The sequence below is a fragment of the Ptychodera flava genome, chromosome 16 (genome assembly GCF_041260155.1).
Source record: "Ptychodera flava strain L36383 chromosome 16, AS_Pfla_20210202, whole genome shotgun sequence".
Taxonomy (NCBI): Eukaryota; Metazoa; Hemichordata; class Enteropneusta; family Ptychoderidae; genus Ptychodera; species Ptychodera flava.
Genome location: NC_091943.1, coordinates 21,251,214 through 21,365,232, shown reverse-complemented (window position 1 = coordinate 21,365,232; position 114,019 = coordinate 21,251,214). Strand labels below are relative to the sequence as shown.

The following is a 114,019-nucleotide window of genomic DNA, read 5'->3' as shown; positions in this document are numbered from 1 at the left end:
GGAATTCGCCGTGTCTGCATAGAACTCTTTTGAAATACAGTCCATTGCTTGCAAGGTCCAGCCTTGTCGTTTCGAACACTGACATACGGTTAACTGTTGTCGATGTTGTCTTGCTCATGTTTTACGAGTCTTAGAAAAAATCTTAACCGAATTATGCGACTCTGAAGCATAAACTCTCACTGTTCCGCCCGTTTTCAAGTAGAATCACATGCCCCCCCCAAAAAAAAAACCACAATGAATAGCTGAATGCACGAGGGCATACCTAAGTTAAAAAACATCTCCAAGCAGATAGAAGTGTTGCACTCTACAAGGTATTTAGCTTGCGAGAACACTAAGCTTAAATTAAGGGAATGAAAGCAATATATATGTGACGCGACAGCGACAGCGACAGACAGAAAGTCAAGTGGGCCGAGACAGGGCATAATTTACACTTCGCAGAATAGTTGATAGATAGAGCAGGGGTGGTTATCATTGTCAAAGAGGAGGAGCGGTTTTTGAGACAAGGGGAGGGTTGGCCGATCAGAAAATATGTTGACAAGAATACACAGTGTAGCTATAGGCTACCTTTGATAATGCAAGTTTTTCTTTATTGTGTCATGTTCTATTTATATTCGTTACATGTCTTTATCGCTCGCATAAAGGCGATGTCCTTTGGTGTGCTGTGTGAAACTTGTCTTCTTTGCCACCAAAATTTGAATGGACACAAATGTCTGTTTAACACATAACTAGACTAGAACAACGAATAAATGGTCCACCTACACATTAATCATAAGACGATGGAGTGGTTTTTGACATGGCCCAAAAAACTTCATGATAATTTTTTGTTGAATCGTGTCGTTACATGTGCAATCATGATTTATTCTGCTCTCACCGCGACGACCGGTCGAGTCACGGTGTAGTGCGAACATTATGACCAGGAGCTTGACAAAGTAAGTACCCGTCAAATTTTGTAAACAGTTCAACCGTCGGTGGGACCGGTTTGGTCATGTGTTCATGTCGAAAAACGTGGAGCTTCGTTCGCACGTTACAACGAAATAACTGTTCTTGTAACTTGCTTGTATGAATCGAAGCCGAGTCGAACTTTATGTTTGACGTAGATCACAAACTAGAAGACAATCGCAGCATGCACACTAGTCGTGTCTTAATTGCTTTCAATCTCGGTTTAATATTAATAAAAGCAAATTGAAATGGTGCAGTTCTCGCCTAAAATCACAAACGCTGGCATAAAGACAGCGTCACAGTAATAAAACGAGAGATATATCGGCTGTAAATCTTATTCCCCACGAGTCATGCTGTCCACAACTGCAGGTCAAAATCGGTGAAATGCAACACGGGGGAAGTAAGCAAAAAATCCTGTTTTCTTACAAAAAGATTTATGATTAACTGTAAACTAGGTCGGTTATTGGACTGTGCATACTGACATACGTTTCCATGGGTATCGCCCAAACCTGATCTAAAGTCAAGGAGTATAGTCGCCGAGTTTGGACACTGATTCTCATGTATTATGTAATGAATTCCTGCACACCTGGTTCGCATACTTGCAGTCCTTATGCCACTGCGTGTAAGATTAGTTTGAGTTTTGCCTCACCTTGTAACTTTCACAGTTAAGGCAGCATGCGCTTCGAAGTGAAAAACTTAAACTTTTGCTCAAACTCAAGGAATATTTCGACCTTTCTCTTTCAAAATCAAAAAAAAAAAAATCGGGGGTCACCCTGCAAATTTGGTACTGGAGAAACAAATTACCCGAGATGTACCGATAGTTCAAATTCAAAATGGCCGTCGTCCCTGTGTTAAAGCTATGGAGAAAATGAAATTTCGAAAAACTAAGACGGTGACAAGTTTTCTTACACAAAGAGCTTAAAAATGAACCCCGCAAGTGGTAGATCAGAAAAGAATCTTAAAAGTTTGAGAGTCCGGCGCATTTACCTAAAATCTGCTCATTGACACCAGATAATCGTATGGATATCCCTGACCAAAAGATGCACTTAGGAGTACCAATTGCCAACTATTCGGTCGCCAGATTCCTTCTTGTGCAACAAGAACGTTCAAATCTTTGACATACCCACCTTGAGGCAGGCTGCAGCAGTATGTAATTCTGAGTATTACATACGAGCGACGTGCAGTACGATGCGTACAGAGCTCGAGCGTTACACCGGTGATTAACTCTTTCAAAACTCTTTCAAACTTCAGCTTTCTCTCAGGGATACTCCTTACCGTTGCAAAGTTCGCAGGGTCGCTATTCGTACAGGGCATTTGAAAGGGCTATAGATTATTAAACCACTCTCATTACGTCACAGTATTGTTCTCAGTAGTGCTTATTTCCACGAACTCCTCAATTTGCGGTGTTTCTGTCAGAACCCACCAGGCGATTCTGACAGAACATACCGGCCGGTGCTGACTCTTATATATTTTGCAGTTTATGTAAGTATGTTTCAGGTTTGAGTGGTATAAAAAGTTTTGTCTCTTATTTCAACGACGGTGACACTTCACAACTGCTCATTCACGTCCCCTAAACGATAACCACTAACCCGCGAAGCGATTTCTGGCAGCTTGGCTTTGGAAATCAAAGATGAATATTAGACATGCAAAAACACGACCTGGCTGGCTGTGACCAGGTGACACTTTCTCATTATGCAAATCATTATTGATCACTTTCGATTTTTATCTGTTGACTTCAAAAAAAAAGCTGGCTGGTTCTGTAAAACCTGATGGTAACTACCATTGTCTATTTAGGCATGCTGCGACTGGGATGGGCTAACACATCCAGTTGGATATGAGATAATTGTGACCGTTTGGTTTAAGTCAGATGACCATCGTCCCCTCGGAGTTTCTGGTTTAGAACCAGAAACTCCTTGGTGTTGGTGGTCATCTATTATGACAATAGAATCTTTCGAAGCATACCGACTAAGTAAGTGAGGAGCATATTTCACTTGCTTTCCGGGTTAGGGTTTATTCAACCATCGAAACACAGGCCTGGGAAATCTGTCATTATCAAAAGGATCTTGCCAGGTGAATTTCACGCTGTCGCGCGCGCTCTCAACTGGATGATGTGAAGCAAACCCGGCTTGCGGCGGCAATAGGTTCCTAGACCGACGCCCACATACCACATCTGGTTTCGCCTACCGCTATACTGAGTGTACGTATACCGGCTGTATTTGATGATCGCTGTCCAGGGCCCTAGATTTCGAAAACAAGGACTCACTTATTGACAGATGTTTATTACAGTTCCTAAAGGAAACAAAAACACGGAAGGGAGTGCTTAAATCCTGAGATAGGAAGATACCTCCATGATGTAAGTATACTCTGTATATGCATGGACGTAGGAATTCCTACCTCCATGGTATATGCCATGGCGAGATGACATTATCAAATTTAAGACGAGATCTTTCATATATTTTGCGATTGAAAAGACTTGTAATTTGACAGAGTCGAGCGAACGAACTTGGGCTTACTACGAAAATAAGCAACGACACACCATACAACATTAAAGAGGTTGAAAAGGTATAGTACAAAAAAATAACTTAAAAAGTCTACCTTCAAGAGCAAATCCACTAGCCCGGGTTAACGGACGAGTAGCATGTATATGGATGACCAAATAGGTAAAATATTTACAATAAGTTCGATTGTCCAGTACATTTGGCTGCGAACAAAAATCCCAAAAGAAGTTATAGACTAAGCGCCATTTTTCTTGTAATCACCAAGATGTTGGTGCAGGAGATCTGGTATAAAAGCATGCCAGATTTACATTTAAAAGAGGCTAATGCAAACTGAAGACTATCGGTTCACTGGAGGAAGTTGAGACCAGCCTAGAGCCTGTCCGTGCGCTTTGGATTCTTATGACGATATGCTCTTGTTCGGGAGAATAAAAGCGGTACGCCTCGTTCAGTGATGAAGGCCACATTTCCAAATAATAAAAAGCTGGGTCTAACATTTACCGTATATAGAATACGCTACGCAGCTGCATAAGAAAAGGAAGAAAGATAACTTCTCGTGGAAAACTCCGCGTAATATATACACAAATGTGAAAGAACCTGGACAAGATAGTATTTTCAGACATATGTAGGGGGACTGTGGATTAATAAACAGTTTACAACTTTTATCACAAGGTAACTTACGAAATGCATTCTCTGAATTGAGAATCACGATACCGTACGCCACAGCGATAAAAAATATAAAAACAATAAACCAACATCATTACAATCTATTTTCTATAGATAGATCCTTAAATGCACCTTTAAAACCATACTTATATCATGGGGATGTATGTTATGACTGAACAAAAATCACTACTAAACAGTATTATGAGATAATTTTACTAAAACTTCTTAAGAAAACGGAAGCAAGAAAATATTTCTGTGATACTTTTACTCTGAGTAATGATGATTGGGTCAAAAACTGTTCGTATCACAAAAATGTGATAACTGAATCGTCAGTGAGATGTTTTCAACTTAAGCTGCTAAATAATTTGATTTTTACAAATGATAGTCTGTTCAGAATGAATGTAGTAGAAAGTAATCTGTGTAATTTTTGCCATGCATCAATTCAAACAAAAGACCATCTCTTTATTGATTGTAGATATTCAAAAGATTTCTGGGTTCGTGTAAAAAGTTATTTTTTCAGAAATGTAAATATCAATTTAACCAGACCTGTAATTTATCTGGGTTTCCTCAACAATGACAAATTTGTGATGGTAAACTACATTATTTTGCAAGCTAAGTTCTTTTTGTATACCTGTAAACAGAAAACAAAATACCAACTTTTAAGGCATTTCTATCAATTGTGAGACACAAGTATGTAATTGAGTGTAAAGCAGTCGATGGTGTAAGTATGCGAAGTAAATTTGAAGTTAAGTGGAGTGAAAAAGAAAATCTTGTAAAGCCTAATTAGGCTGTTTTTTCTGTGTTGTTTTGTTTTGCTTTACTTTGTTTTTGTTTTTGTTCTGTTTTTGTGAGTAAAAAAAAATTACAAAAAAAATGGGAAAAAAATCATTACAATGCATACAAGACAAGATTGGAACATGGTGTCAGCACATTCGCTGAACATACTAGTGAATAGCGCCAAAAGGACACGTCGAGTCGGTGGAGAAACTTCATCCATTGCTCATCATCTGATTACGATGCCTTCTCTGTCATTTTTGACCGTTCATAGTAAACTATTAGCGTACTTTGGTTGAAATATTGCTCAGCGTCCCTGGCGATCAATATAGCAAACACTTAAGATTTGTGTTCCGACGTAAACACACCGAGCCACTCGAACTTTGCTCTTAATAGGCCAACTGACTGACAATATGTCCCCATTAGTCAAATCATTTATTTAATATGCCTATCATTTCCAGCCTAAAACAAACTGAAATCTTTCTCATGGGAAACCTTCACCAAGATTTTCACATTCCGAGCTAAATAAGATTTTGGTAGCATCTTTTTATCAATACTCTGGGGTATGCGTTTGTGACAATATTCGTTGTGCGTGAGCGTGTGTGCATGCACGTGTGGGACCTCACACATTCAAGTGTACTGAAGCAAGTTTTGCTGTTCAATGCTTGCTTGAGGATGTTTATGATCATTCGCAAGCCCGTGTGTTCTGGCTTTCTTGCAGCCTGTAAGTATGGAGCATCACCTATCTATAAACGCAGCTACTTATCAAGGTGCTCCTGCCATCCACACCCCGATAAACTTGAAGCCAAAAAATTCCAACCCTGCCCGTGATTGCGATGGCAGTTTATTTGTACTTGTAATAGAATGTGTGAATGAACATGGACTGTGTCAATATTTGGTTCTCTGAGTGCCACAAATAACGGTAAATCATTTTCTAAAAGCCCCTTTAAGATGAGATCTTGTGCCAAGACTCGTGTCAACTGCAAAATTTATAAGGCCTTCATTGAGTTCGGTAAAGTTTACCTTGGCAGAATGTTGTACTTGTTCAATGAAAACTGCTATGGCACACATCATCCCTTGAAGGTATTTCTACAACTCCCCAGTGATGCTAGAGTGGCCGATGCCCATCTTTGAACAAGAGACACGGCTACGCCTGTTCCACTCAGCAGTCTCGTGGGATTTCATTGTTCAAAATCTCAACATACAAGACCGTGATAAAAGGCATGAGTTTATTATCAGATAAACCTGTCAGCAAATTCATACAATAAACTTCAGATCCGGTGGAAAACAAATGACAGCAACACCTCGGTAATCCACTTATCGTCTTAAGCAAACTCGGTCCCTGGGACGGAAAAACATACATACCTGTATAAATATCTGGTCTTGCTCTGTTTTTGTATTGATAAAGCCCCAGGCTCTCTCTCTCTCTCTCTCTCTCTCTCTCTCTCTCTCTCTCTCTCTCTCTCTCTCTCTCTCTCTCTCATTCTGCCTGTCTCTATGTCTCTGTCTCTGTCTCTCTGTCCACGGTCCCTCTTTTGTGGAGGGACACACACTCTCTCTCTCTCTCTCTCTCTCTCTCTCTCTCTCTCTCTCTCTCTCTCTCTCTCTCTCTCTCTCTCTCTCTCTCTCTCTCTCTCTCTCTCTCTCTCTCTCTCTCTCTCTCTCTCTCTCTCCATTGTTGTCTTCCGGGATTCCGAGAGAAGATATTTCAATTTACAAGCGCGAGGTCTGTTCCCATTATTACTTACAGTACAAGCTAAGATGTGATAATGAAGAGATTGAACCCTGGTAACGGTTTCAAGTACAGCATCGTCTGTAATTTAGTTTGGCAATATGGTAAATTATGACGAAGCCAACGGTGGCATCGCTATAAAAACAGCGCCATCATTGGTTCATCAAAACTAAAGATGAGATATATCGAATATGCAAATACTCTAAACTTTTTACAGTTCTCGTTTAGACAGAAAATGGATACGCATGCGTATGTCATTGTGCATTGTCCTTCAATCAACTTTGTACGAAATCTGTTCTCGCATGTTCGTGTAATGGCTGTGAATATAACAAAATCATAACAAAATAGCTGCCTGGTGGCCATATTGGATGGTATAGTGACACAAATTGACATACATTGTGCAAATGTATTAGATGTACATCGGCCTTGAAGCAATTTAAACGAAATCGGGGGAGTGGCATGACTGTGCAATGGTTCTGGACGTGAATACATTGTAACAATGTGGCTACCTTATGGCCGTATTTTATCGTAACATGACGCCAATTTAAATCTGATTGTATCTCATGTCACAGTAAATTACCCTTGTATTGAGTTTGAATAAAATAGTTCACATAAGTATGCGAAATGGCTCCGGACGTGGAAAATTTATAACAAAATGGCAACCGTCGGCCATATTTGATTGTATCATTGCACAAATTAACGTGTACATTTTATGCCATAGTGTATTGTGCTTGTACCAAGTTTGGATGAACTCTTCTAAGATTTGTCTGAGGAGTGGCTCTGATCTGGACGTGAAAAAAGAAGTACAAGCACAGGTACCCGATAGCCATATTGGATCGTATCATAAAAGAAATTGATATATGCACATCGTAATGCATTGTCTATGTATAAAGTTTGACTGAAATCGGTTCAGGCAGATATGTGTTATCGCTGCGGATGGACGGACAGAAAGAAGGACGGACGGGTGCATGGAAAGATTGTCGAATGGATGGACGGGGTCAAATCCATCAGCCCTCCAAGACTTCCGCCACGGAGACAAAAATAATCCAGGGATATCCTCATTACTTCTTAAGGTATGACAAAATTGAAACAAAATGGCTACCTGGCATCCATGTTGGCTTGCATCACAAATAAAATCTACGTGCATCTACGTGCACATGGCCTGGTCATTGTACCAAAATTGATATATATTGGTCCGGGCATGACTTAGTTACGACTCTAGACATGAAAACATTGAAACAAAATCGCTGCTTTGCGGTCTTATTTGATCGTATTGCAGAACAAATCAATCTGCATAGGCAAGGTTGGGCCGCAAGTCGCCATACAAATCACTAGCAAAGATCTTCTAAATTTGACAGGGAAAACATATCACATTTATTACTGTTACGTTCACGTTCTCTATAATTGTCATAATTAATACATTGTCTCAATGTTCACTTTTGTGTGATTGTATTGAATGGAGGCGAGTAAACAAACAAACGAACTCAGAGAAATTGAACTGCATTTAACGACAACCCAGTAGAGCCATGCGACACTGCTGGTATGTCTTCACACTGTTGACATCTGACATGTCGGGTGTTGTCAAGAGGCTTAGGGTTACACTTTACGGCATATGCTTACAGTAAACTATTAGGTGTTGTCCCACTCGGCAGACATGGAGAATATAAACTGCTGTAACTTTCTATGCATTTCGGTCAAGTTTGTCTTGAATACGTGATGCATTTTCCCCATTCTGCCTCCAACCACCTTGAATAATAATAGTAATTCGTTTTGTGCCACTTGGCCACGAACTGGCAATTTTTAACGCCTTTCAAGGATATTGTCTGGCGAGACGTTGTTTTCGAAAAAAAGTTACTTCTGAAATTAGTGTAACACTTGAACAAAATTTCTTGACCAGCATTATTTCTGGAACTGGCAAAATGCTTGGTTATAAAACTTTGATCCTAGGTTCTGGTGCCATATTAAAAGTTAGTTGGGCTCGCAAAATTAGACTTCAGTGAACGACACGGACCAATGGCGCGCAACATGAGCCGATTTGAAGTTGATCTTTGACATTTTCTGTATCGTTGAGGAGTTTCCTGTGCATAGCAGCAAATTAGCAAATCGATACGGTGTCAACCCGCTAACGATCATCATTACGTGCCCGGTACCGATATTTTTTCCGTGCGGTGTCTTTCGCGAGCGAATTTGTGAGGTTAATTACTTGACGGCAGATGGTGTGGTGAGCGCCTGACCTGTGTTCTGAAGGCAGCGGAAGGCGTTAAGCGTTAAGCGTTACTGGCGTTGGGCCTGTCTTCATGAAGTGGCTTTCCCGTCGATCAACTTTCGATTATTTATTAAGACATTGTCAAGCGTAAAAAGGTAATATGTTAAAAATTTGGATGTCGACAACTTTGTCACGGTTCCTCTACGGCTACCTGTGTCTGCTTCCTATGTTAATTCCGTTTATCAAAGGAAATTCGACGGGCGTGAGGCTTCAGGAGCAAAAATCGGAGGCGTACGATCGGATTCTCAAAAGAAGCGCGGAAGAGGATTTGGGACCGTGGATTTGGCCGTTTACCGAGGACCAAATCAACGCGATCGTGGACACACACAACGATCTGAGGAAGATTGTGGAGCCGGAGGCGTCAGATATGATGAAGATGGTAGGTCCTTAACCTTCAAGATATTAGATTTTACGTTTTCAGTCATTTCAGATGACATGAAAGGTATCTTCCGGCAACAGGTACGAGGGTCTATGGTAAAACGAGTTTGGTTTTTCTTACATTTTTACAATCATCACAAACACGTGTTTCTCCAGTAAATGAAAATTGAACTGGTGTACGCTTCACCTTCCATTTATCTACCACAGATAGATGTTCATGCACATAAAATTGGTCTACCATATGATTTGTTTTGTTGTTTATGGCACCTATGCCGTCAAACGAATCTGAGTTGATGTAAAACCAGTGGAAAGCTATGCTATCGGTGTTGTCTCGGAGAACCCATATTGGCTTATTCTCTTCCCTCCCTGTTTTATACATTTTACTGAAAATTTCTCACTGTTTTGGTTTTTGTGTTAATTGCAAGTTCTTGTTCTACTCCCCAGAACATGTTGAAACACTCACGATTTAGTTGTATGTCTATACGAAAATGCACTGTTATTGTTTACATTTGAATTCTAGTCCGTACCAGAATTCACGTTTCAATGCACTTACGCATGTAAAGGCTGAGTTGACCAGCTGAATACCGTGTGTCTATGGGGAAGAGAACAAGAAACTGTATTTGACATTTAAAAAGTAGTGAAAAACTCATCAAAATTTACAGCTAATGGCTCTTTAAGAAACTTGAAGACTCAAGCTTCATGTTATTAAGAGCATTAATCATCTTACCCATGAATACAACACGTTCGATTATCGTGTGCGCGCCAATTCGAGCCCAAAGTATGTATTCTGCTCGAATATAATATTGAAACTTTGAACTAACGGTAGTATGCGCCTCGACAGAGACTTAAACTTTCGCTCAAATTTTCCGCAATTAAACTTTCAGCCATATGAGGATAGGAATCAAGGGTTACCGTGCAAATTTGGCACTACAGAAACAAATTACCGAACACATTACCTGACACACGTACCCGATATTTGGAATTCAAAATGGCCGCCATCCCTTTGTCAACTCTATGGAACAAATTAAATTTCCGATTTTCAAAAGACTAAGATGGTGAAAATATTTATTACTCCAAGAACTTTAAAATGAACCGTCACAAGTGGTAGATCAGAGAAGAATGGAAAAAAATCGGGAATCCAAATGTTTGTCCCTGAAGCAAGTTCTACCTTAAAGTATTGTTTCTATTGTATTGTCAATCGTCCCGCGTTTTCCTAAACCGTACGAGCGATAGCGTTCTCCTTTGCTACCACATACTGTATACAAGATCATGGCGGCAAACCTCCGTAGTGAGATTATGACAAATAAATGAAACTATTTCTGCAAACTATACTCCATAGCTGGATGAAGTGTGATATCATTCTCTGTCACGAAGTTGGGTTTTTTTCATATTTTAGTCATTATTTACAACACGGTAAACCATACAAACTTAAAATCACAGATAATATCAGTTTATCCGAATTAAAAAAAATTGTTGAGCGTCACACTGTTGCCAACAAACAATAGAATTTACTTTTGTGTTTATTTCTTCATGTATCAATGCATTTATCTTGTTAAGAGACTCAAATGATACAAGGTGGCGTCATCGTCACGGCTGTCATTACGCCGCGCCAGATGAAAAATTTGCTGATAACGCAGACGATAAGCTTAGGCATCAGCATTCAACATTCCTTTAAGGTAGAACGCGCCTCGGGGACAGATATTCGGAATCTCAAACTTGTACAATTCTTTTCTACCACTTGTGGGGGCTCATTTTAAAGCTATTGGCATAAGAAAACTTTTCACCGTCTTGATTTTTCGAAAATCGAAAATTTTATATAGTTAACACAGGGATGGCGGCCATTTTGAATTTCAAATATCGGTAAATTCTGGTTAATTTTTTCTCTAGTTATTCTTGATTTTGAAAGAGAAGGATTGCAAATATTCCTTGAGGAAAATTTGAGCAAAAGTGTAAATCTTTCACTTTCGAGGCGCATACTACCTTAAGAGTTCGCAATGCATTATATTCCTTTTCCTTTTCCAAAAGCAAGCATCTTTTTCTTCTTTCTTGTTGCCTTTTTCTGACAAATCCGTCTGACAGCTCGATTCTCTGTCTTTCTGTCCATCTACCCAACGTACCGTATACTTGCTTGTCCGTACTAATAGGTTGTGTAAATAACGTGTATGTGGTGCGTGGATTGGACTACTGCCAGATTTGTTATTCTTATTCTGTTTTTGGTAAAAAAGAGTTACAGAAGGACAAGTACATAGCACTCGGTCCATTTAAACTATTTCGGAAGATACTTGACCCGTTGCTTGGCCAGTATTTCTCAACGCTGAGGATGATGGAAGTCATTTAGATATTAGCGACCACGACAAGACAAGGTTCATTTAGGCCTAAGCTGCATTCAAAACCGATCCCTATACGTCAGTAGATGCCAATGTCCACAACATTGACGCGTAACCAATACAGAACACAGGGTACAGATGACTTTGACATGCTTTTGAAACTTTGCAAAGTCTTACAGCACGCCTCGATCTCGTACTTGGCACGAGACAATGCGACAAATCCCCTGTTATCTATGACTTTGTCGCTGGGAAAATAGATTTGTAACCTTTAAGTTCCGGGCTCTGGTGCAGAAGTGGTAATGCCTTTCTGTAAAAAAAATGCCTCTAAAATTCGATCATTTCTTTGTGGTTAGAACCGCAGGTGTTCACATCTTAGCCAATGTCTGTGGTCAGAATCGTAATGCTCTCGTTTAAGCGCGACACTGCCAAGCAAACTGCACCGGAACAACTTATATCATCTTTGTGCGGTTCACAATGGTCAGCGACGACAACTGAGCGATGAAACGCGGGCTGGGCTATGTACCGGTGAAGTTTACGCCTCTCTCGGCCGGCCATGCAAAGGACTTAATTAAAGCATGATTTATTGCAGCCAGGTTGACGTCGCTGAGCTCACAGCGGATTTCGGGCCTTAGGTAGTCTACAAGTCCATGAGCCTGTTGCTCGTACATGCTGACAGTTTGGTTGTAAAAACGTCAAAATTGGTCCAAACAAACTAGGCAATACTCTTTTAGTTTGATGGTTATGTGTCAGCGTAAAGTGGTCGAAATCCCGACAATTGACTGGAGGAGCTAGGCTGAAACGAATATATATTTCCGCAACAGAGATGGACTAGTGTTGCTATATAGTATTCTCGGCAGCTTGATTTGACGAGCGATTGAGTGGTCCAACTGACACAAGTGAAAACGCAACTCAGTCACGTTTAACACCGTTATAAAACTCAGTGGTATTGTGATAGAAAAGAAATCAATGGCAGGGGTGTTCGAAAATATTGACCTGGTTGCCAAACATGGTTGTGTTGCTCTATGGTGCAAAACGGTTACGTGCGACTTCGGCAAATTCCTGATTGTCCCATAGTGGGAATTTGGGTACTAAGTTTACAAACAAGCAGTTCTATAATGCATGTGATAACATTGCAAGGCACATGTAAATCATGTCAGCGTTTCGGATATTAAAAGGTGGGATGGGTCGAGAACAGGCCTACCCTGATGCAGATAGGTAGCAACGCCCTCATATACTCACAAATTTCAGTTGTGCGCGGAAAGGCGTTCCACTGAACCTTCAAAAGCATATAACAATTTCAGACAACCTAAAAATCCAAAGCATCCTTACAATTCAACTACTTGTTCTGCTATCTCCTTCCTTTTCAACGAAATCGTCGATTTTTTAATACTCTCGAAAGAAATCAGACTCTATGGAACATTGAAATACTGTTCAACTCTGACGATTGAACGCGATACTATTGGCACGCTGAATAACAGCACTGAGACCAATATAATGCTCGCGTGGCATTTCTACTGACGGTGTGTAAGCTCATGTCGAGATGTCTAAAGTTGAGTGAGAACTCAGACACGAAAGTGCACCAAAAGAAGAGAAATCGTGCGCAAACACGATCTGAAGATCATGCTACCTTCGACGGACAGAAATTAAATTCTGACTCAAATTTTTATGTTCTTATTGAAGAGAAGGGAGTGTTAGGACAAGCGGCTGAACAGATATCGTTGAAAAATCGCTATATTGCCCTTTGATCAACCGGTGATTTACCAAATCTACTAAATTTAACAATTTACTACAGTCAGTGCATGCCCAGACTGTTTTTTCGGTCCTCGGTTTACCAACTGTTACACCTGTATTCATGCTTGACCGCAAATGCTTAACGATAGAACAGTTTGGTGGTGAGACGGGTAAGGTACATCGATTCTGACGTAGAGTCACTTCGACCATTGCCTCGGCTTGCCGGGGGCACTGCAGTGGCCACAGCGATGATATCTCGCGTAAATCATTTCTATACTGGCAGGCACGTAATTTGAATTTTTAATGATCTAAACGTAAAAAATACAATCCGACAGCAACGCAGACAGAAACTCACCGATCGTAGGCAGATTGTTTCCATGGAGTTGAAGATGAAACAAAACTCAACAAAGCGCGCTGGCGTCAATACGAGGAAATCTAGTCAAGGTTTGCCCACGCAGTAGTTTTATTTAGTTTCAACACAAATGCGAAGAGGAACAAGAACTATAAATGACGTTATTGGTATAAAATTTCCGATGAAACAATCATAACATTTGTTCTATAGAAACTTAGCAGAATATCAGTAGTTATCTGAGAGCTAAGTTTATAAGTAAGTTGGTAATGAATTAATTATTTTTTTTTAAAAGTAAATAACTTGTCTGTCGAAATCTGTGAAATGTTAAAAATTGACGTCTTTCTCCTAATAAGATATATAGGTATGTACCGCACACGGGCGCCAGTATTTTGTAAACAACTATATGGATCGATACACTTTGATAACTTTTTGGCAGAGGGCAACGATACCCAAAGAGAATATCGATACAACTTAATCTTCCGGCTCCGAAATTTAGAAATCCAAATTTAGGTTCCGTCAATCCGGCATTTTCTTTGACATTTCCGACTGGTCTATTGTCTGTCTCTATGTCAATTAGCATGACACCTGGTCCACATCATAGGTTTGCCTTGTGGGTTATGGCTTTCTGTGTTTGTCACAGCCCATCACCATAGTCCAAGACATTTTCTCCTAAAAGACACTCACTTTTGGACGGTTTTTTACCCTGTATACCTTATGATGAGTAATACTATGCAATATAAAGATCATAAAACACGACTAGGAGGTCGGCTTGAGATTTCATGAGTATTAACCTCGATACTAATTCCACAATTTTCAGGCTAAAGATATGCTTACTTGAAATCACGATGGGTCGATCACTTCTCGTACATTTGAGAGGAGCACGACGCCCAAACAGCCTATATGCTCGAAGAAGGACTTTACAATGTAACAGTTCGTAAATGAAGATCTGCCTACGATGGAGAAACCCATTGTCATTTTACATAGTCATGTTTATTCTTGCGTCATCGTTAATGACTGTCTTCCAAAAGTCAACTTTTCGACTCGACTTCGAAAACAAAGCTAGCAGACTACGTTAATGTAAAAAACAAAAAAAAAGATACAATAATAGTTATGAATCACCGATCAATAGTCAATAAGGGATTAGTCTGTTATTATCTCCGTTCAAACGCTGATAACGATGACTCGATCTGTCTGTAAAGAATCTCATAATCGATATTACATATACGACATTAATCGATATTACATATACGACATTATCGGAAAGGAGCCGTAACCTGTTACGGTAAGTAAACCGATGTAAGATTAGGGTCTCTGCTTAACAACTAATAAAGAAAAAAGGGTCACGGGGGATGCCGATGTGTAAAGAAAAACGCGGTACCTCAAAGTGGAAACAATATTCATATACTAAACCCGCCATCTATTTATGTCCATGCTACATCGATCAAAGCGACGGGTCGTATTTTGTGTGCGAGCATGAAGTTTTATCTTTTGTCCATCCTAACATGGTGATACATTTTTGGCTCATTGAACGAAATGGTATCAATACCGTCGTCCACCGAAACTCGCTCTCTTTTAGCAGCGCGTGAGACAGCCTATCCATGGACATTAATTTGTGTAATACGTAAGACATAACTCCAGTGTTGACGTATCCACATAAACGTCACAGTATATTCGCCTAGAGCAGTGGCCTAGAGTTTCATAATGGCTATATCATACCAGTATATAGGTGGCCCAAATACAGCGATCTGGTTGGTCGAGACGCGAAAAGAACCGTGGTATATTTGCGATATACCACGATGGCATACGCGCGAGCTCTCAGCTTTAGCAAAATTCCGTTTTTGGCGTTCCAAGCCAGAATTTCAATATACTGATATAACTGCAATAAATAACACCCAGCGACGGTATACCACTCGATTTTGACCAGTTCGCTTCATATATGCACTCGCTATCGCTCGTGCATATATGTCGTGAACTGGTCAAAATCGAGTGGTATACCATCGCACGGTGTGCTTTATTGCTTAAATATTACATACGAGGAAGAAGGGTAAGTAAACAAAATTTAAAATTTTATTTTATTTTAATTTAATTCAATCAATGAATCTAATCCACTTTAATTTAATTTAATTTAATTTAATTTAATTTAATTCAATCAATGAATCTAATCCACTTTAATTTAATTTAATTTAATTTAATTTAATTTACAAATAAAATAAAATTTATTGTAAAATCAATTTGGAAAGCTGTGTCTAAAAGGAAGCTTTATAATAATCTAAAGGATGCACTGTTCCTAAATTCGTCGTACTTCGAAGTAGACCAAAAACTGAAAAACATCTTTCGGAACTTTGTTAAATCTGGAAGTAAAATCTAGAAATACCAAGCTACGATGGCACTGCACAGCAAGTCGCACGTCATTCATATCCAGAATTTTTAAAAAGATTCAGTTTGTCTGGCATCTTCAAATGTGACGTCATCAGCAAGAAATCGTGTCCGACATCACGTCAACTCTAAACGGTGGTTGTGCCGAATATTCATATGTAAAATAACACTGCCATACCTAAACTCTACTTTGTCCATTGACAAACAAGGATATCGGACGCATTCTCAGTTCAGCGCAGAACAAGAGCCAGGTCCCAAAAAAATTCATACCATTTAACGTTGTCTTTAACAGCGTACTTGGGCAGTGCGTCAAACTGGGACAAGGCCGATCAGAAATACTACAAACCTCTTTCATCGAGACGGCTTATGGTACCCTAAATCTAAAATACACAACGGCACTTAACCGACACTGTAAACTTTGAGAGAGAGCGGGGCTGGCAGTTCAGCATGTTGGAAACGCAACTTGCGAGACACCTGTTTTTTCGAGCTTGGAAGCACTTTACCGTTGTTAGCTACGGTAAAGGAGGCCATGACATATAACTCGTCTTGTTGGCTGGCTAGGCAGACAGTATATGCAACGTTCAGAAGATGACAAAAACATATCTCTCCGTATCTCGTAACTACAACTTCACGATATCAGGGCAAACAATCAGATGAGACAATTATACACCTAAACACAAGTTGAAAATTATAAATGAGATTTTCAGCTAAACTTCTGAATGAGATTTTGTACTAATGCCTGGTATGTCAACATGCCCATTAATTAATTCGTGATTTACTTCACATATAAAAGGTCAGGCGGTCACAGTACCGAAAGGAGGGCAAACTGTCTCCTTCTCAGGCAAAGCGGTCATATTTTTAATCTTCAGTCATTCACCTTCTTAATATTATTCATGGGAGTAGTATCTGGCAGAACCTGAGAAAATGCTTAAAGTCTATCTTGGTTTTGTATTCATGTTCTGGTTCTGATTTCGTTTTCCTCAAATGCAGAATTTCGAAACTATATACTAAGTTAGAATACGTCTTGGGCAGATATTCTGACTTTCAAACTTGGCCAAACTAGAACACAGTATTGTAAAAGTTTTGGAGTCTGAAATTCTGTCCCCGAGGCGCTGATTTATTGTTATTGAATCGCCACTGAAACGTTTTTGAGACTTCCTCTTCGTATTTCAAGCAGCAAAATCATTACTTTTGAAATCTGAAAACAGCATGTCTCAAAAATTACAAAGATGTGACGTCGCGTAGTTCTGAAAATATCCGATTATTTGCCGGTCAATTTTGACTGACTAACCGATGACGCTATTCCAAGACTCTTGCGTGTACTTGTCTCTACTTGTGTCAAAACACAAGTGCTGAATTAAGTTTTGTGCAATCAAAACACTCGTTGGTGATATTTTGTGGTCACAAGCCCCCGAACTTCAAATGGCTGCACACATTCCTTTCCGCATAGCACTGGTCCAGCTCTGAACACGCCAACGTGACCGCGTGTATTTCATAATAACGTGAGAAGAGGTAAAATACGTCCGTAAAATATCAAACTATACGATTTTAAAACTCCTTTGAGGCACTCATGAACAGGTGGTTGCTTGGTAAATTTTTATAGAAAATTATCATTAGGACGTTCCAGGATAGAGGAACCGAGTGATACAACAACGGCTCCAAAAATCTGCCGAGTTACAAATGACTCGAGAAACAGGTGTGGCTTCAATTCACAATGTCTCTTCAAAATATTTCCGACGTTGCATCACCAATATTAATTTTGCCAGAGTGAGTAAAAACTTCGTTTTGCGTCCGTCAAAATTTCGAAAGGTAGGCGGGTAAGCGCTTGAAAAAAGAGACTAAAAATTAACCTAAAATCAGTATGCCATAATTTGACAGTTTTCTCATACAACCTGCTCATTCCTGTAACTATATTCCTGGATACCATTTTACTCAACCACTTGGTTCCAAGGTTGTCATTTGACTGTTGTAAGGAAGTACTTTGTTGCAATTTAAAGTCATGGCTTTGTTTTGCGACAGAATATCGTCAACTATGGAAAATTCAGCAAGAAACAACCGCCCATGTATTTTGGTTTCGCTGATTCAGATTTAGCTGAGTCATCACAGTCAAAATTCGGTTATTGAGGAAAAGAATAAAAATATATCGCAGCACGGGTACACCTTCCAATAAGTCAAGCAAATATGCCGTACGTTAAAATGTTATTTTACATTATTTGTCTAAATGACTCAGCAAAAATAAATGAGCGAAAACTCAGAAAAACCTACGCGTGCAAAACAAAGAGTTTACTTACTCTAGCTTCAGTCTTTGCAACTGCCATTTTCTGACGAATGTGGCGCGCGGTATTGCTGGAAAGGCTTTAGAAAGAACTTGGTAAAACGTTAACCAGGAGTCAAGTTGTCCTATGGACGGACGTAAATCTCCCTGACTAGTTTATCAGGGTAACACGAATAATTCTTAAGAATTACGATTTTTATCCAAAGCATCCCAGATAGAATAACGGTGTACAGCAATTCTTTTATCCTGTATCGATAAACTAAGATAACATTCGTTTCAATTTTTCGCCCAAATCGCATTGTTGTAATCAGATCCATTGAATACCTGAGTAATGTAATCTGACGAACACTAAGTATGGAATGTACGGTCCCCGAACAACTGTTGCGTAGCATGACCTTCTGTCGCCCCGGTTCTCCGGGCCTAAAGTGTCGCGATTTATTGCGTTGTGGATGGGAAAATTGCAATATCGTTGCAATGATTATCTCTCCTGAGTGCTATCGTCTACACAACATCTGGACTTACATAGCTAACTGGTCTTGACAACTTTAATCCGCGCCCGCTCAGAATAAGTTGACACGAATTACCATGGAGTGGCTTTTCTTATTCAATGCGAATTATAGGGGATTATTCTACGCTTTTGACAGTTAACGACCGCTATTATTTCCATCTGACGTACCTTACCGACACAATGATATCAGCGCCAAGCTGTCAACTCACACATGTCTTGCCTTTTCGAGTACACGCCTGATATTAAGACCCCAGGATGAAACCAAGTAATGCTTGACAGGCATGCGCAGGGTTGCCGCCTAAACGCCATCGTCAGGTGCTGAGAGCGTAAAGCTTCCTTCTATAGGTGTCGCGTTGATATTTTCGCACAGTTTCCGGGCGATTTCTTGGTCTCTGAACAAGAGGCAGTATTTCCCGTTAGGTTCTTGCAAACATGCGTCACCCTTCTGTGAGACTTACTATTCTACAGTCTACTCGCATAGACGAGAGGCCCAGTGACACAGATCAATACTGTCACATCGTTGGTGTAGTACACTTTAACATTTTGTCGGTCGATGAATGCGTAATCGTGGTACCCCACTTTGGTGATTTTGAAAGGACGGTCGCAAAGCCAGCTCCTGCACTATTGCTATCGCAGCACACCTGCCATGCTTGCACCGCGGTCTCTCTATCACACTGAGCTTAAACCAAGCCGAATTGATCCCCCTCATGCAAAATAAAATCAAAATGAATTGCAATTCAGTTTAGCCTTGCCACCATTATTTGATACCATTAACAAATATTTGAGTTGGTTTGCCCATTAAAATGTTTTATGATGGCGTATTGAATCATGATTGATATTGAGAGATTACTGGGGATAAAGTTAATGTTTATGGGTGTGCTTTCTACGGGTGCCTAGAAGTGACGTGAAGTGTGATAGAGAACGACTCATTCTATGTACTATCCTCCAAAACCTCATTCTATCCAGCTGTGAAACAAACAACAGCTCTTTAATGACCGAGATTCTCTCGTTCGATCTCAAAAAAAACAAAAACAAAACAAAACTGGGAGGTACCCAGGAAATCGTACGCTGTTCCTCGAAGTCAGGCCAAATCATTTTGATCCAATCAATAGCACATCTAAAAGTTTCAATATCAGATTTGCTGTACTTTACATGTATTACATGTGAGATTAAAAATGTTGCGGGAAAAACACAAGAAACGTACAAGCCAGATTTAAACCCATGGTGTCAAAAAACAATACTTACAGGAAAACGTTAGCTACTCTCAGCGTCAAATTTTTATCGCCACCAGCGGTTGTCATCACGGACATATCATGGACTATGCGTGTCCATTCAGAACAACCGTATACTGAAACCAGGCGAAATTTTTTTTTTTTTTTTTTTTTTTTTTTAGGGGAGGGGGTCTGTTTTTCATTGAGATCGTCTTTCCAGGTGGGCTCGAGACTGGTATTAAGTTGTTCTCAACCATCGCTTATTTCAGTGACCGACACTTGTAAACACAAGACGTAAAAAGTCACCCTAAGAAGTTGTGAAGACTGAGCAATGTATTATTGTATGGCATACATCCACAATATCTTCCAAATCTCTCTCTCTCTCTCTCTCTCTCTCTCTCTCTCTCTCTCTCTCTCTCTCTCTCTCTCTCTCTCTCTCTCTCTCTCTCTCTCTCTCTCTCTCTCTCTCACAGCAGGTAAATAAAGTGAAAAAATGTGAAGCTTGATGACAAAATATATGTAAAATGGTTCGAAATTTATTTTAAAGGGTTTTATACACTAAACTTTAAAACAAATCACTTATGACAAAATATTTACACTGTAGGACAGGTAACGATGATGACCTTTGACCTCGCGACTTCGATCAATCGCAGACAAGCGACCCATTGACTGGGGCATGCTAAACAAACAGCTTTTCAAGAGTGACAAAATGAAACAGTTATAAATTACGACTATGTCTGGTTTGCCGATACGCATTGTGCGCATGCTCTTTAGAGAGTCCACTAACTGCTCGGGACAAGTGGTTAAATTGGCACTTTCAGCTCAAGGGAGGGCGCCAAACAATAAACACTAACATTATTATTGATCGTCTGTCGCCTGAAAATCTAGGTCGTCTCGCTTCTATCTCTATGGTTTAGTCGACACGCACAAATATTGCAAGCTAGCGTAATCTAAAACAGGCAGATTTCCAAGTTCAAGGGTACATTTGTTTCATTTCAATTTCCTAAGGCCCATGAGCTGTTCTTACTCTGTTACTCTTGAAAGAACATCCATATCACGTTTTCTTGAGGGTCATGCTGTTTTGCGGAAAACCCGGTTTTAGAAACTTTGTCCGAGGTTTAGACGCTGCGGCGATAGCGGGCGTACCGAGCGGTTGTTTTCGACGACGTCGATACTGCATAATACCAATCAAAAGTTCTACTCTCGATATATTAACATCCCCAGTTGGAGTAGTAAGCACCTGTTTTCTAACGTTTTACGAAAAATAAGTACTTATTCCCCCTTTCAAAATAATTTATCATATTATGTACACTGCAATTTTATGAAGGATGGAAACTGATTTAGTTTATAAAGAGGGCAGAATTTTGAGTATATTCTCCGCTGCGGGAGCAAGGCCATTGTCGTTGACGGTGTAGACCGCACTTCGGGGTCGCAAAGCTTGAAGCTACCAATTTCCCCATCATGCATTTTCACTTGGCTGTCATTGTCCATCATATATATTCTTCAAGAGGCCGATTCTCCCCTTATGGTCACAGGTATTGCGTGAGTCTCGTTGAGGAACGTACACGCTGTCGTGCAGAATATACTTTCAGCTAAACACACACGTTGGTTGAAAATAAGTGAAGTAACCCATAGCAACTTCGGAGTTATTAATAACCTTATAATCTGACAGCCAGATCATAAATCAAAGATAAGTAAAACATCTTTTGTATTCTTCGTTCACGCTTTCGTGCTCTAACGGGATTTTTGCAAACGCTCATAAATAACGATTTTTCGCTATTTTAGGTCTGGGACGAGGAGCTGTCTTTGTTGGCACAGAACTGGTCCGAAGGGTGTGTCTTTGCTCATCCGAGTTACCCAGTGGACTACGGACAAAACCTTGCCACGCATAGTGAGTGAGTATTCGCCATGGTAACGAACAAATGACAGCAAGTACGGTTTAGACGATAAAGATACTTTTAAAATGTTGAACAAATCGGAAATATGTATGAACCAATAACTCGGGGGACACCCGCTGTCGATAGTGTACGTTTACAAGGTTGTCGCAAGGTTTGGGGCTGACCCACAACTTGACTGAAATAATGTGCCACTGGTTTATGAATTTTAGAAAATTCACAGATGAAATATGACACAAAAATAAACGGACCAACTACAGACAACTTTGCGAGAGAGCTAGGTTTTGCTCATGGACACCTGGCTGAGAGAGAAATACCCACGTACTGGCTGAAAGAATACATTTTGACTGCCTCACTTACCAGCTGTCCAATTATTCCCATTTCTCGAGATTTCCAACGTAGATCTTCAAGAGACGATTATTTTCCCACGCCGTGAACAAATTTGGATATCTTCCAAAATTTCTGAAGTGGCCTAAATGTCCTTAATTTGTTAGATTAGCGTTTGGACACTTCACGGCGATAACCCTGACATTAAACAGACAATCGAACACCCGTGACAAATGACAGTTCCATGTTATCTACACTTTGGCACCATTCATTTACAGAGCTGTAGGGTTAGATGAATGTGAAACGAGCTCTTCATCCAAGTATAACAGGTTACCTGCTCTCAGGAATGGCAGTAATTGGCCGAAAGAATTTGACGTAATCAGGGGCCGCCATAGTCGACTGATGGAGAACAAAGGGGGTCTTTGAGACACCTACTGCCATGCACTTTATTTCAAGTTGATGATGTCAAGATTTCATCTAATAGCTAGACTGCTCGGCGCCTGAACGACAACTCACGAGTACAATGTCATATTTCAACACCTGTATTGTAGGTCTCCAAAATTTACCGGAATTTAAAGTCATTTATAGCTTTCCACACATTGGCATGCAAAGCGAACGCATATAGGGCGAGCAATGAATAGTCGCCCCTTTTTTTTTCAAGAAAATTTTCCAGGTACTTCTAATGAATGTTTGCTTGCTATCCATACCGGCTTTGCTTGTTTGGTGCATATACAGTAGTTCCCCCTCTACTTATATGGTTGGAGTGTCAAGAAGCTCTTACCAAAAATTGCAGAGGGCATAATTACCCAATGGTCGTCAATTATCAATTTTATAGCATCACAGAGACATACACGTGGGTAGAATGCGTCTCGGTGGGACAGACATTTGGACACTCAGATTTGTGCAATTCTTTTCTGATCCAACCACTTCGGGGGGTTCATTTTGAAGTAAAACAGAAATTAGATGCCTTAGTTTTTCGAAAATCGAAAATTTTACTTTTCCATACTGACTGCATACAGGGACGGCGGCTATTTCGAATTGCAAATATCGATAAATCTTGGGTAACTTGTTTCTCTAGTGCCAAACTTTGTAAGGTGACCCCTGATTTTTATTCTTGATTTAGTGAGGGAATGGTCGAATGTTCCATTTAGGAAAGTTTTATCAAAAGTTTAAGTCTTTCACTTTCGAGGCGCATACGACCGTAAATTCTCACATGGAACTTTGATGGGTAAACTTCAAAGTATCTCGAAGACATACTTTGAAAAGAAAGAGGAATACCTCAAGTTGCTCAAAGCATCTTGTATTATGCACCTTACAAATGTAAGTCAGAGATGTTCTAGTATATATGTGGAGGGGTTTGTTAGAGTGAGAGCGTGCCATTTTTTTCACCTTACAAGATTTGACCTATTTGTTTCGTAATAAGCAGAAAATGCAAACTGTTCAACATTTTTTCATTTCCCCTTCATGTTGGTATTTTGACAAATTATACAAGCTTGTTTTTACTACTTTTGACCCTCCCAAAATCTAATAGTCCGTCCCCAAGTCTATTACGGGGCAACCTATGACTGCGCAGGTCGTTCCCATAAATCTTATTGGACGAAATTGCGCGCGAAAACATTCAGTCACACAAAATCTCAGCAAGCGTGCGAAATACATGAATCTCAATCTATAAATCACATTCCTGTGTCGGCCATCAGCTGTGAATGGGTTCTTTGTGAAAAGGTGCGAGCGAGAAGCTGAAGGGCTGTCTGATCGGAATACTTCGACATTTTAATTGAAGTTACTCACGAACAATAAATCACCCCGTTAATGCCTGTCTAAGCTGCTAGTCGCTGGTAAAATTAAACTTCATGAAATATGAGACCCCGAACGTGTCAAGCACCACGCAGTATTGACTGCGGTTTGATGAACTTCGTCAATTAAATTCCTTCTGTGGATAGCTTGCGGTGATGCTTTAAAGACCCATACGCTACAATTTCCTACAATATTTTCATAATTCCACCCCCCTTTCAAATTAATGTTCATGTAAATGTACGCACTACAAATGTATATTAACCACAGACTGAAACTGCATATGCAAGTTTTTGCAAGATACCCTACGAACGGACGCTCAACTCGCTTCCATGCATATACGCAGTGGGCCTCCGTTTGGATGTTGCATTCGTGTTCTTCCTTGTAACACTACCTAGTTTTTTGAAAATGACGGGAAAATGAAAAACAGCGAGTGAAAAATGTCAAGCTTAATCTCCCGTCCTTTTACGATTGAATTCAACAAGAGACTACTTCGTTTAATGAGTAGAATTCAGAGAATATTGTTAGAAAATGACAAAATGATTTCAGGTCACCAAAGTGCAAAGAATGCAGCTCATTGACCTTAAAAGGCAGTGGATCGTCGGAACTGCGCCTGTGCGATTTCTTGTTCTCAAACGATGTATTTCATACATGATATCTAGATGAATCACGTCAACACAGCGGCAACATTTATTTTTTTGCGATGCACATCATGATAATCATGTTTTAACTTTAATCAATCGCCAACGTACAGTGTTTAAGTCGGTCGTATGGGTCCCGGACCTCCGATGACCCACTCCCGTTAAACCTAGCCTCACAACAGCGTTCCCATTTTGTAAGAATTACAGAGAAAAGTTATTCATAATTTCAGCTTAGTGAGAGCTATCAACGCGTGGTTCAGTGAATACGTGTTCTACGACTATGATACGATGACCTGTGAACCGGGTAAATTGTGCGGTCACTACACCCAGGTATGTTTGACAAATATCAAAACGTTCTCTGTTTAGCCGAGATTTATCCTGTCAAGACTTCACCTTAATCTCTTAATAGAGTTTTATCTGTTAACCTGTAGCTGACATGTACTCTGTGTGACACTCCTAGTTGTCAAGACTTCACGTCTGTGCCAGTTACGTGCGTGGATGGGCTTTCTGCAATATCTGTATCGTTTCGATGGCTGCAGTTTTTCACGTTCTTAACATTTTCACTTGAATTTTAAACTTTATTCGTTCACAATTTTCGCACAAGTCAAATTAAAATGTCGAAGACGACTTCCAGTCATTTCCATGGCTTCAGTATCATACTTCTGATGGGATATGTATTTAAGTTGATCGTACACATTTCGCTTAAGAGATGTTTACACGATGATGTCCGTACACTTGCAAATCGCTAATATTTTGGAAATATTTTGTCGAATTTCGAAATTAACTTTTCAAATTTTAATCGGAATGTTATTTTAAGATTTAAAGTTTTGACATTTTTTCATTATTTGACAAGGTATCAGACTGTACACTATGACTGGTTTCTTGTCAAATGATACAAAATGTCAACACTCTAAATCGTAGATCAACATTCCGATTAAAATTTGAAAAGTAAATTTCGAAATTCGACAAAATATTTCCAAAATATTAGCGATTTGCAAGTGTACAGCATCGTTTAAACATGTCTTGAGCGCAGTGCTCGATACAATTTGGAAAGATAAAAACAATGAAATGTTGTCGCAGCACACACGTTTTTACTCTCTCTTGGTAGTTTCACTTTGCGTCTCACTAGACCATCTATTTTTCTGTCGTTTAATAACTCAGGTGGCGTGGGCAGCATCGTATCAAGTCGGTTGTGGTATTCTAGACTGTGGAATATCCCACCTGACTACTTGTAATTACAGACCAGCGTAAGTATAGTTCTATATGACGTCATTAAAAGTATACTGTCACCTGTTCCAATTTTGCCACAGTTACCATGGAAAGAGAAAATCTAACCAATCACAACTTTAAAGCGGGTGGCCGCTCTTTAAAAACAGCGCCCTCCCATGGCATTTTGAATAAAAGGAACGCCCCTTTGACCATATATGGACATATTTAGTTACAGGTGACTGTATACCTTTAAATCGGGTAGGGCTGTCAGTGATGTGAATCACGTGTGCCTTCAAACGTTGAAGTTGGTATCATTTCTGGTCAACTGAAATCTGTGTTAACAACTGACACTGGAGTTGCCAAAGAGATGCACACACAAAATATGAAAGGCGGTTAAATCGCTCTGTGGTATACACAATTAGAAGGGAGATTTTCATTGCTACCCTATACAGGGTAGAAAATTGTAATTGTCGACTTGCACTGGGGAGCTCGCGCCTCGAAATTGAAAGACTTAAGCTTTTGCCCAAATTTTCCTCAAGGAAACTGTAAACCATACCCTTTCGGAATCATGTATAAAAGTCAGGGGTCATCATGAAAAGTTTGGTACTAGATAAACAAATTACCAAATATTTACCGACACTTGAAAATCAAAATGGCCGGCATCCCTGTGTTAACTCTATGGGGAAAATACATTTTTTTTCTCGATTTTCGAAAAAAGAAGACTGTGAAAAACGTTCTTACTCCAAGAGCTTCAAAATGATCCCCATAAGTGGTAGATCAGAAAAGAATTGTAAAACTTCAATGTCCCGAGATTGTGTAAATTTGTTTCTATGTTATGGGTTTTTACCTTCTCATCGAAAGAAAGTCGATGGTTCTGTGATGACTCTCTAAAATCCGATCTCTCCGTCTGTTCCTCCTACTGGTTTTAAATTTTTCTATTATTTTCATCAATTACGGATTATTTTTTTTCAAATGGCAGGGGCAATTCACCTGGAAGACAGCCTTATCAAAGCGGTCATGTGTGTTCACAGTGTCCGTCTCCAAGTTGGTGTGAGGATAGACTCTGCAGTGAGTATGCCTGTAAAAGTCACTGTGTCATTGCTCTCACATGTACATGTACTTGATAACCAGTACTGAAGCAAATTATCAGTATCAGCATTCCCAAGTCATTCATCAGAAGTAAATTATATTTCTTTTCAGCTTTCAAAATATTACTCAGACTATCTGTCGCCAGAGGGCGTTTTTCTGCGTGCCCAAAGACAGACCTCGAGACGTCATACGTCCGAACCACAGTAACGAGTGTAGTGATACATAGCGGCCGCCGCGTAGTGTGCATATTATCTATGCATATTACGCGGCGGCCGCTATGTATCACTACACTCGTAACCGTGGTCGGAACAGAACGATCAGTCACCTAACGCGTCCATAGCATTGTTATAGGATTTAGGATTTAAATACATGCCACCAAACGAATACTTGGGTTCAGTTTTTTTCTTTTCATTTTTTGTCTGTGTAGATAGTAAAGAAATGTGTCATGTACTTGTGAAATTGATGAGAATGAATTCAGAAAGCGATGTTTCTTCTTTGTCCAGCAAATTCCTTGAAACAATTGACTCAGGGTCTCTTGTCAGTGTACTTGCTACATTAAGAAGACTGCCACTGAAGGAATTGTTCATATCTTTCTCATTATTTACAGATCCGGAGTGTAAGATTGAGGGGAGATTGAACTGTGGTGAGTTCGTGTCGAGCTTTATCTTGCCATCATGGCGCCCTCTGTGTGTATGTCGCATGCGAAGATGATCAAGACAAGTTTCAATCCTCAACGAATTATGTGTTTGGAATGGTTTGAGTTCATTCTTCCGTGATTTGAGTTTTAACGATAGATAATCTGCAAAGGTACGAACATGCCGGCACAAGGAATGACATATCTAGGTTTTAATACCTCAGATTTACACCTACTTTCATTTAATATTGATACTCAAAGTGTGGTCGATACTTTCAGATTGTACCTTGATGTGTCTGAACTGTGCAGAAACCAACCACGATGAGTGTTCGTGTTCCTGTAAACCAGGATGGATGGGCATTGACTGTGTAGGTAAGACAACGCCCTCTATCCCAACTTTAAGTGTAGGGTGAGCAGCTTTATTTATTAAAGCCGTTACGAATTACAATGCTGCGATAGAAGTACCGTCAAATACATTAAATTCACTGTACTGATAGTTATAGGTATATTGATCGCGAAAGTGATCTTGACATATTTATGAATATTAAATTTAACTTTATGAGAATCCATAAATTGAAATCGAAATTCTAAAATCAGTTGAATGTGTGTCGTTACTGGGTAAATTAAACTCTGGTAACGGGTATACAATCATAAATCTTCAATGACATGGACTCGTATCTGCGTCCGCCCACTAAACCTCGATGACAGGATAAGTTAAACTTAATGTTTTCCCTATTGAATGGACATATAGCAATGCAATATTACGCTGAATATTAAGGCAAAACCTCAAAGGATTGAAAATACATTTGATTTTCCTCCATCTTTTCAGACGAATGTGACGACACTCACAATTACTGCGGTAATGGTTGGTACAAGTTCCTGTGCGGCGAGCCTGGCTGGGAATTTGTCGACGATTTCTGTGTGAAAATGTGTGACCATTGCGGTGAGTTGTATAAAATATGGATGTTCGATTTGGCTATTCATATTTTGTTGCTGTGGTATGCTAGATCAAATGGTTCGTGTAAAATTGGTACTTTTGAAAGTCGTATGGAAGTGAGGAATTTAGGGCTCTCTCTCTCTCTCTCTCTCTCTCTCTCTCTCTCTCTCTCTCTCTCTCTCTCTCTCTCTGTTTCGCGTGACATTCTGTTTATCTTCTCCTAATTTTCTTTCTCTGTTAGTGTCTTTCGTGTCGTTTTGTGGCTCTCTCTATTTTGTCCCGTGTCTGACAAATTCCAAGTTCTCAGCTTTCATGAGTACAATTATATCTGTCTGAGGCTGTGATTTTAGGTTTGCTTTCCTGGTCCGTTGATCACTGTTTTCTTCCCCTTTCCTCTCATTATGCCGGGATACACTATCTCCACCTGTATCCATTTTCCTCCATGGCTCAATAAAATCATTACAACTGCCTGTTTGTCTGCTTGTCTGTCTAATCGTAAGGAGTTTCATTTCCTGCAGATCCCGGACCTTACAATCCACAGGAACATTGCTGCGAAGGTCTTCAGTGTGGAACCGGACTAGTAGATGCGAATACATGTGAATGCCAGTGTTTTGACGACAGTGGAGACCCATATCATTGTGGTAAATCAAACATCTCTCTCTATCCATCTGTACTGTCTCTGTCTGTCCCTCTCTAGCTCTCCCTCCCTCCCCTCTCTCTCTCTCTCTCTCTCTCTCTCTCTCTCTCTCTCTCTCTCTCTCTCTCTCTCTCTCTCTCTCTCTCTCTCTCTCTCTCAAAACAAAAACTACGGGGTGAAAACAATTTCACATTTTAATAGCATTTTCTATACCAAACTACAATTCTAAAGACCATCTTGATTAAGTCCGATGGCTTAACAGTTTTGGGAAGAGATTGCAATTTCCATTTTAGAGGATTTAGGATGTTAGCAAGAGAATGACACCAGAGACAAAATTGCATGCATTCTGATCATTGGAAATTTACGATGCGGAAATTATCAAATGTTTTAAAACTTCATCAAAGGAAGACATCTTGCTGATCCTGTGTATGTTGCCACCGACTCAGTGAAGTTTACGGCCGATAAATTTAGGAACAAGGTACCAAACCTAAGCTAGTTACTCAATAAGCTTATACAGCTGTATCTCATCGTCAAATTTATATTTGTCGGCCTGTAAATAAACCCACTGAGGTGTCTACCCCGACGAATAAAAATCTCACCATACTAGTAAGGGATGGTCTTTTTAATGTTGCAGACCCTCTCATATCGACAACTCAACAGAGCAACATTACTGAAACTCGGGGGACTGAAATCGGAACTTATGGAACGGCTGGTACTCCAAACCATACCCCGGATGTTGACCCGCTTCCGGAATCTGTGGACTACAATTTTGTGGCTCCCATCGTCCTGGCCAGCTGTGTGACTGCTTACGTCATACTCGCTGCTTGTCTCACCTGGAAATTGTATCTTAAGAACACTGCCGTGGTCCTGAGGAATAAAGTAGACGTGTAAAGCGATGATCGTTCTCCGCAAAATGACCTTTCTGGCGATTCCACGAGCTCGAGAAATCCCATAGTCGCGTGGATATGAAGTTCCTTTTCAGCTTTGATGAGTTTCAAAATGAGTCTTCCTCGCTTTTCTCTGTCCGTCCGTCCCGAATTCGTCCTATGGCTTTTCGACAGTCGTATAGATTTCTCTATTTTTCAGGGGTTTTTATTCCTTCATTTCGCTATTTCGCCATTTCGCCGTTTCGCGATTTCGTCAATTTATTCGTCAATACTTATGTGTGCTTGCATAATCTTGCAATTTTTCAAAACGACGGAAAATGAGTCGAAACGTTTACAGCTCTCCCGACGCAACCTTTTCCATGGCGTGTTGCAATCGTTTCTTCGTCGGATATTTTCCCGAAGTATACTTTACGTGTGGTATATTGTTAAGATAATGACCTCTTGCTCTATGATTGCAAAATGATTAACACGTTGTCCATCTTTGACAAAGGTAGTGGGTCATAGAATAGTCGAAAGATGACCCATGGAAGGAACAGCGAAGGGACTTTGTCTTTCAGCAAAGTTGTTTCACCATGTCAAAAGAGTAGACATGGTGCAAGCCTATAGATGACATGCACTTGATATTTATTATAGATAAGCGCGTAGGAGTAAAGCGTTGAAAAGATCACTTGGTGTGGCAATCCTTGAGTATATGTGAATAAATGTAAGTAGACGTGACGTCATCATAAGTATCCGTAAACGTCACAGTGTTTTTGGTACATAGAGTAGATTGCTTCCCACGGCTTTGCTCCCTGATAATATTTTCACAATTGCATCAATTACAACTACACTAGACAACAACAGTAGCTCTTCATTGCTATCTGCATTTTTGTCGTGTAAAACGAATACGTTTTCTTGATCTTTTTATAATATTTTGAAACACTTGCTGTCATCCTTGCCAATATATCACAGTATGTACACTATAAATCCCGTGTAATTGTTGAAAGTTATTAATATTAGTCCTCACTAAAATTCATTTGTCAACAACGATAGCACTGAATGTCACGTGCATACAGGCTGTATTGTCAAACTGAACAGAAAACGATTGTCATGATATCTGGAATAGCATACAAGAAACCGTATTCCACAAAACAATAAAAAAAAACAATGGAAACTACACCACAAGGCGTGCCTTTGAAGTATAGCTATACGCGCTGCAGAGTATCTGGGAGCTTGAAAAAAATTAAAAACGACCTCAAAGGAGGGGAACTTGTATTGCCACATTACGATATACAATCATTGAGAGCATGAATCACAGGAGAGTAACTTTCCAATCTTGTGCAAGGGTATGAAAACAAACTAATATTTTCAAAGAGCAGCGCTACAAGGTGAATGCACAAAAGCAAGGAATTCTAAGTTGATAGACAGGGCACGGTAATTTTGACTGTATTTGTATTCTCAAATACTATACATCCTTTGTATAACACTTCAAAAACACATACAAGATTTACAAGACTTTTCAAAGTTTGAAGTTTCAATTCAACTTTAAAGAGGCACTCCCACTTGGTAACATTTTTAAAACACATTTTTATAATGCCAACGGTCGATATTTGACATGGCGACTGCGCGCGGATCGCGAGATATCGATAAAAACATGTCCTCAAAAAAGTTAAAGTTTGAATTCCGGTGGCCCACCTGAATTCAGCTTCCGAACATAGAACGTTCGGCACTGGGGCCATTGTCAACTAAGCTATGGAATACGAGTCTACGCTGACGCTTCTGTACGCCACAGCAGTACCACTCGCGTCGGTGAGCGGTCATGTCCCATGGTTGAAAGCCGAGTCCTACTGACTTGGCAAAAAAACGAAAAACAAAGTTTGCTGATTCCACCAGAATTCGCATAGGTGACTAGCACAGATAGGTGCGGTTGATACATGGTATGCATAGTGTCCGCCGCGTGGTATGCGCGCATATCACACGCGGCGACCGCTATGTATCGAACCACGCGTAACTGTGTGGCAGACGACAAAATGTAGTCATCAGAGGCAACTAATATTTTACACGTAAAAACTGATATCTATGTGGTATTGTTTAAAAATTTAATACAACTGATTGAGAATAATGAAAACGACAAAAAGTAAGGTGAAGTTTTAAAAAAGAATTACCAGAGGTAAAGGCATTGATAATGATGTATATAAAGTCATCGCAGTAGGAGATAAATTAATTGCATCATTCGAACGATTTTGGACTCCTTAGAATATCGTCAATCAGCACAACAACACACTTTCGGGGGATTTCGGGTCATAACCAGAAACGATCGTAAAACTTCGGGATGTGAAAAATACGCTCGGGAAATGACATGTTTTTATCGATATCTCGCGATCCGCGCGGAGTCGCCATGTCAAATATCGACTGTTGGCATTAAAAAAATGTGTTTTAAAAATGTTACCAAGTGGGAGTGCCTCTTTACTACCCCTTTTAAAAGATTTTATAAATTATAGATAAAAAAACTGTTACAAAACATTAACAGAATAACCAAACATAAAATATGTAAAAGAAAGTTAAAAACTTTTTGTTTCATACCACAAAAATAACATTTTAATTTGTGGAGTCTTTTCCTCATATTGCACTAAACACATATTTTTAATTTAAAATACCACACGGAAAGCAATAAAAATGATACATTCTAGAGAATAAAAAATATCAAATAACATACTTTGTCTCGCCTGTGTGTACTACATCGCTGGCAACTCACCTTTCTTTTAATAGAATGCGCCTCGGGACGATAAATGCAGACTTTCAAATTCTTACAATACTCATCGTCGTAAACCACGCGCCTCTTTACGGCAACAGCTTAGCGCTATGAGATTTTTGCGTAGGTCAGCGGAGCGGAAATTATTGCTCTGGCTCGCGAGAATGACAATACTTTGCTGATCTACCTTTTGTGTGGCATTTTGAAGCTGTTAAAGTAATTAAAATTTTCTCCTCCTTATTTTGGTGAAAATCGGGTATTTAATTTTTTTCCCGGGCTAACACAGGGATGGCACCCATTTTGAATATCAGATATTGGTAATTGTAAGGTGATTTGTTTCTCTGGTACCAATATTTGCATGGTGACCCTGTTTTTCATTCTTGATTTTGAAAGAGAATGGTTCAGATTTTCCTTGGCGAAATTTTGAGAAAAGGTTCAGTTTCGATGCGCATACTACCTTAATCATAGATGTGCACAATAGATCTATATATCTATTTTTGTACATACATGTCTTAATATACATTTATATGTCAACATATTTATTCCAAATTGTCCCCCAAGTGATAGGCTAACCCGAAAAGGGTCAAGATCATAGTGCTTCGATCGGATACACACAACCTTCCGTATTAAAGTGGCACTCCCACTTGGTAATATTTTTAAAGCACACGTTTTTAATGCCAACGGTCGATATTTGACGTGGTGACTGCGCGCGGATCGCGAGATATCGATAAAAACATGTCTTCAAAAGAGTAAAGTTTGAATTTCGGTGGCCCAACTAAATTCAGCTTCCGAACATCGAACGTTCGGCACTGGGGCAATTGTCAAATAACCTATGGAGTACGAGTCTACGCTTACGCTGCTGTACGCCACAGTACCATTCACGTCGGTGATCGGTCATGCCCCATGGGAGAAAGCTGAGTCTTACTGACTTAGCGAAAAAACGAAAAACAATTTTTGCTGATTCCACCAGAATTCGCATAGGTGACTAGCACAGTTACGTGCGGTTGATACATAGCGGCGCGCGCGGCGAACCACACGTGCTGTGTGGCAGACGACAAAATGTAGTCATCGGAGGCGGCTAATATTTAACACGTAAAAGCTGATGTCTATGTGGTATTGGTTAAAAATATAATACAACTGATTTAGAATAATGAACACGACAAAAACTAAGGAGAAGTTTTATAAAACTTACCTGAGGTAAAGGCATAATGCTGTATATAAGCTTAAAGTCTTTGCAGTGGAAAGTAAATTAATTGCGTCGTTCGAACTTATTGTAGACTCCCTAGAATATCGTCAATCTGCACAACAACACACCTTCGGGGGATTTCGGGTCAAAATCAGAAACGATCGTAAAACTTCGGGATGTGAAAAATACGCTCGGGAAACGACATGTTTTTATGGATATCTCGCGATCCGCGCGCAGTCGCCACGTCAAATATCGACCGTTAGCATTAAAAAAATGTGTTTTAAAAATGTTACCATTCAAGTGGGAGTGCCTCTTTAAGGTAGAACGCGCCTCGGGGACATATATTCGGAATCTCAAATTTCTACAATTCTTTTCTGATCTACCACTTGTGGTGGCTCATTTTAAAGGTACTGGAGAAAGAAAAACTTTCATGGTCTTAGTTTTTCGAAAATTCAAAATTTTCTTTTTACCAAATACAGTTAACAAGGAATGGCGGCCATTTTGAATTTCAAATATCGCAAAATGTCAATTAATTAGTTCCAAACTTTGCACGGTGACCCCTGATTTTTATTGTTGATTTGGTGAGAGAATGGTTTAAAGTTTCATTCAGGAAAGTTTGAGCAAAAGTTTAAATCTTTCACTTTCGAGGCCAATACTACCTTAGTCAGTAGGAACCTAGCGAGTGAGAAGTGATGCGACTTCAACGACTTATGACTATCAGAATGCAGATATAAAACGGCTACTCTACTCAAGACTAAAGAAACGATGATCAAATTTCGAGTGTAATAAATAATCAAATAGATACTATGAAAATGTAGGTATGGCGAGCGATCAAATATGAGTCAGAATTTTGGCCCTTCTTACCCGCCTGGACCACTGTTCACGGATTTGAGACATTTTTTAGATTATTTGTATTGTTTGCGGTGCAAGTTTTCTTACATAGCCCTATTTTTACACCTTGTACAGTCAATATTAATGGGCATTATGAACGTGGCAAAGGTAGCAACGATATCAAAGGAGGAAAACGCATGAATCTGGTTTATTCTGAAGTTGGAATTCTCGTATCAAGGACCTATTCTCATATGAATTCGTCGAAGAGAGAGCCACAGACAATACATACGGACTAAATGTCAGTTTTATCGCAAAGAAAACATAGTACGGATAACACGATTGGAACTATTTGGGGATAATTGGATGGTGAAGTACTGTTGATTTAATCTACAAATGTTATCTCATCTGCTTTTCTTTTTCATTACACACTTGTTTTTATGAGTAATTTGTATTATTGCAACACACAGAACATTAAACTATCTGGCACCTAAAACTTTTGAGAAATTTAAAGATTGTGAAAATCCAATTATCCCAAATTAGTTCCAACCGTGATGGATTGAACGTTTCTTTTTCCTAAAAACCAAGCCCTTTGTATAACTTTCTTGTCCATCACGTAACTTGCATGTTCCAGGAAAAGCCAGAGGTACCGGCGGTATGTAAAGTTCATATTTAATGTACGGGTCCCCAGTACACGACGAATGCAATTTCTGTTCCATTAGGCCTATAAGCAGGAAAACATCATAACTTTTTAACCATTACAAAATGATTTTAATGTTGATAGAGTTATTCTGCTGATAATTGTAACGGTCCTTCTAACCGACACTCTATCGTTATGGAAAGTGCCATAGACAAGCCATACTGTACAGTGTAGTACCTGCGAGGAACAGCAAGAAACGCCGCGTTCATCCAATCATCAAGGATTTTAATATGCACAAGGCATACAGAGTGAGGTTAACTTTCGCTTGGTATAGTACTATGCAAAGCGTTCGGCTTTTAACCCCGTGAAAACAAGGCAACGCCTGGTTCCCCATAACAGAATCACCGAAAATTGTTTGTAGTGTTTTGTGTCGATGACGCAGATAGAGATACCAACACAGCCTATCTAGAATACTATCAACTGCATAAAGTGTTTGCGTGGTCTATGGTAGAAGCTTTTGATTTGCTTCAGCGTGGTATCGTTTATTAGGATGAATGTTGCCATAACTTCCTTTTTCTACGGTAAGTATACAGCCTTTACGGTCCTCTCGTTCGGAGTTATCTGCAGTACAGTAGCTCGAAGTTTTGCCTGGGTATTTGGGTCGGACGGCAAAACCAGGTTTTGCAAACCAGGTTTTGCCGTCCGACCCAAATACCCAGGCAAAACTTCGAGCTACTGTACTGCAGCTAGTTCGGAGTGTGCTGCCCAAAACACTATACCGTATGTGTAGTCATCAACGGAAGGCCTTTTCGCAATCAATGCCGCAGGCACTCATCGTAACGGACAGGACGAGGACACGTTGACATCAAATATGCAAGCAGTCGACACATTCTAGTATACTGAGCACACACCGTGCCGTTGAACCTGAACATCAGACGGAAGCCATGCATTAGGCCAGGCTCTTGGGTTGTAATTCGATATAGTACTACTAGTAATCACGGAGGAAGCAGTGTAGTGGAGCTTTATTCCTGTTACAGCTTGCATAGGTCAAAGGTCAACCAAGTGAAGCTATTTAACGTGTACTTGGCCAGGCTACGGGCGTCACGTACGTCATTTGCAAACGTTAAACCTGCTCGGCATGTCAGATATCAAACGTGTTTATTTCAAAACCAATATTAACTTACATGTTCGACATATTTGGCACATTTTAAATAAAAGTTGATCGTTGACAAAGGGATGACACTTCACACATTTTTACACAATTTCAAAGAATGTTCAGGTCGGCCTGATTCTGCATACTCCTAATCAAAGTTGAAGGTCAACATCAAGGCAAATGAGTAAGGATGGCGTTATAATTTAGACTCCGATGTAATAAGCCAAAGTTTCCTCGTGACAATACAAGTAATATTGCGAAAGTGATAAATAGCTGTCTGATGATTTTTCCACCACTTTTGGTTTTAGTGTCAATAGCAAGTTCTGTTTCTACTCTCAAAGCATCAATGTTGAAAGACCCACTGTTTAGCTTGTCAACACAGCCTTTATACGTGATAAAATGCACCCTTCTGAGAACATTCGAATTCTAATCCTGACCAGAATTCGCTTGTCAAGAATAACAATGCAGTCTACTCACGTACTTGCTGAGCTGACAATCTGAAAACTGTGTAAACAACTAAACGTACTTTGGAGACTAGAAAATCAAACTGCAGTTGACAGAAAAAGACAATCAAGAGGTCATCAGAAGTTACAGCTTCTAGCCCTGTAATGCTCATGTTACACAACCATCGTGATCCAGAATCGGTGCATGTACACATCATGATTGTATGCAGTTTTTACAGCGCTGTAAACCATTGCCACTGTTGAATATGTGCTTAGGGAGCTTTCAGTAATTACAGGGGGGTGGGCCGGGGGAATTTCGCGAACACCTGTACCGTAAAATATGACCCTCCCCCTATCCTCCTGTCTAAAATGTGACCCTGCCCCTTGTCCGACATTCTAAAACTTGACCCCCCCCTAACCACTGCGGTATTCTCCCCAGGAATAACTAAAACAGTATCAGCTAATTTACATAACAATTGGTTCAATTAATATGTAATATGTTAGGGACAAATTACTGAGGGGAGGGCTGGTGTTTTCGGAGGGACAGTCGCAATTTATCACGCAAGAATTTTTGAAGAGATATGGTATTTCATACATTTTAGGGAGGGTCACCATATTTTGTGCAACTATAAGAAGGCAAGATGTAGCTGATTTAGTGCTTCATCAAAAATATCAAATCATAATACATGGAGTCTATCAGGCAAATGATTGACAATTTACCCCCACAAAACATGCTATATCTGTATTTTATATATGTTTGATAATGTATTTAAATGTACTTTGCTTGAAAAGGGAAGTAAAATGTGCATTTGTGTACAAGAAATTGATTTCTGAATTTCATCTAAAAAGTTGGTTCACTATCCATGGTGTCTATGATGAAATTATGAATAGTTTTTTCCAATACAAAAATAGGTAAATTTTTGCATTTGTGTACTCTTGATTATTGATATCAATTTTCTTGATTAGACTAGAATGGTTACAAGTCTATGGTTGTGTAAGAAATTTGATTTTGGAATTTCACTGAAATGTCGATTCACTATGCATTGCGGTCTATGGTGAAACTATAAATAATTTTTTTTCAGTACAAAATTAGATAAATCTGTGCATTTATGTATGCTTGATTATTCACATTATTGTTCTTGATTAGACTAGAGTGGTTACAAGTCTATGGTTGTGCAAGAAATATGATTTTGGAATTTCACCCAAATGTCAATACACTATGCATTGGGGTCTATGATGAAACTATGAATAATTTTTTTTCAATACAAAATTAGATAAATCTGTGCATTTATGTATGCTTGATTATTTAGATTATTGTTCTTGATTAGACTAGAGTGGTTACAAGTCTATGGTTGTGCAAGAAATATGATTTTGGAATTTCACCAAATGTCAATACACTATGCATTGGGGTCTATGATGAAACTATGAATATTTTTTTTCAGTACAAAATTAGATAAATCTGTGCATTTATGTATGCTTGATTATTTAGATTATTGTTCTTGATTAGACTAGAGTGGTTACAAGTCTATGGTTGTGCAAGAAATTTGATTTTGGAATTTCACCAAAATGTCAATTCACTATGCATGGCGGTCTATGATGAGTGTGTGCGTATTTTGTTGGTGATTTCCTATTCAGGAAATATCACATGGACAATGAAAGTTTGGCCATAATATCAGCTTCTGTAAAAGTGAGCCTCCCCCCAAGATAGGTTTATAAAAAGTGACCGTCCCCCTTCAACTGTTTTCTAAAAAGTGACCCTCCCCCAATTCCCCTGGCCCACCCCCCTGTAATTACTGAAGGCTCCCTTAGATAAGCAAATAAGCAAAGCGTAGCCAAGTTTTCAGCCTGCCGCTTTTCCTGCGTTCTAAAGACAGCATGTTATTCACGAAAATCACTTCGGTAACAAGCTGACTTCTTTCAATGCTGTCGGTCAAGATGTAAAACAATCATAGTTGAAAAGAAGAGCTAATATTAGCTTGAATTTAACTGTAAGGAAGGGGTCGTCGGAACTGCGCATGTGCGACTTTCTCGACAAGTTTCATGCACGATATCTGTAGATGCATCCTATGAACACAGCTGCGGCATTGAAATTTTACGGTGTGCATTATGAAAAACATGTTTTAATTTTCATCAATCGCCAACGTACCTTGCATACAACGTTTACATTAGTTGTATGGGTCCCATACGATCCCTGACCGCTGTTCAGACAACCTCTTCCATTCAGGTAGGATGCGCCTGGGGGTCAAATATTCAGACTCTTCCTTAGTGTTTTCATTACCTTTTAGTCTACCACTTTTGGGGGGCTCATTTTGAAGCTAATAGTGTAGGCCTAATAAAAGTTTTCACCGGCTTATTTTTGTGAAATCGAAAATTTAGTTTTTCCCTACAGAGTTACACAGAGATAGCAACCATTTTGAACTTTGAGAGCCGAGAGAGATTTGGTAATTCGCTGCCATATTATCAAATCTATACGGAGACCCCTACTTTTAATCTTGGTTTTCAAAGAGAGTGGTTGAAAGCTTCCCTAGGGAAATATAAAGCAAAAGTCAGTTTCGAGATGCGTAAGACCTTGACCTTTGACAAACAGATGTCTAGATTTAAACCACAGTCATTTCTTTTCTCCTGTTACATGTACAGTGTTTCTGCAGGTCGGTTGTGTGTCAACTTTGCAATGCTATTCTTGTAACTATGACATGAGCATCGGCATTGGTGATGCAGATTGCCTCGGTGATTTCAAGACGAACGCATCACACACTACAGACTGCACAGCCGTATTGGATTTGTTCACTGGGTTGCCCGTGAAAGACCCTGTTTGTTCGGTGAGTCACTCTCTCAGTCCTGTAACAAATCCACTTCGGGAATCTATTTAGTTGCTTTACATATGCAGTTCAGCTCTTGAACAATACCTGTGACTTTCATGTAGCATTGCGAGAAAGTGCACTCTTATCGAATCATAATTGCGCTCTCTCTCTCTCTCTCTCTCTCTCTCTCTCTCTCTCTCTCTCTCTCTCTCATATTATATATATAAAACAAACACAGAACAATATCTTCCTTTGTAACTTTCCAATGTTTATCGATAGGTGTCAAGTAGGACAAGACCAGACGGTTCGTTATATAAAATCAGCCGGACGTGTAGCCCTGCCGTCTCCTGTTACTCAGGTTGTGGTGTCAATTACGCTGACGGTGAGTTCACCCAGTGGTCGGGGGCATATTTTCACAATTCCGCCAACTGTTCCATTCAAGACATCTAACAACTTGTGAGATCGACCATCACACCATTTACGGTGACCAAAAGTTTCACCCAATCATGGATCTAATCTAGTAGGATTTTATTGGAAAAAGTATATCAGCTTTTCTATAAGTTTGGTTATTAACTCTTTGAGAGCCGTAATTTTTCCTACCAAAAATTTTGTGCAGGATTCTACCAATTTTGTATAAAATTTTCTGTATTTTTTAAATAATTTTGTACCATATGACCATCACATTTCATTGGCTACAGCTTTTAATCAAAATTCTGGCAAAAATCTGAAAAAAAATTGACTACAGTATATTTTATAAAGGCAACAAAAATTGACTTTGGCGCTCAAAGGGTTAATACATCTATCATCTACATAACATGCCGTAAACGAATAGTAAACCAACTACTCCTGGAGATTTTTTTTTACTCTACATCGGCCCTTCCCTACCGTTAAAAGGTGGGGATACAATAATTTTTAAGGTTGCACTTTCGCTCAAAGTTTCCCCAGGTCCATTTTCTCGTGTTCTATGATTTGTGATTTCTTACGCAGAACACGAACTGTGCGGTTCCTGCTGCGAGGAAGATCTCTGCAACACGGACAACGGCTCGGGTCGTCTCAACGAATCAAGGTCAAGTTTACCGAAAGAACTTGCTGCCGCCTTTGGTGTCGTATACTTCCTGTATATGTACATGGTTGCGTAACATAGCGCCTTACGGAATAATCACTGAGATGTTCATCCATAGACGGTAGAGAAGGCTACTGTCCATGCTTCTTCTGATGAGTCAAAAAGAATAATCATCACTATTGTCCTAAGAATCATGGCTTGCAGAAAATTGGCGCTCTTACAAAATTTTCCAGGCACATTTTTCAAGTGTATTATCAGGTGTAGTTTGTGACATTTACAAGCATGGGTTTATAGATTCTCGCTCCTGTACAGTAATACACAGTAAAATAATATATTTAAAATGCAAGGATAAAGATGTTCGAGATGTGTCTGATGTGAAAACGATCTGAATCTGAATGTGAAGGAATACGCTGAAGGACCAAATTACAGGACCTGGCATATCATCAACGGAGATCAAATCAAAATTTTAGTTGTGAAAGCCATGGTGTAGCGATTCAACCGAATGCCATAGGCACAGCTCACCTATTTTGATATTTTTTGTGTGAATATTTTTCAAGTATTTGTGTTTCAGTGGAAGTAAAATAAAGCGATAAAGTCATTGTTCATAGATTGTGGTACCTTAGTCTTGTAGCGGCAGATTTTTGTCTTGATTTTTGAGCATTTCGGAGAGTAATAACGGTAAGCGAGACAACCTACAGTGTATGTGTCAGAGCTACTGAAGGCTTGCTAACCAGTATGTTCTCAGGAGACGCACTAGAGGCAATGTAGTCTGGCAGAGACCCTGCGATTCGCGTTCTTCCCTGTTGGAACACGCGCGCGCCCTTCAGAGACGCGACGCGAATCCCAGGGTCTGGACGTTCTTGCAAGCGACCGGTCGGATTTCTGCCTGATCCGGGTACTTTATAGAACTCCACACATCCGTTAATCAAAACAAAAATGACAGGTAGCATAGCCAAATAAAATTAAAAATGAAAAATAAAAACATACCGCGTATATAGGTCTACCAGCTACTATCATATATTGTCTTCGCCCAGTTAGATATGTGTTTCTTTTGACGTCACTACCCTTATGAATATTCATTTACTTGCAAGAACGGACAGTCGCTGTGTCTGGCAGCGCGTGCTCACAGCTGCACAGCCTTCGAATGCTAGGCCCATTGCGGCGCGCACAAAACAAGGCACAGCGACTGTGGAGAGTCTAGAGGCAATGCTGTGGGGCGGAATACGGCTCTCGAAAATTCTCCTCATTTTTCGACTTGTGACAGTTTGATAAATTACAAATTGTAGTTCGGTCGTGATTCCAACATACATGAGCTTGGGGAAGTTTTTGTGGCTGGCATTGGTCTGTTTGTAGAAATAAACGGAACCTGATACCACCGTGTGTTTTTATCGACGACATATTTCAGTCATTTTCCATTTATATTAAGGGACCGAGCACAATTAACGGCAGGGGGCCGGAAGAGAAAATTGGGGGGGGGGGGCACGAAAAAAAAATGAGTGTTCTTGGGGTGGGCCATGAAAATTCCAGGGAAGGTAAGGGGTGGGCCACCAAAATTTTTTACACCATGACAAACAGAGAATATTTTTCAGCATTTTTGTTCCTTGTTGAAGCTGGAGAACCTTGTTAAACTTCTTGTAGCATGATGAAATACCAAGTCTTAAACCTCACAATACAGTTGTTATGTGTAAAATGTTCAATATTATTATTGAAAATTGACTTCATTTGTCAACAATAATAATGGTTGGTAATGATACAGATGCTGGGTTGAAACTGGTTATTTCATCATGCTATAGGAAGAACTAGAATACATAGTGGACACACAGGAAAAAAATACTGAAAAAAAGGAGAAAAAAATGGCATTAATGGGTCTTTTATAGTAAGCCCATGAAGGACTATTCCAATGGCAGACTGTCATTACAGTATCGTTGAATATCTTGGGTAGTTATAGAAAGGCAGACACTGGGTTGTGGAAAGTGCATTGAAATCACAATGGTCATGTTATACATTTTCCCCAACATCTGAAAACATCATACAGATACTCAGTTGAAGTAAAGCATGGACATACCGGTATATGAAATGTTAAACATGCATACCAGCAAACAGACTCAAAAATAATTATGCAGTTCAGTTCAGTCTTCTCAGTGACAAAATTGTCCTAAAATTATTTCTCTTTGCTGTATCATACTTTGGAAATTAAAAAGACAATGCATTCATTCTACATACCATGGGTGTTTCACTTGAAGTTCTTATTTTACTCAGAGTATGATGAAATGCACAATATTGAGCTTGTTAGACTAACTTGGAGATGTGCAGTGAACACTGTCATCATTAAAAATAATTCATGTCTAAATCAATGCTTCAACTATAACAACTATAACAGCACTGAATGAACTTGTAGATTGTTTATAAGGTATTTGGTAATTTCATCATTCTTTGAGATTAAAATAGCACAACACAATACTGAAAAGTAGCTGTAGGTATTACAAGTAGTAAAGCTTGAACATATGTTATTTTGTTTGTTTATTATTTATATATTTATTTGTTTATTATTTATTTCAAGAATGCAAGAATGTGGTTTTCACTAAAGCATATATTAAAAGTTATAAGGATTATATATATGTGTACAACTTTGTACCTATGTAATTTTTCTTTTTTGGGGAGGGGGGCCACAAAAATTTTGTTGCCGGTGATGGGGGGGGGGGCTCTAAAATTTTTGCTGGTGTATATTTTCTCTTCCAGCCCCCCCCCCCTGCCGTTAATTGTGCTCGTTCCCTAAATTGTAACACATCTCATGTGGTACCATATACGTTCCGAGAAACACGTCGCTGTTTCCCTCGGCCCATGTCCTATAGACATAGGGATGTACTTCTGACAACGCGTGGCATCCCTATAAGCTTAGGTATAAGAAACGGTGGTCATGACTGGGTAACAGGTCCAATGTTGCTGTAACACGATTGGAACTAATTTGGGATAATTGGGTGGTGTAGTAATGTCGGTTTAATCTGCAAATGTAAGCTCATCTGCTTTTCTTTATACATTACACACTTGTTTTGATAAGTAATTTGCAATATTGCAACATTCAGCTATACGGCACCTAACACTTTGGAGAAATTTGAAAAATATGAAAATCCAATTATCCAAAATTAGTTCCAATCGTATTCTGTGTAAGCGACATGACTTGCATTTTGAAATATCTGAAGAACATTTCTCAATATCTTCGGATCAAATTGGTAGCATTCGTTGTACAAATTCCGGAAATATGTAGTTTCCATAAATGTTTATTTCAAGAAAATATAGACCACTGGCCCTTCATACATTTCTTTCCAATATGTAAAGAAAACTAGTGAGGTTAAGGTTTCAATTTTTAGAAGTGGTGAACACTCAACATACAGAGTGATATTTTAAATAGCAAAAACACGATTGGAACTAATTTGGGATAATTGGATCTTCGTATTTTTCAAATTTCTCAAAAATGGTAGGAGCCTATTGCTGAATGTTGAGATACTACAAATTACTCATAAAAACAAGTGTGTAACGTAAAGAGAAAAGCAAATGTGCTTACATTTGCAGATTTTAAAGACATTAGTTCCTCATCCAATTATCCCAAATTAGTTCCAAGTTCGCTCTAATACGATGAACTAAGTTGACACAAAAATGCAAAATGCCTTTCACTCCTTACATACAACTTAATCATCAATTTACAGTACTTTCATCAACTTTGGCAAAATCCCTTCAGTTCTCACTTTTTTGAAGAGTTCATTCATTCAAATTACCAATCAGCTGACATAGCAACTTTCATCAGCTTTGGTAAAGTACTTCTACTTTAATGATCCTAATTTGATATGTTAATTAGAAATGCAAATTATCAATCAGCTGACATGAAAACACAAAATGTCTTTCACCAATTAAATATCATTATCTCACCGATTTTAATTGCAAGTTTCAATTTCAAATACTTTGGTAAAGTCCTTCCAGTCTTATGTCCGTGATCGGTGAAGTTCATTAGCAAGAAAATTAATAATAAGCTGATATCAAAATCATAAACAACTTTCATGAATGTTATATGCAAACTAGTAATAATTAGTTGATTTAAAAGTGCTAAATGACTTTCAATGATTTAATATCACAGTATCTACAATGTCCATAGCAAGTTTGTTGATCAAATCAATCCAGAGATATTCCTAATTATGGAAAATCCATCAAATATGCAAATTGGCAATAAGCTGAAGTAAAAATACCAAACAGCTTTCATTAATGTTTTATCATAGTATGATCAATGTACAAAGCAAGTTTCGTCAACTTTGACAAAGTCAATTCCCATATACCTAATTATGAAACTTTGTTTTATATGCAAATTAGCAATAAGCTGAAGTGAAAATGCTGTATGACTTGCAATAACAATATTTCATAGAATCTTCAATGTACATAGTGGGTTTCCTCAACTTTGATCAAGGTAATCTAGATATATCCCTAACTATGAAAGTTCATCAAATGTGCAAATTATCAATCAACTTTTGTGCCAACCCTTACCATCTCTCGGGGCTGATACATCTTACTGGGATCAACAATTTAGTAAATCTCATCAAATTTTGTGCGGCTGTTCTCAATGTATGTCTATTTTCTCTATAATCATTAATTATGCAAATAAGCATAGAATATGCAAACCACACCTACCACATTCTAATTTGTTCGTATCATCTGTCAACTAAATCTGAGTATCAATTTTGACTGAAATCCACAGGGTCACTCTTGAGATATTGTGTTAACAGACAGGCAGAGAGACAGACATACAAACATCAGTATGACAGTAGCTCACATGTTCACATGTGAGCTTAAAATCATAAGGTCAAGAAAAATAAACATGGGGTCAAAGTCCCCGAAGCTACTATAGACATGGATACAAAATTAAGTATTTCCTGACTGTATGAAATTATCTCACTAAGGTCATCCTACGGACCTGTAAACCAAATATTAAAGCTGTCTGACCAGCGGTTTTGAAAAAACAAGCGACCCGACAGTTGACAGAGCTCTGCTGTGTTATGTAGAGGATAACTTTTTGTGACACATGTATTGATGAAGAAGGTGGATATCTTTGATAGCTCATTTCAGGATGGCCTGACCAAAAATGTCAAAATTAGCTGCAAAAATACAGAATTGAAGATTTCATCATAATTTCAATATATTACATTAAGATAAAGCCTAGGAACCTGTATACCAAATATCAAAGCTATCAGATGAGTAACTTTTGAGATTTACATATTTTGACCAAAAATGGCAAAAATTGACCCAAAAATACAAAAATTGAAGATTTCATCAAATTTCAATACATCACACTAAGACAACCCCTAGGAACCTGTTTACCAAATATCAAAGGCATCAGACAAGTAGTTTTTGAGAAACATATTTGTTGACCAAAAATGGCAAAAACTGCACCAAAAATACAAAATTACAGATTTCATCATATTTTCAATAGATAATATTTAGTTCATCTGTAGAAACCTGTATACCAAATATCAAAGCTGTCAGACGAGCGGTTTTTATGGAATAAAGTTTTGACCAAAAATGACAAAAAAATTCCTTAAAAATACAGATTTGCATATTTCATCACAATTTGAGCAAATCTAAGTTGGGTTATCCCTAGGGACCTGTATACCAAATAACAAAGCTGTCTGACCTGTGGTTATGAAGAAGATTTTTTACGAAAATGCCTTTTTTGGTGCTAATTTGCATATTTTCAACGATATCAAAAAAAAAAGTTTCTCATAATCATATATTTCATTTACACAACAAATATCAAATCAGTAAGTACTGCAGTTCTCAAGATATTTGACTGACGCCGGACGGACACCCATTCCAATAGCTTCTATAGACTATAGTCTATAGTAGCTAAAAAGTTTGTTTCTCATCCTCCCATGCGTCAGTTCAGACCCGCTGCGTCAACCTTTTTTACTGCTCATGAGGAAATGAAATAAAAAATATAAACGCAAAAATATGCGATGATAGTGCACAACACAGTATAAAACAGAACAGTTACTGTAAACAAAATAGCTGACACTAACATTCCATTCAGAGCTGTGCACATATGTCACTGTTATATTAAGCTGTCAAAACTGTGCATTGCTGCACTAAAAGTCAAACCACAGAACTGTTTCTATACAAAAATAATAAAGCAACACTGCTGTGCATTTATCTCTGCATATATTCCTATGTTGTCTTCATGTTATTTCCGTGTTCTTGTTGGTTGAAGAATAAAAAAAATTAGATAAACATAGGGCCAAAGTCCCTGAAGCTACTATAGACATGGATACAAAATTAAGTATTTCCTAACTGTATGAAATTATCTCACTAAGGTCATCCTAGGGACATGTAAACCAAATATTAAAGCTGTCTGACCAGCGGTTTTGAAAAAAACAAGCGACTCAACAGTTGACAGAGCTCTGCTGTATTATGTAGAGAATAACCTTTTGTGACACATGTATTGATGAAGAAGGTGGATATCTTTGATAGCTCATTTCAGGATGGCCTGACCAAAAATGGAAAAAAATTCCGTAAAAATACAGATTTGCATATTTCATCAGACTATATTAGTCTATAATAGCAAATAAACGAGAGTTAATTACATTCTTAAAGTAAACAAGACTTGCTTAAATCAAGATTTACGTCATAAAAAAACAGCATATCTGTCAGGTTATAAAAAATCTTGAGCTGGTTATCTTTTAATATCAGTACTTTCATCCTATTAACCAAGCACATTTTAACTTTCAAATTAACATTGTAAGTAAGTTCTGTTGAATAAGTTGAGACTGTACGTACTCAGAGAAAGCACACTGAAGAGACAAATGTTTGAAACTTAAGAAGTTCAAGGTCATCAAAAGCATTATAAGGAATCATGTTACACTTTCATTGCACTGTTTACACAGATTGCATAATTGCTATAAATAGCACATGAGGAATCTTACAGCAGAGCTTTACCATAAAAACCCTATCATTTGACCACTCTTATAATTGACCACTCTATTTTTTTCCTCAAAAAGTAATCTTATTTTATCCGTACCAAGTCAACCATAAATGGAAATTAGAACTTTCTCTATCTCTATTTGTTGACCACTCTATCATGACAAACTATTGTGAGCAAATTCTTTAAGATAACATAAATGGTGGTTCAGAATATATCAAAGTTGGGATCAGGAAAGTAGCCTTTACATGTTTTAATCCTCAATTCACTATGAACTGTCAAAAACAGTTGAACTTTCTGATAATTCCACACTAAAATTATTTTGGCTTTGATGATTTCCTAATTAATTCAATTATTTAAAATCATATTCATTATTTTTTCTGGGTGAATTGATAGGGTTTATACAGTACAAGAATTACATACAATGTAAGTCAAACTTTGACCAAAAATGACAAAAAAATTCCTTAAAAATACACATTTGCATATTTCATCACAATTTCACAATGAACAAATCTAAGTTGGGTTATCCTAGGGACCTGTATACCAAATAACAAAGCTGTCTGACCAGTGGTTATGAAGAACAAGATTTTTTACCAAAAACACCTTTTTGGCATTAATTTGCCTATTTTCAACAATATCAAAAAATTAAAAAAAACAGTTTCTCAAAATCATATTTTTCATCTACACAACAAATATCAAATCAGTAAGTACTGCGGTTCTCAAGATATTTGAGTGGACGGACGCCTCACAAACGGACATACATACATACATACATACATACATACATACATACATACAGACTGACGACGGACGCCGGACGGATACCCATCCCAATAGCTTCTATAGACTATAGTCTATAGTAGCTAAAAAAACCGCGTCACCACATCATTAGCTCACGTGTGTAAACACGTGGGCTAATGTCATAGCGATGTCTGTCTGTCTGTCCGTGTGTGTGTGTGTGTGTGTTAGTGTGTGTGTGTGTGTGTGTGTGTCTGTCTGTCTGTTTACACGATAACTCAAAAAACGCCTGAACGGATTCAAGTCAGATTTGGTGCACAGGTACCATGTGCTACTTGCAAGAACTGATTAGATTTTGGTTAGTGTGGCTTGCATATTAATGAAGTTATGCAATATCGTTTTTTTCCATACAATGGTTTCCCTATGGAGACGGTAATGACAGTGTAGACATATATCAAGAAATACTGCACAAAATTTCATGAAACTTTTCATAGATGACAATCTAAGAACATTATACTGATACTGTGAGTGTCATGTCAATTATCTTCTCATTTGCATATTAATGAACTTTTGTTATTAGTGAGATAACTCTAAAATTCCTAAACCAAACTTGATGATACTTGCAACAAATATTGATCTGATATATATCTAATGATACTTAGAAGTATTAGGCAGTGTCAAGTTAATAAATAGCTCATTTGCATATTTTATGAAGGTTTGTAATTAGTCATATAACTCCGATACAACTTCACCAAATGTGATGAAATCTGCTGCAGATACTGATCTGACTGATATCTAACTGTAGTGTAAAGCATTTAGTAGTGTGAAATTAATTAAGGGTTGATTTGCATATTTAACCCTTAAAACGCCATGCCCGTATATATCCGTACACGCCCAACTCACGCTCAGCGCCATGCACGGATATATCCGTACACGGCCTGAGGTTCGCTCAGGCAAAGTTTGGAACTTGATTTCCCGCGTTTAACAGGTCACCTGACAAATAAATCCATTCCTTACCCTTTGAACCCACTTCAGGTCCATATAAGGACTAAAATAATGACATCATCAGTTGTAGCTACGGCAATTTCCAGTAATTTGAGCGACCTTTCGAGGAAATCGGGTTGACTATTTTTACCGTGAATATCTAATCAGATCTGGTCGCTGACTTCGCCGAAGTGAGAGACATTCTGAACGCTTTTTCCTGCTGTACATCCTAAAGACGATCGTTTTGTGACAAGTTATTGGCCATTTCTTTATAGAAATGACATATTTTCGTATTTTTTGAGGATAATCTCTGAGAAAATGAAGACTTTTTTGATCGGCCGAACGTGATTTTGAAGTTGAACAGCGGCTTGAATGGCGTCACCTCGGAGCATCGCATTGAACAGCCTCTCTGAAAGCTCAAGTTTGAGTATGTCAGTTCGGTTTTCTAGGCCGAAAACACTAATGATGAAGAAATTTGAAAGGATTTTCACGAAATATTAATTTAATATGTGATTTTGGAGCGATCAGGTCTGTTTATGTCAAGTAAACTTTGGTATCGCGGCATTCTTCACCGTGTATCGAGACGGCCAAGATGGCCGCCGATCACGGGTTTGTGTGTACAAAACGTACAACACGGCACGTTCCGAACTGTTGATCTCGCGTCATATTCCTACGTCTATAACATATTCTTTTGTCGAAATATACCCGATATGTAATTATTTATATCATATCTATTGGTTTCTGTTCATTTACTGGCGAATTATGTTGCGTGCTCGTCAAAATATGTGATCAAACTTTCATATGTGTTCACATTGACTGTCATGATTTACGGAGACGTCGCGATCAAACGTCAGGGCCAGTACGGTTATCGAAAGCGTTCAGAGGCGAATGTCGTTCTTATTGTACCTCAAACTTATTTTATTTAGTTCTTGAATCAAATTTATTTTCTCAGAAGTTCAGGTAGTGCGTTTTTGTGGTGAAATTTTTCGTCGTTTGCCAATCACAGGGTAGCTAATAAAGTAGCTGAATACAGGCTCTGATTTGAATTGCCTTGTAAGATGGCAGCTTGTTCATGATATCAATCAAATAAGTTGTTTGTGTTTACTTGCAATGCCAAAATCTTTCAAACATATCCTCTCTAACTTTAATGGCAACATTCATTCCAAAACAACAACAATTGAATTTTAGCTGATAGCAATCAGAATCCAAATAAAAAAATAAAAACAAAGATTTTTCCTGGTTACATAGTTTCACCGTTCGATACAGAAAGAAATACACAAACAAACAAACAAACAAATAAATAAATAAACGACAAATGAATATAAGATGTTTACGAAATTCAATCATGTTGCTGATTAAAATTGTGTCTTGAGCTATATTTCACTTGTGTTATATGCTTTTGTGTAGCTGTGTTGAAGGGTACGTGGTATTTGTATTATTGACAAATATCAACAATTGTTTGTTTGTTTATTATTTACATTTGATAAGTTCCGCTGCTGAAAATTTTCACCAAAATATGTGTCTTTTCATGACATTTAAAATGTGTAAAAGTTTGCAGGTTTTTGGACTATAAGATCTATTTTTGGAGTCTTTTATCATTTCAATACATTTTGAACCAAAAATGTGCATTTTAAGCCCATTTTCCCACCCCCCATTTGCTAAACCAAACATGGAAAGACTTCTCGAAGCTTCTCCATTTCCTGATCTTTGAAATTCATAGTGGTTTGGCTGGGCTTCCAATCACAGGAAACACACTGTACCTGTCTAAAAGAAGTGTAACATGTCAAGTTTATTGGTTCAAAAAGTTCTTGGCATGGGAGGCTATATTGCATGAAAGTCTATGGCGTCTTAAGGGTTAATGAACTTTGTAATTAGGTGTATAACTCTGAAATTACGGCACCCAAGTCAGTGAAATTGGGTACAGATATTGTTTTGATAAATATCTAATTGTACTGAGAAGCATTTGGCAGTGTCAAGTTCACAAATAGGTCATTTGCATATTTTATGAAGTTTTGTAATTAGTGATATAACTCCAAAATAAGTGCACCAAATGTGATGAAATCTGCTGCAGATACTGATCCGACAGATATCTAATTGTGGTGTAGAGCATTTAGTTGTGTAAAGTTAATTAAGGGTTCATTTGCATATTTAATTAACTTTGTTATTTATCAGATATTTATCTGATAAATATCCAATTGTACTGAGAAGCATTAAGCAGTGTCAAGTTAATAATTAGCTCATTTGCATATTTCATGAAGTTTTATCATTAGTCATATAACTCCGAAATAACTGCATCAAATGTGATGAAAACTGCTGCACATACTGATACGACAGATATCTAACTGTATTGAAAAGCATTAAGGATTCATTTGCATATTTAATAAACTTTGTAATTAGGTATATAACTCTGAAATTTCGGCACCAAAATTTGTGAAACGTGCTACAGATATTGATTTGATAAATATTTAATTGTGCTATGAATCATTGAACAGTGTCAAGTTAATTCAGGGTTTATTTGCATATTTAATGAACTTTGTAATTAGTGACATTACTCTAAAATTACAGCATTAAATTAAATAAAACGTGCTACAAATGTTGATCTGATGGATATCCAATTGTCCCATAAAGCATTGAGCAGTGTCAAGTTAATGAACAGCTCATTTGCATATTAAATAAAGTTTTGTAATTAGTGATTAAACTCTGAGAGTACTGTGCGAAGTTGAAAAAAACCTGCTACATATAGTGATAACATACATCTCATTGTTCTGTGAAGCACACTACTATTAATGAACCTGTTGTAAAACACGTGAGCATATTCAGTTCATATCATTTTTGCAATATGTCTGGGATGAGAAACAAACTTTTCACTTTTCTTGTGTGACTTTACTTTTGTTTGGATCGACATTTTGCATGTTTGTATCTTGTACCAGAGTCTTAAATCAGCCCATGAACACTGGTGCAAATGATAAACATCACTTGACAAGTTATATTTCATCAGAAATTTTATTGGCATTAACGGGAAGAAAATACCTTGCAAGTCAAATCAGTACAACACATACATAAATAGTTGTACAGCCCTGGAAATGCTCTAAAGTTCTTTCCTATAAGAAATGCCATACATATAAAAGCGAAAACAACTTTTTGGTCTTCGAAAAATCTGTCAATAATGCCACCAAACTTTTATAATTTTTTCCCCCATATTTTGCAGTTTGGCTACAAAACAAATATAATTTTTCTTTACAAGAGTAACTTTATTCAAAAAGTACAAAAATCACAAAAGACAGGAATGATGGAAAGAAATTTGACAATGATTTTCTTGCTCTGTTGGTAATGAAGACAACTCACGACTCTTAGCTATTTCACTAGATTTTATCAGGCATAGAATGGAACAAATGATGTAATTGTGAAGATTAACTGCAATTTCTGCAATTTCTGGTATGTCAGGGAGGAATTTTGTCTTTCACAGTATCAAACAGGTGGGAATATTGTCTACAGAATGAAATGCCATCGATAATTCAATTTTTAGTAAGGAATACTACCAATGTAAAGCTGGGGGAAACAAGTCCATACACTCAAAGCCTCTTAAGATTCAAGGACTCTCAAGGACATTTTCAGCGATTTTCAAGGAATTTTGAGGTACAAAATACCACTTTCCAGATATCATTTTTACAACATACCATCATTTTTATGTATCATTTCTACAATATCAAATTATTAGTTGATTATCAATTTTCCAGTACTTTCCGGGACTCATTTTCATCTTCCAGAACTTTTCCAGAATTTCCAGAAGGAGGCTCTAAAATTCAAGGACTTTCCAGGAGTGTACAGACCCTGAGAAAACATACTTTAAGTACAGTTTGAGTTTTTGCATCGAAATAGGCTTTCTGATGCAAAATAAATTTATAAATATTTTATTGATAAATTTCAGGTGCAAACAGGTTTCTCTAACCTTGGACATCAAAAGGACAGAAAAGCATACCAATGCCCATCTTAAAACTTACAGACGATTAAAATGGAATGAAAATGGCTCCAAAGTCATTTCAGAGACTAATGCTTCTGAAACCTATCTGATCAACAGAATGGTTGCGGAAAAAGAACAGAATTATAGATTGGAGGGAGCGACGGCAGTGAGTGTCTAGAGGGAGTATTTCATTTCTGTATATACTTACAAACTGTGTCAAATGTCTGCTGATGGTTATTAACTATGCCATGCATGATGGCAAATGCCAATCTAGCAGAGCTGCAGAATAAATGCCTGCTGGTTTTTAGTCTTGGTATTGCTCTAAAAACTTTACTTTCCGTGAAATTTTACAACCAGAAGCGCCTTGCAATATCAGCACGGTAAATTGCATCTTTAATATTGAACGAGAGGGGAAAGGTTTTACGAGAATTCTCAGCCTGCTTTCATCATATCAGCTCATTCTTGATTGATCTATATGGGCCCGAAAAAAACAAGAGGGAGTTTGGTAAGGGTACATACAACACTGATACTATGTACAGGGATGGCAGGATGACTAGCCTCTGCCAACAACTCAGTAGTCAGACTTCCAAATCTTGATCGTCTTGTCGTTTTCAAGTGTCCCTGATGCTATGATGTTTTCTGTTGGGTGACACGTGCAGCATAGGACAACGTCTGTGATGAAAGAAAATGAGCAAAGTCTGTGAAATGTGTATGGACATTAATATCTTTTTTTGTGATCCCTAGAAATTTGAAATTCTAGGCGATCCAATGCAGTTTTAAACAGGAACTTCCCCTATAAAAGCTGGATTATCATAAATCTTACGCAAATATGAAAAGGCAATGCTACTGTTCAAACGTGCCGTGTTTAGTCCTAGAATCCTATAATTTTGCCATGTTTAGGCATTCATTATCATTGAATCTTGCATATGGTGTCTGTTAATCTCTAGTTACGAAACCTGAATCGAAAATAAACTGAAAAAATGTTCCCTTTTGGAGGAGAACACATAGCTTTCAAAATGTGTTCCCTGTATGACCATTTGACCCCTCTTTGCATATGTCACGAAAGTGCTCATCATGATTATTCAAATTTATCATACGTTCAAAGCGATGCAATGAGAATTCAAAAACTCCTGCCCAGTGTATGCAAATGTTTGCGTCATCAGTAATCCCCCCATTGTGCACCCATGGTCCTGTAACTTCCCGTTTAAGCAAAATAATTAATATCTGGGACATGTAATGGTTTGAGGACATTTTACGGTGACCAAGTGTGTCAAATTACTTTCTTTCTTTCCTCACTATCCCTCCATAATCACCAGTATTAATGCTACAGGATTCAGCCCATCTCTTGTCACAGTAGTCAAGGTCAGCAAAATTGAAGTTAAATTAAGTTGTTTTGGACTATCTGGTTTACCACATCAGATACCCTTCAGAATCAATGGGTGACACAGATACCGTACTCATCCATCCAAGTATAAACCTACTTTGGCAAAATAAAACTGCAGTTAGAATAGGGGAGGGACTTATACTTGAACAGCCAGACTTTCCTGTCAAACCAGCCTAATCTATGTTAATTTATGGACGACTGTTGAACACCATGCACCAGGCTATGTGTATTTGCATAACATCCACAATAGTTATGCAAATACCCACAGCATGGTATGAACGTGAATGACAATGCACTACCCATTGGAAGATGGTCCCTGTCATATCAAGTGATGAAAACACCAAGCTTGGCACTTTTTTCCCCACATGATTCAAAATACATTAAGTTAATGAAACCCTAAAATGCAACTTCTGCCACTATTTTTATCGATTTTTGTAAAAAATTGTGTGAGTTACAAATGGCAAAAACCGCTTTTCCGGAATAAGTGACCCAAAAGCTTGCACATATGTAAACATCAGCCTTGGCGAACTCCTCTTTTAACCCTTTCACCCCAGTTCCCTGTGTACAGGTCCAACTTTACCATAGAAAACAATGGATTTGGGACAAACCATGGTGGTGAAATCCTCCTTTAAGGTAGAATGTGCCTAGGGGCAGATATTCACACTCTCTAACTTTTACAATACTTTCAGTCTACCACTTGTGGGGGATCATTTTGAAGCTCATGGAGTATTAATAGAATTTTATGCCGCTTTTTTAGTGAAAATCCCACAGAATGAATGCAGGGATGGCAGCCCTATTGACTTTCTAGTGTCAAGAAATACTAAACAAGTTGTTTCTCTGATATCTCTGATATCTAAGTTTGCATAGTGTCCCCTGATTTTTATTATTGATTTTCAAAAGTTCCCTGGAAGTTTTAGCAAAAGTTTATGTCTCTCAATTCCAAGGCATGCATGACTTAAAACTGGCCATGCATCCCTGAATGACACATTTTTATTCTTGATTTCAAAAGAGAGTGGTTTAAAGTTCCCTGGAAAGTTTGAGAAAAATTTTAAGTCTCTAAATCCTGTTCACGTTGGACATCAAATTGGCCATGCATATGTGAATGACAAAGTATTAAAGCCTTGTTTAATCACATTACCGACGAATAATTTTCCATACCTGTGTGTCCCTGCAGTTTCTGTACAATTTCTTTGGTTTGCAGATTCCAGATGTACACCATGTTGTCCTCTGATCCTGACACTATCCACTGTTCACGGAAAATAAAAATTGCAAAGTTCATCAGGATTACTCACTCTGGATTCTGGAATCAGCATTTTAGTAAGAGTACCATTTGTTGAAAACTTTGCATGTTACTTTCTGCTTGTTTAGCTTAATTTAGCTTAATTTATGTCAGAATTGACACAGTGGCAAGTCTGAGAAGCTTCTTGACAAACAGATACCAAAGTGGCAGTCTATTATTAGCTGTATCCAACAGTAACAGGAAACTGAAAAATCAGTCGCTTGAGGGCGCTCTCTGAGGGGAAGAGTACATCCCCTTCAAGCACAAGATCTTTCAGTCTACAGTAACAGCTACTGCATCTTATAAAACTGCAGGAAGAGTAAGTCGGAAGGATAGGTAATCATTTCTTCACATGGTTCTGTATGGCATATGTAAACCTCTGTGTCTAGAGGACAGGTGTCATATTTTAAGAGACTGAACTCTGACACCTGTTTGAGCCACAATGATTGCAAATATCTATAAACATCTTGGCTTTCTGAAAAAAATACATGTGAGCCCATACATATTCAGGTATTCCCTTACAGGATATGCCATAAAATGCTTAATAGAAACCACATCCGTTATAGAAGCCGCCCGCTTCAATTAAGAATTGTAAGGTACTCCACATGGTCGTTTCAGCAAAGAGATCTGTGAAGTACCACAAATTTAGTTGCCACACAAAACAAAATAATGAAAATTTGTTGGAAAGTGGAGGATAAATGAGTATACTGGATGTAGGATATCAGGATGGCTTATACCTACCTACAAATTCAAACACGTGGTCTATGACCTTGGGAAGACTTACCTTTCCTCCGGTGACTGAGAAGTTGGCAAATATGCAGTATTTTTCATTCTTATGCCCTGTGTAAGTTTTCAAACATTTTCCTTTGCTGTAGTCCCACAGCTTCAGTGTGCTGAAAAGTCCACAAACAACATTTCACTGACTCATGTATCAAAACTTTAATCCGTAAAAAAATAACTTAATCCATAATGGAATCACCACACCTTTATGGAGTTACACGATTTTCACCCTCATTAAACTTCACCCCCCCCCCCCCCCCCCCCCCAATTCATAAATCTATTCAAAATGTGCAAGTGTAAACTCTTCAGATTGACCTTGAGTTTTAAAGACAACAAGAGTCATCTGAAGGCCAGAAAACTGGATAATTATTAAGCACCAAAAAACTGGCCAGAACAAAATTTACTTTATATACTTTCATCGGCAATTTCAAAATGTTGCATCCCTAATAATCATGTTTAATGGTCCAACTCTGATGTGAAGAACACTAGGGATGTACCAAATTGTAGTAGTGGCAGGGGTGACGTTAATTCTGCAGTGAAGCTTTGGATACTGAGGAATGATACGTACTTATCTAGTGTTGCTGCTAATATGTACTTTCCGTTTGGTGAGAACTTGACATACGATACTGGAGGATTGTCATCATCTGCCAAGAAAAAAATCAGAAAACTGGTTATACAACTGATAAGTTAGCACACCCTTGACAGTGTGGAATATCAGTATTACAATATGCATTACTGTGAGTTTAAGCTAGAATGCGTCTCATAGATATGCAGACTCCCTTTTACAATTGTTTTGGTCTACCACTTGTGGGACCTTATTTTGAAACTCTCGGAGTAAGTAAAGTTTTCACTGGCTTAGTTTTGTGAAAATCGGTAATTTCATTTCTCCCCACAGAGATAACACAGGGATGGCAGCCATTTTGAATTTCACATATCCATAAATTTTGGGTACTTTGTTTGTCCAGTACTAAGATTTGGACGGTGACCCCTTAGATTTTTACTCTTGATTTTGAAAAAGAATGGTCAAAGTTTGCGTGAGGAAAATTTGAGCAAAATAAGTCTGTCATTTTTGAGGTGCAAGCTACCTTAAAACACGGACATGCAGACTTAGAATGTCAGGAAACAAGAAGACAAGTCATCGTTGATGACACAGTCCCCACTTGTTAATGGTACTTTGATTACATGTCCTCAGAGAGGATAGAGTCCTCTTCATTAATTAGGTCTGTAATAAAAATACTTTGATACAGATGGCGCTCAATGGCCAAGAATGAGTTCCATGGTGATGAAAACATGAAACCAATGTAGGCCACCATCCTAAAGTTCAGAAAATGAGTCACTAGGAATTAATCAACAGGATGTTGCAAAACATTTTTGCATACAATTCTAACACTTGACAGATTATCACTGGTACCATATTGTGAGACATGCCAAGTTTTGGCTAAGGACAGGAAAAATTGTAACAAAATGGCTGCCATGCAGCCATATTGGATCATATCATGAAACAAATTGACATACATATGTATGACATAGGTTAATGTCCTTGTACCAACTTTGAATAAAATCGGTTGAGATATGCCTGAGAGTATTATGGCTCTGTTCATGAAAAATCGTAACAAAATGGCCACAAGGCAGCCATATTGGATCGTATCACATAACAAATTGACATGCATATGTATGACATTAGTCAATCTCCTTGTACCAACTTTGAATAAAATCGGTTGAAACATATCTGAGTTATGGCTCTGTACATGAAAACATCGTAATAAAATGGCTGCCTAGCGGCCATATTGGATCGTATCACATAACAAATTGACGTATATATCTATGACATAGGTCAATGTCCTTGTACCAACTTTGAATAAAATCGGTTGAAACATGTTGAGCTATGGCTCTGTATATGAACAAATTGTAATAAAATGGCCACACAGCAGCCATATTGGATCGTATCACAAAACAAATTGTCGTGCATATCTATGACATTAGTCAATGTCCTTGTACAACTTGAATAAAATCGGTTGAAACATGTCTGAGTTATGGCTCTGTATATGAAAAAATTGTAATAAAATGGCCGTCTGGCGGCCATATTGGATCGTATCACAAAACAAATTGTCGTGCATATCTATGACATTGGTCAATGTCCTTGTACCAACTTTGAATAAAATTGGTTAAAACATGTCTGAATTATGGCTCTGTATATGAAAAAATTGTAATAAAATGGCCGTCTGGCGGCCATATTGGATCGTATCACAAAACAAATTGACGTGCATATCTATGACATTGGTCATTGTCCTTGTACCAACTTTGAATAAAATCGGCTGAAACATGTCTGAGTTATGGCTCTGTACATGAAAAAATCGTAATAAAATGGCCGCCTGGAAACCATATTGGATCGTATCACAAAACAAATTGTCGTGCATATCTATGACATTGGTCAATGTCCTTGTACCAACTTTGAATAAAATTGGTTAAAACATGTCTGAATTATGGCTCTGTATATGAAAAAATTGTAATAAAATGGCCGTCTGGCGGCCATATTGGATCGTATCACAAAACAAATTGACGTGCATATCTATGACATTGGTCATTGTCCTTGTACCAACTTTGAATAAAATCGGCTGAAACATGTCTGAGTTATGGCCCTGTACATGAAAAAATCGTAATAAAATGGCCGCCTGGAGGCCATATTGGATCGTATCACATAAACAATTGACGTGCATATCTATGACATTGGTCAATGTCCTTGTAGCAAGTTTGAATAAAATCGGTTGAAACATGTCTGAGTTATAGCTCTGTACATGAAAAAATCATAATAAAATGGCCAGCCTGGCGGCCATATTGGATTGTATCACAAAACAAATTGACGTGCATATCTATGACATTAGTCAATGTCCTTGTACCAACTTTGAATAAAATCGGTTGAAACATGTCTGAGTTATGGCTCTATACATGAAAAAATCGTAATAAAATGGCCGCCTGGCAGCCATATTGGATCGTATCACAAAACAAATGACGTGCATATCTATGACATTGGTCAATGTCCTTGTACCAACGTTGAATAAAATCGGTTGAAACATGTCTGAGTTATGGCTCTGTACATGAAAAAATCGTAATAGAATGGCCGCTGGCGGCCATATGGATTCTATCACAAAACAAATCAACGTGCATCTGTATGACATATGTAGTAATCCTTGTACCAAGTTTGAATGAAATCGCTTCTTGCATCTCTGAGATATCTGCGTGAACGGACGGACGCACGCACGCACGCACGCACGCACGGACATGACCAAACCTATAAGTCCCCCCGGACGGTGTCCGTGGGGACTAACAAGCAGGAGTGAAATGGAATCAGTGGGAATGATGAAACCTTACAATTATAGAAACTGAGATAAATGCAAGTGTTTTCGGTCAATGCATGTGCCAGTATTACCAGAGTTCCACAGGACATTGATGCTAAGACTTGTCTGTCATGTCAATGTACATCGTAACCATGTTCATGAACTTAGCATGCATACTGGCAATAAATAGCAAGTGGAAAGCCCACTGAACATAATTTGTACACCAAAACACCCTTTCAGTCAGAAGTTCATATCTAATATACCTGTGAATTTATTATTCTGCAGCCAAGAATGTCCTAGAGGAAGCGCCCATATATTGATATTATATACATAAAGGCTGGCTTACCTATGAGAGTTTTTAAACACTGGCCTGATGCCGTGTCCCAGATGCGACTGAAAATGAAGATTTAAATGTTATTGTTGGAGAAAAAATCTCTATCAATTTTTGCATAGTAAGATTTGTCACTTGACCTTCGATGAAAGCCATCAAAAAGAATACCATACTCAATTAGGTAATTCCTTATTATAGTGTCTGTATACATGATTCTCTCTACCAACGCGTCAACAAACCAATACTACTATTCTTTGGTTGAGAGTATTGGTTGAAAGACAGCCAGGTCTTGCTATAAACGAAGCAATCGAGCCACTTGCACATTATTGTAAGGCAAAAAGTCATCAATTTCTGATAATGCTGACATTCGTAACAGAATGTGATCTGTGGTAAAGAGTACAAAAGAACCCTCACAGAATGTTGCATGATGGGATTCTATGAAGATTGAACTTTGAACTCACCAAAGTCCATCGTAACTGCTTGAAACTATAAGAGAACCATCTCTGTTAAAATCAACCTGAGTGTTGGAAGACATAAAGATACAGACATTATCTTCACAAAGCACATGATACTATAAAATGCACAATTCGAGGCAGATGAATATTCCACATTGATAAAGAATCATTAGCATAAAATTTCAATACCGAAACAATGCTCATTAATATAATTTGCATAAATTAATACTAATCTACCCAATATCTTGCACTAATAGCATGATACCACTCAACACTCTACTTTACCTGTATCTACCTACATTGCTACAATTATATCATACCAGTGTAACGGTGCATACACAGCCATTTGATTGGTTGAGATGAGAAAATAACTGAGCTATATTTGCGATACAGAACGGTTAGAACACTTGCAAGCTCTAAGCTACAAAAAAAATTCCTATTCTGACACTTCTTACCAGAAATTCAATATACTGTTATGATATAATAATAATATGCCACCTCAGCAACTGGTATACTTGAATTTGACCAGTTCACTCCATATATGCACTCACTATTGATTGTGCATATACGTTGTTGAACTAGGGTTTATTGCTTCAATATCTGTCAGCATGTAGAATGGTTTGTATATCTTATCATGACATACGAAAAGAATGGACAACTTGATGATTTGAGACAAGATTTGCAAACGACATTACTGTAAATTAGTTTGTGTCCTTCTACACAAAACATCAGCGCTGTCACAATGAAGATTAAGTATTTGTTGGTGACCAAGATTTCAAACTCAATGTGTCACAGACTTCATTATTGTGTTGCATTGATAAGACATTATTCTGACATTAATCATTCACGTCAGAATGTCTTATCAGTACAACACAGAAATAAAGTATGACATACCCTGGTAACTGATATATTTTCCTTGCGGGCACAGAACACAAGTTTTACAGTTTATTATCTCCTAGACTAGGTTCCGTGTAGATTCACAAACTTACCGCTGACACTGGATCAGAATGTGCTGGTAAGGTTTTCAAACATTTGCCGGTCTTCACATCCCAGATTCTGACACTCTCATCAAACTGGGGAAAGGATCAAAATGAAATCAAAGAGTAAAGTTTACCAGTAGGTAGAATGCGCCTCAGAGACCAATATTAAAACTCTCAAATTTTTTACAACACTTTTCTGATCGATCACTTGTGTGGGCTAATTTTGAAGCTCTTGCAATGGATAAATTTTATGCTTCAGTATACATGTAGTATTTTTTGTGAAAATCCAAATTTTTTTCCAATAGACTAACACAGGGATGGCAGCTATTTTGTACTTCAAATGTCTGTAAATTTAAGGTAATTTGTTTCTCTTGTACCGAACTCTGTGCAGCGACCCTGCTCTTTATTCCTACTTTTTATAAAAAATAACTGAAAGTTTCATTGAAGAAAGTTTTGACAAAAATTTGAAATTTTTTAATACATGTATTCGTGAGGTGCACACCACTTTAGAACAAGATAAGAAGACAGAGATAGGTTACCGATAAAAGACATGTACGATATCAATAATTTGAACAAAGGTGGTTTTTGCTATTTTTGCATGCAAAGAGACAGACAGGTTGCACTATTCTGACTAGCAGAACAGCCATATTACACTATAATTACAAATAACAGAAAGTCAGCAAACATTTATCAACATTGGTGGTCAGCCAAATTTGTTTCACAACAAACTGAAGCAAGTAGTAGTTTTGTTGTTTTGTAGGATGTTGTGCTGCCTGCTTGAAACAAGATAAAGATGATCGACTACATTGTCATATTCTTTGAATGGAGTGAGTGTGTGTACTTACGGAGCCAGAAACTATGAGGTTTGACTGGGGGTTGAAATTACAACAAAATACATAGTTACTGTGACCCTTCAGTGTCTTCAAACATTTCCCCTGAAAGACAGAAAATTGGTGAATTTAAGTTTAATGGATGATGAAATGAGAGTGATAAAGATATAGCAGTGCCTTTGCCAGGGTCAAAGGTCATTGATAAATGCTTGGGAACTATGGTATTCTTTTGGCTGTTCTGTAGTAGTATTGTTTCCAGAGAGCAGAGAGAAAAATGTCCTGTTCCACAATTTTTTACATTTTTAACCAGCAGTTGATTCATCAGAAATGAATAACTTTGCCTCCCAGTGTATGGAGTAGCTTTTAAACATACATTGAGACCACTGGCATCTTGTAATCTTTGTGTACTCACTGAATTTAATTCCCATATTTTAAGAGTTTTGTCATCTGACGCTGACACGAGAAGTTTGGAATCACTTGACCATGCCACATCTGAAATGCCCTGTTGTGAGAGAAAAACATTAAAAAATTGAGTCACATTAAGCAAAGGCATTCATTCTCATGTGCTCGCAACATACACTTCTCTCTTCACAGTATTGAAAATGTGCCCCCCCCCCCAATTTTTTGAAAATACACTGAATTGGGTCATTGTCCTTTTGCAACATTAACCCTTTGCCTGCTGTCACCTGTCATCTAGCAAAATCAGTAAAAAGTACAAATGAGACACAACCTATTTTCACAATTTTGACATGTCTTGTATACAAGAATGTTGCTAAACTGCACTACGTTTGGCTGTTTGAGCACCAAAAAACCCACATAAACATGTTTTTTCAATCACTGGCCGAGGCAAGCTATTACATACATATATTGAATTGCATTGACGAGGTTGGATTACTGCTCTTGAATTTCAGCAAAATTGATGCAATTTTCACCAACTTGGCAGGGCTAGATCTACCATGACATAAGGAAATTTAGGAATAAAACGTTCATTTCTGTGTGAACTATGTGAGAAGAATGAATTAAGGGCTAAAATATCATTTTTGACAAGAATCTTTCGATAACTAGACATTCCACTCACCAGTTTATGCCCTGTGATTGTCTTTTCAAATTTACCATCATATGCACCCCAGATTTTGATTAGTTTATCAGCAGCTGAAAACATAAAAAAATATGTAAAGCATTTCATATATTCAGCGCTTGGATTCAACAAAGGCATATGTGTAAATGGTGATAAATGGATGTGTACAATCTACAAGCATCCTGAGAAGGACACCTTACCAAAATTTACACACTGTCAGATTTTTTTTACTGAGGAGTTTTTTCCTTCTTCTTGGAAAATCTAGCTGCCCCTCTAAATTTAAAATCATAGTAAATTTTATGTCATTTGGTGTTCCTTGAGTTGAAACATTTTTGTTGATTGGCTTTTTGCACCATCACCCTACAGTTTTGTCCAGCTTGCCTGTAAGCATTTCATAAATAATTTTGTTGTGTTATTTTATCATCATCAGCGCCATTCTAGTCAACATGCCACAGTGAAAACACACTGGCGGTCACAACACAGAGAACTGCATGTGTCAAACAGTTATACTGTCAATGGGATATACAAATTTTTCACTCTAGTGATATTTCTGTGTGATGGAAACAAAGGAAATGCATTTGACATACATTTACAGGGAAAGACACTTATTTTTTTATCCACTTGCCCTTCGGGCAAGTGGGGGGTTCAGTTCACTTGCCCGAATTGGAAAACCACTTGCCCAGTATAATTTACGTGTTTGAAAAAAGCTAAAACATTGGTTTTTCATTTCACGCACTTTATTTTGAAAATTATGTTATCATGAGAAAATGTCAGACATTCTCATAGGGTTCTCTTCACACTTCTAAGAGTGCTGGATGGCTCATTTATATTCCATTAATTACTAAAGCCCCATTACCTGTATCTTTTAGCATTCTTTATGTGATTTTACTTTTGAACTAAAACAAGTTTTTGGGAATTTGCTCTTTGAGGGGTTGGAATACAAGTATTGTTAACTGCCCAGTGAGACTGCATGTGCAATTTTGAACAAGAAAAATAATAAATATGTGCCCAAACGTAAAATGGCACCCAATGCAAATATAGCAAAGCCAGTGTACACCGTGCACATATGCATTTGAATATTCACAGAAACAACATAGTCCAATGTAATGCATAGTGTTGAATGTTTTCAACTGGGACATGCTTTGTTTTATTTTTAGTATGGTGGGAAATCATAATAATGGGTAAAATGTAAATTTACTTGTCCAATTTTTCACTAAAGAATGTTTTGTAAAGCAGTAAAAGACTATATTCTGTAAATGGGTAGAGTTTAAAGAAAAGCAGAGAAAATAGGAAGCCTTTTTAGGTCAACAAATTTCAAGATTTACAGCTAGTGGGGCTTTCATATTCATAGAAAAAATTCTAACAGTTCATATGTTTGTATGTTTACTTTCTTGGGGCTGAATGTACAAAATAATAACAGCCATTTCAATTGTACCTTCAAGGTCATTTTGCTTTTAAAAGTTTTAACTTATCTATACAGAAAGAAAAAAATCTGTAGCTATAAAGGAATGTTTTGAAGCTTCTGAAAAATAATGTACTTCTTTGTCATGTTTTTACTGCGCTTATATCATACACCAGCCCTATAAAGTTTGGATTGCCATTGCACTATACCAGTATCCTATGTTTTTCTAATAACCTAGGTGGTCTTTTTAATGCTCATGCGCAGACTAAATAGAATTAAACCAACAACCTAAGGCGTCGGTGTTTTTCAGAAAGCTGAATTTCTCGATGTCAAACTCGCTCCAATTGCTTCTTGACAGTCATTTTAGAATGGGAAAATTCACAAACAGAGAGGTTGGTCGCCACGGTCAAGTAACTTTTGGCTTATTGACCTGAAAATTAAGTCAGTTTTTGTTGCAAATTCAAAGACTTGACCCGTTGACACCAAATATTGCTCAGGATTTCATTGCATGCCGTCTTGCCACTGACTTTGCCACTCACTGTCCCTCAACAAGTTAACATTGAAGAGTACGTTTTAGTAAAAGTCCAATTTTATGTGGTGATTTTTAACCACTGGACTTTATTTTTACATTATTATAAACGTTCATACAAAGCACAAAAACCGCTGTGTGTTTCTTTTTTTTACCGTATCGACATATTGTGAGACACCATAACTTCACAGTCAATGCAATGAACTTTGGTGAACGTACGTTCCACCAGCTGAACAGCTTTTTCATATGCAAAATCAGCGTACGGTAATTTACCGGTACCGGTGTATTGTTTGAAATGGATTTTATTGACAGCGATTATATGATTCTTTTCGTCAACTCTTCATGCAATTTTATGAAAAATCTTATGGAAATGTTCACAATGACATAATATGATTATTTTTTGTTGTTTAAGTCCATGTTCCCTCACCAGAAAATCGCTCTCGTGAATTCGATTTCTAGGTAATTATTTTTTGCACTTGTCCCGTCGGGCAAGTGGCATCGGAGGTTCACTTGTCCGAACGCGACTTTCACTTGCCCCGGGCAATCGGACAACCCTTAGTGTCTTTCCCTGATTTATGGAATTGAGATTTCCATTCCACTGAATGTAAGAGCACAACCTCGCTGATAAGTCAGGGATATATAGGATATCAACTTTATGGATCAAAAATTCACACTTTGGGTCCACAGTCCACTTGTTTACTGTTCACCACTTCCATCCGTACTTTCACTTTCATTCTCAACAATGCCATGGTGAAAGATAGATTTCACGCATGTTCAACAGATTTCCGAATGGTTCTTATAAAACTGTCAGGCACCCTAACTCACCGAGAAAATACTCTCATGAGGAAGCGACATCATTCAATAATGTGCAAGTATGGAAGCCATATTTTCATGGCCAATAGAGTAATGAGAAGACCCCATATATTTACTCAGTCAAGATATTTGTAAAGGTTGGCAGGGGTTCTGATAAAAGACAGGAGTATATCTAAGTAATATTTTCTGCCTTACTACCATTTATAAAAGACATATACCACTTACAAGAGCTGGCTAACCACTCTCCATTTGGACTAAATTTTATTGCAGATACTGCTTTCGTGTGTCCTGCTAGTGTGAACTTCAATGTGTAGTTTGGTTTCTACAAGTGAGAGAAAGTAGAAAAAAAATAATTGTAGAAAGGCTTTATTCTCACATAGACCCTCAAGAAAGAGGGGTCTATGATTCTTAACAACAAAAAATGTGTTTGTTTGTAAATATACCGGTACAGTAATAATAGTAAAGTTCAGATTGGGTCATGCTGAGTTACTTACAGTCTAAATAACAGCTTTTATGCCCAATCAGCTTTACTTTCTCATTTATTTTCCAGTGTTTTGTTCTGTTTATGCAATCCACTTCCTCGTTCTACTGTCACATTCATGTCAAAAATGCCAGATAGTCAACTTGCAAACACAGCCTGTATGTTTTTTGTTGACAAATGAATTTTACTGTAGACTTTGCTTGTCAACAATAACATTTTAAATTATACACAATGCATTGTCATTTTAAAGGTTGATATTTCATATCCCAACACACTTTGGAGTGTAGTAAAAAAGAACAAGATGAGCTGTTTTTTTTGTTAGCAAAACCCATGATAACATCGTAAGTTACAAATATTGTTACAGATATTTGTGGTCTGCAAAAGAATACTAGTATTCCTCTTCAATAATCTATTTTATGTGGAACTTGTGGTCAGAAACTGTTTTGGCATTATTTCAGTTGTATTTTCATTCTAGTAGTTCTTGACTGCTTTTTACACCGTTCACAAAAATTGTACATCACAAAAACTATGTCATGTCAAAAACGTCAGTAGTATTAGTGCAACTGGGAGGATACTGTAGAAGTATCAAGTTATTCATTGCATTTTAATTTCACTTTTCTCAGACAAATTACATCCACTAAATCATATCTGCACAAAAATGATAAATAACAATAGATTCCATTTTGCTGCTGGCAAAATCATTTACATTTTGTCAAGTTCTCATGTCACCACTCATCTCTCATCATTAGGTAAAATTGGTTAAAATCAGTGAGCCATAACATGTCCCATTTATTGATTTTAAACAAATACCTAAACATTCAACAGCCCAAGAAAGCATAGACCAGTTAATGTGATTTTTACTGACCTTACCTGCTCTAACATACCATGCCATGAAAATACATATTGGTTTTGGCTCAACACTGCTTTTACTTAGGGGGCCGTCGATAATGAAAACTGACGCACAAGAAACGTAATTCCTTTGTTTTACTTGAAACCCCCCCCTCCCCCCTCAAAATGAAAGTTCTTAAGCGAAATTAATTTCGTATAATGATGCCGTTTCTGACAAACCCACACGCACCTCTCCGATCCGCGCGCCCGTGAAAAAATACCGGAAGGGCACATGTATTTCGCACGTAGGAAAATGCTTCACATACATGTTTCACATTGAAAAACCATACAAGTTTTTAGTTCACCTTCATGTCTTTTCATTGTATTTTCTGTCTCCGTATTTTGTAGTCATTCTGTTTTCGATGAATGCGAAGGTAGTTTGCGTTCTCGCTGCAAAGTCACAAAACCATAAAAAATCCTTATGCGATTTTGACGCACACAAAACGAAATTAGCTTTTACCCCCCAAAAAAACGAAAGAATTACGTTTGTCGTGCGTCAGCTTTTATTATCGACGGCCCCTTACTTGGCAGGTTAAGTGCCAGGCCTTGCAAGATAAGATTTCATCCGAGTGAAAATGTTTCGAACATCAAAATAGTTACATATAAATTCCCATAATAAATTTTACAGCTTTTATTTTATTGCACTGAAGAGTACAGCATCTGAATGACATTTAGTAAAATGATTTGTAGTAATTCTAATCAGAAATTTTCATTGAAGAATATGTATCAGAAACAGAGGTATCATTGTAATTTTCCCTTATTTTTTCTGGGATAATTGTATTAAAATAGTCCTTGATATATCTTACCACTAATTCAAACAATCAATTATCAGTTTCATAATCCGGTTGGCTTTGTCAAAACCTGTTGTCATGAGTGTTGACAGTGGACCTCGGGATCTGCCAACGGGGAATTAGGGGTGAATAGATTAAAGAAAGGGTACCTTTTCCTGCAGACATTTAAAAACATTGTGTGATTTCTTTGGGAGCAAAAATTCCTGGGATGTCAAGCACCCTCCCTACCTTGGCAGACAGGTTTGAGTTTGTTGATGATGAGGTGGTACTACTTGTTGTCGTCGGTGCGCTCTGTGCTGTTGTCTGGGTTGAAGACAGCGGTGGTTTATTTTCCACAGACTCTGTAGATTTGGCTAGGTCCTCTCGGCTTGCCATTTCCAACCCTGAAATACATGTACTCAGAATTATTACTATTTCAATCATTGGTGAATGGCATGTACCTATAGATTTTGTTTGTAAAAAGTGTTTGATAAAATGTGCTCTTCACAACATTGACACTTAACTTGGCAATTGGGTGATATTTAAATGTAAGATATTGACCATAAGACTAAATAGGAGCATCTGCTGTGATGAAAAATAAAAATTTTAAATACTCAGTGTTTTTGTTAAGGCCAGTACCCTGGTAAATGTTAAGGCCAGTACCCCGGTAAATGTTACCGGGGTTCCCAAGTAATTTTACCAGGGTTCCCGTTGGTATATCAATTCAATCAGATTAGGGGACAGCAGAAATGTTACCGGGGTTCCCAAATCATTTACCAATGTTCCCAAACCTTAGCAAGAACACTGTTTACTTGACAAGAAGAGTCATATCGAAATAAACTCTGATATGACTCAAGGTTCCTTACATGAAACTGCATACAGATTTTACTGATGAAACACTGCTCAGTGTTCGAAATAATCGGTGGCAATGGTGGCATTTGCCACCAAAACCTGTCAATCTGCCACCAAAATATTTTTCTGGTGGTAATTTTGTGCCACTTAATTTTGGGTCATCAAGTCATTGATCCTCCTGCTTGAGTGAAGCACGGTCCCAACACTGAAGGAGTATGCGTTGTCTGACAGCAGAAAAAGTAGCAGCAAATAAACCCAAACTAATTGCGACACTTTGGCATGAATGAAAACATAGCGTGAATCTAAACTTTTGATTGGTTAATCTCCATATCTATGACAGCGGCTTTTGTACACTAATTGACATGTTGTTGCCCTCTGTGATAGCCACATATGCAGTCATACGGCACAAGATAAATGCATGTTGTGACATTTTGAAAACGACGCAAAACCGTAGCCTGTGTGAATTAAATAATAAATATTTGCAATTCATAAGCCAGTATTGGTTGACTTTTTGTGACGTGTACTCACCCTCAGATAATACAACATTATTCCAGAACTCATGAATTAGAATGAGTACGTGGCAATATGACGAAATGTTTTACTATACTGATCACATGCTGAGTTAAACTGCCACCAGATTTTTTATAATTGCCACCTGATTTCATATCCGATGGCAAACTTTTGCCACAAGAAATAAAAAAGTATTTCTATCCCTGCTGCTGGTTTCAAATTTTTTAAATCTCCTGCAAACAAACCACAGTGCTGGTTGCAGTGATGTTGCCCATGGCCTCAGCCTAGATATATCAAGGTGTAGGAGTCATGGGCTACATTACCGCAGCTGCAATGATGGTACCCATAGAGTCTCCAACTCTCTCGCGCATCATGGAATTAGCGCACATTTTTACAGTATTCTCGACCGTATGTCATCCGGGTACTTGCGGGTTCTTACGTCATTTTTGCGTCACAGCGCCGTGAAAACAAATTATTGAAGTTCAGATTTTTCAACCACCGAAGCAATATTCAAAGTTTCAATATACATAACTGACATAACTTTTAGTTCTGCTTTTTTCCACACAATTTCTGTATCATTCGCTCTTCTGTATCGTCTGATCTCGTATTCACCTCGCTCATATGCGTTTCACCTGATGTCAGTCCGCGGTCGAGAATAGGTACTTCTGAGCCATATGAACTGATAATGACAATTTTATGGAATCCAAACTTTGGAATGGCAATTTTATGGAATACTGAACACATACTCTGCTACTTCTCATGAACCAACTACAGATCTGTAGTATAGGTTCATGCTGTTACCGATGAACTTGAAGTCTTGTCATTGTAATAAGTGTTCAATGTGCAGAATTCCTTTAGTCATCTCGTGAACATTTTTTTTGCTTCATTATCTACATATAGAAGAGGCCTGAAAGAATCCTGAAATGATCTCGATTCTGATGGTGTTTTGAATGAAGCCATACACATATGCATGGAACAGTGCTACCAGTACTAGCAGCCTAGTGCAGATAAGTGCTAAGTGGCCAGTAAAGGCCACACAAAGACGTCGTTCACTGTCTGTCAAACACAGTCGAAATGGTCATCTATATATCTGCGGATATGAAGTTTCTTTCCTTGCACCAATCAGTGAAAAGTTCCCAGTATTGGCTGATTCTTGGAGGCACGTTGAGCACGATGCGAACGTCATTCAGTGCATTTGCTTTTGTTTTCATACGCCAAGACAGCATGGAGCGACCCGGGCCGCAGTCGTAACAATCAACGCCCACTTAAGGTACATAACCAAATACTTACCAATGTAAAGAATCTGTCTCTGAACTTGTTTTTTTGCAAGCAGAAGATCAATAAGACCTTTGGATTGAAAATAATAACGAATTACAATGACACTTTACGCGACTGAGGTCATATCAGCGGGAAAATGAAAATGGCGTGGAACAGGGTTAAAGGTTCTAACACATGCGCAGTATGCTATGCAATACTTGCCATGCGCAACATTCCACCTCGTGTCCTGACATTTTTCCTTTAGTACTTCAGTTTTCCGGAGGTTGTGGTATTCAATACGCTCCATTCGACAAGATTAGATAGCAGTCGTCCATACCCTCAGAAAAAATTGTTGTTTTCTGGCGACGCTTTTCTGTCATTTAGCTAAATTTTTAGGTATTTCATCAGCTGATCAAGTCTGACCAATCAGCGTACAGTAGACTCATGCTGACGTTGTCATTTTGTTTTCTCGATCGTGACGCGTACAAATTTCGTTCGGAAAGTGGGCAAGTTCATCGTTAAAAAGTGAGATATTTTACACTTTTATCTACCTCGGATATGCCTAAGGGCGTATGACACAATTGGTAGCCGTTATTTTTTATATTTACCCCGGAATTCTGCCGAAAATTGGCAAAATTTTCCACTGGTTTGTACCATGTGACTGGATTTAACCAATCACAATTGGGCACTGTGTATAAATTGAAGTTGTTGTTGATGCTGTACCGCCATTGCTGCTGTACGGACGCTCTACGAGTCTAGAATTGAATCCTGGTTCCAGAATGGATACCAAGAGCCATCCGGCACTGCACGGCTATCAGCAGTCAGCACACAACATCCAACAAGGGTACTATACTAATATTTTGCCTATATGACCTAGTTTTAACTTGAAAGAGGGGACAGAAAGTGAGCAGTTATAGTTCGGTGGAAGAATGCTGTTATCTGTACAGCCCAGACTCTTGTGTGACATGCCGTTAATTTTCTAGAAAAATATGTATGTTAATGCGCAAATTCATACCGATCCTTGATGGACGTTGTCAACGGTTAATTTGTGCATATTTTTATGGTAACTTCATCGTGTTTTGACCGGAGGTTTGATCCGTGGAGTGCTTTTGAAAATATGGAAAATTCAAGAAAATTCGGAATAAACGCCAACGGAGGAAATGCTGCATAATCGACACTAGGTTGTCTTTCTCATTTAATTCGCCCTATTTCGTGAGGTCTACGACCGTTGGGAGCAGATTTTCACTTGAATCTGCACAGAAATCACGAAAACGGAGATATTAATCAGGAAGTGGCGGTATATGCATGCCCACATGGTCGGTTCAAATAGCGTTGCATTGGTCTTCGACAAGATTTGAGAATACAATGGCTTCTGTACCAGCGAATATTTCCTTTGTTTAAAACCGCGTCGTATTTTGATGTCGCATCGTATGCCTCTATGAATTTGTAATTTTTAGCGTCGTGGATTGTATTATGTCACACTCATTTTGACGTTGTGTTTTTTTCTGTCAGTACTCGTGACGAGATCAATTCCTTGAGTGACCTTGATACAGCCTATTTTAATGGAATGTGCCCTGTAACATGATTTTATTGTGTGAAGGTCACAAGGTGTCATCCCGTTCTTTGTGTTTATTTGAAGGCATCCACAACATAAATGAATATGTGCCAGGTTTTTTCCTTTCTCTTTCAGAACTTTCGAATTTTCTCTCGACCTGTGTTGCTTGGATTATATATATTTATGTATATGGATTATATTTTTTCCATTTTGTTGAAAACAGTTGGGAGGAAATGATTCATGATGATTAATAATTTCTGGTACTAACCTACTTTGATTTATCCAATAATCCACTTTATATACCTGAATTGAACCTATTTAGAGGTTATTTCTGTATCTACTGGATAAGCTGGTTGGAAATCAGGACTTTGAATCTACAGTGATAAATTGTCAGGTAGATTTAAACAGAAACCAGAGGCTATTTGTTCATTGCTTCTCCAGTGTCCCATCTAGAGTTTACGTCGTTTTGGTTGTCTGGATTGTTGTGTTCATTTGTGTTACGGCATTATCAAGCAGAATTTTTTTACCATATCGGCCGCGTTACTGAAATCCACCAAAATGGCATGCATTGGTGTGAAACGGCTTGTTCCCTTTAGTTGTTAGACTTACTAGTCTACCTTTTCTAACAAATCCCTTTCAGACATTTTGTGGTACTGTTGATAATTTACTATAATAAAAATATCATCGGCAAGGTTGAAGAAGTGTGTACTTTTGATCATTAAAGGGAATGTGTGCCTTGCAGTGAAAATTTCAACTTAAAATATGATGTAAAAATAGGGTTTCAGAAAAGTTAATGGCATTTGTTCCTTCCTTGACACATATTGCCCATTAACTTATATTTGAAGTCGAGAAGGCCATAATCCAAGGTAGTACTCGGTAAATCATAATTTAATATCCTCTTCAGTGCAGAGCTGTTTGTTCATTAATGACTGTATCTGCCTAACGTAATGATGACGTGACGTCACATGTGCATGCTCAGCAAATCTTGCCCTTGAACTAAAACTTTGTCCTTAAACCATTAAAGATTATAATTGATGACAATGGTCTTAGAAAATTTGATCACTGCAAATCGTCATTTTGCTGATTTTCTGATTGTTTGGTTTTGAGTTGTGCACTGAAATCTTTGTTGTTGTCCCTAGCTAAACTGATATGACCTATATTTAAGGCCATTATGTGTATGGTGGAATCAAGTGTCCTGAGACGGACTGAATTCAGTCTCGGTGATTTTTGGGAATACAGTACTGACAATTTCTGTCCATTCTTTTGAAGCAGGATGGGATGTTTTATTGGGAATCCGAGTTTTTACATGAAATGATGTGGATCAAACAATTTTGTTTTGATGTATGCACTTTGGCTGTGTCCCAACATGTTCTAATTCAGGAAGTGGTGTGGATATTTTGACCTTTGACCAATTTACATGAAAGTCAAAGCTCTGGGCGTGGTGTAAAGAGTGTTGTGTGTAGCAAGTGGCGTCATGGAGTCTTATAGTCACGTGTTTGCACCAGCCTTTTTTGTGTTAGTGTAAAGGGAAAGGATACAAATGTAAAGAGTTTTGTATTTGATTTATATTGTCATTTTAATCCCATTAATGAAAGTAATTTTATTTGATCTCTTTGTGTATAAAGATTTTGCAAGATACATTTGCCATTTTAGTACTGAAACTATAGCCAAGTTGTCTTTTTCCACATTCTAAATTCAGTCTTGTAAGTCCGTGTGAAGGCATGGACCTTGCACTTTATGTATTGTTTAATTGATGATTGTAGAGACGAATTAAAATTCAACTCCATAAGAAACCACAGTGCTTCAGCTTTCTCTTTCTATGTAGAATTGTCAAAAAGATGCAATCTCAATTGAAGATTGATGAACTGATTAAAGTGAACCTTGTTTGTAGAGATATCATTTGATCCTAGTGAGAAATGGTCAATTTGGTCAGTGTATTGTAATGTCCCATGCTCCTGGCTTTCTTTGTGCCAGTAATTTTATAACACATTGTTGAATTAAAATTTGTGAAAAGAAATTTCATTGAGCTTGAATAGAAACTTGAGTGCTAGGCAGTTCCATCTCTCTGTAGTTCCTTGTGGTTGACTTGAGTGAGTGTCAAGTAATTGCAAAATTTGATATTAGTACTTTCCTCCAACCAGAAATTCTTGTTCTTTATTATGTGTGAGGTTTGTGCTGCCCCAATGTGGAGCTGTATTAATACTGTAATTTGCAGCAGGTCTGACAGTCTTCCACATCTGGTCATTGTTTTATAGGAACACCGTTCTTAATGCCATACAGAATGACCCCTCTGGTGCTAACGGTCAGTCTGTAAATGGGATCAGCCCTTCTGTCCACCTTGGGAAAAGAGTACGTAGACCATCTCTTATGTATGAAGGGTACGAAACTTCCAAGTCAAATCCAGTGCCACCAACACAGCAACAGCCACTGCAACCAGTACAGCAACAACAGCTATCACCACAGAACCAAGAAGTGGTACGTATGTTTTTATGCATTATAATTTTAAAGCATTTGTGTGAAAATACTATAATATGATAGTGGCGTGATCATCCATGTCTTGTAGGATCAGAAGAGCTCTATAATTTGGCTGCATTGCTAATTCTTTTTCTGGATATTTTATATGCCCAGGCATATGCTTTCATGTTGTCAAGTTGCATGTTTTACTGTGTAAACACCTTAGACTCCCAAAAGTACATTCTTTCATGATCAGTGAGAAGATTGTATCGCTATGAAAATCAACTGATATTGAACAAAACTGCTTCGGGTTTTTATCTGCCAAGAAATCTACAATAAATATGTACATGCGTCATTGGTTAATATGTTACTAGCTTGCAATGAATACACTCCATGAAGGTCTGAACTAAAAACCTCTATGGAAACACAAGATAAATATTTTATACTGCAACTTTCCTTTCAGAAAATGGACCAGAAACGACAAGTAGGGAGGCAGACAAATCAGTTAATTTACCTGAAAAATGTAGTAATGAAGGCTGTCTGGAAACACCAGTTTGCATGGCCATTTCATACACCTGTAGATCCAGTCAAGCTTGGACTACCAGTGAGTAAAATTTAGATTATTGTTAAAAGTTATCAACAAATTCAGCATTTTACCAACAAGTTCTCACCAGCATGAACACAGCCAAGTGAAATGACTGGGTATGTCATGTCTTCAAGATGTGCATCACTGCAAACATGAGCAAGCATTGTCAGGCCAGGTTTTAGAATGCAGTGGATCCGCCAAGACAAACTTTAGCGAAAAATTCATATCAGAGGAGGAGTGTTCATCGCAATGTACATTCCATATGCACATGTTCGATAGATCCTGTGTATTCATTGTGAATACTGATGATGTAATATACTTCTCTTGCCTCTTACAGGATTATTTTGATATTATTAAAAACCCGATGGACCTTGGCACTATAAAGAAAAGATTAGAGAGTAATTATTATCACAGTGCAAAAGAATGTATGTCCGACTTCAATCTTATGTTCACCAATTGTTATTTATACAACAAGCCAGGCGAGGTAAGAAAAAATCCTTTGTATCTCATGCAGTTTTTCCATATCTCTTGTTTTTATCATAAATGTGGATTTCTGGGATGAATCAAACCTTACCTACTCAGACATACAATGGTGTATTCATTACTTGACACTGAGAAATGCCACAGCTTTTGCTTGTTGGACTTTGTCGACAAGCTACTGAAACTTGTACTTCCGCTTCAAGTGTTCGTTTTTGTTGTGCAGTAACTATGAATATCTTACAGCCAGTGCTGTCCTCTATATTGTTCTTTAGATTATTGAGTGATTATAATTAAAGTTGTGCGGGCCCTCACAGCGGCTGTGCAACTACTTGAAAGTGAAATCGTAATACGTGATCATGATGTTCCTGTTAAACCCCAGACTTCTTCCAATTATGAAATTCACTGTAACAGTATTTCCCCATGTTTCACACACTTTCTGTTAATATAAAAGTAACAAATAGTCATTACATGTAAAAAGATAACTTTTTCAAGCATCAAAAGATGTGAAAATAGAGGATGGCTTGTGAAGGTATGATTCAGGGCTTTGACAAATTCGTTTTGCTGTCATGCATATTTGAAAGGAAACAAACTGCCCGTGTCAGTCAAGCTTTCAAGCTTGCATCATGCTTTTCTGTGATGATAAACAATAATAGATCTGCACCTGATCTGAACTCCTGATTTCAAATCTACTCTGAGAAAAAGCTATTGAGTTGTAACAGTACTCAAGATACAAGGATTTCTCAGTGGTTTTGAGGTCTTCAAATGTATATTCCTTCTCATAGGATGTTGTTCTCATGGCACAAGCATTAGAGAAGCAGTTTCTTACCAAAGTAGCACAAATGCCACAAGAAGAAATAGAAATACCGCCTCCATCAAAAGACACTGAAATGCCTGGGAAGAGGGGGAAGAAGGGCAAAGGTCGTGGGAGCGCTGTAGCAGCTGCGGTTGCACAGCTAACTGCCAATGCATCACAAGCAATGACACCAACCCCGCAGCCGCCGCCGCCGCCACCACCAAGTGTCACAGGTAAACAAAACTGTTCAGCGTTTTCACCAATGATTCCAGAGATGCATGGATGGTCATGGTGTCAGCTCGCATATGTAGTTGCGATTTGCCATCATCTCACAATGTCTACCAGAGTTTTCTGATAACGGGCCCAGGGCGTTAATTTAAAAAAAATGGTAAATTGTCAGGGGCACACCTGGAGCTTTAATTTGGTAGGGTACCAACACCCACTAAGTACTCACAAAAACCCTGTTCATATTGACCACTTTGCGTCGGTGTAGGGCCGGACCTGGGCCGGGGCCGACGTAAAAAACCAATGTGGACACGCTGCGTCGGCCTTGGGTCGACACAGTTTGGTCCCGGTGAGAGGGGGGGGGGGGGGTGGTTCAGGGCCGACGCAAAATTTGGTCCGACGCAAATCGCCTGTGTGGACACGTTGCGTCGGCCCTGGTCCCAGTTGACCAGGCCTCCGCCATGGATCGAAGTTGAACTAGTCTCCCTATTCGCACAAAACAAACGACGTTTGAAACTAAGGTTTACACCTATCGAAAGTTTTCAATCCAGTCTTTACATTTTAATATCATCCCATGTACGCAGAACTTCCCACCAACCTTTGTTCCGCAAACGAGACCATGTCATTCGATTCTACAGTGCACGTAATAGACTAGAGAGGCATGTCAAAAATGCCGCGCACTGGTTATTTCTCCATCGCGGTCTTATATATACCATATGCTCATCCAATAAATAGTGAAGATCTCTCCGATGATTAAAAGGGTGAGTGGTAGTCATATTTGCCCTTCTTGTGCGTAAAAACGCAGGAAAATCATGAACAGTAGAAACAGCATGCCATTATTCAAATGCGCCATTTTGAACTTTGACAGGTCAGAGGTCACAAACGAAGGTAAAGTTACGTCGGCCCTAATTCTGGTACCGGTAAGTGCGGACGCGGACCAAATTTAATCCCAAAAGGACAATTATTTTGCGTCGGCCCAAATTTCAGTTGGGTTGCCAATGTGAACTAAGTAAAAAGCTTATATTTAATTTGAAGCTCATACAGTGTAAAATAAAGAGTAAGATGTAGCAGAATGCCTTTTCATGAAAGTTCTTTGTTTTCAAATGTCTGACAAATCCACCTGTGCCTCATAAGGAAACAGTGTTACACTTTCTCTGATCTGTGAATGATTTAGACTACATGCAGTAAATGATTTAGACTACATGCAGTACTCTTACACACCCATACATGATGCAGTACAAAAAAATGTCTAGACAAACTGCTACAATGTGTCAATGTCTATCTCAGGATCATCCTATTTGCAGTTATTTTCAGTGCAGTAGGGGTGTCTGATGTAAATGACTGCGGTCAGGAAGCCAGATGCCTCAGTATTTTTATTTTGTTTGCCACACAACAGTCATTTTATTACAGCTTATTGGTAATTTTTAGTGTGAGGGCGAGACAAATTGAGATGTCACTGGTAGAGGTCAAGCAAAACTAAAATTCAAAATAAGCGCCCACCCCCAAAAACAATTGCCCATGGGCCTATTATCAGAAAACTCCAGTAATTAAATATCTATATATTAGAATAACGCTTTGTTAGCGGCGGTTATCTTTGTGCGAATCACAAACTCTTTTCTCTTTAGTAAGTGTGTATTTTGATACATTGCATAGCAGCTTTGTGTAGAATCTTCACTTATTTATGACTAACATAATGACCTTGTTTTGCTACATTTGTTGCAGCATTGCCATTGCCAACACCTACACCCACACCACCACCACCACCACCACCCTCGCAACCAGTACCAATGCCGCTGGCGGAGCTTCCGTCACAACTTAGTATTCCAGATTACAGACCCCAGCAGGTTCAGTCACAGTCAACAAATTCTGTTGTACAGCCACCAGCACAGCCAGTTTCAAAGGTATGCTTCCAGATTTATACATTCTTGTCTTGTTTTTCCAAAAGAGCGAAAGCATATTGTTGTTGGTGTTGGCCCAAGATTCTTGTTCCAAATTTATGAAGAATCTAAATGTTAAATGTCTTCCTTTTTTTTTTATCACAAGTACAATGGTTGCATAAAATATTTTAATTATTCTGTTGTTTTCTTGTGAAAGGGCATGTAAAAGGTGGTAAACATTGCAGCAAATTGGCAAGTGGGCATAACACATAGTCATACAGGAGCAAATCAGTGATGTTTTATTTGTCCTGTGAATATTTTTAAAAAGTATAAGGCCAAAAAAAAAATGTTTCTGGTCAGGTCTTTCTTTAAAAATTGGTGCGGCGATGCGCATTTTATTATTTTTTTTTTATTTTTTTATTTTTTTATTTTTTCCCCGCAAGGGAGGGAGGAGGGTCAGTTTTATAGTTTTATCAATATAGTCACATATATACTGTTCATGCAGTCACTGATCATGCCCCCCAAAGAATTTTCTCTTTCTCTTCAGCCATTTTGGTTTGGTGTCAGCCACGGCCGCTGGCCACAAACAGAAAAAAAAAGGGTGACACGCTGTTGTTCAAGTGACGTGCGCGCTGACCAGAAACATTTCTTTTTTTTGGCCTAAGGAACATTTTGTTGTTCCAGTTTGTAGTAAATGCAGATGGACAAGAGCCTGAGAAAAGAGTGAATTTCTCCATGCGATTTTTGTGAGCCATGGTATGAGTTGCCCATAAAGAAGTAGCAGTACTTTAATAAAGTCTAAACAATCACAGTAGTCTGATGAAGCAGATAGTTTTACATATAATGTCAGAGTTTTATGCAAATTTTTGTTTTTATAATTAATGTGTGTACCATTGACATCCAGATAATACTGTACCGAGTAACATAAGATTGAATAACACTTCAAGACAAAAAGAACTTGCATGTTAAGCACAATGGAGTCCAGTGTGGAGGCTATTTATGTCAAACGTTAGAGAGACAGCCTGTGATTGTGGCTTGATTGGCCCTCAACAAGCAAGATGGAGAAATTTGTAGAATTTTATTCAATCAATATTCGATTCATTGAGTTTCAAAGAATGACTGCCCATAAGACAGTATTTTTGCAGAGAGAATTTTCAATATCGTTACCTTCTCCCCTTGACAGTGAGACAGCATGATGGTCTCCTGGTGTGTTCACAACTGTTGACCTTTCGACACATTTTTAGTTCGTCCGGCGGGGACTTATAGATTGGGTCCCGTCCGTCTGTCATCAACAGTTTCTCAGACACTGCTGTCTTCAACTGTTCATTCTGAAAATTATTTGCAGCTCAAACAGTAGTTAGAGACTGGAATAAAAATGCCTTGTGATTGTATGCATGTGTTGCACAGCGGAAGTTTATTGCTGGTATATTTGCAAGTCAATTGTTTGTGTTTACGTGAAAACTGCTGTAATTGATCATTTTCAGGCTTTTTTGACAAATTCAACATAAGAACAAAGAGGAATGTATATGAAAGATTGCAAACTGTTTACAAGTTGATGAACATAAGCACCCAATTCTTCTCTGTAAATTTTTATGAATCGTTCCTGTGTGAATAAATAAGTAAATAAATAAACGGATAAGCAAAAGACAATGTTTAGATAATACAATTGTACCAATTGTTTGTTTGTTACATTTGAGGATATGATTTGCTGAAATTATGTACCTAAACTGGCATCTTTTCACAAAATGAAAATTATGTGAATGTTTGAAGATATATATTTTCAGTTCTTTTATAATTGTCATTGAATTTTGAATCAAATATGCCTGTTTTAGTCCAATTTCATACCTTTAATTGTGTAAACTCAAACAATAGTGTAGTAAATTAGTGTGTTGTAAGAATTTTTTCTCTCAGGAAATGACCTGCATTAGTCTAAAAGAAGTGTAACATGTTGAATAGTTTGGTTTAAAACATTTGCATGTAAGTTAAATTGCATAGAAAGTTGATGGCACTTAATGATAAAAGTACTAATAACTTTTAGAATGGCAGGGTATGGTCACATTATGCAATCTGTGTATCGAAAAGTCATACTTATGTGTTAGTAAGACACTACATAGCCATAATTCTGTGGGACACATGTACTATCATAATTAATTATATTTCTCATCATTCAATAGGCCAAAAAAGGCGTGAAGAGGAAAGCAGACACAACGACGCCCACTGCACTAATATTACCTCCCTCACATGAAGAACCTATGGTTGCATTAAATGAACCTTTACCCACTGGCAAACCTGCCAAGATTCCAGCAAGGCGGGAAAGTGGACGTAAAATTAAACCACCTAAAAAGGACTTGCCGGACGTGGCACAACACAGCAAAGGCAAAAAAGGAAAACTTTCTGAACAGCTCAAGTACTGTAGTGGAATTCTTAAGGAACTTTTTTCAAAGAAACATTCAGTGAGTTTGTTCTTCTGAACTACTGTGCATAATGTGTGTGTGTACCAAATCGTCGGGAGTTAGCTCGTCACTGAAGAAGTTGGATATGTATCTTTGCTGGAGACATTGCAGAGCTTCACTGTGGCTTTACTGTATACGTAATTCCCTTACTGTAGATGTAAATTTGTAAAAAGCAGCAAAGTTTGCTGTGCTTACCTGCTGGTTCTCAAAATTGGTTCTAATCGTCCCTTACCTCTAAAAAGATACCTAAAAGAAAGTACATAACAAGATACCACTAGAAGTCTCATATCTTCCAGTGGATTTCTCAATCATTACCTGATTGCATTTGAAATTTGAATATGTGTTTCAGTGCTGATGGCTACAATTTTAGTACTGCTTTTCCATCAGCAGGAACTCTGAAAGTAGTTTTCCTGAAAGGTACATAAAGAACAGGAACGTATCTTTTGTTAATTGTCTGCAATAGTAAACTATCGGGAAGCTGACTATCTTGTGATCTTCTTCATCACGCGTGTGAAGATAATTGAGAATGAGATTGGTACTATTCCAAACAAGTCCTGATCCGTCATCTCACTGGTACAAATCCAGACATAACATTCAATATTAGGCATGGATCCAATATATTTTGTTTTGTTGAATTAGACATACAGCCTAAAACCCCACGTAAATATGTGTGTCACAGTGAAAACATTAAATTTCCAACAATGTACAGTTTTGGCACACTGAAGGGACATTTGAATATATGACGTATTTGGTTCTGCCACCTTCGAAGCCCTGCATTGCCTCTTCTCCACCTTGCTGAAACCCAAACAGGAAACTGACCGCTGCGTATCCCGCGCATTTGTGAAGTTTGTGTATCACTGGATACTATGTTTGTATTGACTGCAAAGGAAGCAGTTTTTGCCAACATTCAACACCGACTATTGTATCTGAAAGCAGTAGGATCAACAAGCTATGGAACAAGATACAGAAGTCTGTCCTTCATGATTGAAAATACCTTCAAATGAAAGGCACTCGGTATTGGTAGTTGACGTATAAAAATCATTCAGTCACTTTGCTACTGTAGTTGAACCTTGACAAAGAATGGCATGAAATTTTACCCATTTTATGAACACCTCATTGGGCAAAAGAGCCAGCTTATTGAGCAGTGACGTTACTTTTTAATCAATTGAGGTAATAGAAAAGACAATCCCATGTTAATCACAATCACTTTGCCTTCATGGGACCTGAGAGTGATTGTTTCATGCCATGGGAACAAATCTCTTGTATACATCTACACTTGTTCAATCTAGTAATTGTTTCACACTATGATTAGAAGCAGTGTGATGCTACTGGCAAAATGTTAACTAAGTCCTCAGACTGAAAGATTTCACCTTAGTTGTCAAAGACGAGTCAACACCTGTGTGTAGCAAGATTGTAATACTTTTTCCACTAGAGTTGTATTTCAAAAACACTGACAAGTCTCTGACCTTTTGAAGTACATTTCTTCTCAGGGTTACGCGTGGCCATTTTACAAACCAGTGGATGCACAGCTGCTGGGACTACACGACTACCATGAAATAATTAAGAATCCCATGGATTTAGGTTCAGTCAAGGTATGTTGACTTTAATCAACAACTGAAAGGAAAAGAGGATCTGTGCGCAGTCTGGGTGTTTTCTTAGTGACAAACTATTCAGCTCATCTAGCACTGTTCAAAAAAAAGTAATACCGACAGTATTTTGAACTTGGTTAGGAAACAGATTTTGTGTATTCACTGATATCAAGAAGGCAAAGTTGTCTTGGTATTCTGGAAAGTTTATATAAGTCTTCTGCAAAGTAGATTTTGTTCTCCAATTGTTGATGCAACAAGTGGTATTCTGCTATTTTTCAACCCAATGTAAGCAGTTTTTGCCAACATTCAATATCAACTATGTGTCCAAAGCAAAAAGATAAACAATTGATGGAATAATTTCAAATTATAGCCTCCAGGTATTGATATTCTACGTACAGAAATACATGTACTATCTTGCCATCATCACCTTAACTAGAATGGCATTGAATGTCACCACTTTATATACACCTCATTGGGCAAAAGAGCTAGCTTTACTGAGCAGTGATGTTACTTTTTAATCAATTGAGGTAATAGAAAAGACAATCCCATGTTAATCACAATCACTTTGCCTTTTTGGGACATGAGAGTGGTTGTTTCATGCCATGGGAACATTGTTTTAATACATCTTCACTCATTTGATCTCATCATTGTTTCACACTTTGATCTAGGCATTTTAAAAAGGATTTTCTAGCACACTGCAGAAAGAAGTGTTCCCCAAATGTATTTTGAACATAGAGTTGTGGACAGAAATGTGTCCAAACTTCAAGAAGGCAAAATCTGGTTCTGGTATACATAATACCATAAGTGACAAGTGATCTTTTTTCTATTATTTACAGAGGAAGATGGATACAAGAGAGTACAACAATGCTAATGAATTTGCTGCCGATGTTAGGTCGATTTTCACAAATTGCTACAAGTACAATCCACCAGACCATGACGTAGTGGCTATGGCAAGGAAGTTGCAGGTAAGGCTAAAACAGTTTTTAGCCTGTCATCCTCAAAACAGTATTTTTAATCCAATTCCATTGTGTAATCATTCAACAAGTTGGGTATTATAGCTACTTAGGGAATTTAGACCATCGTAACTTCTTTAGGTTGGTTACAACATTTGGCCACTTTCATGCAGACAATTTCTTTCTTGAAAATATCTGTTCAAAGATTTGCAATAAATTCAAGAAAGGTTCACCTAAGAGTTGAGAAGCCAATTGTACAACATCAACAGAAGTGTATTTGCAAAGAAAACCACACTTGTACTGATGTTTTCTGTAATGTTTGTATCCTCAAAGAAACAAACTAATATCAGGGTTTGTATGCTCCTTGAAAGTCCTTCAATATTGCAGCCTTCTTGAAAAGTCATTAAAAACAAGATTGAGTCCTGAAAATTTGATAATCCTGCCAAGATTTTCAAAGCTGACAAGATCAGGCATGATATCATAAAAATGAGTTATAACATCTGGTATATTAAAATGATGTCAAAATGATACATGGACAATTGTGCTTCAATAAATGTAAAAAAGTCCTTCAGAGTCCTTGAACTTTAAAGCTACTGTGAGTGTGTGGACCCTGTAATATACTGTAAATGACTTTTTCAGTTCATTAAAATAAATAGAAACGGTTAACTGTATTGATGGCAGTTCTGATATACAAATTTTAGACTTAACAATGTCCAAAGCATGATAGCTGTGTACAAATTGCCTTTTCACATTGTCTTTTAAAGGATGTCTTTGAAATGAAATTTGCGAAAATGCCAGATGAACCAACTCCACCGCCGAGTGAACCAGACCCAACACCAGCAGCCACGGCGGCAAGCAGTAGTAGCGGTAGCAGTAGCAGTAGTGATTCATCATCAGATTCAGATAGTACAGACAGTGAAGAAGAAAGGGCAAACAAATTATCACAGCTACAAGCACAGGTGAGTTCACATACTATGTATTGTCAGCAAGGTTTGTATGAAAGTGAGACTCTTGAATGTTGTTCTAAACTCTATTTTCCAAAGGATTGGAATGGATATCTGTAACCCTCAGCATGCCGAATAGGGCTTGTGCACACAACTCGCCTGCCTGCTGAAATAATTGTGTGACAGAAAAAGACCTCACACAAATTACCAATAATTATGAACTCAAAATCAACAAAATATTCAACAATGTTGATATGATTCTAGGATAAAATTTAATCGTATTTCCAATCATAATGACTATTTTAATATCAGATGCATATTTAGCTGAAATGTGGGGTAAAATCTCACTCGATGGTCCTACGGTCGCCCGCCTGTGAAGGGCATTTCCAGTGGTCAGTCTCCATCATGTACAAACCTATGCAAGTCTCGATGTCTGCCACAACTGATTAACTTTTCTTCATTGACTATCACTTCACTATCACGTATTGTTGTCGGGAAATCTTCGTGTCAAATCTTTACTAAAGCCCTTCTTTCAAATGATGTTTCATTTGCGAGTCCAAAATGCATGGATGTCGGCCGTAGCCACACGTACAGTTTGTTTACAATGGCAGACATTTGAAAATGTTCTGTGCGATCGCATGGAAAAAATCCAGAATATGACATCATCAAACCTCGCGATTCCCGAGAATCACACAGCACAAGTGTTACCCCTGGGAACATTTCTGCCATTTGATGGCAGTATTTGAATCATGCTAGATTGACCAGAATAAATTGTGACCGGAACTAAACGAATGGTTGTTGAAAACCTGAGTTTCCTCGGTCTCTGCGATGTACGCTTGAACATTTGACCCAAGATATCTCGGTCCCTGCATGTTAAGGGCTAAAAGATGTTTGTAGGACTAGCCAGCTAGCCTGCTGCACCAATTTACTTTCTTACCTGTTCTTATGGGCCACCAACTAAATTATGGGACTCTTGAATCTTGAAAGTTTTAGTGTGAGTAGTTAAACAAAAAAACCCAATGAGTTGCTAATTTGCCTAGATTTCAGTAGAAAGCACATCCTTTCAATTTCCAAACACCCACCCCCCACCCTTCGTTGCTCAGCATCCTGTGAAAAGTTATGTACTGTAATGTGATGATATCATGCGTGTCAACTGAGTCATGGGTCATATGACACCCTGCTATAAACACTGGTGTTCTGCCAGTGTTTTACTGTAAGGTGTCAAATGTGGCCTTGTCAAAAGATCTTACTCCAATTGGCTGATTACAGTAAAGAAACAAAACACTTCTGGGAACTTGTACCTGTAATCTGTTCATGAAAGAAACTGTAACATTCAAAGCTACTGTTATTTTTGCTTGCAGCTTAGAGCGGTGCATGAACAACTCAGTGCATTATCAGAAGCAACATTTAACAAACCAAAGAAAAAGAAGAAAGAGAAAGAAAAAGAGGAAGAGAAGGACAAGGAAAAAGACAAAGATGCTAAAAAGAAAAAAAAGAAAAAAGAGAAGGAAAAGGAGAAAGAGAAGGAAGTTGAAAAACCAGAGAAAGAAGAGGAAAAGAAGCCAGAAGTCAAGAAAGAGGAGAAGAAAGAAAAACCAAAACCAAAACAGAGGCCAACGTCAACAAAACCACCAGCTGCAAAGAAGCCGCCGAAAAGGTCAAACAGCAGGTAGGGAACTTATTGGATTCATAGTTGTTCAGATGTTGCTATTTTGAATCAGTGCTCAATGCTGATTTTCCTTGTGTCTTTACAAGTATTTTTACCCATCAAAGTATGTGGATGCTGCATTTGTTTGGTGTTTAAGGCATTGAATAACCATGAGAGTCTTGTGTGGTTGTCAGTGCAGTACTGATATGACCCCTTGTAATACATCTCAGAATGCAAATGTATGATAGTCACCAATAGTCTTTTGCCTGTTTTACAGATGTTGACTTATCTGCAGGTGTCACCACAGATGGAGAGATTTCTTTGAGGGAATAAATTTACTTGACCTCAAAATGCCTATAATCACGCAAAGAAATTTCTGAGAAATTTGGATGTTATTACTGGTGAAATTTTAATGTGCTTTTCATATTTTTGATGGTCATGTATTTCTGCTGTCACTTCATTTGTGCTGACAGAAGACTTATTAGTGTACATCAAGCACATGACATTGACATACTGTTACACAAGTACCATTTTCATACTGGTATTTAAATAGTTTACTCAACTTACTAAGAATAATTTCCTCTGCATTTTTTTTGAACAAGTAGGCAAAGTAAAAAGAACAAACAACCACCACCTCCAGTGTACGAGAGTGAAGACGAGGATATGGCAAAACCAATGTCGTATGATGAGAAGAGACAACTTAGTTTAGATATTAACAAATTGCCAGGTATGATAAAAACTCAGATTCTTGTAGCCTTGAGTGCTTGAAAGAGTCTTGCAGAAGTCCATTACATGCATTACATGCTGTGTGTACTCAGAAAGCCATGTTGACCTCATGCCTATTATCATGCAAATAAGACTCCTAAAGAAGAATACCCGTCATGGTCGTCACATTCAAGGCGATGTCGCCCCTTTACCGAGTGAAATTAGAATTGTTTTGTCATTGGGTTAATGACGTTGCATAAGACTCAATCGTCTGACAAGAATTCTTGAAGGATGGAGTAATACTTTGGGCCAAATATATCCTTGGAAAGGGAAACCCAGCAAATGTCGTCATACTCTTTCAGGGATGTAGAAAATAGCCAGCAGCCGGCAAAAGTGACTGACTGTCAGCAAAAATTTGCCGGCTGTGAAAATTTAGTTTTAGTAAAAAATCAGGACATTTTGCACAAACTTTTATGCACATACACTGCTTGTTAACCACCTGTACTTTTATTTTTGCCGCCTGTATTTTCTACATCCCCATCTTTGTTAAGTACCACAGTTGTACACATTATCTCAACCAGCATTCTGTTTTCAATTTTCCAGGTGACAAATTAGGAAGGGTGGTGCATATTATACAAGCAAGAGAACCCTCTCTTCGAGATTCCAATCCCGATGAAATTGAAATAGATTTTGAAACACTTAAACCATCAACACTTAGAGAACTTGAAAGATACGTCATGCAGTGTTTAAGGAAAAAGCCTCGGAAACCATATGGTAAGTTATGTTTTAGAGTGCAATATTGTTTACTGTACTGAAAATGATACAGTGAGGTGCAGGATTGTTTTAGCGCATTGTTGACAATTTGGACGATTATTCAACATATGGACTCTCATGAATTATTGGAGACAGAAAGTTTATCTTATCACTAGAAGCATATCAAAGGGGGAAAATGTCATGAACATGCCATGAACATGCCATAATTTTCAGTGATTGATTTCTTCTTGCAAACTGTTTCGAGAGGTAATCAGTGTTCGCAACTGTCTGTTGGTGGTGTCAAGAAGTGTCCATTGTCGGAAGTTGCTTATAATTTAGCATAAAGCTGGTCCACGTTGGTCAGAGTGTCACCTATTTCGCTTGGCTGCTATTAACCTTTGACTGCTATTAACCTTTGACTTGATAAGGGAAAATGGGGGACGATTGATCAGAAATTTTGAACAAAACATAGCTAGCGCTGTTAACATCCTTTCAATTTGTTGATGGAGAGACATTTTGGTAACTGACATTTACCAGAAAAATAAGGTCAAAAATGAGAAGGGACAAGCATTCTCGAATTCAACTCCTGAAACATTCGGAAGATAAGGATGACATTTTCATGTTCCAGGATAGCAAAGTACTAAAGTACATGAACAATAGACCCATTAAGTCCATGCTCTCTTAAACTCAATCTTGGTTCATCTCACACTTAATTTTGACACTTAAGGATAATTTGTGCTCATTTAAGTTTTTAGTCCTTGGGCTTTGGCCCAAAGTACTAATGTGATGACGCGGCCTCTGTTGTTGCATACAGTGGGCCGTAAGCTGTGGACGCAGGTATCTCAGAAACGCTTCTGTAACTTTTTCTGAAATTTGGTCTGGTGGTCACTTGGGCATGTATCTCCAACGGTCTTTTTTCTTTTTTGATTGAATCATTTTAAAGTCACTTTTTTAGCTTTTTTGTGAAAACCACTATTTTCAATTTTTCCTCAAAAGCACTGATTTGATTATTGTGATATTTGGCATGGGTGTTCGTATAGTTGAAATGCCGTCAGAAATGTTCAAAATTTGGTGATACATGCCTTGTATTATTTTTAAACAATATTTTTATCCATTTTTATTTTATATTTACTTGAGTTTGACTCGCTTTCGTTAAAGCTACCGTCTGCGCATGCGCACAACTCTAGGACAAAATCTGAGTTGAAGAATCGAATCGGACGCCATCTTGTTTCTCGGTCTCGGCACAGTTTTTACTTTTTGAACGTTTCACTGTGTCTTTCAATATGTTCTATAGTTATGAAGTTGACAGTGATGCACTTTTGCGGCTGTCGTGTATTATTTGGTACGAAAGGCGCGTTTGATCGACTGAAGAATGATGGTACCGGCAGGCATATCAGTTCTACTGAGGAAGTAATCCACTGGCCCGCATAGGTCAGGGACTCACTTAAGGGAGAACCACTTGATTTCTGGGGGGGGGGGTATGGAGGATTTTGAGGAAAAAAAATTGTCACCAGGTGAAATAAAAGAAAAAAATAAGCCTGTAATGGCTTGAGAAAAAAAATTCTCATAACAGACAGAAATAAAAAAGGAATTGTCATTATGCAGTTGAAATGAGCAAAATTTTGGAAACTTCATTCTCATGTGTTCTTTGCTAGCATGCTGCCATAGGCAGCACAAATGTTTTTACCACAAGCAATTCTCATGTGTTTTTTTTCCCAGCACTTATGATATAAGCATTGACTATTTTACATCTCAGTGCACTCGATGTTTTCCTTCCCTTTTCTGACCCAAGAAATCATGTTTCAGGATTTCTGTTGCAATATCTCAATGGTACAGGCAATATCTAGATGGGACTATTTGACTTCTGTACATTGTGAAAATTTAAAACACTAGACAGGAGTCAATAAACTAGTGTAAAAACCAATATATTATTCTCTCAACATAAATATGTTAGAAAGATTACAAGTTGTCAAAGAAAAATTGAGGAACAACAAATATAATGAAGTACAATGTGTGAGCCTTGTTTCTCTGACCACAAAAGATAACATCTCCCCTGAGAACTTAAAAGGAATTGACTGTTATAAAGAAAAGCAGGTATAGTACTGATCACTGTTGATTTGCCAAAAAAGTGTTCTATAATTTAAAGTTGTATATATACTAGACTTTCCATTTTGTTTTCATTCGTTGGAATGTAAAATGAATATATAAAACCATCCTGTGATATGTGAAACACTGGCTTAAATTTGAAAAATTGCACTGCTACTCCATTTGATAAAAAAAATTGATGCAGGTGTGACAGTTGAAATTTAAAAATGCTGTCTCTCTGACAAAAAAAGTTCCCATACCCACTTCCTGCATACCCCCCTGAAATCAAATGGGTCTCCCCTTAATATGCGCATGCGCATATAACAAGTTAGCTTTTTGAAAAATCAAACCGACGCTGTCTTGTTTCTCGGTCTTGTGCGAATTTTGACGTTTTGAAGCTTTTAGCGTTTATTTGATGATATTTTGTAAATATGAAGTTCACAGTGATTGTATTTTTGTTGCTGTCATGTATTTTTTTGGCACGAAACGCTCCTTCGTTACCGGCGAATCCATTGCTTTAGCGAGGCAATCCCACCGGCGGCCCGTTAGTAATAGCTGGGTGAGAGCGAGGGAATTCGCTCTGTCCTTCTACCTCCATGTCATAACAAACTAGCGTCGTTTTATGTTGATGTACTGTCCTTTCGACACAGCGATAACTTAAGTTTTCTGTTGCTTATTTGGGTAATTTCAACAGTTGTGCATTGATTTTGACATCATTGTTGAAGACAGTGTGTGCTTTCGACTGTCGACAGTCCTCGTGCCTTCTTTTGACCGGATCCGGAGTCACTTGCGGTAGTAATCCAACGTAGGCGATCGAGCGCCGAAGGCGCAAGGTCGAGTGCCGAAGGCACGAGCTTGTATAAATACGGTACCGAAAGCTACGCGAGACCAAGCAGTACAAGCGACTGGCGAGAGTCTATGTCTGCTTTTGTTGACCGATTTACGCGCACTTCAGAATCACGGCATAATCCGACATGGTAATTTGGCATGATCATCAGATCATACATGATCCGAGATTGCACTTTAGCAAGGTCACGATAACTAATGTTGTTTGTTTCACTGTCGTTTAATACCTATATTTCCACTAAAAGACCATTAGAATTTCCTCCTGGCTACTTTGAAATCGTGCACTGGCATGCATGTAGTTGTCAACATCACTATGCTTGAATGTAGTAGACTCTTACTATGAATATATCGACTGTCACTGCATATTGCATATGTGTGCAAGTCACTCCATATCATATCAAAAAATGTAGTATTGCGATGTTTGAGCTGCCACAAGCCAGAATTTACAGTTTATGAGAAAGTTATCTTGCATGTAAAACTCAGTTCTACTGTGAACAAAATGCAAGCTATGTTGCATAACTATGGTGAATAACATAATATTTTGTACCTATCACCGTGTCAGAAAATCAGAAGGAAACAACCACTCAGACAAACTCTGGTCAGGATGATACGGTCCAATTTTAATATTTGTCTCTCGGCACACACTTAGGGACAACATTTCCATATAATTGTATATTCAGTTTTTATATTTAGTTTGCTTTTCACCATATTCTATGTCCTTCCCTGCACTACATAATTCAAAATCAAATATTGTTTTTGGCCTATACGTACTTGAGGGGTAAGCTTATTTAGTATCATACATTAAAGATGCACTGTTGACCTTCAGAGTCAAAACTTTTTATCATTGTATTGTAGATAGGTGTACACTCCAAATACTAAGTACAAGTGTGGTGAGTGTAACAAGCAAATGTTTTTTAGTCAATGGCCCAAATTTATTTTCTATTTGATGGACAATAAATACATGTGTAATCAATGCCAACAATCCAGTTTAAGTAATTTGGTTTAGATTAGCCATTGTCCATTATATTACAATAGTTTGTGGCTAAATTTTCTCCCCTTCTGTATCATATAAGTTCACCGTTTCCTGTTTTAGATATTGTTGATCCTATTGAGTTCCATTCTCTTATTCTTGATTCACTTTCATATTAACTTTCATTTATGTCCAAACAATTTGACTTTTTGCCAAATTTCACATTTATGGCAAATAATAAACAGTAAGGAGGCACAAAGGACGTCGGTGCCCCCGGGCCCCATGTTTGATAATTTCTTCTTGAAAAAGATTGCTTGCTTTATAATTTCCTCCAAAAAACAGTTGCCTACAAAACTGACTGCATTTGCCTAACTTCACCAGCAAGATTCATCATCAAATATTGTAGGTTTCTGTCATGAGTGATACAGTAGTACCTGCAACAACACAGCCATTAGAATGACTTAAATCATAACATTGTTTGTGCATAATTCCTCATGAAATCAAGACATCGTCATTGATTCCTCTGTTTTATCTTAAACTGTAGTGTGTAAGTAGAGATATCTTACTAAGGTGCATGCTTTCTCAATTGATTATAGCCAAAAAAAATTCAGGAAAGACGAAAGAGGAACAGCAGAGGGAAAAAAAACAAGAATTAGAAAGGAGGTTACAAGACGTTAGTGGTCAGTTAGGTGGTGCTTATGCAAAGAAATCTTCAAAGAAAGGTACGTATGAATTACCTTCTTTGTAATCAAAATGTCACTAAATTATATAGACCAACCTTGTGGAGTTGTTCCTCTCGCTGTTTTGAACCTCTAACAGAACAAAAATGTTTAGATAAGTTTCTGTCCAAGCTAGATTCACAATTGAATTTAAGTGTAAGAGATCGGTCTTTTTTAACCAACCTCTGAATGGTAGAATGGTAAAACACACGATTCCTTCGTCTCATACGGTGCTGTGCTTATGTAAAGACTTTTCTTTAGTCAAGGCTTCATCATCAAAGTCATGGCTCCTACAATGAACAGAACCTACTCTGTGAAGTCATTGCCGCACTCATTCAGTGGGATGGTAAAAGGGCAAAATTTTGCATAGGATTTATGTTTGCTATGTATATATACTGGTACCTATAGACTCTTATGTGTTGTTTAAATGTATCTCATATTTGTTCCGTTTTCTACAGCTGATAGGGAAGCAGTTGAGAACATGATAGATGTGGTTGGTGGTCCGTCAAGATTGAGTGCCAGCAGCAGCAGTTCGTCAGATAGCGACAGTAGTAGTAGCAGTAGTGGTTCATCTAGCTCTTCAGACAGTAGTGATTCAGAGTCAGGTAGTTAAACAAATATGCATAAGATGCCTTTCATACCTGTAAGTTACTATTGTCTTATGTGTACACTAGGAATCGGTTTAGGCACAGGAAATCAAACTCGAATCATGGTAATCAGCGGCTTGGCTTGCTCAAAAAACTCAAAATCAATATGTGTGTACTTTGTCTCTTCATGCAACAATCTTGGTTTATCCAGTGCGTAGCACTGTTGCACTATAGACTTCTGCGCAAATAACAATCGGGGGAGCATCCTTTCTTACAACTAGCTCATAACTAAAAGATAAAAAGCAGTTCACTGCTAGAATTACTTGCACTGTATAATGTAAAGACTAGTGTACACAATATTGTGGAAAAATCTGTTGTGATTGCTGTGGACATTGCATCCTCTAGATTTCTTGGCGTCAGAAAAAAACCAGCCAAGTTTTTTAATCCGTGTACAGATGTACTGAAAGCCTAAAGAGTGGCATGTGTGATCAGGGAGGCAGGCCAGCTGGGCTACGTGTTGACATTGATGATGATCTTTGGAGTACAGCGAGCTGTGCTGTGAGTCCCTCGCACGGTAACTTGACAACCTGGTCTTCAAGGTCCAAAGAAGCCGTAAGAAGTTAGTTACATGCGGCTTTGTAAAGAGTGGTTGTTTGTGCGGACAACAGGAGTGTCTGTCTTTTCTGTGTTTGGCCGTGTTGTGTGTGAGATGCCGAGTATGCCAGACAGTGTGCATTTGGAGTGATAAGGATTATCACTCTAGATTCCGCACTGTCTTGCATACCTTCCACAGATGTGTGTGGTGTGTTCCGTGTTTGATGTCCTCCTCTTTAAATAGCTGCGGCAAATCGTACAATGATACCCCAAAGTTATCCACAAAGTCCTTGAGATGCAAATCTGTGTACTTGTGCTTGCCAACAAGTGTTTCCCAGTTCATGTAATTTACCAGCAAACAACTACACGAATGCTCAATGGTCCGTGGCCCACATAGGCAACTAAACCAAGCCACAGTTGGCCAGCCTGTTCCTAAAAACACATGCACTCAAATGGCTTCAATCAGTGTATTACAGTGTACTGTACTTTTATCAGCACTGTGAAAGAAAGAAAGGATAAATTTTTTTTAACCGGAAAAAGAAATACCATTGTTTTCTCAGAGTCAAATCTTATACGTGATGTTTCAATGTAACTGTTGTGTAAACCAACTTTTTTCAGCTTTGTAAATAGTACTGCGCCCATGTAGACTTAATTGGTCAGTGTGGTTTTTAAAGCGTTTATGATGCATTTTGGTCTTACTGGAGACAAATTCCTTCTTTTTTATTTGTGAGAGCATATTTCAAAACAAACATTTGTATAATTTTGTGTATTCCATATTGTCTGTGTAAGCCTTTCAAAAGTTTATTGTCCAGGTTTCTCATGACAGTTTCTCTATTTCTCTACCTTTTGTTAGTGTTGTATGATTTATAGCCTTTGGAAAGAGAAATTGTCTGTGACAGAATGCAATACTTTTTTGTCAGTAGCTTGAAAACAACGATAGTTCCTGAACACTCATCTAGTGAAAAAAAGACGTATAGCAACCCAGTATGTATATAATATATTTACAATGTAGCCTGCGTAACTAGTGAAGCGACACTTGTTTCTTCCAATAAAATATATTCTAGAGTTGAAACTTCAGCTCACAATATTAAATAGTGTGTACACTGTGTATTTTAAATTTGTCACTTGTTGGCATGCACAAGGACTACATGTTGCAAAATGACTTTGAGAGCAAGATTTGAATACTTTGGACTTGTCACATTTCGCAGCTAGCTATGTGCATAGGAACTGTTGTGGTATGGTGCCTCCTGAGTCCTGAACCTGAAATTAGTTTTACGATATAGAGGTAGTCATTACAAAGATATGTCATTTTATTGTGTGAAAACAATTTTCCAAGGCACAGAACTAACTTTCCCTGAATGTCAAGGAAAGTAGGTCTGTTGAAGAAAAGGAGCATACAGTATAACTGGCCATGGTGTCTATTTGAACCCAGATATGCTACTGTCTGTGTGCTGAAAGAGACATTGATTGAAAGTCTTATGTAGGGGTGGTTCTTCTGATGAGAAAAAAATGCCAAATATGAAACCTTACGTGCCATGGTAGAGCGTCCCCTTTGGGTAAATGTGCAACCACATAGAACTTCAGAAAAAAAATTGTTAGGGAAACGATAGACATGCAAACATTGAATACTGATTATCAATTAGCCCCAAGTTAAAAATGTTTCATGCAACTGGTGTCATTAGGCATTGCAAAATTTACTTTTTCCCTTGTTGATGTCAGTCATCGAGAATGAATAGTGAGAATGACTGCCTTCTATTGGAGCAGAAGAAAGACACTGAAAAACACCGGGAAAGTCTCCTTCAGTTCATCAGCAAATACTCAAGCAAACACCTGATGCACATGACAGAGCTTTTAATCAGTGCATGTACATGATGTAAAGGTCATGTTCACATTTTGATTTTTGCAATAAAAGTAGTTGAATAATTAGGCTATGGCCAATTAGCGATAGGCATGAAAATTTTACCGAAGCTTATCACAAGAATCCATTTAGATTGCTGTGTTGCTGTGATTTAACTGTAAGTCTTTATTGCAACAATTAATAGTCTCTGGTATTTCTCATGCAAAGAACTTCAAATTTAGGATTATACAGGGTCTTTTATCTTATTGGAAAGCCCTTGAATTTGACAGCATTCTGGAAAGTCATTCAAAATGAAATTTATGTCCTGAGAAATCAATGCCCCACCTTGACTTTTGAACCAAAATGATACATGGAAAATGGTATTTTGGACCACAAAAATGTCCTTGAAAGTTTTCAAAATAGTGACTTTAAGGGTATGCAAACATGGTTTATCATTTTAGATTCACAATCACAGATTAAAATGAAGGTCTCATATGAAATACACATTCAAAAACTGAAACTCACAGACCACCGTTGCTGTGAAATGTGTATTGCTGATAAATTGGTGAGATTTTAGAGTTAACTTTTAAGTGAATTTAACAGTTGTCTGAGTGGCAACTTTGGAGAGTTTGTTTAGTATTGTTATCACCCAAGTCACTTTCCTCGATGTCATCTTTTCCTATATATTGAGCAACAATCACTTTGACATGACTGAAATGAAGTATCCTTATCCTTTGTCGTCCTGTCCCTCATCATTTATAAGACTACCAAACCTAGGTGGCCAGTGCTTGTATCAAAACACCATTCAGCCAGTTTGTTTTATTCTGAAAAGAAAGTCCCAGTGAGGAGTTCAAATTGTACTGTATACTTGTCACAAACCAAACTGTGGTGGCGCTTCGAGCAAAACCAACGCACCACTGCCATGGGCCACTTTGTGCATGTATGAGTACATTTACATATTTGTGATAATAAGGTGCTTTCATGTCAAAAAAGTGAAGATCTACCCTTTTTTTTACCAAATCATATAAATCAAGTTAGTGAAAACTTTCCCGTTATACCTTGATTTTGATACAAACTCTTACCTTAGATGTAAAATTACTGTACCATCAGTCTTCTTTGACTTTCAAACCCTGAGGTAAATTTCAGTTAGGCAAATATGTTGCTGCATTGGTGCAAGTCCTCATGACTTTGAGTGTATGTGTATGAGACTTGTGTGTGTGGAATTAAATGTTCATATGACTGACCCATGGTTAGACTGCTCTAGGCTATATGGAATCAGAAATTCACCATGACAATGCCATCCCCAACACATGCCACTCTTTGAGCTTTCCAGTGAAGTATGGGTTGAGCAAATTTGCATAGATGACTCTGAAAAGGTGAGTGTGAAGTAATTTCCATTTCTGGATGCCACTTGCCTGGTGTAGAGAAATGCTTTATCTTTAGTAACTGTGTTATTGTCTGGACCACATACAAATGCCATCAAGTCAATTCCATTGTCATAGTGAATGGTTACCATGAAAGGGTAAAAAAGTTGTAAGTTTGAATTTCCATGCAGAAGTTGAGCAGCATGTGCAACAGGCAAATAATTATTGTCTTTCCAGGCTATACTAGATCAACTTCCATCAACAGGTGGCTTCAATGCCCAACACTCTGGGACAGATATCTGGACTCAAAACTTTTTCTTTGTGTTCTTGGTCTACAACTTTCTTGGGCTCCTTATATAAAGCTCATGGAGTATAAATAGTTTCCACAGTCCTGTTTGTGTGAAAAACGAAAATTTTAAACCCATAGGGTTAACATGGGGATGGCGGCCATTTTGATATTAGAATGTTAGGAAATATTGGGTAATTTGTTTCCCTAGCATCAAATTTTGCATCATGACCCCTGATTTTTATTCTCAAAAGGAAGTGATTTAAGTTCTCTTACTGAAAATGTTGAGCAAAAGTTTAAGACTCGATTTCAAGGCGCAAACTCCCTTAAATGAAACCCTGGTCAGCAAGTTTAGAGACAAGAAAATTCCTGGATAAATAATGAGCCAAAAACTTGATTGGTTGGTATATTTTCTGAAAAAATGCACCCAGTTTTAAGTGTAACCAACATGTAATAGTATCCACTAGTTACGTGCCCTGAATTTCTGGTTGTGCGACCTATCTTTACAAAGTGTCATCTGCAGTTACAATCCAAGTTGAAAACCCAACAATCTTTGATAGGTCCAACAGGAAATCGTAATTTTAAAATGATTCCGTTGCTAGATCTACTGTTGTGAAACATCATGTAAACTTTCAAGTTTACCAGTGATAGTGTGAAATATACGGTTGGCAGTATGAAAAGGCCATAAATTGAAAGTAAACCAATCAGAGCCAATTAGTACCTACTCATTCAGTAATGTTACTGATCTGATGTATACTATTGCAAGTAAAGAAGCTATACACTGGACGGTGAATTAGTTTTATTCCCGTGAAAAGTTACTATCTTAAAATCATTTGCGCATTGTATTTAAACTTTATTTGCTGTTTGATATTTTCCTTGACAACAACATCGCGGAGAGAATGTGAAAAAAATTAAAAATACATAAATTTACAAAACATCAACTCAGAAAAAAGGCATAAATTTAAGGATGAAGTGTTGGTTACTTCCTGTATTACCTAACTATTATCAGAAAGACAAGTGTGTAATCTCCCCACTGATGTAGCGAGTAAAACCACAGTCGATGAAGTTTGAAATGCGTAAAACTTGAAAACTTGCTCTTGGATTCTGACTGAAAGATTTGTTTGATATTCAAGACCAGTGACCTTCAATTGCCTAAAGTAGGTGACAAATTATGGTAATTTCCTTGTGCTGCCATGTTTGTATGTCTTAGTTCATCTCCGACATGTTTTGCCAGTATGCCTCAATCAAGAGATAATCTTCTTGCCCACCTTCGATATGGTAAATGATATGTGTTGTGTACATCTAATACCTAAAAAAGACAGTTAATATTTATTAGGGGTTGTGGATGATGACAACATGAGCACAGTAAATGCAACTAAGTGCAATTTGGCCTCAACCCCCTTCCCCTAAATGAACGTTCAGAAGTGCAAAAATCTAACCAAGCCTCATTGTGTATCAGCATTCCTACCTACAAGCAGTAATTATGTCGCTATGAAATCATGTGTACGCTACCATCCACCTCCCCAAGCATTACCCCCTCTAAAATCAATCTTTGTTCAGCGCCAACTCAACAATGATGCAACCAACAGAATAAAATGAATTGAAACAAGTGTATCTAAAATGATTGTTACATTATTTTACTCATTCGCTGAACCATATGTATGTCAAAGGAATGCTGGTGTCACGCTGTTGCTGCACTTGCCTGGTACACGGCAATAGAGCACGATATTTTGCGATACATAAAAACGTGTATAGGGGGGATGTTGTGATATAAAACCATGCCGTGCGATTTTTGCGCACACTAATGGAAATACAGCCAAACCCCCTCCCCCTAAACACAGAAATTGCGTTTACCTTGCGCGTGTTTTAGTTATCTACAGCCCCTTATCTCAGGTTGCAAATAAATTGTGGTCCAAACAATAAAAAAATGAAGGAAAATGTAAAAACCTCTTTTGAGATGGTCCACTTGTTATCTTAGAAGCCAACTTTTATCAGTGTTTTGAGGTTTACACCATTCACTCTCTCTGACAGAAGATGTTTCACCTGCAAAGAAGAAAAGGAAAAATGCTCCCGTGCCTTCAAAGCAACGTGCGTCAAAAACTGCACAATCTCAGCAGAACCATAGACCAGCTCCCAATACAACACGTCCTCCACAACAAGAGCAGCAGCAACAGCATCAGCCACAACAAGAACAACAACAGCTAAATCTTCAACCACCTCAGGTAGGTATCTCATTGTGGACTGTGTACAGTAACAAAAGCTACAGAATGTTTGGTCAAAATGTTCTCACATGAATTGCCAGGGAATAAAAAATGAGTTCTGTTGATATACTTGGGCCATCACACAGTATGTCAATAAGGAGAATTCTTATGTCAGTGTTTTTGCTAAGGTTTGGGAACATCAATCGGGAAGTCATTCAGGAACCCCGGTAACATTTCTGCTGTCGCTAATTTTGATTGTATTGATATACCAAGGGGAACCCCAGTAAAATGACTTGGGAACCCCGGTAACATATACCAGGGTACCGTCCTTAACAAAAACATTGTTGCGTTGTCACCAAGGAGACTGGTAATGCTGTCACTGAAGAGACTGCTAATACTTTCACCAAGGAGAATGCAAAAAGTTGTCGCCAAAGAGATCGCTATGTTCTTTCAGTCGTCCTCAAAGACTATATCTTATGAACATGGATGATTGTAAACATGTGTTGAACATATGGGAGATATGACATCAATCATAGTCTTGTGTTTTCTGTGAATGACCCAAGGATATACTGGCTCGATCAATTTTTGCTTTAATATGGGTAAATTTCAAACTTTTTACACAACACATATTATGGACATTTTAATATCAAGATGAAACTATTGAGTCACTAGTGTTTGGTAGGACAATGTGATTGCCCTCTGAATTCTATGCAAGCATTGCGCTGGGGCCACAACGCTGGTATGGCCAAAATACCCAAAACATAACCAATGTTCACCTCTGTTCTGAATATGTACATGCAACATAGAGGGCGCTGTTCAATGTAGACTTGCCCAGCAACAGTACCCTGTAAATTTAGTTTCTTCCTGGTTTGACCGTTTTGTCATTAGCAATGTCTACAACATACTCAAAGTCTGTCTATGTGTTGAAGCCAGGTTTCTAGATCTATTACTTTGATCTGTAAGAATTGAATGATATTGTAACCAGTAGTGTCCTCTGCCAGAAGCCAGATGTCAACAGGTATTTCATTGCACCGGGAGGTAGAGTGTACACTCACTTGATTGTAGTGAAAAGCCACAGTACACGTAATCCCCTTATACCATCGTAACTGTATACATTTCATGAAATTATTTTTCCCCCCTCAGCAAGTATCACAGCCAGCTATGCAGTCACCCCCAACTTCCATTCTAGCAGCTCACCTGACAGGAACTATTGATTCACTCGAAGCACTGACAGCAAAAATACCTCCTGAAATTCCACCACCAGGTAAGTGCACATGCTGCATACAATGTGGTGGTGACTTTCAATCTCATTGTTCTTCATAGGACTTTCTCTTATATATATACATGTATCAAGCCAAATCTTTTTTCCTTGCATTTGTTTTTATTACATGAAGTATGATGTACCGAGGCTTCAAATGGTTTTTGATAGACTTCACCATATTGCCATAACTACTAGATACAGCATGACCTTTCCATGGTGTTGTGTCCTGCAAAGTGGCAGATATCAATCCTAGCCAGAAAAACTATCCTTGTCTTTCTCTGTTGACCATCAGAGTCTGGCTGGGCAAACTCTGGCAACAACCAAAAAAAAGACTTCGCCATCAAATCAAAAAAAAGACTTCGCCATCAAATAGAGCAATGTATTCTGTTCATCATGAATAGATCAGCTTTGTTACGATTCAGAGCTCTCCTTTCATTAATCTCACTTTAAAAGATTTTCCTTGGCAAGTCTGAGTCTGATACCAGAGTTTGTTCTAAAACACTTGTAGTAGAGTCATGTCGTTTCTCAGTATTGTTCATGAAATTCTGTCAGCCTTTGTTGCTCATGGAAATTTTTTTTACAATGCATGAAATAGCAAGACCAGCCAGTCACTCCAGTCTACCTGCACAGCCCAGTAGACCAAGCAGTAAGGCATCTCCCATGCCAGTGAGGCAGTCTAAGGCAACGGTTCAGCCTGCGATTGTGTCGCCGCCACCACAGCCGCAGCCAACACCAGAACTGCAGCTACTGCCACTGCAACCCCCAGCAGAGCCAGCACAGCAACCACCAGTAGAGATGCCACAGCCTCTCTCGTTGCAACAGCCGATGGACATGCGTACAGGTAAGACTTCAATGCTATCCTCTTGCAGGCCTGTCAGTAGTTGTACAAAATTCAAACAATGATATTTGTTTTGTCTTGAAAATATATTTCATATGAACCTAGAAATGAAATGTACTGGCCAACCCAGAAATGTGAGGTCTTATTTCTCCGATTCTGCAACCTGTATACCTGCCTGCACTTGCTTGAAATCTCATTTTGCCATTTTACTCATCCGTCACTATGTCAGCTTGCTAACTACAACTCTATGATGTGTGCAAACTTTGGCACATTTTCATTTGTAGTGTTTGTGTTTGTCTGCAGATCTTGTAGTGTATCCTTCTCAGAGTCTTTCTGTGTCACTATCTATGCGAGCAGACTGTGTCAGTATCTATGCAAGCAGATATCTGTAGAATGCTTACATATGTACCCTTCAAACCTTGTACAGTTGAAACAGTACTACTTGACTCATGGTATTTTATTGTGCTAGTATGGCCATAGAAATTGCCAAAACCTATTTTACATACATGTATAAAGGGCGACATTGATTGATAATACCTGCAACACTCAGTCATAAATATTAAATTATTCATTGAAACCTTTTGCAATTTAAATGTTTGAAGCTGGGAGTTTAGCGCCCTCAGTGTTGGCTTTTGCAGTGGTATATTTTACAGTGACATGAACACAAGCTGTGGCTATGCAAAATGCAAGATGTGTAGCCACCACTGTTCAGCTTTGCCATGCCACTCGCAATAAGATGCCCAGTTTGCAAGAAAAGCACATAAACAAATGCTGACTCTCAACACTAAAAATTTGGCAATCATAATTTTAAAGATTCCTGAATATTACTCGTCCCATATCAATACCAGTGATATAAATAATGAAGATGGCTTAAAAGATTTCCTATGGATTAGTGACATATCATCATGGCCCATAGAACACAATAAGATTTCAAAGTATTGCAGACTGACACCAACTGTACAAGTGGATTACCTTTCTCACTGCCACAGCACAAATCATATTGTGTCTTATGTAATCCTATTTGTTGTGAATTATCCACAATTCTGCAAAACACCCAAAGATGCCACAGGGTGTTGAAATAACAGTAAGGAGAGATGAGTAGAAGGAAAGGCAGATGAACAATAACTCTGCATAAGAGATACTGAGTTAAACATACATAATGAAAGAAAAGTTTAAGAAGTTGTAACCGTAAGTCTATGTATAATTATTTGTAGTTCCAGAAGATTTGATGCTTGATTCTCGGCCACCAAAGACAAAACCTCCTCCAGTCTCACAGACTTCAAAGACAGCCCAGGCACCAGTGTCAAAGCATCCTTCAAAATCCTCAACACCACCAAGACATACTGCAAAACCAGCAACACCACCAGCGTCCAAACCCCCCTCAAAGCCTGCAACACCTCCGGCTGCAAAACATCCCCCGAAGGCCTCAACACCACCGGCGTCAAAACAAGCCAGCAAGCCAACAACACCACCGGCAGCAACAGCAGCAAAACAACCACCAAAAGCAGCAGCACCAGCACCAGCACCAAAGCAACCGACCAAGCCAGCAACACCACCAGCAGCCAAACAACCAACGAAACCACTGACGCCACCATTGTCAGCGTCGGCAACGCCTCCATCAAAACCAACCAAGACAAGTACAAAGCCGGCAACGCCACCGGCAGCAGCACCACCCGTGTCAGCTGAGACAAAGTCCAAATCGCCCGTGGGCTCACTGCTGCCGACGGACATCACTGAGCCTGTCAGTTTTCTGATTGGTGATGAAGACAGCAACTCCAGCAAGGCAGACACTCCAACACCGCCACCAGCGCCCGAACCAACACAGGTCCCAGTCATAAAACCCCAACCTGTTAGATCTGAACCACAAAAGCAAGATCTCCCAAAACCAACAAAAGCCGGTAAGTGCTATTTTATAATGATCATGACATCTTTGAGAGGATTTTGCCTTATCTAACCCGCCACCAATTACTTGAACGTCTCTGTGTGGAGAATCTTGTCAACAGATTGTTGTCAAGTAAAGTTCACAAAAACCAAGACTGCCCCTGAAGGCTTCCTGGTAACGGACACATCTAAATAACACAAATGAAAGGTCATCAATGTCTCATTGACCTCAATGAGATCAGAATCATTCCTAGGGTATGACTGTTTCAAGGCACCCATGATAAAACATGAATCACTAGTCTACATGTAGTTGTTGATAGCAGGACAACTGAAGGTGTGTCTGTATCCAAACTCCCACAGGTTTTTGGATCTTCACAATCCATAGTCATTTTTGTGTCTCTGTTTGACTGCACCCTTAAACACTGAAGGTCAACAATCATTGAACTGTACTAACAACATGTCCTGTCTCACTCTACTGCTGTGTCTATCTGTCTAATAATACGCTAGAAAAACCAAAGTTTGTCAGTCAAAAGATCAAAACTCTCTAACTTTCACTCAAGTGCTGTGTATCAGTGTCAACAATTCAGCATTGTTGGAGCATGCAAACATCTAGATTTAAGAGTGCTCTTTGTCCTCTACAGAGTCCAAATTAATGCCGAGGTTTCCTCTCTGTATCAGCACAGGAGGTCACATGTTATGTGTACATTTATCATTCATGGCCACTTCCAACTATTTCCTCCTCTTCAGAACTTTGCAGAACCTTGTAAATAGTATGTTTTGAACACACATGAATCAAGTTTCTTATCAATGATAACAGGGAGGTGTTATCTCTATTGTTTACTCAAATACTGTAGCGCACGACAGGCCACTCAGGACTTGCTGACATTTTAAAAATGAAAAGGTGTAGATCGTGAAATTTGAACACCTTTCAGTTTGTTGAAAATTTGTTTTACATGTGAACAGGAAAGTTAAAAGAAAGTCAGGAGTTATGAGTCTCATCACTGAACAAAATCATATGTATGTAACTATGCATGGCTTTATGGTATAACATGGATTAAACTTGACACATTTTGGTGTCATTAAAGATTGATGATGTGACACATTCCTTAAACACTGTAGCTATGTCAAACTGTTTCACATCATGATTTGATCAAACCCTCATTTCCTGAATGAAATTGCGCTAGTTCAGACTCGTATCAAGATAAAACGTTTCGGCTGCAGCTAGCCCGTCAACTGAGCCAATGGCATTCTAACCTGTTCAACCCTGGCTCCCTCTGAATGTTGGAAATGCATACCTGCCTCCTACACTCTGACAGTCTATACCTGAAAATTGTTTGCAACACTTTATTGACTGTTATTGCTTACAGCTTTTCAACCCATGTTTTTAATGAACATGTCCAGTCTTTCTTTCCTTTTAGCACTCAAGTAGTCAATTCATACCTTCCGCATGAATTTGCAAGTTTTATCAACAGACCATATGTTTTCATTACAGCAGTGTCCTTTGCAGTTGGGGCCGTGCCATCCCACGGAAGCACAGAAAATCTTAAAAAGCTGGGTGAAGTCAAACAGCCTTCTCAGAAAAAGGTGAGCAGCATTCTGACAAAATGAACAACAGTTTTTTGTTTTAAAGTATATTTCCTCCATGTCACAAATTTCTTGTGCCATCATCCGTTTTGCATGTTATGTTTGTCAGTCTTGACAAGTACAGTAGGGCAAACGAGTATAAAATTTATATAAATTTATCCCGAAGGATATTTCAATTCTTCCTTCTCAGGATTCAGATGTAGCAGAATTACAATAAAGACAGAAAGAAAGACGTTACTTGTTCATTCAGCAAGCAAATAATTTTCTTCATTCGTGCAAAAGGTTGAGGCAATACAACCCCTTGACTTTGCATGCCAGTTGTTATCGGCACAGCAAATTTGCAGGTGTACTTTTTAGAGTACCTGTAGTCATAAAGAGTTTGTATAAAGATCAAAACCTTTGACTTCAGAGTGCTCAAGTACACAACGTCATGAAAGAAAAAAGGGGTGTGAAATGTGTTTTGAGAACTGATTACTGGTTCTTCAATTTCCAATCTAAAAAGTGACAGTTATGCATTTATCAGGCTAGCTTTAGTTTAATTTTTAATATCTCAGTCACAATGGCGTAGTATCATTGGTAGAAAATCTGCCACTGGAAGAGACCTACAAAATGTCAAGTTGGAAACCTTTGGTCTCCAAGCTACCCAACCTCCTTAACTTTCCCATCAAATGAATTCCTTTCATCAGCCTGACAAATAAGTGCAGACATCAAAGAAAAAATAGGGCCCTGTTCATGGCTTGTAAACAAGCCAGTATATTTGTTCATCAGCTACTTGCACAGGAAATACAGCCTACTTGTCTGGGCAGTCTTTTGCTACATCAAATTGTCCTCATTTTCACAAAACCTCCCATACAAAGCACCGTAAACGAAACACCACATTTTATGATAAGGATGATGCCAACATTGTTTTTCAGTGTCGTTGGTCTGTCTATAAAATAAACAAAATATTAATTGAAAGTGAGCTGTCACATTTTTCTTCCCTGCTGACAAATTTCTCCAACTGAAAATCAAGGTCAGAGTCACTTCAATTTGCAGGTTGTAAATAGGAAATGCGATTTTGTGCCAATCGCAGACTTCCATGAGTTTCGGAGTGTTCAAAGTTGCAATTAGAAATCAGCCTTTAGGAAAACAACTTTTAAGCAATAAAAAGTTTTTTCTAACCTTTTCTTCAACTGCTTAAGAGGCGTTGCCCACAAAAACTTCTACTCTCAATAGCGTATGCCGTAAAACTTGTCAAAGCAAATATTGGTAAAGGTGTAAACATTGATATATGAGTTAAGGTCACCATTTCAAAACAGCCATTACTGTGTTTGAAAACAAGGATGGATGGTTTCCAAACCTAGGTAACCTTGTTGTAAACGTCTTGCTGGATTGTGTTTATGTGCTGTTAGTAACTTCAACCCAAGCTGCACAGTGACATTTATTGGTTTACTTTCTAAATCAAAAGACAGAAGCAACGTTGTGCTCATTCAGGATATTTTTATCATTTCCTGTCACGAACACTGACCATACAGACAACACACCACTGTCAAGTGATGACCGAGCGACATGATACTACACTTTCATCAAATCACACACTCAAATCATTGGTATTTATGGCTTTCCTTTCACCAATGTTTTATGACTCTGGATAGCAAAACTGCAGGAAAAGGTTGTGAGAAAGCACTTGAAGGTCAATAACCATCACTTCACCGATCAGAAAATATGCAGCAATTCATACTCTTCATGTGTCAAAATATTTCAAGAATTTGAGTTTTTTTAATCAAAGCGCATTAACTCATCATGGGCCAGCCGAACTTTATAACAACAAGAGAGTTACGTTCCATCATGTTGTAACTATGTCACACAAACATTAATCCATCTGTCGGAAAAAGTGAAATTCTGAAAAAGCTGTTCTGCCAAGTGAAATGGTACAGTCAGCGTTGATGTCAAGGCCAATACTCCAGTACCCTTTTCCAACAATTTCATTTGGTGTTAAGGAGTACCGTTTGCATTTAACTTCTTGTGTAACACAGATTACCCCCCACCCCGCACTTTGTTGTTTCCTGCAGTATTATTTCCTTACGTATTTATTTCACACTCTTCATTCTACCACAGGACTTCAAAATCCGCAACGTTGGATCCTGGTCAAATCTTGCCAAGTCTGCCACAAACAGTCCATTTGGTGGCAACACGACGCAAGTACATTCCTCAGAGAAAACGTTTGAACTTTTCAAAAGACAGAAAAAGGAGAAAGATGAGAGGGTGAGTGCCATATTCGTAGAATTTGCTGTGGTGAATTGGTGAATGTGCTCACTTATTCCAATGGTGATTGGCTCTATCCCTTTGGTGAATGTGTTCCATCCCCGTGGTGAATGTGCTCACGTATCTCTGTGCGTGTGAGTGTGGGTCTATGTAGAGGGGTGTGTCACAACTTTTGGCAATATGTCATAGTGGTGATCGTGCTGTCATTTTGCTCAGAGACCAGCTGTATCTTGATGAATTCGATGCAAGAATATCTGGATTACTGCACAGCCAAATAGAATGACTTGAAAAACTGTATGTGGATAATACCAGTATCTAGCAGTGGGAGGATATTTCAGTGAAATGTTTCTTACTTTTTATCATTAATGACACCAAATTATCTAGGTGTGTATGAGAATGCATAAAGTTCAAACACACAAGAGAAACAGCATAAAAATGGCTTTTTCATTTTTCAGAAGACCTTCAATGTATCTATTTATCTTTTCTTTTTATAGCAACGTGCATTACAAGCTCAGGAAGAATTTAGGAGGCAACAGAAAGAGTATGCCGAAAGGGAACGGATACGGCAAGAAAGAGAAAGACAAAGGTAAGTCATATGAATTATCTATAACAGTGATCCAATTCAGCATGTGAAGATTCATTTTAAAGAAGATATTTTGAAACTACTACAGTTGTGATACCAATCACTTCAAGTGAAGTAAAAATTTAATTGATGGAAAATTTCTTCATAGGGGCACTTAATTTAATCATGATTGAAGCCAGATAGAGACTAGGCTTGTGGTATCATGGTACTTGTGTATGCAGTCACCACCTACTACTCCATACAGCTGTTCATAGTCATAAATTCTAATCCCATCTTGTAGATTTGTGAAGGGCTATCGTGACAACACACATAATGCTTGTCCAGTATATTTTGGAACAACTCCAAGTAGTTCAGTTACTGTAGTCTGGTACTGGAATCTGTAGAAACACTTCAGTCTATTTTGACATGAAAACAGGCACGCAACAAAAAGTGCCACTCTCTCATTGATTGGTCCAATAAGGTGAAATTTAAAGGTCAAACATTGATTTGATGAAATCTTAAGCAAATGTTGATTACCATTTCATGTCAAGTCAATATGGTTTGTGCGTTTAACTACACAACCCAGTCTTTCAATTTACTTCTTTGTAATGTGGCAATTCAGTGACCCAGTTACTCATTCTTGCACTCTTGCGACCTCTCTGGAACCTTAATGATTTGGAAGTTTACGATGGAAGTCAAGGTATACCAATGTAGGCATTGAGCTTACCGCGTTTTGTTTGTCTGAAGATATTTATCCAACAGAAAACTCAAGCATTCCATGAACTTGTTTGTATTGATGTGTGATGCTGAATTATTTCCCTTGTCTGTTAATTTTTGTCATCTCAGGGAAAAAGAAGAGGACGACGCCCTAGAGAGAGCTAGGCAAGTTCAGCAAGAATCCCTCCAGAAACAACAGCAACAGTCAAGGATGGAGAGAGAGAGGAGGAAAGAACAAGAGAGGCGTAAACGGGAAGCAGTAAGTACACTAGTTTTATTCACACCAAGTGCAGCTTCTGCGTCTTCTCAGAAATCCCAAACAGGTCTTCTCCGACTTCTCAGGCAAGGAGAATTATTAAAATCGACAAATAGTTTGCATGAAAGAGAACTTTGTTGTGTGAAGATACAACAGAGTATAGAAAGGACTCTGAATGAATTCATTGATATTTTTTGACTGCTGAATTTATGTTTGTGTTGAAGTGGGAGGGTTGGGGGGGAGGGGGGATTACAGTATCTGTAATGATAAATAAAGTTGAGGTATGAGTATCAGTGTTTTTGTTATAGAGTGCAGTTACGGAGGTTTTCCAGTCATTTTACAGGGTTCCCTATGGTATATCAGTGCAGTCAGTTTTACTCTTGAGGGACAGTAGTAATGTTATTAGGTTCCTAAATCATTTTAATTACCAATGTTCCCCAAACTTAGCATAAGAACACTTAGAATGAAAGTAAATAAATGTCATGTTGGTGTACATAATTGGTCATGTTTACTGCTGTTTTCAATAAAACATAGTTTCATTTACCTTCATAATGCCTGGTTTCGTGTAAAACTTTATATTATGTCTGGCCAAGTCAAACAGTTTGAAAATGAAACTTACTCTTCATTTTTTGCTTCTGCAGATGGCTGGTGCAATTGACATGAATCGTCAAAGTGACATAATGGCAACGTTTGAAGAAAACTTGTGATGTTGTATGTACCTGTGTGTGTTCCAGTGCTGCAAAAAAAGAAAAAAAATTACAGTGCCTGTGCAATATGAATTTCCATGTTTGCTTGAAACATAGAAGGAACCGGAATCCAAATGCCAAATTTCAGAATTGGAGAGAAGCAAAAAGACTTTCACAGAATAGCAGGTGACCTCTGCACACAGATGGCTGTTCTATCATTTGTTTTCCAACGGCTGCGTGTACAGAAACTGATGTGGTCGTTTTTACCCCCTGGAGATTTATCAACGACAGATAGAGACTGTTGTCCCAGCTTTGGGGAAAATAATTTTGCACCGCATCGTGTATCCTGCCGATCATTGACTGAGCGACCGCATAGAATGGACTTATATAATATTTTTCCTGTTTTGTTTTTTCCTACCACTGCCGCAAATGGTTGAACATGTGATTAATTTGACATATTTGACAGAGCTGGGGAATTTGCTCAGTTCAGTTGTGTGATTTTTGTTTTACTGACGACTAGCAGTAAAAGGATGATGAAGAAAAATATAGTATGCTTCCAATGAAATGTAACTGTAAAATGTAATTGAAATTTGCATAGCCCTGTGATTTGGCTTTACGTTGATCAGAACTCCAAAGTCAAGATGTTTTGGTCAGAGTGAAGTGACACAAGCAGCTTTCCCCTGATAGGAGAACTTGATTATCTTCAGATAGATATGTTTTCAGGTTTTTTCTTCTGAGAATAGTAAATGTCCAACTTGAGTGTGGTGATATATTTGTTTTTTTCGGCATCCACACACATGGAGAATGTGTAAGCTTACAGACTGCGTAGGGATGTGCACCCCAATACTCAAAATGCATCACGCATAAGGCAGGATGAACTTGGAGCTCTACTTTGATATTTGCTGTAGATAATGTTTAACTCGTAAAAGATGAATTTGTGAAAATAGTGTAGAATGAAATGTGTGGAATGTATGTAATCCTTCCTGAAGAGTTTGCAGCGAACCTAGGAGTGCAGAAGCCTAAGAAAGGGGGGGGAGGGGGAGAGACAGGGCATATCAGGCCCAGGGGGGAGGGGAAGAGAGAGGGCGTATCAATAGAAAGTGCAATGCAGTGTTGCTCAGTTGTAACTTTCAATGGTATCGATTTGATTTGACATGTCAACTCAAATGTTATATTTACCCTAACTAAAGGAAACAGCAGGCTTTTACCCAAAGATTCTTGACCCAAAGACTCTGATCAACTCTTGAATGGCCATGGCTATGTCCTTCTATATATCTTCTCCCTCCTATCAACCCTCCCCCCACCCCCAGGTTTATTTGGGGTTTTTTAGGGGAAAAAGAAGATAGCGCTGTTATCGTTTCCCAAAATATGCTGAACGGAAGTAACTAGTGCGGAGTGGTACCGTTATACTTACATACTTTGCTTGAGATTCTCAGGAAAGTTGTTCAGAAACAAGATAACCTAAGTCTCCGATCCCAGTGTGAATAATAAACTCTGCAGAGATGGTAGTGTAGCCCAGAAAATGAATTTGCAGTCGTCATGCATCTAGGCTGTAAATAGATAAGAGAAAGAAAGTCAACCAAGACCATCTTTTTATTTACTATTTCAAAATGCCAAGGCGACAAAAAATGATAAAATATTCGTTTTTGTTTCATTGAATACTCAATTTCTATTTGATATATTTTGTATTATTTGATAATTAAAAAGAAAATGCTCACTATTTAGTTTATTGTAATTCATAAGTTGAAAGCTATGCAGACGTATGAGTAAACAAACGGGGCATAATTCACGTCTTTGATATTTTCTTTTCCAGGTGGTTTAATGAATTCCTCATTGAGTTCAATCATATTTGAAATGATGGCTTCCTACTTACTGTTTGTTGTAGCTGTTTCTTTCAGTGTTCTGATAATATCTAGTGGTGTATAGGGTTATCCCGTTATTGTGCTTTCACCGCACAGAGAAAACCTACTGTAAAGTAGAACCTTTTCCGTGTATAGTTAGGACCTCCCTGTAGAACTTTGACCAGTCGCCTTTGACCCCTTTTGACGTCTTTGAAGAGTGATGAGATGGCCAAGGTGTATTGTCTACATTTCGTAGCATGGCATTTATGAAGTAACGATACAAATTTCACGGGGATATAACATGAAATTTTAAACTGCAGGATTGAGAAAGTAAAATTGTTTTGCAATAAGTTATGGTCATATTCTTTGGATGAAACATTTGTTAGATGCATAAATGGGCTCTTTAGTGCAGTATCCAAACCAGGCAGCTTTCACCAAGCTATTAACCCTGTCACCCAGCATGGTTTGGCCCAAACCCTATGTCAACAACAGAGATTGCGGACCTGCTGACAGGGAACTGGGGGTGACAAGGTCGTCATCTCACTGATCTGTGCCTGGGATGATGTACAAAGAATGTTAATAAATGAGAATTCTGTACATGGTATTTGCAGATAGTGGCAATCCATCTCTCATTGTCTTGGTTACGATTCTGTGGTATCTTTTTCAAGAGTTCCTACACTTTCATTTGTGGTCCTGTAACTTCAGTCACCTTGATTGTACTTTTATGTAGATAGAATTTTCAGCGGAGAAACTACACTGTATCCCCCTCATTCTCTATATAAATAATGCAATTACAAGTTACCTAAGGTCATTCAAAGTACACTCCCGACAACAAACGACAAGAATTTTTCATTCATTTCAATAATTTCATATTCGTAGAATGTAGTAATTCATTTTTTATGGCAAAGATGAGCATTGTCTTGTCCATTGCTCTGTACAGAAATAAAATTTATTACATAAACCTGACACAGAATTTTTTTTCCTCAATTCAGTTGTGGGATATTGTTTTTGTATCTTGTTGGTTTAAAGCTATTTTATGTATTGGCACCATGCTTGAATTCTGTAATATTCAAACGTATTAGGGGTATTTGGGTTCAAGATAACATGACTATATGAACTGGGAAGTTGTAGTATAATGCCAAATTAAAGTAAAAAGCGTTGTATAGTTGCAAAGTGTTGTCTTCAGATTGAGAAAGGGTTCTTCACCTTAGAAGAAAAATGCAAGCTTTTTGTGCGCTTGTTTTCTTCAGCTAAGTCCGCCTTTCCCCTTGGTTTCTTAAGTGCATCTTTGCAGGGACAGTCACCCATCCCAATCACAAACTCTTGTGTTCCCCACTGTGCAGGCTATGGATCAACTTCAAAAGCTGGTCCGATGATTGAATAAATTGTACATCAAAATCAAATTGACTGGAAACCAGCTGTATGGAGCGAACCATTTGACCTCCAAACTGTGTACAGTCGTGTGTTTACTATGGTCAAATTAATTAGACCCCCCTTCATTAATCTAACCACTCAGCAGTAAATGTGTCTTACAGAAAGACCATTCCTTTTAAAAATATTTTGATTTGGAAACAAAATGTAGATTATGTTATATTATTATACTTTTTTTCAGTTTTAGCATTTTTGGTCTCAAAGGAGGTAGTTATATTCCTAACAAATATCCAACATTATGTTTCAACATTAGCCTGTTCACAATACCGTGTAAATATGTAATTTATAAAGAATGGATGTTTGAGCGAAGGTATGGTGAGGAAAGTACTCTGCTAAACTTGATGTATGTATTTCTGACTTTCTGCAGACCTGGCATGGTTTGGTTGCTAAGTAGCGCAATAATTCTGAGCAGCCTGACTTCATTAAACCAGAGCAGTTTGATTTTATATCAAATATCTTTTTTGAGAGCAGTTCAAGTGATTTTGTCGAAGTGATGCATTGTTAGGTTTCAGCTCGGTTTCTTCTCAAGTCAGTGGTTATGAATTTCCCAAAATATGGCACAACCGCTGAACATATCTGAACTGAGTTAAAGACTTTTTTACCAGTACTAATGTATACTATAGTTTGCCGAAAGGTCTTCATTTTCATAGCTCTATACTGATATGTTCCCCTGGTACATTCTGTTTAAAGGGCCGTAGCT

At 38.2% G+C, this 114,019-nt stretch overlaps 4 protein-coding genes and 1 non-coding gene across 11 annotated transcripts; 4 read left to right on the top strand and 1 right to left on the bottom strand.

Moving 5' to 3' along the window:
• Positions 1-8,883: 8,883 nt before the first annotated feature.
• LOC139114280 (cysteine-rich secretory protein 3-like) lies at positions 8,884-31,204 on the top strand. Its single transcript, XM_070675882.1, has 10 exons — positions 8,884-9,251; positions 21,816-21,925; positions 24,915-25,014; positions 25,846-25,931; positions 26,873-26,961; positions 27,590-27,625; positions 27,896-27,988; positions 28,446-28,559; positions 29,072-29,194; positions 29,825-31,204. The coding sequence occupies exons 1-10, from the start codon at positions 8,973-8,975 to the stop codon at positions 30,079-30,081; spliced, it is 1,287 nt and encodes a 428-aa protein (XP_070531983.1). The 5' UTR covers positions 8,884-8,972; the 3' UTR covers positions 30,082-31,204.
• Positions 31,205-34,313: 3,109 nt separating this feature from the next.
• Positions 34,314-41,605, top strand: LOC139114279 (uncharacterized). 2 transcript variants are annotated; one of them, XM_070675881.1, is made up of 4 exons: positions 34,314-35,123; positions 39,696-39,877; positions 40,139-40,241; positions 40,847-41,605. In XM_070675881.1, the coding sequence occupies exons 2-4, from the start codon at positions 39,752-39,754 to the stop codon at positions 40,996-40,998; spliced, it is 381 nt and encodes a 126-aa protein (XP_070531982.1). In that variant the 5' UTR covers positions 34,314-35,123; positions 39,696-39,751; the 3' UTR covers positions 40,999-41,605. The 2 variants fall into 2 exon arrangements, with proteins under 2 accessions (XP_070531982.1, XP_070531981.1); XM_070675880.1 differs by lacking the exon at positions 34,314-35,123 and adding an exon at positions 35,158-36,043.
• Positions 41,606-52,583: 10,978 nt separating this feature from the next.
• On the bottom strand, positions 52,584-71,713 carry LOC139114276 (WD repeat-containing protein 5). The gene is made up of 13 exons (XM_070675878.1): positions 71,548-71,713; positions 69,145-69,299; positions 66,982-67,078; positions 64,013-64,086; positions 63,347-63,436; positions 62,950-63,039; positions 62,114-62,197; positions 61,131-61,186; positions 60,685-60,731; positions 57,572-57,647; positions 57,008-57,116; positions 56,103-56,190; positions 52,584-54,232 (listed from the first exon to the last, which is right to left on the bottom strand). Exons 2-13 carry the CDS (start codon positions 69,289-69,291, stop codon positions 54,132-54,134), a joined length of 1,059 nt encoding a protein of 352 aa, XP_070531979.1. The 5' UTR covers positions 69,292-69,299; positions 71,548-71,713; the 3' UTR covers positions 52,584-54,131.
• On the top strand, positions 71,714-112,861 carry LOC139114271 (bromodomain-containing protein 2-like). Of its 6 annotated transcripts, none has more exons than XM_070675869.1 (24): positions 71,714-72,039; positions 75,325-75,544; positions 75,987-76,127; positions 76,447-76,593; positions 77,372-77,615; positions 79,330-79,508; positions 81,659-81,937; positions 83,428-83,529; positions 84,363-84,491; positions 85,244-85,438; positions 86,785-87,092; positions 87,674-87,798; positions 88,380-88,550; positions 93,027-93,152; positions 93,608-93,754; positions 99,849-100,039; positions 101,162-101,282; positions 101,875-102,120; positions 103,332-104,015; positions 105,491-105,582; positions 107,680-107,826; positions 108,321-108,412; positions 109,235-109,364; positions 110,003-112,861. In XM_070675869.1, the coding sequence occupies exons 2-24, from the start codon at positions 75,437-75,439 to the stop codon at positions 110,066-110,068; spliced, it is 4,170 nt and encodes a 1,389-aa protein (XP_070531970.1). In that variant the 5' UTR covers positions 71,714-72,039; positions 75,325-75,436; the 3' UTR covers positions 110,069-112,861. The 6 variants fall into 6 exon arrangements, with proteins under 6 accessions (XP_070531970.1, XP_070531965.1, XP_070531966.1 ...); XM_070675864.1 differs by having other exon boundaries at positions 71,714-72,358; positions 87,677-87,798; XM_070675865.1 differs by having other exon boundaries at positions 71,714-72,358; positions 99,852-100,039.
• On the top strand, positions 86,550-86,690 carry LOC139115057 (small nucleolar RNA SNORD10). The gene has a single exon (XR_011548036.1). It is a non-coding gene; the product is annotated as a small nucleolar RNA SNORD10 (small nucleolar RNA).
• Positions 112,862-114,019: the final 1,158 nt, after the last annotated feature.

Bases quoted from the DNA above. Each gene is read 5' to 3' on its own strand.
- LOC139114280 (XM_070675882.1), top strand. From the start codon at position 8,973: ATGTTAAAAATTTGGATGTCGACAACTTTGTCACGGTTCCTCTACGGC. The intron at 9,252-21,815 runs GTAGGTCCTTAA...TCGCTATTTTAG, and splicing joins CGTCAGATATGATGAAGATG to GTCTGGGACGAGGAGCTGTC. The intron at 27,989-28,445 runs GTAAGACAACGC...CCATCTTTTCAG, and splicing joins GATGGGCATTGACTGTGTAG to ACGAATGTGACGACACTCAC.
- LOC139114279 (XM_070675880.1), top strand. From the start codon at position 36,013: ATGAATGTTGCCATAACTTCCTTTTTCTACG. The intron at 36,044-39,695 runs GTAAGTATACAG...TTACATGTACAG, and splicing joins CATAACTTCCTTTTTCTACG to TGTTTCTGCAGGTCGGTTGT. The intron at 40,242-40,846 runs GTGAGTTCACCC...TTTCTTACGCAG, and splicing joins TGGTGTCAATTACGCTGACG to AACACGAACTGTGCGGTTCC.
- LOC139114276 (XM_070675878.1), bottom strand. From the start codon at position 69,291: ATGGCAAGCCGAGAGGACCTAGCCAAATCTACAGAGTCTGTGGAAAAT. The intron at 64,087-66,981 runs GTAAGTGGTATA...TTATGTTTTCAG, and splicing joins AGAGTGGTTAGCCAGCTCTT to CTGCTGATAAACTAATCAAA. The intron at 63,437-64,012 runs GTGAGTGGAATG...CTCTCACAACAG, and splicing joins CAATCACAGGGCATAAACTG to GGCATTTCAGATGTGGCATG.
- LOC139114271 (XM_070675863.1), top strand. From the start codon at position 72,294: ATGGATACCAAGAGCCATCCGGCACTGCACGGCTATCAGCAGTCAGCA. The intron at 81,938-83,427 runs GTGAGTTTGTTC...ATTTCTTCTCAG, and splicing joins TTTTTTCAAAGAAACATTCA to GGTTACGCGTGGCCATTTTA. The intron at 101,283-101,874 runs GTAAGTGCACAT...TGCATGAAATAG, and splicing joins TCCTGAAATTCCACCACCAG to CAAGACCAGCCAGTCACTCC.